The sequence below is a fragment of the Cornus florida genome, unplaced genomic scaffold (genome assembly GCF_030987335.1).
Source record: "Cornus florida cultivar Cherokee Brave unplaced genomic scaffold, ASM3098733v1 CherokeeBrave_3.0.0_Hap2_Chr09, whole genome shotgun sequence".
Classification (NCBI taxonomy): Eukaryota; Viridiplantae; Streptophyta; class Magnoliopsida; order Cornales; family Cornaceae; genus Cornus; species Cornus florida.
Window position 1 is genome coordinate 84,979,451 of NW_026775579.1, and position 144,179 is coordinate 85,123,629.

General features: G+C 35.1%; 9 protein-coding genes and 1 long non-coding RNA gene across 16 annotated transcripts in view; 5 read left to right on the top strand and 5 right to left on the bottom strand.

Annotated features, from left to right (window-relative positions):
* Positions 1-4,922, top strand: part of LOC132274820 (probable sucrose-phosphate synthase 2) — a 9,204-nt gene extending 4,282 nt beyond the window's left edge. Inside the window, exons 5-12 of the mRNA XM_059776158.1 lie at positions 751-882; positions 969-1,100; positions 1,181-1,357; positions 1,440-1,493; positions 1,584-1,646; positions 1,995-2,951; positions 3,043-3,170; positions 4,402-4,922. Coding sequence (XP_059632141.1) covers positions 751-882; positions 969-1,100; positions 1,181-1,357; positions 1,440-1,493; positions 1,584-1,646; positions 1,995-2,951; positions 3,043-3,170; positions 4,402-4,690 — 1,932 coding nt within the window. The 3' untranslated portion in view covers positions 4,691-4,922. The remainder of the gene's footprint in view (positions 1-750; positions 883-968; positions 1,101-1,180; positions 1,358-1,439; positions 1,494-1,583; positions 1,647-1,994; positions 2,952-3,042; positions 3,171-4,401) is intronic.
* A 13,321-nt stretch (positions 4,923-18,243) lies between these two features.
* Positions 18,244-31,040, top strand: LOC132274821 (probable methionine--tRNA ligase). The gene is made up of 17 exons (XM_059776159.1): positions 18,244-18,498; positions 18,687-18,831; positions 20,197-20,350; positions 20,542-20,697; positions 21,815-22,045; positions 22,208-22,351; positions 24,071-24,161; positions 24,305-24,411; positions 24,505-24,619; positions 25,632-25,765; positions 25,867-25,932; positions 26,073-26,201; positions 26,320-26,463; positions 26,595-26,721; positions 29,663-29,892; positions 29,981-30,082; positions 30,569-31,040. Exons 1-17 carry the CDS (start codon positions 18,369-18,371, stop codon positions 30,797-30,799), a joined length of 2,436 nt encoding a protein of 811 aa, XP_059632142.1. The 5' UTR covers positions 18,244-18,368; the 3' UTR covers positions 30,800-31,040.
* Positions 31,041-33,099: 2,059 nt separating this feature from the next.
* Positions 33,100-40,197, top strand: LOC132274822 (alkaline ceramidase-like). 4 transcript variants are annotated; one of them, XM_059776162.1, is made up of 4 exons: positions 33,100-33,300; positions 36,363-36,444; positions 36,599-36,956; positions 39,417-40,197. In XM_059776162.1, exons 3-4 carry the CDS (start codon positions 36,703-36,705, stop codon positions 39,928-39,930), a joined length of 768 nt encoding a protein of 255 aa, XP_059632145.1. In that variant the 5' UTR covers positions 33,100-33,300; positions 36,363-36,444; positions 36,599-36,702; the 3' UTR covers positions 39,931-40,197. The 4 variants fall into 4 exon arrangements, with proteins under 4 accessions (XP_059632145.1, XP_059632143.1, XP_059632144.1 ...); XM_059776160.1 differs by lacking the exon at positions 36,363-36,444; XM_059776161.1 differs by lacking the exon at positions 36,363-36,444 and having other exon boundaries at positions 36,609-36,956.
* A 574-nt stretch (positions 40,198-40,771) lies between these two features.
* Positions 40,772-44,449, bottom strand: LOC132274824 (stress response protein NST1). The gene is made up of 2 exons (XM_059776164.1): positions 43,914-44,449; positions 40,772-41,361 (listed from the first exon to the last, which is right to left on the bottom strand). Exons 1-2 carry the CDS (start codon positions 44,355-44,357, stop codon positions 41,191-41,193), a joined length of 615 nt encoding a protein of 204 aa, XP_059632147.1. The 5' UTR covers positions 44,358-44,449; the 3' UTR covers positions 40,772-41,190.
* An 8,781-nt stretch (positions 44,450-53,230) lies between these two features.
* On the top strand, positions 53,231-55,030 carry LOC132274825 (uncharacterized). The gene is made up of 5 exons (XM_059776165.1): positions 53,231-53,520; positions 53,702-53,885; positions 54,080-54,286; positions 54,498-54,689; positions 54,779-55,030. The coding sequence occupies exons 1-5, from the start codon at positions 53,438-53,440 to the stop codon at positions 54,914-54,916; spliced, it is 804 nt and encodes a 267-aa protein (XP_059632148.1). The 5' UTR covers positions 53,231-53,437; the 3' UTR covers positions 54,917-55,030.
* A 226-nt stretch (positions 55,031-55,256) lies between these two features.
* LOC132274826 (uncharacterized) lies at positions 55,257-58,932 on the bottom strand. Of its 2 annotated transcripts, XR_009470523.1 has the most exons (3): positions 58,436-58,828; positions 56,124-56,300; positions 55,257-56,037 (listed from the first exon to the last, which is right to left on the bottom strand). It is a non-coding gene; the product is annotated as an uncharacterized LOC132274826 (long non-coding RNA). The 2 variants fall into 2 exon arrangements; XR_009470522.1 differs by having other exon boundaries at positions 55,257-56,300; positions 58,436-58,932.
* A 369-nt stretch (positions 58,933-59,301) lies between these two features.
* Positions 59,302-62,384, top strand: LOC132273413 (uncharacterized). Its single transcript, XM_059774367.1, has 5 exons — positions 59,302-59,498; positions 59,752-59,935; positions 60,543-60,749; positions 61,562-61,756; positions 61,940-62,384. Exons 1-5 carry the CDS (start codon positions 59,317-59,319, stop codon positions 62,075-62,077), a joined length of 906 nt encoding a protein of 301 aa, XP_059630350.1. The 5' UTR covers positions 59,302-59,316; the 3' UTR covers positions 62,078-62,384.
* Positions 62,385-63,397: 1,013 nt separating this feature from the next.
* LOC132274827 (protein NO VEIN) lies at positions 63,398-111,906 on the bottom strand. Of its 3 annotated transcripts, none has more exons than XM_059776168.1 (13): positions 111,188-111,906; positions 110,160-110,461; positions 104,897-105,575; positions 92,409-92,513; positions 88,915-89,092; positions 86,031-87,793; positions 84,839-85,051; positions 78,096-80,366; positions 73,849-73,961; positions 66,634-67,033; positions 66,227-66,544; positions 65,860-66,117; positions 63,398-65,147 (listed from the first exon to the last, which is right to left on the bottom strand). In XM_059776168.1, exons 1-13 carry the CDS (start codon positions 111,812-111,814, stop codon positions 64,038-64,040), a joined length of 8,337 nt encoding a protein of 2,778 aa, XP_059632151.1. In that variant the 5' UTR covers positions 111,815-111,906; the 3' UTR covers positions 63,398-64,037. The 3 variants fall into 3 exon arrangements, with proteins under 3 accessions (XP_059632151.1, XP_059632150.1, XP_059632152.1); XM_059776167.1 differs by having other exon boundaries at positions 110,160-110,497; XM_059776169.1 differs by lacking the exon at positions 110,160-110,461 and having other exon boundaries at positions 111,188-111,248.
* A 14,905-nt stretch (positions 111,907-126,811) lies between these two features.
* On the bottom strand, positions 126,812-135,747 carry LOC132274828 (uncharacterized). Its single transcript, XM_059776170.1, has 9 exons — positions 135,296-135,747; positions 134,892-134,984; positions 134,584-134,688; positions 133,025-133,177; positions 132,273-132,371; positions 132,066-132,194; positions 130,128-130,307; positions 129,145-129,261; positions 126,812-127,220 (listed from the first exon to the last, which is right to left on the bottom strand). Exons 1-9 carry the CDS (start codon positions 135,587-135,589, stop codon positions 127,047-127,049), a joined length of 1,344 nt encoding a protein of 447 aa, XP_059632153.1. The 5' UTR covers positions 135,590-135,747; the 3' UTR covers positions 126,812-127,046.
* A 1,546-nt stretch (positions 135,748-137,293) lies between these two features.
* Positions 137,294-144,179, bottom strand: part of LOC132274829 (uncharacterized) — a 9,813-nt gene continuing 2,927 nt past the window's right edge. Inside the window, exons 5-12 of the mRNA XM_059776171.1 lie at positions 143,695-143,774; positions 140,676-140,736; positions 140,013-140,080; positions 139,817-139,898; positions 138,991-139,074; positions 138,827-138,904; positions 138,015-138,134; positions 137,294-137,655 (exon numbers count right to left, since the gene is read on the bottom strand). Of these exons, the coding sequence (XP_059632154.1) occupies positions 137,479-137,655; positions 138,015-138,134; positions 138,827-138,904; positions 138,991-139,074; positions 139,817-139,898; positions 140,013-140,080; positions 140,676-140,736; positions 143,695-143,774 (750 nt within the window). The 3' untranslated portion in view covers positions 137,294-137,478. The remainder of the gene's footprint in view (positions 137,656-138,014; positions 138,135-138,826; positions 138,905-138,990; positions 139,075-139,816; positions 139,899-140,012; positions 140,081-140,675; positions 140,737-143,694; positions 143,775-144,179) is intronic.

Consider the following 144,179-nt stretch of genomic DNA (forward strand, 5'->3'; position numbering starts at 1 on the left):
ATATAATGTGCTTTCACTATTTGCCCTTTTCACCTTACACACACACACTTTCACATTACATGATCTCCAATTGAAGCAATTTAAATTAATAATGCCTTTTGATAACATTCGTATGGTTTCAGTTCCCTATTCATGCCAGCGTTCTTAAATTAATGTAGCACAAGTTCAATAGATTTTGTCCCCCATTATCTTTTTTATGAATGAATTTCACAGTAAGATGCATCTGGTATCTAAAACAAAGCCTCTTTGGGGATGCATAAAAATTAAAACTTTAAAAATGGGGCTACGCTTTTGAATAAAATAAATCTAAAAGAAACTTTTTGGAATTGAATCTGACCATTTAGTCTAGAACCCATCACTCACTGTTTGTCCATGAAGGTTGGGTGCTGTGAGTGATGGACTGGGTATACCTAACTTTGACATTTGTTGCAAGTTACTTGTTATATTTGTGTGTTTCAATCCCTATCTGCCATGCCGCCATTATAGTATTAACTTTTAATTTTTGCAACCAGCTTTGAATGGTTTAAGTTACTATTTGTTTGCCATTACCAAAGTGGCTAACAACAACATTGGTCATGGAGCCATCTCAACGGCAAACAATAAGGATCACAGATAATTCCGTTGAATTTAAATTTATTTTATGAACCTCCAGAATAACTTCTTTTTTTTTTTCTTTCTTTTTTTCTTTTTTCAGTAAGGAACCTCCAGAATAACTTGTTAGTATTTTAATACTACTACTTCCATTTGCAGGTCATTCCTCCTGGCATGGACTTCAGCAACGTAGTGGCTCAAGAAGAAAATGCTGAAGCCGATGGAGAACTCACAGCACTGACTAATACTGATGGATCGTCTCCTAAAGCACTCCCAACAATATGGTCAGAAGTGAGTACAATATCTCTGTGTTTATTCTCATTACCTATGAATATCTTTATCAGTGTAGTCACCTCACAATTAAACTGTCTCTGCAGGTGATGCGTTTCCTGACAAATCCTCATAAACCAATGATTTTGGCCTTATCAAGACCAGATCCAAAAAAGAATATAACCACACTTTTGAAAGCCTTTGGAGAATGTCGCCCATTAAGGGAGCTTGCTAATCTTGTAAGTAAGCTGGCACGGTCACTGATCTACCCACCAGGCAACATATTTGAACACTATTAACAAAACCAACTTGTATGCAGACACTTATAATGGGTAATAGGGATGATATAGATGAGATGTCTTCTGGAAATGCTAGCGTGCTCACCACAGTATTGAAGCTGATTGATAAGTATGACCTGTATGGACAAGTGGCCTTCCCGAAGCATCACAGGCAAAGTGATGTCCCAGATATCTACCGCCTCGCTGCAAAAACTAAGGTACACTTAAGTTCACAGCTCTTAGAACTTGCTTTACATGGTTTTATGGTGATAACTCATTAAGCGATTTGAAATATGGCAGGGAGTTTTCATAAATCCTGCTCTAGTTGAGCCTTTTGGGCTTACCTTGATTGAGGTTGGTTTCAATTATTTACCCCTCTTTCATGGGTCATCTTGATCTGGTTAGGGAAGAAATTTTGAAAGCTATTTGTTTGGAACAATGCAGGCTGCAGCACATGGACTTCCAATGGTGGCAACTAAAAATGGTGGTCCAGTTGACATTCATCGGGTAAGGATAATCTTTCTACCCCCACAAAGCCACAACTTACACACCCCTCCCCCCTCTTTGGGGGCGCCACTTGCCAAATGTTGTATAATTTTTGTTTCTACTGTTCGGTTGCCAGTAAGAGAAAGGAAGAGGGAAAAAAAAAACCAGTATTTGACAGGAATAGTATGGGCTATAATGGGTATTGTTCCCTACCAAATAAAATAGAATGGCTGTTGTATATTTCTTCACCATTTTCCCAGCAACCAAATGGACGTGGATGATGCAAAGATAATGAATGACTTGATTCTTTTGGTGATATGACCTCTCATTGCTTTTTTCTTCTTCTTTTTTTTTTCTTTGCAATTTTAGGCTCTGAACAACGGTCTGCTTGTGGACCCTCATGATCAGCAAGCTATCGCTGATGCACTGCTTAAACTAGTATCAGAGAAGAATTTATGGCACGACTGCAGAAAAAATGGTTGGAAGAACATACATCTCTTCTCATGGCCTGAACACTGCCGTACATATTTAACAAGAGTGGCAGCCTGTCGGATGAGGCATCCACAATGGCAAACTGACACACCAGTTGATGAATTGGCTAACGAGGAGTCCCTGAATGATTCACTTAAGGATGTCCAAGATATGTCCCTTAGGCTCTCGATCGATGGTGAAAAGGCATCACTAAATGAATCATTCGACTATACTGCTGCAGCTAGTGGAGCTGAGCTGCAAGAACAAGTGAAGCGGCTCCTGAGCAAGATGAAGAAGCCGGAGACAGGACCACAAGATTCTGAAGGTGGCAGGAAATCACTTGATAATGTGGCAAGCAAGTATCCCATGTTGAGGAGACGACGTCGATTGATTGTAATAGCGCTTGATTGCTATGATAGCAGTGGCGCTCCCGAAAAGAAGATGATTCAGATACTGCAGGAGATATTTAAGGCCGTGAAATTAGACTCACAGAGTGCGAGATTCTCAGGCTTTGGTCTATTAACTGCTATGCCAATTGCAGAACTGACAGCATTTCTGAAATCAGGAAATATCCAAGTAACTGAATTTGATGCTTTGATTTGTAGCAGTGGGAGCGAAGTTTACTACCCAGGTAATTGTACAGAAGAAGATGGAAAACTGAGTCTGGACCCGGATTATGCGTCACATATCGACTACCGTTGGGGTTGTGAAGGTTTAAAAAAAACCATTTGGAAGCTGATGAATATAGTTGAAGGTGTAAAAGATAAGTCCACTAAATCTTCAAGTCCCATCGAGGAAGACATGAAATCAAGCAATTCCCATTGTGTCTCTTACTTGATAAAGGATCTTAGCAAGGTGGATGCTAGTTTCAAATGCAAGCATTAGCTCTCTGAAAAGTAGCTGGTTTCTTTAGTTAGGTAATAATCATGGTTGTTGGCTTTTGCAGGCAAAGAAAGTGGATGATTTGAGGCAGAAACTCAGGATGCGAGGTCTCCGTTGCCATCTGATGTACTGCAGGAACTCAACAAGAATGCAAGTTATCCCTCTCCTTGCATCTCGGGCACAGGCACTCAGGTAATATCTTGTAAATTATCAGCCTTTTAAACATCCCATGAAAATTTGATATTTTGCACATTCCCAGGGGAAAAAAATGTATCTTTGGGATTGTGTGTTTTGGGATTTAGAATGAGTTTCTTTTGTATGTGCGGCATTTGCATGACTATATTCGCTTCACTTTTTCAAATTAAGGATATTTTAGAATTTTAACAAGGTTAAATTATTAAAAAAAAAAACTTCTCATATTTTTCAGTCTTTTGCGACTAACTCCTTGAACTAAATTTCGTCACAAATTCCCAGAGTTCCTAGTGTTACTGCTGGTTCAAGTCTAAAAAGTTATGGACATGTGCCTTATTTTATTGGATGGGTATATGCAAATATGGAAGCTTAGCAAACCAACTTTGTCTAACTAATGGATATTTTTGGTATTTTATTAGAATTCTTTGCGTTTTAGTCTTCTTCTTTTTTCTTTTTAAATTTAAACAAAAGAAAGTAAAGTATATAACATATAACAATACTTTTGATAAACACAACCCCACGGAGTAGTTGAGTTGTCATGAGGCCTGTGGGCATGACCTAATAAGTCTTGTGTTTAATTCCTGTGGGCATAAAAAAAAAATCCTCCTGGGTTATCTGATCAAAAGGATTTGTCCGGTCCCCATGAAAGTGGGAACAATAATTTTTGATTAACTCTTTAGAAGATATGTACACACCAATTGGAGAAAACAGCTCTTTGGAGCAAGTTTAGGGGTGTTTCAGTTAGAGAGAGAATACAACAGCTTCCGACCAACCTTTTTTGGATTTTTTCCGCACACGGACGTAGACACGTGCCTTCGTTTTTAAGAATTAAGTACTAAAATGATTAACAAAAATATACGTTTGAACAGCTATTTAATTATGAGAAAATTGCTTTGTTACACTAGCATCAATGAGGTATCATTTACACTTTAAAATTGGTTTAGGTGCACAGTAGTGGAGAGAAATTCGGCACATATACTAATAGTACTCTCATTTTATTGTTTTCCGCATAGCGTTGGTAACAAGAAATCCTTCTGCTTGAGTGCAAAAGTTGGATTCTTTATGGATTTTAAGTGTAAAAACACACTAAATTTTTAATGAAATCGCCAAATGAAGACATCACTTTGATTGAATTGTCATGCCATTTTATCTTCCTAGATTGTGGCCTTAGCTTAATTTGGGATGATTCCAATGGATTGTGATTTTCGACAATCCCGTGATAATTCATTAGGTACCTTTTCGTCCGCTGGAGATTGAACGTTGCAAACATGTATGTGATTCTCGGTGAAACTGGAGACACGGATTATGAAGAATTAATATCGGGAACTCACAAGACAATTGTCATGAAAGGGTTGGTGGAGAAAGGGTCCGAAGAGCTGCTCAGAACAACAGGAAGCTATCTAAAAGACGATATTGTTCCGGGAGAGAGCCCACTAGTCGCATACACAGATGGAGTAATAAAAGCAGAAGAGATTGCAAATGCGATTAAGCAAGTATCAGTATCTGGTGGAGGAATGTAGTAGCACAAAGAAGCCTCTATTCTTTCTAGGAATGCAAATTTACCATAGCATTATTTTCTTTTTCTTTTGTGGCAGTCTTGAAGGAATGTGAGTCTCTGCTGAAATGAATTCTGACGATGATTCTCATTGTTGTGAAATGCTTTTGTTGTTAGATATGACGTACAAAACTTGGTTTATAACTATAAATTTTTCTCTTAGTAATTTAATTGGAGAAAAGCAATTTTGCCTAGAATTTTAATGGATTTGAGATGCATTTTCAACTGCTGTGCCAATGTTGATTGTTAATTGAAGAGGATTTGTGAACTGGATTTGTCCAAGGTTTTTGTTTTCAATATATATATATATATATATATTGTTTGTCTAATTGTATCTCCTCAGGTTACTCCAATTGGTCACATGTTAATGTCCAGGGATACGACATAGATATGTTAAAAAATAATAATATATGTAAAAAGTAAATTTTTTTACTCATTTTACCATTATAATAATGGATGAAATCACTGGCTTGAAGCTTAGAACTAGACGATTCTTCTTCTTCTTTTTCCTTAAATTTTATATTATTTGTAAACTTAATTCATAATATGTTTTAAATTGCATTGAAATTTATTATTTTGAAAAATAATAATTATAAAATCATCTCACTGTGTCCTAAAAGTGTTAAAAAAAAAAGTACTTTAAAAGTGTTATAAAGACGAGTAACTTTTATGCTCCGTTTAGTAGAAAATAAAAGATTTGATGAAAGGGAAAGAAGAATGGATGGATAATATATTTCCAAGGAATATATTATTTTCCCTACTTTTTGTGCGATAATATGGAAGAGCAATTTATTATGTTTGTTACGGAGAAGGAAATAAAAAGTTTTAAATTGTTTGTTTTTACCATTATGTTCGGTAATATCTACAATATTGTAATGTATAGACATAGAGAATAATATTGTAATTTAAAAATTGTATAATTTATAATAGTATTTGTGGAGGGAAAATAATTCCTCACCAACAGTAGGTTGACACATCAGTATAAGAGGGAACCACCAAAAAAATATGAAGACTATTAAACTTCTGACTTGGGCCTCAACATGGAGATTGGGCCGGGTTAATCATGCCCGATGGATTGGACTCAATAAGAGGGGCCAAATAGTGTGATTTCAAGCCCAATTACAATACATGTGATAAACCCATTTTTGGTAAACAATCTTATTAGAAGAAGGATTACTATCCAAGTATAACGAAAGTGCACTGTAATTAAGATTCTTGAGGGAAATTGCATTGTAATTGCACTGCGTCTGAGTAATAGACGGCAATTTCCTCCAATTTGGCGGGTTTCCACCCCACCTTCGCTCCTAATAAGGTGAATTTAGTGGCCCCTAAATAGATTTGGGATAGATATGATAAAATAATTGAAAACCCAAAGTGAGTTTGGGGCGGGGGCGGATTTAATGATAAATCTGTCCCGACCCTGCCCCGATTATATATGTACCTTTTATATATATATATATATATATATATATATATATGTATATATAATATTTTATATTTTTAAAACTCTTGTTACTTTACTAGAAATATCCATTAATATATTTAGTAATTTAAAAGTTGGGCCAGCTTATTTATCATCCAATTTGAGCACATTTGGCTAGTTTTTTTTACTACGTAATAAAGTGATATAACCCAATCCACCCCGCCGCACTTTGCAATAAACGTAGTATATGAGGCGAAGTTGGTGTGATAGATTTTATAACGGGGTGAAGTAGGGTTTAGCCAAACGCGTCCTAACTCCACCGTTGCCATCCAAGTATAAGGAAAATGTTAGGCTTTTGGTTAGGTAGAATCAACTAAAAAAATAAAGAAAAGTGAAATTTTATAACTTTTTTAGAGTTTGGATATAATGAAAATAAAACTTTCTCGAAAATTTGAATTATCGCAACTTGTTATTTTCCCAAAATGTTTCATGCCCAAAACACGCAAAAATAAAATTTTCTCGCGAAAGCAATGTCTTTCTATTTTGCATTCTTATTTTATCCACCAACTATATCGATAATTGTAAGCCACCCATAATTATTTTATTTTATACTAGATTTCAAAGAATTACAAACCAATAATAACTTTATTAGTGGCAGAGTTTGAATTAACTTAGACTTCTATGAATAGTAATTTGTAAGTGTCAATTAATTGAAAACTATATCATTTTTTAGATGTATATTACTACTAATTAATTCTTTATTATTCTACTATTTATTTTATTATTTTACTATTTTTATAAAATAAGAAAAATATAAAATAAGGACAATTTAGGTAAGTATAAATATTTTTAGTAACTTTTATGCTCTTCAATACAATTTTCTTAAATAATTTTCACCTTAACCAAATACATGCTATAAAATAAATTTTCTTTTTTATCTATTCTCTTTTCTTCCCAATTCTATCTAACCAAACGGAGCCCGGACTCAATTACTCAAAATTTCTTATAAATAGAGGCGGAGAACGAATAAAGGGATACAAGTTTGCTTTATCAATCTTAGCTTTGAGTTAATTGTATCTTGTTTTGTTAATTCTTTATTCTTGAGTGTTGAGTTGATTGTTCCTTGTCTTTGTTAATTCATTATTCTTGAGTGTTGAGTTAATTATTCCTTGTTAATTCTTTATTCTTTGAGTGTTGTGTGATTATAATAAATCTCTCTCTCTTTCATCTATTTTTGGACTGATAAAAATTTATAAAAAAGAAAATATGACACATCCCTCCTATCATCCTTTATTTTCTTGTATCATTTTTACTGAATAATATTTTATTTTCACACTTCTTCCTTCCTTACTATTGAACAATATTCTTTTTATATGTTAAGTTAGAAAATAAAATAAAATAAAAATAAAATAAAATTAACATACAGTGTCAAATATACAAAGGGAAAGTACAAAAAAACCCTTGCCATGAACAATCCGTGCACCATAAAATCTTCTATTTCTTTCATTCCAAACACACCAAATAGAAGTAAATATATTTTTCATCAATTTGCTGCTCATAGAGTGCCCCTTTGTTTGATTGATGAACCGGAGCGATACTATTTTACTTTCCTTCACTTGCAAATCAGACCACGGTATATTTGACAATAACACAATAGTTTATGACAACACCAGAAGAAATGGTCTCTAGAAACTTCATTGAAAAAACAGTTACGACAAGGTTGGAAAAATTAATAAACCTTAATATGAAAAATAACCACAACTTGCAGTTTTTTATGCAACTAAAAACATGTATAAGTAAATAAAATAAAAAACAATGCATAAAAAGTGTCAACAACGTACCCATATAATTTTGCATATGTATAGGGAAAAATAAAATAAAAAAATTATGCATATGTATAAGGGATTTTTACCAATACATGGGCTTAAGGCCCAAATACTACAATGTAATGAGGTTAGAGTTGGGCTTCAATTAGAAAATGAGAGGACCATACAAATTTTTTCTTAAAAATGGAAGGACCACACGACCTATTTTTATAAAATGGACTTAAATTCTATTTTGGACCACACAACAATCTATTTTACTATAATGACCCAAACTATATTTTATAATAACATAAAAGCCTTAAAACATGAAATAAACTTAAAGAAAGATCCCTAAACAAACTATTTAATATTTTTCCCACTAAATTAAAGTTTCACAGTAGATTAATATAGACTTCTAGACTTCTTTAGACAAAAGATGTTATATATATTTAAATTTAACGAAATAGTATAGGCTCTGATACCAAAATTAAATTCAATCGAACCAGATAAAAGCATGCAAATAACATAGAGATAAAATTAACAATTAAATCACAGAAATGACTGTCGAACCTGATAACGCTCTGAAAATACCCTGTAAGAACGCCTGAACACCGGCAAGAACAGGCCAACAAGCTAACAGTTCGAGTCAATTCACAGAAGAAATTACTCAATTAAAACTAAAGTTGTTTATACTGGTTGGATTCAAGAAAATTCTAGGATTTGCACTGTCTAGCTAAATAAAATTTATATATTTGATCTTTTTGTCGACAGAAGTTTTTGCCCGAAAGTACTGAAAATACTAAATGGGGATAAGAAAATTTTGAATGAGAGCAAATTAGATGATTTATTTTATGAAAAATATATACATGGATACACACTGTTTATACATAGATATATTCTCACACAATATTTTAAAAAAGGAAACACACTGAAAGAAAATCACACTAAGAAACTATGGCTGAAAGCTGGAATGCTTGATGGTTCTTAACTTGATTGCTCTAAAACTCGATGATCTTCACTTGAACTGAGGGCCTCCTTTTTGAGAGATGGATCAACGCTTGAGATTGCAGATATGGCATAGATGGCTGAGACGTAAGATGCTTTGAAGAAAAAATTCATTGAATTATTGCGGGGCACCCTTATCTTTAAACTATTTTCAACTTGACTTTTGTCTTTGGAATCTACTTTTGATGGATGTTGGTTGCTTTTATATACTGTTACAAATCTGCTTTTGGACTTGCTTTTTATCTTGATATTATTGGAGAGTCTGTACACTGATGGAGAATCTGTTTTTTTTTTTTTTTTATGCTCTTTAGACTTCTGACACATTAGACAAATTTCTGTCAGTACCGCTATCTAATGAGATGTCTGGTGAGTTGGTTCCTTCATTTTTGTAAGCTTTCTCGTACTGCTCAACCAACACATTTTCTTCATTTATTATTTCTTCAATCTCTGGAGATATCTCAATCTCTGAAGGAGATCAGATGATATAGGCGATTCTGGCTTTGATGAAAATTTTCACATTTACATTATGGCCGAAAAGTCTGAAACCATGGTTATAACTTGGGTTAAGTTATCGATAAGCTTTATAGTACATCAAATGGTCAAAGATGGCTGGTTCAATATCATTACGAAAGTTGTTTACAAAATCGACATGTCTTGTTAGGGTCAGAACTTTTGTAGGATCGGAATGAATGTAAATTTGATGTTGTCTGAGAATTATAGCTCCATTTTTTACCCATTATGGAGGAGTGTTGTGGATTTGAAGGACAATTGGACTTTATAGCATGAAATTTTGGGTTTGTTTTTGTTCGAAAACAATGGCTTGGTTTAATCGATTGGGAAGGTTACCTAAAGCGTCTAAATATTCTAATGGCATGTCTTTTGGTATATAAATGCTATTGACCATTCCTAATTTTAAGAGCTTGCTTATGAAATATTTGGTTGTTTTTGTGGAAAAACAGGTTTTTCTGGTTATATCAATAGGGCAGTAAAAAACAAGGTCTATGTCTAATAAAATTATAGTAGATATGAATTTGCATGTTTGTATAAATTGTAAAAAATAATAATTGTATCGGGCTCCTTTAGGTGAACTATTGTTTTTTAGGTAGTTTTGGATATCAACCCATTTTTTGAATCCATCAGACTCTGCTTCTTCAAGGATTAGGTCTTTTAGGTCGTCAGAGCTCGACTTGTTGTCTAAGGATTTCTCTCTAAGTTGAAGAGAAGATGGGTAATAGATTAGCATACTTGGTTTGTACCTGTAGAAATTGAACTTTTTGAAGATTTTGATCTTTATTAGTCTTTTGTTCAGACATGGTTAGTTCAGCTGTGGGGTTTTCTATTGTATTTTGATATACTAAATTTAGCTTTTTAAAATGAGATGTGAGAATCTGGTGCTCTTTCTGTATATTCTGATGGGCTTAGTTAGATGTTACAAAATATTCACTTAAAGTATTTAAATTTCTGATGAGAATTATATCGGGATTATGTCTAGAAAACCAAATATTATCTAAAATAAGTTTTCAGTTAGGAAAAAAATTATGTCTAGTGCGAAACTGTTGAGCTGGGTTTTGGATAATTAAAAGAGGATTAGAAATGTCTGGTATAAGGCTATAGCTATTGTTGTTACTTTTTTCCATTCCTGCAAAATTTAACAATCAATTAATAAACGAGATAAAATATCTACTAAATAAATGTCTTTTCCTTTGACATGTTCAAATATGAGTTTAAAACCTCTTCCAGTAATACAGTCAATAAAGGAAATATATCTTTTTGCAGACATTCGTTGTTATTTTGCTTTGTTTGTAAATTTAACTATATTATCAATCTGTTCTTATAAGAAATTCTTTATTGAGGAATATCTGAAATTTTTCAATAGAGTTAGTTACTCCTAAAATTTCTAGATCCGTTGCTGGTAAAATAGATTGTGTTTTATTAAAGGTTCCATTAGCATTGCGACAAACTTGTTCTTTTTTTTCGAAAAGATTCTTTTGTAGGTCTTTGAAGAAGTAAACCTGTTTATCTTTGTGTTGATGCATCGGTTTAAATTATTTTGTAACTATTTTCAATCGGGAGTTGTTAAGGTTCTAACTGAGTAACTAGAGATTTAATTTTCTTAACTAATTCTATGTCTTGAGTATTAAAATATTTTTGACCAATTTAGAGTATAATGGTCCTACTAATTGTCCTAATTTTGGAATAAAGTTGCGACAATAGTTTAATAATCCTAAAAATGCTTGTAATAATTTGGTCTCTTTTAATTTATCAGAGAAATTTAAAATCTTCTGAACAATATGTGATTGTAGTTCTACTTTTCCTTATTTTATAAATAAGCCTAAGAATTATATTTCTTGTTTTTCTAATATCATATTTTTACTACTTATAATGAATCATTGTGTTATAAATTCATTTAGTATTATTTCAAGATGTTTTCTATGTTCTTTATTAGTTTGACTGAAGACTAGAATATCATCTATGTAAACACAGCATAATTTGAATGTTTATTGAATATGGTATCCATTTTTCATTGAAACTCTTATGGTGCATTTTTTAATCCAAAAGGCATAACAAATCATTCATAATGTCATTCAGGACATGTGAATGCAGTCCATTCAATGGATTCGTCAATCATACGGATTTGCCAAAATCTTGATTTACAGTCAAATTAAAAAAACCATTTCATACCTTGTATTCGATTTATTATAATATCTTTATTAGGAATTTTATAACTGTCATCATAAGTATTATCGTTTAATCTTTTATAATTTTTAACTATATGTGATTTTCCTCTTTTTATTTCAGCATGATTTCTAACCATAAAAGTTGGACTCCTATGTCTATTATTACTTTTTCGTATTACCCTGAGTAATAAAAGTTCTATGATCTATTTTTGGAATTCTTCTTGATCATCTAGGGTATGAGGATTATCTTGAGTTTTTATAGTTATGAAATGATTTATTATATTCAATTTTGCTTCGATTTTATTCTTATACCAATGTTTCTAGGGATCTTCTCCTAAAATTTCAATTGTTTCAGCTCGTCTTAAAAGATTATCTGTGTTTAATTTAGAATTTTTAAGTATAGCTTTATTATTAAGGAAAATTTTTGGTTCATCTAGATGAATGAGAAACATTAATGCTTCAGAAACATCTTTTAAAAATTCAGTTACATCAAATAAGTTTTCTGTAGTTTATTTTGTCATAGGTAAAGTATTAACATACGTAATAACTCATTTTTCTTTCTAAGGAATCCAAGGAGGGTTGGATGGAATAAAAGTTCATTTTTAAAAAAACTGTAAACCCACAGGGGTATACATGAATCCTCCAGTGAGTGAATTTATAAAATTTAATCCTAAAATAAAATCATATGTACTAGGAATATTATTAACTACATAAGTCTATGGTAAATTGAACTTCTCGTTGTTAATTAATATATGAATATTTTGAACGCAATGAGTTATAGGAAGTTTTTTATTATTATATTGATTCATATTAACATTATAGTTTAATTTTATTAATGATTTTTCCGGCACTAAATGTTTTTGAATTATGCTTTTAGATGTTCCAGTATCTAACATAGCTGAGATTTGAACTAATTTTTCTTTAAATTTTAATGTTACCGGGAATTGGATTAGACTAGATGGTTTATATATTGAATTTATAGATTCAACTATAGTAGCTTCTTGCTTACCTTCATATTTTGAGTAATAGTCATGACATAATAAAGTTTTACAATGGTCTTTACAGTAATGACCTTCTTTAATTGATGCACTACATTATTTACAGTCAAAAGATGAGAAATGAAAATTAACTAAAGTATATTGACATGATAGATTAATTATAGTGTAAATGAAATCTTCTATTGAATGAAGTCGTTGCTCAAAGTCTTCATCATTATCGAAATTATTATCTATGTTTTTGATACTATATATACTTTCATTATCATCTTCGAAATCATAAATATTTTCTAATTCATATAATTTTTCTATCTGTTCTTCAATATCTTCAAGTATATTGATATTTTCTTATATTCTTTTGATAAGATTCAGTTTGTATCTATAAGGACAATTTAGTCTTATATGTCCTGGATCTCCACAAATAAAACATTTGCAATTTATTTCTTTTGTGGGTAATGTGTTTGCTTAATTTATTGTCCTTGTTATCTTTATTATCATTATTATTATTATTATTATCTTCTTCTTCTTCTTCTTTTTATTTTTTTTATTTTTTTTATTTTTTATACCAAGGCGGCTTTCTAAATTGTCTAGGGTTATTTTTGAAATAAGGTTTTTTTATTACGATAATTCTTGTAGGTCTTACTTTTATGTAGATTATATTTTTTAGGTTTATTACGCTTATAATTGAAATTTTTCTGAGCCATACAACCGTACTGTGGTGGAAAATCTATTTGCCTACATTAATAATAAAATTATTTTTTAATTTGTTTGTATTCCTTACATTGTCTACATTCTGCTTTTAACATATTATAAACATGATTTACTCTATCTCCCATGGTTTTCCTATCTCTTCTGAAATTTTCTAACCATTTTTCCTATATCTTAGTTCCTATACTTTTGGGTAATTTCCGAAGATATCTATCTATTAGGGGTTTTATCTCCTGTTTTGCCTGTGATTGCGAAATACTCAAAAATTTGATTGGTATAATCTCCTATATATCGAAAATCGCAAATATGTAGTAATTCTAAATTACGTGAAGCTTCGTTTTGTTTTATTAGGGTTTCGTCTAATAATCTATCTTCGCCAACTAACACATTTTTTATTAGGCTAGTAAAATCTTGAATTGTAAAATTGTCACGTAAGAGGGCATAATCATTAGGATAAGTCATTTTGTAAGATTGCCACCAATCATGGATTATTCCCCTTAATAAAGTTTCACAATAATTTAGGGCTTGTGTTTTATTATCAAAATTGGTTAGAATAGATTGCCTAATACAATCTTGTACCCAATTTTTGATTACTTTTGCCCAATCTTGGGGATTGTGTCGTGTTATGTCTAATATCATTCCTGCTTGTTGTGCTAGTATATTATCGTAATATCTACGGCTTTGTGTCTATGTGTACATATCTGGGATATTTTTATTTTCTACATAGGTTTATTGTGTTGGATTTAACCTTTGTCCAGTGGTATAGTCGTCATTTATAGTATTAGTGCTACCTGTGGCGTTAGTCTTTCCTTGGTCAGTCGTTTCTTGGTCGACTGACTAAGATGTTGATCCCTCTGGTTCTTTTCCTTCTCTATGTTCTACTACATTCAATTCTTCTTTTAATGTGTATAACTCATATGTTGTATAGAATGATTCAAATCCTACGTTTAAAATATTTCTCTTAATATCATCGTTATTTCCTTATCCTAGGTAAATACTTTCTATAAGTTTGTATTTTGGTTCTGGATACTCATCTTGTAAGTCTTATATTTATAAATTGTCAAAATCATACATTATTTTATCTAAAATTTCATCTTCTAATCTATCATAAAAAACATTTATTTATTTGGGAGATTCTATTTATACTAAGGTAGTTAAGAATTATTCCTCGGTATCATCTTTTAAGTTATCTTGTTTTTTATAATTACTGAACCTTATACTAGCTTCTCCACTATGTTTTACATATATCATATTGTTTTCGAGAATCTTTTGGGTTGTTTTAGTAAGATTTGGCAATTCCCATTATGTTCCTTCATGGGTTATACTGCTTACTTTCCTAACTTCTATCATCTGGATATATTTGTTACTAAAAGGTTTAACAATTCCACTGAATTAAGCTTTGAACTTTAAGTTATATTGATTAACTATTTTTTCCATGAATAAACTATTAATCAATAAGTTTTCATATTGTTCGGTCATATTATATCCATTTGTAGATATAGTTATTTTTATATGTTTACTAAATTCTCTAGTGGTCATAATGAAATTAGGAATACAGCCTGTAATGGTTGCGTTGGCTGCTAGATCTATTTCAGCGCTAGCTATCTGTGCCTATTGATGATTATTCCATCGATCATCATAAATATATGCGAGTGCTCTGGTTCCTGCTTCTGATTTATTTAATCCTACTATTCAAATTATTATCACGCCTAAATGCATAAGTTCTAATTTACCTTTTTCTAGCTCTTGACAAGTTTCTGGTGTTATGAGATCTAAAATTACCTAGTTGTTCACTACATTTATCTATCTTTGACTAAGATGATTGTATATATTACCTTGAAAATTTAATAAATTATTAAAATAACGATTAACTTTATTAGATACTTTCTCCATTCATTTTTCTATATAATTTTGAGCATCGTGTTCATTATCATATAGATCTTCTACCCTCATTATTTCTTTAGCTTTTCTAAGGACAATGGCCATTCTCTATGTGGTTGTAAAAGATTTATACGCTTGGTGCTTTTAATCGAAAAATGATTAGTTGATAATTTTATATCTTTTATTTTATCTGAAAGTTCTGCTATTTCTTTAGATGATTCTCTATGAATACTTTCTTATATTACTTATAATTTTTGTTCAAGTTTGTTAACTTTTTTCAGATAACTGGAGTAATAACTGAATTAAAACGTTGTTTTGTCTAATATATATATTGTTTGATTTTACGTCTATCGTAAAACTTATAAATCCTATATTTTATTTATCTATTTTATAGATCTCAGCTAATGCTTGTAGGTAATCAGGATTACTGGTGCTTATAAATTATTGTAATAACATTTGGATATATTCTTTTAATGACTTTAAATAATCTATAATTATTTTTTGATTTTAAGCTATATCTTTTATATTACTATTTATATCTTTAATGGCGGAAATTATAATTTTATTATCTAAATTTCTGGAACTAGACGTTTGTTCAACTGTCGCTTTAATATAATCTAAGTTTTATGCGAGTCTTTTTATCGAGGTGTCTAGGTTATTAAAATTTACTTTGTTCATAAACCTAATTAAAAACTCTGTCTTCTAGCTTCTGAAATATTATGTATAAAAGTAATTCTAGATCTAAGTTGTTCTATTCTTCATCGAAGGCCATGCGTTGTATTACCGAGTTTAAGTGAAATATAACAGTTTCTAAGTGCTAGTTGAAGAAATTCTAAAATGTCTACAAGTTATTCTTTAGGTAAATTGTGCATAAAAATAAACTTTAGGGGTGAAAATATTATTTTAACTTATGAAAGGATTCAAAATGAAAGTCTTCACTTTGGATGGGTTCATGATATGTAAATATGCAAACTACCCTCATGAGTTGGTAATATGCTTTTGTTACTTCCACTTATATGTAAATGTCCCTGTGTATAAACCAAATATGTATACGTGGAAATAATAAACACTCAAAAATAAAATAAGAACACACACAATATATATGTAGCCTATTTATATTCAATATGTAAATAGGAACATAGTTACTTGACCACGTAACCACAAGCAAAATTTAATTCTTGTTCAGAAAGTAGCTATTAGAAAGTTTCTCATAAATGGACCGAAATCCCCAAAATACCCCTTCCTGTGGTGAAAGGGTGTATGGTTTTAATTAGTGGGTTGTGCATATATAATTTTCTACACCTTATTATTCTTATTTTTTTATTTTTCATTACAGGAGTTCTTTTTACATAATAAGAGGTCGATTTGCACAATAGGCGTATTAGTTATTACAAGAGATCTTTTTAACAAATTAACATAGAAATGGCGTTTTTTTTTTTAACTATATCTCGGCCGGACAAAAATAAGAGAAATGGGATTAAAATATATTTTTGACAAACCTTCAAAATGAAACAGTAAATTAAAATATATGCTCCAAAGTAAACTTTATTTTTATTATTAAATGTGAGTGCTATGCACATTCTAAAAGTAATACTATATTGGTATTAAATGTTAAAATAAAAAAATGCAAATCCCTTCTACAAAAGGGAGTGCCACCATACTTTTAGGGTCAGTGTGGTGCAATGGAGAAGGATAGAAAGGGAAGGAAAGGTGATGGAGGAGGATTAAAAATTTGTGTTTGATAAAAATTATTGGAAGGAAAGGGAAAGGTTTGAAATGTTATGTTAAAGCTTCAACAATGTTTTTTTTATCCTCCCAAAAATGGGAGGAAACGGAAGGAAAGTGAAGACAATGGCTGATGGAGGAGCTGTGATACCAATTTTACCCTCAAGATTATACAAGTTTGCAAAACAATATACATATAAGTTAGCAGTTGCAGAGAGAATGAGGGACGGCGGGCCGGTGATTAAAGCTTGCGAACGGTGAACCCGAACTGGAACAGCGGCGATGGAAACTGAAAGATATGGGTTTTGATTTTTTGAACAATCTGAAATGATATACCGATACGGGTTTTGAACTTTTGTTTCTTGCAGACAGATATGGGTTTTGAACTTCTGATTCTTGTAATGCAGAGAGAGAGAGGGTAAGTTCAGAGTTGAGAACGAGAATAGAGATGGAGATGGAGGTGAGATGAGGCTGAAATGATTTGCCCTATTATTTTATTTAATTTTTTTTTTTCTTTTCTTTTCTTGTGGCCATAGGAGACTATATATATATAAAAAATAGAGATGGAGGTGAGATGAGGCTGAAATGATTTGTCCTATTTTTTATTTTATTTTATTTGTTTCTTTTCTTGTAGCCATATGAGACTATATATATATATATATATATATATATAATAGAGATGGAGGCTAGATGAGGCTGAAATGATTTGCCCTATTTATTTATTTAATTTTCTTTTCTTGTGGCCATAGGAGACTATACATATATATAATAGAGATGGAGGCGAGACGAGGCTGAAATGATTTGCCCTATTTTTTATTATTATTTTTCTTGTCTTGTGGCCATAGGAGACTATACATATATATATATATATCTTTTAAAGTATAAAAGGGTATAATAGTTCATTTATTAAAATAAATTCTTTTTCTTTCTTTCCTTTCCTTTTCCCAAACATAATTATTATCCTTTCCTTTTTTTTCCTTCATTAACGAATCAAACACAATAAAAAATTAAAATTATGTTTCCCTTCCCTTTCCTATCCCGCATAACTAATATTTTCCTCCCCCTTCAAACCCACCCTACGAAAAATAGCTTTAAACAATCGTAGAATGTGAAAATTATAATTTTATTGAAAAAGAAAACTACATCATTTTCCATTAAATGTATAATTTTTTTGTTCATACAAGTTTATAATTTTATATAGTACAGTATATGTTTACAATCGTAATTTCCAGCAAACACAAGGCTAGTTCTTTCAGTTGATCTACCCTAACAGGTCATCGAGCATTCCACTTTCCCCAAATATATATAAGCACACTGTTCTAAAAATCATCTCTCTCAACACTGGTAAACCACATCGGCAGTACAAATTTAAGCCCCGTTTTCATATAATCAACACAAAAACCCTAGAATTCACAATTCACAGATGGGATCCACCGGCGGCGGAGCAGATGGGGAAGATACGAAACTTCCGATCCCCGGCGAACGAAACATCCTCATCACTAGCGCCTTGCCATACGTCAACAACGTCCCTCATCTAGGCAACATCATCGGATGTAATCACAATACCCTTCCTCTCTCTCTCTCTCCACGCACAAGCACGCATAATTGTCTGTATATATATGTGTATGTGTGTTGTACAAGCAGAATGAATTCACTTGTCATCTCTCTACACACACATGCATTATTGTGTGTACATATGTGCGTTGTACTTAGTTTTTTTTTGTTTGTTATTTATGTGAAGGTGTATTGAGTGCGGATGTGTTTGCTCGGTATTGTCGACTTCGCGGCTACAATGCCATATATGTGTGTGGGACTGATGAGTATGGGACGGCGACGGAGACGAAGGCAATGGAGGAGAATTGTACGCCTAAGGAGATTTGCGACAAGTAATGTTTTAAAATTTTAGTTTATGATTTTATCAATTTCTTTTTCAGATTATGTTATCAATGTTACAGTAGCCGAATAGGCGTGAGAAAGATACCAGTGAAAAGGCCAGGTTCACCTAAACTTGAAATCAACTAATTGCTTATAGCCCTATTGCATCATCCGTGTAATTAAAAAGGAAAATTAGATATATATATATATATTTGTATATATATAGAATCTTCAGAAAGCTTATTAGATCCTTTGATTGGATTATTTATTATTTACTTTCCCAAAAAAAAAAAAAAAAAAAAAAAAAATTATTTATTTATTTTTGTTGTTCTTCTGAATAAATTAATAGAAGAAGCAATAGAAGTTGGGCTATCCAGGAGACTCTTCAAAATTTAGGACCTGCTTCTGTTCTTGAAAGTAAAAAAAGAGTGGAAACTGAACATGAAAAGAGTTTTGAAAACAATAACAAACAGGCCCTCAGAGGATGTTTGTTTTTTACCCGAACATGGCTAAGAGACGAAGTTGTCAGTACTTGTTTTTCCTTTTAATGATGAAAGACAATTTAACACCTTTTTAAAACCTTGTCTAAGTTTTATGGTCATTGCCTTGTTAAAGGGCCTAAACAACCATGCCTAGACACAACTGCCTGGACCCTTGTTAGTAAATTGATTTCCTTCCTCGATGTATTTAGGAGACATTGGTGATCAAGTAGTTCTTTTGGGTCTCCGAAATAAAAATCATATTAAAATGTATTTATTCAGCTGGGCCAAATGGGCATTATATCTTGAAATCTTTTTGCTGCCCACAGAAGTAAGGATCTCATGGAGATTTGTATTAAACAAGAAAAATGCTACTATAAAACAAAAACATACAACCTGCTAAATCTTCCAAACCGGAGAAGACAGTGAAACTTTTGAAATTAGTGGGTTGATGGATGGTTATTGTTGTTTAAGATGAAGATAAAGATGACGCTCATGCAGATCTCTGGTGTAGGTTGTTTTATTGTTTTGGATTTATTAAACGTACTAATGTTGTGGTTAAGATCCAATTCATTTGTATTCTTTTTTATGGTATATCTATTATTTGTTCCCAAGATAATCCAATGATTATGCTTAATTAGAAAAATGCACAACCGAAGTTAGTATTACTCAATAAGACTTGACACACTCCTGTTGGAGCTTTTCTTCTATTCATTGAAAAAAATTATACTTGGAAGTAAATTATTCATCATGAAAACACAGGCAGTTTGTAAACATGACGTCAATAACTTGAAGAATGAAGATATGTAGCATGTTTATCACTTTATCTTTTATCTTTTTTCTTTCTTTTTCCTTTTTATTTTTTATTATTGAATGTTACTTCCCTTGCTCCTGTAGATATCATGCAATTCACAAGGAGGTCTATAAATGGTTTAACATAAGTTTTGATATATTCGGGCGCACATCCACCCCAGAGCAAACTGAAGTTTGCCAAGCAATTTTCAAGAAACTGATGGAGAACAATTGGCTTTCTGAAAACACAATGCAGCAGGTATGAAGATCACTTTCTCTTAGAGATTAACTTGATTTACTCTAATCATAGCGTAATTCTAGGCTTTTATTTGTTTCGTTGTTTCGTTGTTTCGTTTATAACTGTTTGATAGGTTGCTTATTTCATGAGCAATATTTTGACGTATATTTTATTTGGCACTTTATTCAAGTGGAATTTTGTTTATGATGCAGCTTTACTGTGATACATGCAAGAGGTTTTTATCTGATCGGCTCGTGGAAGGTACCTGCCCGACACAAGGTTGTAATTATGATTCTGCACGAGGAGATCAGTGCGAAAACTGTGGAAAACTTTTAAACCCAACAGAACTACATGATCCTAGATGCAAGGTGTGCACATATTCATATGGCCGGGTTGACAATTGACATTATTGTCTGTCTGATGTCTCATCGTAAATGCAGTCACATGAATATTAATTTATAATTTTTTGTGAAAATGAGTATTAATTGGGTGGATAGGGACTTTATTTTTTTATTTTTATTTTTTTTTCCGATTATTTACCAACCTAACTTATAATGAGAAAAAAAGGAAGAGAGTTTTAAATGGGGGTTGACTGAACTTCCATATAAACAAAATTAACTAGGAGGAATGAGAGAAAAACATAGAAAGCCATTATATCCCCTTTCTGCCCAATTTTTTTGGAAATGGAGTTCAAGGAGGATTGTAGACTCCCTTAAGGAGATAACTTGTAATCCAAAAGAATGAATTTATCAGAAAAGAAGCTGCAGCATGGACTTGATTGGAATCACTTTCCACTGAAATTTGCCTTCATTCATGTGCCTGCTTCCTCTAGCTTTTGGAATTACAAGACCTTCCGCTTTAACCGGATTGCTATGACCTTTAGGCTTAGAAAAGGGAAGAGCTACCTTTCTATCACTAATGAACTTGCAAAATGGACATGTTTATCATTTAGCGAGTCATCGTTTTTGATCCTGCTTCACTTCAATTGGGTTTTAAACAAGAAAAAGTTCTTTCTTGGTCCGAGTGGGGATATCATTTCTCTTTTGCATGTTCATGAAGTTTTGAAAATCAGAGCGGTTGTTAACCATTGGTAATAAACCAATTTGACCACTATTAGTAAATAAAATAATTTCTTTGACTTCTGAATCCCAAACAATTGGATTAGGGGCTAGTATACAAATGCTTAATGTCATTTCGTCAAATTACTCTCACCATTCTTAAATTCCAATTTGACAAGGATTACCAACAGAGTACTTGTCAAGGTTCAATTTCTATGAGGAGGGGACTTCCAAATGGCTTTAGACTATGGTTTTTGACTTTCTCTTACCATGGTTTCCAAATTATTTTAGAAAAACGGAGAAGTTAAGAGCAGATAACCAATTTCTCATTCTCTTTCATATGTTGGTAATTAATTATATGGTAATATGATCAAGATTGTAGATTCAGTTTTCTTCTAATTCATAACGGAGCTTGTTTTGTTGACAGGTCTGTAAGAACACTCCACGAATCCGTGATACGGACCATTTGTTTCTTGAGCTTCCTTTGCTGAAGGATAAATTAGAAGAATATATAAGTAGCATGTCAGTGGCTGGATCGTGGAGTCAGAATGCCATTCAAACAACAAATGCTTGGCTTAAAGAAGGACTAAAACAACGTTGTATTACTAGAGATTTGAAGTGGGGAGTTCCTGTTCCACATGAGAAATTCCACGACAAGGTTAGTTGAGAAATATGCACCTTGTAGAAAGATTTTCCATTTCTTTTCCATGTTTTGCTTTAAATAGGTTTCTTTGTAGTTGTCATACAAAAAGAATGGCTAACTATCTTGAATTATTTTTCTGGTTTTGCGAATTGATTATTCCAACCATATGATGGTTAGGTATTTTACGTCTGGTTTGATGCCCCTATTGGATATGTCTCAATAACTTCATGTTACACACCTGAATGGGAGAAGTGGTGGAAGAATCCTGAAAATGTGGAACTATATCAGTTTATGGGCAAGGATAATGTGCCATTCCACACTGTAAGTACAGTATTCAATCAAGAACAGGTTGCGAATATTACGTTTTTATTGATTCTAGATATATATATATATATATATATTTTCTACGCATTTGTAAACCTTTTTCAACTATTAAATCCATAATGATAATTGATTGTGGTTGTTGAAGTATTTCTATTTGGCATCACTCGTTTATGATTGCTTGAATGCAACTTCCTGGCTTGCCAAATTTGGATTGGTGCTAAAACACTCTGAATGGGCTGACCTCATTTCTATGGGATAAGACAAGGATGATGATGGCATTCTGAATGATTTGTCCCTTACACTTTATCAGAAATGCTGGGGTGTAATGTTGTTGAAATGTAACCAGAGGGGAACTTTTTTAGGTTGATGTTGTCTTGCAATGGAAAGAATTCATTCTGTGTGATGCAACTTTAGTAGCCTTCACCCATGGAAGGAATGTGCAAGAGAGCTGTTAGATTTGGACTAATTAGTTTAGTTGCTACTACATACAAGATTTTATTTATTTATTTTATTATTATTTTTTTAATAATTAAGATTTTATTAAAGGCGCTCAAGAGGGGAGCACTCAAAATAGAATGCTAACAATAAACTTGTATGCTATTCTACTGCATACAAGATTAGTGTTAGTTCTTCTAAACTTCCAGAGGGTTAAATGATGAGGAATTGAGAATTAATGAATTATTGAGAAGATTTCCTTCTGTCAGTTTATGTTTATTAACTTTGCCCTAGTTTTGCATTATTTTCTTATCTGGTTTGAAGGGGATGTGTTGCTATCGTGTTTGAGTGGGTCCCTTTAATAAATGTCTCAATAATTAATGAATTATTGAGAAGATTTCCTTTTGTTAGTTTGTGTTAATTAACTTTGCCCTAGTGTTGCATTATTTTTTTATCTGGTTTGAAGGGGATGTGTTGCTATCGTGTTTGAGTGGTCCTTTTAATAAATGTGCCAAGTTGGTTCATGCACGCACACCATCAAATGAACATGATTTCTTTGTTAATTATGTACATTTTTAAGGCCAAGCCAAAGCCCACTAACCGAATATCTGTTTCGGTGCAAAAGTTGCCAGCCTAGTGTAAACTTCATATGACCTTGTATCTAGGATTGGGTGATTTATAGTGGAACCATCAAGTGTATTTCGTCAGCAAATGGTGGATAGTCTTCTCATCACTGTAATCTTGCTTAATCAATTTGGTCCATAGTGCTTTTCTGGTTTTGTATCTTCGTTTCAAGGCAAAGCATTGAGCAGTAGAGGCTCATCCTTTTGGGGATTCTTCTTTTGTCATAATCTGCTGTATCTAAGAGGAAATTTGTATTGGTGAAACCTAGATTGCTAAGCAGAAATCCTACTTAGCTTTCTACTTTGTAGTTCCTTCCGGAGGTTTTTTTTTTGAGGGTGGAGAGTTCAACCAAACAAACCCACCTGTTATCGATATGTCCCTAGTGGGACTTGGACCCTCAACCTCTCCCCATTTGGGGAGGAGAGGTTATACCATTGGGCTGGAAGCTCTTTGGTTTTTGGAGGCTTTTCGTGTCTTCTTTCTCTACACTTTTATTTCATAGGGCTTTATTGTGGTCTCTGAAATTCTTTTGTTTGTGGTGAGATTCTTTTGTAGTCACTATGTGGAAATTTTTTTCGTCTAATGTGGTTCCTTTGACCACGTTATCACTTATTTGATGGTGCTAATCTTAAATTTGGTAATTGTAAATTTGACCAGGTGATGTTTCCCTCTACGCTTCTTGGCACTGGTGAAAACTGGACTTTGATGAAGACTATCAGTGTTACCGAATACTTGAACTATGAAGCAGGTTGGTTAAAAGTCAGGTTGTGGTTTAACCCACATGCAGTGTGGCCGAGTCCTTGTGGCTTTTGGTTGATCATAAATAACCTTTGTATCTCACGAATCCCTAATGTTTTGACTCTTTCATGTTATTTTGGATGTTTTGTGCAGGGAAGTTTTCAAAGAGTAAGGGCATAGGAGTTTTTGGAAATGATGCAAAAGATACAAATATACCTGTAGAAGTATGGAGATATTACCTGCTAACTAATAGGCCAGAGGTATAGTTCTTTTGTTACATGTCTGCCATTGATTTTCTTTTTGCATCCTTCCTTGTCTCTCTCCTACTGTTCTAATGGGATTGCCATAATTAGGTATCTGACACGTTGTTTACATGGCTGGACTTGCAAGCAAAACTAAACAATGAATTGCTAAATAATTTAGGCAATTTCATCAACCGAGTCTTGAGCTATATTGCTAAAGATCCAGGTTGGTCAGCTGTTTGTGCAGATTGTGCTTTTAGTTTTTGAAAAATGTGCTGCTTATAAGTTCCGAGTCTTGAGAGCTTTATTGTGTATGACGAGTCTAGAAGTTATTGCTGTACTTTATTTTTTCGCGGTGATAAAACAAGCCATTTCCATGCCTCATTGTTGTTGTTTTCGTTATGAATAATTGAAACTAGAAATTATTTGTATTATACCCTTTAAGAAGTTAATTTCGATTTCATTCATCCAGTCATCTGACTCTCCGCTGACACTTTTATAAAATGGGCCTGTGTATTTCTTGTTTTTTTATATATATATATATTTTTCCTTCCATACATTTTGTTGGGTAGACTGATGCATGTAAGTCTAGGAAGCATGACCAGGTTAAGGAGAGGAGCCATCATGGTGTTCAACAAAGATGTGGATATTTGCGGACACATTTAAACATGTGCTATGTCCATGTCTTAAAAATATTTATTCAGACATGCACTTTATAAGTCTGGAAACATGTAGGGTATGGCAGGGTCATGCTGATGGTTTTTTATATATAAAAAAACGGGTATAATGTGTAAAAGTTAGATGTTTTTAGTTTGAAAGACAAAAAATAAAAATTTGAAGTAGTGAAAACAAAAGGCTTTGCTTGAGAGGTTTTGGTGGGCCTGTGGGAGTAGAGTGGACGACTTTTGGCATTTAAACTGAGCATTAATGATTAGTTTACCATTGTATTTATGGCGTTTAACTTGAGATTGTCCCATACCTCGAAGTATGCCTAATGCCTATCTGTTAGTTTTCTAATTTTATTATCATATTTATAAGATCATATATTTTATCGTATGCAGCAAGTATCTGTGGGATTTCCTGGTTCTTTAGGAATTATGATATTTTATGCTGGCACGCCCCTCTTGCTTGAGTTTCCAAGCCCCTTGTTATATCCACACCTAGATGTAATTATTTTTAAGTATATAATATTTAATTGCATCTTCCAACAGTACTTAAATGACAGTGCCCATTGACAGAAGTAGATGAGAGACACGTAGGATATCGTTCCATTGTCCCTGATGCTCCGGGTGCAGAATCACATCCCCTAACCAAGTCGCTGGGAGAAAAAATTGGCAACTACGTGGAGCAATATGTAGAAGTCATGGAGAAGGTGATTTATGCCATACTGGATGATATTGTTTCAAATTTAACTCCATATTGCCCTTCCACATGTTTACATAATAATAATGTCCATTTTGCAATTTGGCATAGGTTAAACTAAAGCAAGGATTGAAAATCGCGATGAGTATTTCTGGCGAGGGAAATGCATATCTGCAAGTAAGCTTGCAACATGTTTACAGCTCTTTGATTGGCTTCTTGTTTGGTCCTATATTCTGTTAGATTTGTAGTTAAGAAGAGGGCTTTGTGCTTCTTTTGAATCACTGCTAAAGACTTACTATGTTAATAATCTGCTACAGGAGAGCAAATTCTGGAAGCTTTATAATGAAGACCAATCTTCGTGCAAAATAGTTATGAAAACTGCCACGGGGCTAGTATATCTTCTCGCATGTCTGTTGGAACCATTTATGCCATCATTTTCTTTGGAGGTAGTTTAACTAACTGGAGCTCGTTCTTGCATCTTTGGAACATATCCATAATGTTTGTCAGATTTTATAATGTTCATCCTTCCTGGGATGTTTTGTTGTTTGTCCAATACCTGTCTAGGTACTTAAGCAGCTCAATTTACCACCTGAAACACAAGTTTCACTTTCAGATGAAAAAGGAGATATTGGAAGGGCATGTAGGCCCTGGGAGATTTTACCTGCCGGTCACAAAATTGGAACACCAGAGCCATTGTTTAAGGAATTGGTATATATTTTATTGTGTTGCAGTAAATGTTGTTTGGTAGCTGGTTGTTGTTTTTATTTATTTTATTTGTGGTCCAGTGTGACCTATGTATTTGGTTGATATTTCATTGGTTACAATTTGATGATGTGCAGAAAGATGAAGAAGTGGAATTTTTCAGGGAGAAGTTTGCTGGAAGCCAAGCTGAGAGGATTGTTAAGGCAGAAGCTGAAGCTGAAGCAAAGAAGATAGCTGAACAACTTAAGCAAACGAAAGTTTCAGGTTACGTGCTTTTTTCTTTCCATTATATTTAATTGTCAGTTCAATTGATTTCCTGTCATTCTGTCACCTTCTTTGAGAAAATGTTGCTCTTATCTGCACACAAAAATGTGTGTGATTCTATAGGCATCTTCTAGCAGGGCATCTATTTCCTCCTTATAGTCGGATGGAAATAACAACAGGGCTTAGGTATTGGGATTAATGTAGTTGACTCCATATAGTTGGGAAACGGCTTTGTTGAGCTGAGTTGAGTTGTTTTGTCCTATCATAAGCTCTGCGCAGTAGACACAATTTTTGTAACTGATATACATGTTGTGGCGGGAGTGTTGTACACTGGGCTAGCCCTTTTATATGCATGCTGTGTTTCATTTGTTTGGAGGCCTCCATTGTCAATCTTACCTAGGTTTGTACTCCTTAGTTTTATGCATGTTATACATGCTTCACAATCTCTTGATCCCTGAAAATTAAATGGCTTCCTACCAATGTCATGTAAACAGGCATAATTTTTTTTAGTATATCATATAAATGCAAATTTAACTGTATTCTGCAGATGGAAAGCATTAATTTTTTTTTTTTTTTTTTTTTTTTTTTTTTTTTTTTTTTTTTTTTTTTTTTTTGCACTTACTAGATCTAAAATTTGACTACTTTTAGCTTCTCTGATCCTTAAGATATGTAGGTGTTGTTACTGGGAAAAAAAAACAAAAAGATTTGGCCACTCAATTTTTTTTGGGGAGTTTCTATAAGTTTTTAAAGATGCCTTATTTTATTATTTTTTATTATCTATATATATATATATATAATTTTGTTTGAAGGACATTTTAGTTATTTCAATCTTTAAATTGAAGAATTGTCGTTATTTGCTCAATTTGAAAAATGTGGGTTGGGGGGGTATAGCTTTTTTTTTTTTTTCCCCGCACTTTACCCTAATTTAATTGTACAATGCAATCTGGTGCTGATAAAATCAATTCTTATTGTTTGCATACAGATTTCGCTTAGGGAAAAAAGAAGAAGAAAATTTGTGTATGCTTTTCTAGGCATAATTTTAATTTTCTCTGGAAACGTATCGGACAACTGGTAATAATTTATTTGGAAATCTTTTCTATTAAAGAGATGCTTATAAAAATATATATATTTGAGTATCTTCCCACTGCCCAGAACACCAGCACATTCCTTCTTCAGTGGCTGAGAGAATTGAAAGATTGCAATGCAACTTTCTTTTTGGGGGGGAGGGGGGAAGGAGAAGAGTTCAATTTTCACCTGGTTCGGTGGGATCAAGTGTGCCGTCCAATTCTGTTTGGAGGCTTAGGGTTTTGGAGGTTGTTGCCTTTTAATAAGGCTCTCCTTGGTAAATGGCTTTGGAGGTTTGGGATCGAGAGGCATTGGTTATGGAGGAGAGTTATTGCTAGCAAATTTGGGGAAAGTCGTGGTGGGTGGTGCTCTCTGGTGATGCGTGGTCCAAGGGGGGTGGGAGTTTGGCATTTTATTCGGAGGGGTTGGGATGACTTCTGCAAGTATGCTCGTTTTCGTATTAATGATGGAAGGAGGATCAGTTTTTGGAAGGATCTTTGGTGTGGGGGACTCCCTCTTGCTCTCGCGTTCCCACGGCTCTATAGGATTGCTTCTCATCGACAGGCCATGGTTGTTGACCATTATCATCTTAATAATGGGAGACTGTCTTGGGATGTTCAGTTCAGGAGGCATTTTCAGGGTTGGGGGATTGATGATGTTTCTCGTTTTCTGGAGCTGTTGTATAGCCAGGTGATTTCTTTTGGGGAATTGGATTGGTGGTTCTGGATTCCTAACTCGCAAGGCCGTTTTGAGGTTATGTTCTTTTTCAGATGCCTTTCGGTTGGTCACGGAGATCCCTTCCCTTGGAAGTCTATTCGGCGGTTCAAGGCTCCCCGCAAGGTCGCCTTTTTTGCTTGGACCTCTGTCCTGGGTAAGATTTCAACTCATGATAATCTGAGGAGGAGGAATCAAGTGGTGGTCAATCACTGTTACGTGTGTTTGTGTAATGAGGAGTCTGTTGATCACCTCCTTTTACATTGCAGCATGGCCAGAGATTGTTGGGATTTGATGCTTCGATTATTTGGGGTCCATTGGGCCATGCCTTTTTCCTCTAGAGGGTTGATTGAGGCTTGAAGAGGCGTCTCTGTTGGGGCTGGCATTAAGGACGCTTGGAGGGCTACGCCGCTTTGTATCTGGTGGTGTATTTGGCTTGAGAGAAATATGAGATATTTTGACGGAAAAAAGAAGCTTGTTTCTATGCTTAAGTTCTCTGTTATTTCTACTCTTTTTTGTTGGCTTTTAGGGAGAGATTATAGATCTATGGAGGAAATTATTGTTTTCTTGGCCTCTCTGAAGGTCTAAGGCGCCCTTTGGCCCTTTTGTTTCTTTGGGCTTTGCTCCCCTTTTGAGTGTTTTTAATAAAATCTTACTTGTCAAAAAAAAAAGAACACCAGCACATTATTTCCTTTTGAAATGCCAAAACTCTCAAGCTTCATCTTCGTATATTTTTTAGCAATTGAGGTTGTAAAGATTATCTTATTATTTTTGTATATTTTGTTTAGTCCTGGTGCATTAATTACTCCAATATTTCTGTTGGTGGTGTTCTATTCATCTTCTTTGTGTCCGTGCAAACTAATTTGTTCACTTTTTGGAGATATGTGGTTCTTTTTATTTGTTGAATGACAACTAATTCATGCTCTTCAAGTTGTTTAGGACTTGCTTAAGCCCTTTACCTGTGACATCCTATACTGTAGGATACCCTAATTATTGGTTGATGAATGGCTTTCTTTGGCACAAATTCTGTTAGCACAACTTTGCACTGTCTTTCTTTTGTGCATGTATACACTACATAAATACATATATTTATATGTATGTCCATGTAATAAAAGAAAGTTTCAAATTGTGGCTTACTTTCAGCATGCTATTGTATTGACAGATGGAAAGAAAAAAGGCCCAGCAAAATCTACAGCTGAAGCCAAATCCAAGACCATTGCTGAAGCAGAAGTTTCTATCAGCAGACTTGATATCCGCGTGGGTCTTATTACAAAAGTCCAGAAACATCCTGATGCCGATTCTTTATATGTGGAAGAGATTGATATCGGTGAAGGACAACCTCGTACTGTTGTTAGTGGCCTTGTCAAGTATATTCCTCTAGAAGAAATGCAGGTTTCTGTTCTCTACTTTTCTAGTTTCCTCATATATTAGATTATATTTTTAGTGTACTATTTATTCACAATGATGATATTTCTGTCAGAATCGTAAGGTCTGCGTACTTTGCAACCTGAAGCCAGCAACCATGAGGGGTATAAAATCACAAGCGATGGTTCTTGCTGCGTCCGACAGTGATCACACAAAGGTAACGAGTACCTTTTTTATTTTTATCTGCGTACTATTGTTTTGTGTTTTAAGCCCCTTCGCTTACTGATGGCACCTCCCCTTTGAGAATGGAGGATGTAATGTAGTTGTCACACTGACTTTGAGTTTAAAAGAAAGAAAAGAGTAAAATGTGCAATCATGCATAAGTTTGCTGATGGTAAGAAAGAGTATAAAGGCTGCATTTTGAACATGACATAATTTATTTGTTTATTCCTTGGTCTTTTAATTGCACATCTTATATATGCATGGTGTTTACTAGTGTGTCAAACACATTCTAATATTAAAATATGCAGTACAATAGTCGCTCTCTGAACTGTAAGATGTCTTTTGGTAGACATTTTGGCTATGGGATGTTTCAGAGATACTGTTGTCGTGTTTAAGATTGGATCATTGGGCATGGATCCGAAGGGGTAGCTAGGTTTAAGTGTTTTCTGATCAAACGTTATCGATGCTGGTGCAATTTCAGGTTGAATTGGTTGATCCACCTCAATCTGCTGCTGTCGGAGAACGAGTCACATTTCCCGGATTTGAAGGCAAGTCCGATGATGTTTTAAACCCCAAGAAGAAGGTCTGGGAGACAGTTCAAGTGGATCTGCACACCAACAAAGAACTGGTAGCGTGCTACAAAGACGTGCCATTCACCACATCAGCTGGTGTTTGCAAGGTTTTAACAATTTGTGATGGGTCGATAAGGTAGATAGGTCTTCAAAAAAAACCCTTGATTCAAACAGAAAGAAAAAGAAATTATCTTATTCAAGATTTTGCCTCATTAGTTCTCTTATAAATTTTCAATTGTATTCTCGATTTATCGATATAGTGAAAACAATTTTCCTTTGCTGGATTCTGTAAAACGATAATCAGAACCATCATAAATGATGAATGTATTGAGTGATGGAAGAGTTGGTATCACGATTGGTTGCATTTTCTTGCCGACACAATTTGTCATTGTGCCTTGTATACATACCATTTCGTTATAATAAATTCTGTAGAAAGCCAACCAGAAGGACAATAAGTGATGCTCAATTTTGGCTGATGGACCAAAAAAGGCAATAGGTGCTGCTTTTTGTGATTTCTGTCTCTGTCTCTCTGTGTCTCTCTCTCTCTCTCTCTCAAACACGCGCACACAAATGGATTTAAAATTTTGTTCTGTGATTGTGTAGATATGCCTCTGCTGGTATTCGTTGGAATGAACCAACAATTGCATAGCCAATGAATCAGGAATGCATGCAAGTAGATGGCATGCTTATAACTTTTGTGAGGGATAGGGGAGTAATTTAATCTCTCAAATAATTGGAGCAGACCAAATTATCCTAGTTGGTACCATTATTGTCTTTAATGTGTCAATCAACATAGATTCAAGTACCGATGACCATTTTGCTCTGTAGTGCTAAATTCGAAGTCTTGGAATCATCAAGGCCTTGAGACTAACAATAGGAAAAAGGTCATCTCATTAAATAAGGATGCCGACAAAGCGCAATGTGGAGAAGTTCCACAATAGCCTGACAAAGTATCTCCACATATGTTTTAGTTGTTTGAAATTAGAGTTTTAAAATTAAAATAGGTAAAATTAGAGAAAAGTAATTTAAAAAAATTATATATATATTTTTAATTTTAATTTTAATTTGCTCTATTTCTATACAGTTGAACACAGGATATTGTAATTTTTTTTTTATTGTGAGTGGGAGCACAATCACGGCTAATGTTATAGTTATGTCATGTTGTGGGGTTGCTCTAGTTCTATACAATCGAACATGTCATATTGTGGGAGTGAGGATGTTTGATGATGACTCTCCAATAATAACGCTTCTCAAGTAGGAGTTTTAAACGCAATAATCCTTTTTGACATGCATCCTTTCTGCCCATGGAAGGCTACCGGCATGGACGCTTTTAGCCAAAAACATGCTTTTTCTGTTTTTTCCTATGTGCAAATTCAATGTAGGGAGGTTAGGCATGCATAGGATAACAATTGGATAATAATTTCAAGAAAAAAATTCTAACATTTACTTAATAAATATATCATTGATATAACACATGCACATGCACATTCTTAATTTATTTTAGTGATACGGCTTAAAAAAAAAAAAAAAACATTTTATTGAGCAATGAAGCTTTTGAGAAAGAAGCAATGCATTTTATAAAGAAAAAATAATTTAAAAAATGCAACAAAACGAGACTTTTTACTTTTTCAGGAATTAAAAAAAAAAAGTGAAAAAATGTCCCATTTTTTCTTGACATATAACTCAAAGGCACTTGTCAATTTTCTCCTCATGAGAACTTAATATTCAACTTTCAATCACATATGAAAAACGATAACTTTGAAGATCTGTAATAAAATTAGACTGATGTAATGTAATCACGGCCCGTTCATGTCCGGAGGGGGCACATGCCCCCTTGACTTGGCCCGCCCACTATATTTTTATAGCAATTTTCTTAATTTTTTTTACATATATATAGAAATTTGTTTATAATGCTCCCTCAAATTATTTTAATTTTTAAAATTCTCTTTAAAAGTTTCTTTCCCTATTTAAATTCCTTTAATTTTCTTAAAAAAATAAAATTTTCCTTCTAATTCCTTTTCTTTCGAAAGCTATGTCAATCTTCTTTTCCTCTTATTATCTAAAATTATTTTTCTTATTATTATTCTTTTCTTTGTTTATTTATTTATTTTTTGCACTAAAATTCCGACTGTCTACCTCTGGATGTAACCATCAATGATGGAGATAAACCAGTTAAAGTGAGATTGTATTCTTTTTTTGGTAATTAAGTAGTATTAATAAAAGACATGATTGTCTTGTCTTTTCTTGTCTTGTCTTGATTAAAAAGAAAAAAAATAAAAGAATAATTAATACTACTTAATTACTACAATACTACTTATGAATTGTGACCCATGGGCCATGGATTCTTCATAATTACTTGTGAGTTATGACCCATGAATTCTTCTCACGTGCCCGAATAATTACGATATGATCCCCACGCGCTCTTCTCATGAGCCCTAAAAATTCTAAATTCGACGCAACGAATCTGCTTCAGTATTTCGTTCCACCACCTCTTTTTCCCTTTCCCACCCGGACCACGCAAATTCTCTTTCTTTCTCTATTCTAGAGAGAGAAAACTGGAAAATTTAGATCTCTTGAAAGGAAAATCTAGAGAGAGAGAGTCTATGACTAGAATGGGAGCAACATAGATCCGACTTGCAAGGTCAGTTATTTGTCACTTTTTTTCCTTTTCTGTTTCATCGTTTTGGCTTTTTCTTAGTTGTATTGAAATGTTTTATATGTTCGTTTGGTGTATTTGATTCGAGTAATGTTGCTTTTACGACTTTTGATTTGTTAAAGCATCTTGATTGCTGATTGACATCGTCCATTGATACTTAGCACTAGTTATATGCTTGTTTTTCTTTAATAGAAGAACACGATTTCGGTAGAAGAATGGTTTTTTAACTTCAATGCTGCGTTCATCTTGCTTACAATGTGTGTGGATTGAAGTTATGTTTGTAATTGTGGAATTACTTTGGTTTTAATTATTTGGTTTATATCAACTGCCAGTGGCCTAGCGGTATCAGCCTCTTACCTCCCAAAGGGAGGTCAAGGGTTCATGTCTCTAGTCTCAGTAGAGACGTATGTGTGAGTACCAATTAGGGAAATTTTTTTTTTGGTTTGTTTTGGTTTAAATGGGATTTTGATACTAATTTAGTTTGTACATTGTTTGTAAACTTCTATAGTGATTATGACTTCCTACCTGGTACCCCCAACCAATCATATCCTTTTCCTTCCCATCCACAATGTTGGACTGGTTATTTTCCGTGATAATAGGAGTAAACAGTGAATGATTGGCTTGGGTACTATTTTTCCGGGTACCTGGGATACCCTTCTGCGTTATAGATACCTAGGAAGCATTAACATGCATACTTAGAAGCGGTTGTAGTATCTGACATGGCTTGATGTGTGTAGGAGACACACACGTAGGACATGTGGATTTCTGGGGTAGTTAAGGAAAATGATTGGCTGGCCGAAGGGCTCCCCATCTACACAATTGTTAGTGTGGGACCAAGGTCCCACAGCAGCACTTGTGTAGATGGGGAGCCCTTTGGCTGGCCCCTTAGGCCAGCATATCACAACTCAGTTAGTTAAATATACAAAAGCATACAATTGGAACATACCCCATCTCTAACCCTTTTGTTACTTGTTGTGTAAATCCTCATTGGAGCATATGTTTATGGAGAGAGGAAAAGCTATGGCTAGGGACAAAAGAAATTGCCATTTTTGAAAGCCAGCCAATTGGTTTATTCTTTGTGTAAATTATTTTTATAGCGTGGTTTTTGATTGGCATGTGACTCAACACTCTTCTGCAGACTCTCCCCTCCCCTCCTTTCTTTTTGTAGGATAAAATTGATAAATGAAGTAATACACATTTACTCTTAGACATTTTTTTGTAAAAGAACATTTTCGTTATCTATGTTGTCGTCATTGTGCCTATATTTCTTATATATTATTATTATTATTTTAAATTGCTATGTTGTCAATATCTGTATTTTTTAGAGACATACATGAATGCATATTTAGATCAACTGATTATCCTATCAAGATCTCGTGTAAGTGTTTTATATTCTATAATTACTATGCACTTATAATTGCTAAATTTTGGCAGTGGTCTACCTTTTTCCACCTAAATAATAATTGAGGTTTAAAATATTATGAATGTAAATAAGGGTCATTACCTAGTGTGGTTGATTTTAATCGAGGGTTCTAGGAGGGGTAGAACGAGTACAAGCCTAATTTTTAATGCTCCAAGCAATGGCCCCTAAAATATTCTAATTGTATATGTTCAATAAAAAAGAAACTATCTAATTTTTTTTTTTTTTTTTCTTCTATAAAAGTTTGTCTCATCATGAGAACCATTCTCTGAGAACCCTAGCCCCAGGCAATGGAAAAACTGATTAGGGTCTTATAATAATGTCTTGAGCCAAAATTCTGAGATACTATTATTATCCACATTTTAATATGATCTTAGGCCTTTGCAAGGGCTTTTAGGTATGAAAAATGATGTTTAAGTTGTCTTTGAGTCTAATTATGTTTTTAAATCTTTTTACTAATAAAGAAAAATGTATTAATTATTTTCTTTTATTTTTTTTGGAATTCAAAAATTAATGAGAAATAAGCAAGCATATAAAATGATTGGAAACATTTGTTGTTTCTAAATCATACTGAATTCTGTCCTAAGCATCTGTATTGAAGATCCAATTATCATGGTTGTCTTTTTGTATCCACTTCTAGGTTACAAGCATAATTATTAATTTGTTACATAGTTTAGGTTTAAGTTGCTTGGTTGCTCTTTTTGCTTTCTCTAAGGCCCCAACAAAACCATTCTGGGTCAGAGACAGCACATTGTTTTTCGATTTATTTAAGAGGGTATTAGAAGATCAGGATGCTAAAAATTGATACGTCGACTGGTAAAGTTTCAAAAGCACTCTGGGTCAGAGACAGCACATTGTTTTTTATTTATTTGAGAGGTTATTTGAAGATCAGGATGCTTAAAGTTGATACTTCAGCTGGGAAAGTTTAGCATTTATGGACTTTTCCTGGTATCTTATCTCTCTCTCTCTCTCTTAATATATATATATATATATACATACATATGTATGTATGTATGTATCTGTGTGTGTGTAACTTTGTATATGTGCAATAATGTTCAATTCAAGAAGAATTGAGGAAGAAGGATGAGCATCCTTCAAATAGAAAAAAGAGAAATAAAAATAAGTAATATCCCATTCAAATGAAAAAAATTAATATCTCTTGCATTAAATGTCCAATGCTACCAAGACGCTAAACTGCCTAATTTAACCCAACTAATCATCACTGAACCCTCTATTAAATCACCAGAGATTCCCATCTCGGCTGCCTTTTTTAGCTTTTTCTATCTCATGTACATTTCCATGAATTTGATTTAATTGTTTAGTGCTCTGCATATTTGCATACTAGTAATATTAATATAGTTTTGGTCTTAGATTTTTCTTTTCCATTTTCTTTTTGTTCTGTGAATGATTATTTGTAACACATTTTTTTTTTTTCCTGATAAGTGATTATTTATAACAACCAATTTGTATGAAAATATTAGATGAATCCAAAACTCTGGTGGAAATTTGGAAAATATGATGGATTCTGTTGTGTGGCCCGATTGTTTATGCATATTTAAACTTGTTCAAAATTTGACCTTTTTTGCTTCTTGCTTATAAGTTTCCCTTGGTTGGTATTTGCATGCAGATGCTTTGTTTCAGTTTAGTGGATAAGCTTTCATGATGATGACAGCAATAATAATAAGAAGTTGATTGTATAGTTATTTTCAGTTATTATCTGTCCTCTAGTTACTCCATTTCAAATTTGTTTACTTTACTTCTGTTGATAGCTGGAAATATATCTCCTTCAATTATCAAGCATCTTCACTCCCATGCATGCACGCACAAAATGTTGATTATTTAGTTCTTTTTCATGTTCGCAAGAGCATTACAGGTGCATAATTTGCAGGTGTTTATGAACCCTGCAACACCTTGACATAAGTTGTTTCAGTTGAGCAATATTACTCTTTGGGAATTTATTTCGAAGAATGGCAGATGGAATATCGAGCTTTTGGGGCCCTGTCACATCCAGCACTGAGTGGTGTGAGCAGAACTATGTCTATTCTTCTTATATTGCAGAATTTTTCAACACCATATCAAATATCCCATGCCTTATTTTGGCACTCATTGGTCTTGTAAATGCCTTGAGACAAGGGTTTGAGAAAAGATTTAGTGTTCTTCACTTATCAAATATGGCACTTGCAATTGGGAGCATGCTATTCCATGCTACACTGCAACGGCTGTAAGTATTCTTCTCCATGCTTATTGAGTTGACTATGTTCTCCATAAAGTTGAATTTTTTTAGTAACCTATAATATTTGTCTACTCATTCAATTTAATGAAAATAGTTGAATATTGAGAAATTAAGAGATGCTTTTGAAGCTTTGTGTGATTTATGCTACCTAACCTTCGGGGATGGAGCCTAAGGAAGTCTGGGTGAGAGTTTTAGATTGTTTTTCTAATTCTTCTCCTTGTCTTATTTCCTTCCTTGAATTACTACATTCCTGTCAACAACAACAACAACAACAACCAACTAAGCCTTTTCCCAATTTCTTGTGGTCGGCATGTCTTTACCACTCTACGTTCCTAAAAGGAATACAACCTTTCTTCTAACCTTCTAAGTCTTAATATCGCAAGTTCTGCACAATCTTATTCTGCCACGAGACAGTTCTGAGCAGCATTATTTCAAGTTATGAGTGTTATCTTACGGCAATTTGGTATCGGAGTTCATTCTTATTAATATGTACATATGAATATTTTTGTTAAATTATGCCCATTAGATTACTTTACCTACTCCATAGTCTATACAATTCTATTAGTTAACCAAGAATGAAAGAATATGATGTACCATTACCATCCACTGGTCCTTTGGATCTTTTGTGGTGCATCGGGGATAGACTTTAACTAAGAAGGACATGCACTCCTTAGAATGGCCATATCCGCATCCATCACATGTAAGAACAAGACAAGAATTAGAGACAGTTCCTTCATATCTTGAATATATTCGTAATTTACAATAAAATACTTAATTTCAAACCTAGGGTCGGCACTTCTTGGACACTTGTCACATGTGCCCTACAAGTGTTGGATGTTGTGATGTGACCTTTTAGCATGAAGAAAAGTATCATTATTAAAAATCAAATTAAAGGTTTATATAAAAGTTATTAAAACGTTTGACTAAATTTAAAAAGAAAAATGGAGTAGGAAGGTTTTACCACAGAACTGAAGAAGTATGCATGAGACACAGCACATACACATATTCATCATATGTGTGCAGTTTCTTTATATACGTGACCTTGGTAATTATCGATCATTTTGATTGGTAAGTTACAGGCTTCATATTACTGTTATAGAATATTAATTCTCAAATAATTATTGTGTATATTATGATTCTATAAATGAAAATGTGTTTTCTTCTTCTTGTATCCTTGCCAGCCCCATGTCCAGTGTATGCATGTTGGCGACTTGGCGTATCTGGGAAGCCAGATATACTGGTCAAATAACAATTTTGAGAAATCTTTTTATGTTGGGTTTATGGCCTTTGTAGGTTTTTATGCCTTCATAGGACCTGAATTTCTGCTTAATTGGCATGAATTTGCTGCCCTTACCCTTGAAATTGTGTTTGAATACCCAACCACCTGAGCTATGAAAAATTATATGAGTAATCATAACAAGTTTTTCAGAGTTACCTTTGTTTAGTTGTATCCCCTTTCCTTTTAAAGCGGTGGATCCTGGTAGAGAGGGGATAAGGTAATTAAATTTAGTTGAATGCACTTGCCATCATAGTAAGAGTATTGTGGTTAAGTAGACTATTTTTAGGGCCTACAGGTTCAGACTAGGAGAAATGATTGGAATAAGAGATTTAATTACCAGGTATTCCAGTGATCTTGCACCCTGCTCTCTTGAGTTTAACATGTCAGGTTTGAAGTTATGTATTATATTATAGATATTTCAAAAAGGGCTTGATTATTTCTTTTTTATTAAATAGATGGTTTTAGTTTATTCCAACCACCTGTATAATTTTGTATAGTTGTTCCTTCAGGTGGTCTACACTTTGAACATTTTTTTAATGATATTTTACATATCGGGGAAAAAAAAAAAGATCTATTCTGACCACCCATTAAATCAGAAAAATTGCAATTGAGTAGTGTAAGAAAATCCTTACTCTCTCTAACGTCTTTTGGTCTTGGAAGCTTTGCTGCCATCCCAGCAGGAATAGGAGAGAATTTTAGAGGATTGTTCTTGTTCTTTTTCACCCTTCGTGTATATCATGCTCGCTTGCTCCTGTGCGTGCATTCAAGATACCACTGTTCGATCCACCCTCTCCTAGTTTGGTAGAATTTAAACATTGCTGCCAACTGGCTAGGGAACCAAGTGGTTATATCATGATCATTTGACTTGGTAATATTAATTATGTTGAGGATGAATTGACGACAAAGAACAACCAACATGTTGTCTATTAAACTTCTTCTCATGCACGATGCAGAATGTACTGAGAAATACTATGGGTTTTAGGTTTGCTTGGGAAGAAAAAGTTACCTTAGGTGTCCTAAATACAAGGAATACTCGCTGGCACACATTCTTCTTGTGCCTAAGAGAATGCTGACCTGGAAAATGTTTTGTTATCTTGTCTGACATCATTTCTACAAATGATTCTTTCAGTTTGGTATTTGATTGAGGATGATTGCTAATTAATTTTCAGGCAACAACAAGGCGATGAAACACCAATGGTATGGGAAATGCTCCTATATATTTATATCCTCTACTCGCCAGATTGGCATTACCGGAGTACAATGCCCACCTTCTTGTTCCTCTATGGTGCCGTATTTGCCATTCTGCATTCACAGGTCCGTTTTGAAATTGGTTTTAAGTTGCATTATTTGGTACTTTGTCTTCTCTGCATTCCACGGATGTACAAGTACTACATTCACACAGAAGATAGATCCGCAAAGCGTCTTGCGAAGTCATATTTGGCCACCTTATTGCTAGGGAGCCTTTGTTGGCTTTGTGATCGTCTGTTCTGCGAGGACATCTCTCGCTGGCCCTTCAATCCGCAGGGTCATGCTCTATGGCATATCTTCATGGGTTTTAACTCTTATTTTGCAAACACATTCTTGATGTTCTGCCGTGCTCAGCAACGGGGATGGGATCCAAAAGTTGTTCACTTCATGGGATTTTTCCCCTACGTGAAGACCCAAAAACCCAAGGCCCGATGAACGAAGTTACTGTTTGAGAAAAATTTTATTTCGAGGTAGGTCCATGGATATGGGCAGAAGCAATTAGTCACAAACTCACAATTCATTTTTGTTATTTTCTTTTTCCCCTCTTTTAAAAATGTAATATAAATTATGGTCGAAAATTGATTTGGTTGGTTAGGTACTGATGAAATCTTTACTGTAAAACTAGTGGCTTGGTCCCAGCGTACCATTTCTTTTATATACTTAATGATTATAAGGTGAATCAGATAGGTTTTTTTTTTAGGATCTTTTCCTTTTTTCTTAGAAATTTTTCTTGGGTGTTACTTGTTTTGCAAATTTTGAATTCAGTGCTTTAAATTTTGCTTATTGAAGGTGTATGCATATGTTTTTTACCCATTGGACAATGTGGTGGTGGTTGTGGTTGTGGTTATGGTTACGCTTTTCAAAAGTTGCTAAACAGGAATTTGTTTCTTTGGAACTTGCACTGATTAGCTTGATTCCTTCCAACTTTCATCTTTCAAATTGCAGTTTTCGATAGTTCAAAAATCTAGTTTTCACAAAACCCAGTATGACATTTTTCATCTGTGTAAAGAATGAATTTGGATGAATCTGTGTGCAAATATTTTAGTATATTATGGACTTCTTAAAATGTTATTGAACAATCAACATCTCAATGCTGTCTTGGAGCGTCCAATTCTGAACAGGCAACAATATACACATATGTAATAGCCTCAAGGTGCAACTCAGTTATGCTTCTCAGTTACAGAAGCATATCAACTCAGTTAAAGAATTCTATTTCGTGCGCGCACAAACAAAAAAAAAAAAAAAGAAAAAAGAAAAAAAATGCACTCCTCGACTCTTGTAATTAAATTCATGATGCAATTTATTTGACAAAATATAATCCACCTTCCTGTTTGTCAATACAACACCAAGCAAGCAACAAAGTGCCATGGCTATAGCCTACATGATGCAAAATAAGCATCAATCAGCCGTTCCTATTCTATTACACAAACCACAAAGTTTTAAGGCATGCATTTTAGAGGCAAGTTCAAGGTGAATTCCTACTGGGTTAAAATCATCCGCCATACAAGCAAAACAAATGCACAGATTTGTCTGGTAGGCATGACAGTGATCGAGTTACAAGCGCAAAGGAAACAAGGAGGAAAAGTTGCCAGTTGTAGACTCTTTTAAACCAGTGGACGAAGTCCTGATGTTTTCAACTTCATATCCGATCTTCTCCGCGTCAAGAAAAATTCACTTCATGCAAGTAGAAGGAGCTCAAAGTTGAGTGACATCAAGAACGGCTTCCAGTATCTTCTTCTCCAATTCAGGTTCGTCAATCCACATGGAACTTTGCCGACGCAGAAGCTCTCTCTTTTCCATTCTCTTCTCCTGCATTAGTTTTTCTCTCGCCCTCCAATACTCAAGCTTCTCTGTTCTTTCTTTTAACTGCAACCATGAAAAGTGACACACACCAAAGTATGACAAAGATATAATCAGTGTCTAAAAACAATGTGCAAAGCTACTATAGAGTAATTCCATAAAGAAAATAAATACATGACATAGGATTAACCATTGTATGAGCATTCACACATACGGTGAGTGAGGACTATATCATCTATAAAGTTCAAAAGTATACTAAACTAACAAGGTTGACCGTATATGAATTAGAGTAAGTAACACCAAACTGGCTACAATCAGTGTTGTACTTGCAGAAGCTTTACCAAATGGAATATCCAAATAAAATTTCACTTTATCATATCATATAACTCAACAAATCTCAACTCAACATTGCAACTACTAAGGGCTGATTACACGAATCTTAGTCATCTTACTCCATCAAAGGCCATGAATTAAACAATGGCCATGTATTTAACCATTCCTTTCATATGATTACTCCGTCTCAATGCACGTTAATTTTGGTCTTTCACCTTAACCCAAAGTTACTCTTATTTTTGGAGCACGTCAATCTTCCTCACTTTATAAGTTGCGTGCAACCAAAATATTCTCTCATTTTTATATCTCTAACTTATTATTTTTCGTATTACTACACCCATCTCAGTATCTATTTTTCAACTACGCTCATCTTATGAAGATTCTACAGCCTTCCAACATTTAATCCCATGATTGGTAACTGTTTTATACAAATTTGTTAGGACCAATGTCGAGATCTACAGACCAAAGGGCTTATAGCCCAATGGTATGATCTCTCTCTCCTCCCCAAAGGGGGAGGTTGAGAGTTTTGAGTCCCACTAGGGTCATATTGTGGATAATGGGTGTTTGTGTTGGCTTTAACTTCCCAAAAAAAAAAAAAGGTGGAGGTCTACAGGATTGAATCAAAGGTGGAATATCCTACATAATGAGGGTAAAGAAAAAAACGGAAACTATATGAAGGATATTTAGAAGACAAAAAGAACGATTGTTGAACACCTAAAAAATAGAAATATTATTACAAACATATGAAAATGTACGTATGCAGTATGAACAAACTTAACTAAGTAAATTTAAGAAACCAGCTTAGAGGATGGAGGCCTGACACCAACAATACAATTGACTAGTTGTAAGGTTGTGCATGGGGAAATCATGATTTGAATCCCTTTTGCCAAGAATGCATTCATTCTTCCATTTTCATCTCTCGAAATACTTCAATCAGTACATGCAAGAAATAGGCCAACTCAACAGCTTTTTATTCAATTTCTCGTGGAGTCAAATTCTCAACAGTATGAGTCAAGGGCTATTTCCCTGACCTCTGATTTCCATATAAAGGACACGAAAAACATAAATATTCTTTGTAACTTCTATTATGATGGACTGAATATCTTTTAAAAGGGACTGGAGGAAGATAAGACGATCTGAATATTAATTAAACAACCCAAGATATTTTGCTCAGGTTGTGAGGGATTTTGCTTGATTGAGATAATTTACATTAAACTAATCAACAAAATTTACCATCATGAGAGAGGAGTAGTTGCTAGTTGAGAACATTATTGTTTTATATGAATATTTGCTTCTTGTAGTCTAATGAGAAAGGGGTAGTGCAAACCAAGATAATTCTTTAACACAATTTTCCCAACACCATTAACATGTGATATAACAAGCAATAATTGTGATAAAAAGAGATAGAACCAGTCAACTTTGCAAATAGTTCCAAATATCATGACAAAACAGATTGATTGTCAAATTTTTTATATGTAAATGTACCAACAATCTCATGGCAATCCCATTACGATGTCATGACGATCTTGAACAATCCTATGACAATCCCACTATGATTCTGCCCCTTTGTGACCTTCTATATGAACCGCAACAATTAGACAATTTTGGATCATATGCAGATAGTGATTTTTATTATTACACTTCTTAATTTTGAAAGGATACCATGCCCGAAAGCACTCCTCCAGTTAACTCATTAAAATGTCAATTCTACAAGCAATATCATCTTTAATCTTTATCCAAATGATCAAGCACAAGTAACACAAAAATTTGCCTTCTGGGATCTCTTCACCTTTGATCTTCAATTAACTTGATAAAGCACTTTCTCAGCAATTGGGTAGGATTTAAGAGCATAACCTCAGCTAAACCACATTCTAACAGTTAAATTTATTTATTTATTTATTTTTCATGTTAGTTTTGGTTTCATCATCTTGCAGCATTAGTAACATTCAAATGAATCACCCAACTCTTTCTCACTGTTAAAATTAGTCAAATTATTAGGATGGGTTAGTGAAAAGTTGCGTTCTTTAAAACATTTCTCCTAATTTTTCCATGTTTCTGTAAATTAAAGATCCCCAAAATGAGCAAATATGAGCATTAGATTTATAAGTATAATCTTACATTTCTCTATTCAATCATACTATTTGCTTTTTGCTCTTGAAGAACAATCCTAACGATTAAGTATAGGATCACAATTTTAACCACCTTAGTGTTTGCTATATACACACACACACACACACACACAATAACCACACACACATATATAGAGAGAGTTAATTTGGACATACTAGGGTTTCACGAAATTCTCGCCGAGTCACCTCTCGCAGTTCAGCTTTGGCCTTCTTCTGGACGGCTTTGGCGGCCCTGCGCTCCTCATTGGCGATCCGTTGGGCCTCACTCTTGGCCTCGGCTTTCCTAATCTTCTCTTGCCTCTGCAATTCCATTTCGATTGTGTACTCCCTCCGAACCTCCTTCACCTTCTTGGCGTACTCGCGCCTCAACGCCAACAGCTTCGCCTCCGCCTCTTTCGGAGTTTTCGGGGTCTTCCAGGTGTTGATGAACTCGCTCGGCGGTGTATACTCGTGGTTGACCTTGTGATCGTTGTGGTGAGAAGGGGTTGTGGTTGAAGTGGATTGCGATCGGAGGGGTTGGGTAAAGAAAATGGTTTTTAGGGTTTGTGAGGATTGCGCTCGGAGAATCGGAGAACGGACGAGGAAGAGAGATGCCGCCATTGATATGTTCAGAATCTAGAGAGAGGGTTTAGAGAAGTGGAGACTGGAGGGTGCTATTGCACCGAAAAAAGTTGTGGTGATACAAAGAGAGAAGAAGGAAAAAAAAAAAAAAAAACAAAAGTTTATTAGTATTATAATTAAATAAATTGTTTTTATTTTTTATTTTTTTTTAATTTTAAGTAAGAACACGCTCACAAATTACACCAATTCTTACTAATTTGCTTTAGGCATGTACCAAATTTATATATAAACATACACATGTTTGGAAAAAGCAAATAACAAATTTATATAAACATGTACATGGGTTGGAAACGATTTTAAATTTTGTAAATTATCTTAAAAATGCACATATATGGTTGGAAACAATTCTTGCTTTTCCTACGAAGGCCAGACTTCACTGAAAATAGACATAGATATTTGAAGCAATTTAAGAATGAGGTTGGATAACTATTCATACAAATATGTGTTGTAACAGTCAAGTACAACAATTCATGAAAATTATAAAATGCGGTCACAAATGACACAATGCATTCCCAGCATCTTTTGTGTGGAATCTTTCTAATATTATGTTTGGTGGCACTTAATAGACTTTTAGATTTGAAATTTAACAAAAAAAAATTTAGGACAAATTTTAAACTAAACTTCCTTCAATACCAGAGACGGAGCCAGGATTTTAAGTGAGGGGGCACGTTGTAAAAAAAAAAAAACACAAAAACAAAAACAATACGGAGTGTATAAAATTCAAAAGACAAAAGAAAAAAAAATTATTCAAATATGTATGTTAAAAAGAAGAATTTTAAGAGTAGAAGTAGAAAAAGAAAGAAAAATAAGAAAACTTTAAAAGGAAAATTTTAAAAGTTTCAATTGAGGAAGGAAATTTTGACTTTTTCTATTAAAAATTTAACGAATTTGAAGAATAAAATAAAAAATAAAGAAAAAATAAAGAAATAATTTTAGGAACCACAAAATTAAGAGGAGGCACTATATATATTTTTTCATATATATGAAAAAAATAAAAAAAAAGAATTACTATATATATTATAAAGTGCGGACCAACTCAGGAGGGGCACGTGCCCCCTAAGCTTTCGTTGGATCCCTTCCTATTCAATACCATATTCAAGACACCATTCATACTCCAAAACCATAACCATAATATAAGTATTATGTCCATATTATTATGGGAAGAGGCCAAAGATAATATGTCACCAATTTGTCTTCCTACAAACAAATAAGTCAACCACCCACAAGGAAAAAAAAAGAAAAACCGCCCACAAGAATGAAAAAATAACAAAACTAATATAGACGAAACACTTTATATGTTATATCGAGTAGCTGGGAATCGTTTTCAATCTTCAAGTTTTTGGAGTTTTCTTTGGTTGTACGTGTCTCATACTTCCGATTTAGGTTGGGATTTGATGTTGGATGGATTTGGTTGTCAAGGAGTTAACTATTAGAGAAATAATAATAATAATAATAATAATAATAATAAAATTGGTATAAATGATCTTATTAGTATAGTTATGTTTAACGTGAATTACTTGCGAGTCTGTGAACCTCCAGAGTCTCTAGTCTTTTACTTAACAAAGTTTTGTAATGTATGCTACTACATACTAATACTTAATTTTTTTTGCGCAGTCTTTCAAACAATTTAACCAAAAGAAAAGAAAATGTAGCGATGATAATATAGTATTGCACTATTTTGTTGATCCGGCTGAGGAAAAAGTGTCACGCAAGAATATTTTGGAATAGTATAGAGTTTTATGAAGTGCATTATGTAGCATTAATATAAAAAAGTATAGAGTTTTTATGAAGTGTATTATGTTAGACATTAATATAAAAAATTTCTAGTAGATATGTGAACTATAAATAGGTGAAGAGGGCATTTGCTAACAACATTCTCCCAAAAAAGGAATGATAAAGTATTAATCCTCAATCCGACCCAATGAAAGAATAATGTGTATACTAAATTCGACTCTTTTCTAGACGTGTTATTGAATATTTTAATTTTTCATAAGGAATGACTGGATCAAGAAGTCCATTTATATATCTAGATAAGTATTTAGATGGAAAAACTATACATAGATAAAGTTAGGAGTCTTAAATAAGATAGTAGTTTATTTTAAAAGTTTACTTTTCAATTTGATTGAATTTTAAAAAATAATTATAAATGCATCAAGAATTACTTTTAAGGTTCAAAATACCCTCTTTCTAAAATACCAAAATATTCTTTATAGGATCACATAGGTCCAAAACACCCAAATAAATTAGGAACCCTGCTTTGTTATGTCAATCTCAGTATTGTCTGAAGGTATATCCAAAACCCAGTGGGAAAAAATTACCCAAATAGAAAATCAGTAAATTAGAGAATCTTTGCTTTATTACCCAAACTTCGCCGGGGAAAGGTAGTATGATAGTCGTCGTTTCTGCAAGAAAGCATGTGCATGAGAGAAAAAAATCTATATAAAAAAATAAATTTTTTTTTTTTTTGAATTCATTGCAACAATTATTTTGGTCAATTCATAATGACCAAACGAGTGATTAACGGGTCTCTTATAAAATTAGAATGTTAAGACCAAACGAGTATTCGGTTAAGAAATTGTTAAAAAAATATTCATTGCTCTCTTCTTTCCTAATAACTGGAATATTTTTCTCCAACACTGAGAAGAGCTGCAAGGGAATGATTTTAGCGTTACCTTCCTCCTGTGTTCTTAGCAAAATAGTTTAGGTTTCTTTTGGCAAGTTTTTATATATATATATATATAATTCTATAATCTTGTGAATTTGATTTTAGAATAGACTATACATAAAATCACTTTGAACAGATCATTTGAGACAACTTTCTTTGATATATATATATATTGTTGATAATTAAACAATTTTATTGCATAAGGAAATAGCACTAAAGAGCATTATTTTCATATTATATTATATTAGGAAGGATATTTAGGTAATTTGAAATAAGAGCCCGAGGGTATTTGGCCCATAATAATAATTCTTGATACTTTTGTAATTATCTTATTTAACTCAATCAAATTGAAGTATGAACTATTTTGTTATTTAGAATTCCTAAGTTTTTCCTATTTAGATTTGGCAGATCTCTAAGGTCGGGTTCATTCACATTCCCCTTTTTAATTAAACCCTAATATTTTTTGTATGATCTACACCATCCTCACTAGTAATGTGGATCAATAATAAATCACCTGATTTGGTTGTGATTTGGTAAGTGTGTATTTACCCACCATAATAAATCACCATCTCTGTGATGACATGTTTATTTATTATTGGCCCATATCATTAGTGAGGATGGTGTAGATCTTTACTAGTGAGAACTTAACTATTGCTCATATTTTTTTTTTTTCTTTTAAAATTATTTCCTTTTCTTGCTCTTTTGTTTTTTTTTCTTTATTATTATGTACTGTCATTTTTTCCCTCTTCTTTTTATATAATTTTATTGCTATAATTTTATGAATAGTGTATTTTATTATTTGAATTTTTCTTTATTGTAAATTTTGTGAATAATGACATACTATTTGAATATTAATTAATGCATTGTTATTGGACTTTTATTTTTTGGATTAGTGTCTTGATGCATTGTTAGTTTCAATATTCATGCTTAGCCACTGTTTTTATTAAGGCTCTGGTGCATTATTAAATCTACTAAGGCTAATTAAATTAATAAAAAAACATTGGATAGTCGATGAAAGGACAGAAAATGATTTGGGTCACATTTGGGCCGGTCTACCAGGCCGGGAGCATTATAGGGACGATAGACCATGCATAGACCGATCCACCGAGCCCAGGGCGCCATCAAGACATACCCATGCCCAATTTTACCAACATTACGAGCGGGCTTCCTATCTAGCATGGCCCGGGAAAAGACCCAGCCCGGAAGGGCCCAAGTTTGACAGCTAAGAGAGACATTTTAGGGCAAATGTCAACTTCTATAAATAGAAGTTAGAGAAAGAATGGAAGGCCCTCATGGGGATTGTTTTGGAGTGGAAGAAAATATTTTCCTAATATAGAAAACTATTTCTTACTAATTTGGTTTAGGAATGTACCAAATTTATATAAACATCCACATGTTTGGAAAAAGCAAATAACAAATTTAAATAAACATGTACATGGGTTGGAAACGATTTTAAATTTTGTAAATTATCTTAAAAGTGCACATATATGGTTGGAAACAATTCTTGCTTTTCTTAAAAAGGCCAGACTTCACTGAAAACAGACATAGATATTTGAAGCAATTTAAGAATGAGGTTGGATAACTATTCATACAAATGTGTGTTGTAACAATCAAGTACAACAATTCATGAAAATTATAAAATGCGGTCACAAATAACACAATGCATTCGTAACATCTTTTCTGTTGAAATTAGGACAAATTTTAAACTAAACTTCATTCAATACCATATTTACGACACCAATTCCATACTCCAAAACCACAAAATAATAATAATAATAATAAATAAATAAAATCCACCTACAATAATGAAACAAATATGGACAAAACACTTTTTATACCTGTTATCAATTAGTTGGGAATCGTTTTCGGTTGTCTCAAACTTCCTATTTAGGTTGGGATTTGAAGTTGGATAGATTTGGTTGTCGAGGAGTTAACAATTAGAGAAAATAATAATAATAATAATAAAATTAGTATAAATAATCTTATTCGTATCGTTATGTTTAACCAATAAATTACTTGTGACCTCGAGAGTTTTTAGTCTTTTACTTAACAAAAATGTTGTAATGTATGCCACTACTATGTACTTTATTTTGTTGATCCGACTGAGGAAAAAGTGTCACACCGGAATATTTTGTAGTGAGGTTGCGCCACATAGACGCCTATGTTCAAGAGAGATGATATTTGTAGTAGTTTATTATGGAATAATAGAGAGAATATAAATATTTGTCAAAGAAGCGTTATTTGGAATCATGGGTATACTAAAATTGGAATCATGGGTATACTAAATTCCGCAATTCCCCACTGAATCATGATAAAGTTACAATTAAAGGACATCAGGTAAGATTTTCGGCACCAACAAAAATAAGATTACAATATTATGTGAAATTACGTTCGTATTGATATTGTCTTAACTCAAATCTTAACTATCCAATAAAATTGGGACAACACATCACTACCTTATCACCTCATCCTTGTCACCGCCCAACACGGCCATTATTAAAATATATATATATCAAATTGTGATTGACATCAATAATTTTGAAAAAAATATTTTAATTTTAAGTAACATCATATGGCGGCCATTATATTTTCATCTACGAAATCACGAGCAATCATGGACTCATACTCCTCCAATGCAAATTTCTTTCTGTTTGCTTTGGAGTGAGTTTATTTAACCCCAAATATAATTATGATTAATTCTATACTTGGTAATATGATATTGGTGGTCTCTAGAGATATAACGGGTTTGATAGAGATTCAGAAGGTAAGTCCTTGAAATCTCGCTTTCGAATTGCACTCCTGATTTAAATGATATGTATGTTATGGGATCGATACACTTAAGATTAAAAAAAAAAAAAAAAAAAAAAATTTACTTTGTTGGAAACATTTTTTTACCCATTTTGTTTAGACATGTACCAAATTTATACAAACATGCACATGCCTGGAAAAAGCAAATAAATTTATATAAACATGTAAATGGTTGGTAACCATTCACATTTTGCTTTAGACAGGTACCAAATTATCTTTTAAACATGCACATATGGTTGCAAACAATTCTTGCTTTTCCTACAAACGTCAGACTTGAGTGAAAATAGACCTTGTCTAGCTATTTCAAGCAATTTATAAAGAATGAGACACTTACTCAAATTTTGCTTGAAATTACGTTCAACTGTCTAAAAAAACGAAGGCACTTAAAGTTTGAAAATACATGGTTGATAAACTAAAGAACACGTGATTAAAAATTTAAATACATTGTCAAAGTTTTATTTGATAAATTTGATTTTAAATTATCTAAACTTAATATAGATATAGAAATAGATTTATTTTAAAATAAGTGAAGGCAAGAATTTGGTGTCGTCGTATTTATAAGATTATGCCGTTAAGAAATACACACATAGTTTCATAGCATAAATTACGTGGATATATATTACTTTTACTTTTTGTAGTATGACGTGCCTTTTAGAATTCTAAATTGAATAGACATTAATAATTATAATTATTGTTATTATAATTATATGGATATATATTGCTTTAAAATTTTGTAGTAAGCTTTTATTTATTTATTTTTTAGTAAGTAAGTGAACTGTTAGTGTTAGGAAATACGTAGACACTTAAGTTTTATAACATAAATTTCGTATATATTATACATATTGCTTTTACTTTTTGTAGAAATATTTTAGTGTGATTAATTTCGTGCCTTATAGAATTCTCAATTGAATAGGAATTAACAATTACTCCGTATTATCATTGTTATTATATTTTAAATATATAAAAAAATATTTTTAAATATTACATTATGATTTTAAAAAATATAGTAAAAATATTTAGATAAGGTAAAGATATAGATACAGATAAATATAGATATAGATCTAAATGTCACATTATGTTTTAAAGAAATATATATAATAAAAATATTTTGAAATAAAAAATATATGGATATAACATTTTTAAATTCTCTATTAAATATTCTTTTTATATGTCAAATTATAATTTTAAAAATAATAAAAATGTTTGAAAATAAGAAGAAAAAAAAATCTTACACTTTTATACTTAGTATAGATAGATATGTAACAATAACATGACCAAAAACCACGGTTAACGTGTGTGTGTATATATATTCTCTCTTATTTTTGACAAATACGTCCCTTCTAAAGTAAAATGGAGGAGTGTTTATCAAAAGGAGGTACTATATTTTAGCCTTTTTGTCTTTTTATTATTCTTATTAGTTGAACTAACTAAAAATTAGCCATGAACAGTATAAGAATTTGTTTTTTTTTTTTTTTTTATTTAAATAATAATTTACATTACACTGATCTAATTTAAGGTTTGAGCAAATTAAAAATGGTAAATTGTTCAACCTTTATTAAACTTGTTCGTCGATGCTAGAAAACGACTTTGAGTATGAAAAATTAATAATGCCCTTATATTAGAATAATATATTATAGAGTAAAGTGAATAAAAACACCCTTGAACTATTGTCATTTTGCAAATAATTCCTCGAATTACAAATTGTTTCCTTGAACTATTTATAACAATTAAAAACAAACCCATCACAAAAGACTATTTTACCCTCTCTTATTAAAATTTTTATTTCTTATTAAATTATTTTTATTATATTTTCTCTTATCTAAATATTAATTATACTAATCATCTTAATTTTATTTTACCCATCACAAAGGGAGGTCAGGGATTCATGCCTTGGTAGAAGCATGTGTGTGTAAGTACCAATTAAAAATAATAATAATAAATAGTTTAAGCATTTGATAAGTAAGCATTGGGACATTTTGTAACAAAAGGTGATAATTTAGGGAGTATTGTGCATAAAATATAATTTAAGGAGATTATTTGTAAATTAGAACATAAAATATAATTTAAGGAGATTATTTGTAAATTAGAACATAATTTAAGCAGTTTTTTTTATACTTTATCCTATATTATATTACATTTTATATAAAAAAAATGACAAAATTATCATTATATAAAATTTGATCAATAAATTTGCCAAAAATAAAACATCAGAGGTTTCTACTTTCATTGAGTACAGCTGACGGTGTATTCTTAGATAATTTGGTCAACCTCAAAATATATTGTTTTCAAAATGCGCGTAGAAATATAGTTTTTAATTTTTTTTAAAAAAAAACCTTGAATTTTCTGCGGCGCCGCTTGTTTTAATTTTTAAACTACAAGTCGATAAGACTAAAAAGGGCAAGTGGCAATTGGTCGTACCAATCCAAAGACACGTGTATATATTAGATATAGTTATTCTTATCCTCATCTCTCTATGTATATACGGAGTATCTTCTAAAGACAATTAGATGGGTAGCACTTGGGATATATTTGAGAGACACAGTCGTCATCTCTTGCTCTAAAAAATTAATTCACATTTTTCATACAAGCTGTTATATTTGATTAAATTTAATGGTTACTTTTCAAACTCATCTATATCCTTTTCTTTTAACACAAATCATTCTCACCTTATTTTTAATTTCTATATTTAATTTTATATTTAAATCATTCTCACCTTATTTTTAATTTCTATATTTAATTTTATATTTGATTAAATTTAATGGTTACTTTTCAAACTCACCTATATCCTTTTCTTTTAACCCAAACCATTCTCACCTTATTTTTAATTTCTATATTTAATTTTACCATTACTACTTACTATAGCAATAAAAGATAATTACCAAAATAAAAATTATACCAATATATATAACTAAAATCTTGTTGTGTATATATATACATATCATGTAAAGAAAATTAGATAAATAGCACTGGAAAAGGAAATCTTGTAGACCTTTTCTATTATTATTCAATTGATTCACACTAGGTATTTTTATTTTGAAATGCGAATAAGTATCATTCATATATTGTGAATGAATTTAAGTAACTATTTTTTTTTTGACCCGAATAAAGGGATAGAGAGTTTTTTATATTTTTTTATCAATATACCTTCACTTTATAAAATTATAAAAGGTATATATCTATTTAAATTTTTTTGAAAATATTAAACTTACAAATTGATATTTGTAAATAGTTATTAATTTTATCTCATCTCTTTCCCAAAACGAAATGGTTCATCCATCTCTCTTTAATCTTTCCCTCTAACCAAATATAGCATTAGTCTAAAACATACGTGGGCCATTCCTCATCCACATAAACTACATTGGAGGCAAGTATTATCCCCCGTTAATTTGTCAACCAAACAAAGAAATTTATTCACCCGCTTTATTTTCGAACCCACAGGAATGCAATATTATATAATAATTAGGTAGGACAAATCAAAACGGTTACAAATATGTGTGTGTATATATATGTTTGCATTATTCTAGTAGTATACTGTACCTTTCTGCTTCAGCAATTGTTTTGATCAACTTAGTTCCCAAATTGAAGGATGTGCATAACTTTGTTTGTTTGGCAAGCCCACCCTCTATACCCATTCCTTCTCTTGCTCAACAGAGATGAATACCACAACAGGCAAGTTTCATTATGTATTTTGGTTTCTTTATTTTTCTATTGGTAATGGGTTGTTTCTTAACAATGCTGTGTTTCACTGTTATTTGCCCACATATATATATATATATATATATATATGGACACACACACACACACACATATTGGGTGTCTAAATATTGTGTTGAATGCTTGTGTGTTGAAGGCCGACGAAGCCAGCAACATGGTGGGAATGTGGTGAGATATTGGGAGGGAAAGATGAGATTGGCGGTGGGACATGGTTGGCTTCTTCAAGAGGAGGCAGGGTTGCTTATGTCACTAATGTTTTGGAGCTTCATAACCTTCCTGTGGCGAAAAGCAGAGGTCACCTCCCTGTGCGTTTCTTAAAGGTATGTGTATCTATACACAAGCGTATATATTTCATGTCAGCATGGGCAGCTCGGCTAGTAAGGTCTTTGGGAGTACTTCCCTTGGGCTGCTGGTTCGAGCCTCACCCTCGGTGAGGCATAGGTATAAATGATGCACGCTGCGATTTGCATGCACATTAATTTTCTGAATATATGTATATGGTTGGTATGAACAGAGCAAAAAAAGTCCCAAAGAATTTGCTGAGGAAGTGGTAAAAGAGGCACATGAGTACAATGGATTTAACCTGATAGTTGCAGATCTTTCCTCCAAATCAATGCTTTATATTTCCAACAGACCAAAAGGGGAAGCTGTGTTGGTTGAGGAGGTTTCTCCTGGTATACATGTTCTCTCAAATGCAAAGCTCGACTCACCTTGGCACAAGGTTAGATACCCAAACTATTAACCTTAACTTGATTTCAAAACAAATTTCTATGCAACTTCTACATTTGCACACGCACGTGCGCCTGTGCCTGTGTGTGAACCTGCAAGGAACAATGTTGTGAGTACGTGCATGGAAAAAAAAAAACACACACACACACAAAATTTATTCAAGTATGCAGCATATAACTATCATAATCTCTTTTCTCTTTCAGTCTCAACGTCTGGAACTGAATTTTAAGCAACTGCTTGGTGAATATGGTGATGGTGAAATCCCCATAAGCGAGATGGTAAAAAAACTAATGAGAGACACAGTAAAAGCTGATAAAAGCAGGTTACCTCACATACATAATCCTGACTGGGAATTCAATCTAAGCTCCATATTTGTCAAAGTTGACACCCCATTGGTAAAAAAACTTCTACACTCTCTTTTAAGTATGTGTAGTTATATCCTTTTAACATTTGATTTCAATATTTGCATATATTTGGTGAATAGGGACGGTATGGAACCAGAAGCACTACAGCATTGACAGTAAAAGCTGGGGGAGAAGCAAGCTTCTATGAAATTTATCTAGAGAGTGCAAAATGGAAGGAGCATACACTCAAGTATCAGATTGAGAAACTGATCAAGTAGATACATACAGACATGTACGCGTGTGTGTGTGATACATACAGACATGCGCGCGCGCGCGTGCATACTTAAATTTATTTGCATATGTTTATCGATAGATAAATGTCTTTTGAGTTCTGTTTAATAGGATCAATATTTATCCCGTTGATCTTCATTGCAACCAAAGTGTAAACTTCTGCAGTTGTAATTCCTAAATTTATCATGCAATATGTACTGATTTACTATGATAGCTACAAAAAGATACTAAATCGAAAGTTGTAAGAACAATAAAACTATGGACAAATGTAATGCATGCACAATACAATATCACTACAGTGTTCTAATTGTACCATAGCCCACTGAATGAACGATTAAAAAAATATATATATAGGGGAAAAGAATGTAAAAGTTGTTGACAATATTTACACTGCTGCCACAAATCCTGAAAAGGAAAAAATTCTGCCGGTACAACTTAAACTATATATGGTGACCACTGGTCAGTTCTCCAGATTATGCAAAACCCTTATTGATGGTTGTATGCTTTCAGCACACCGGAATTGCCGTGCAAAGGAACATAGCTTTATTCATGTAGTTCTGTGTATGCTGCAACCCTATAGAAGTTTTTAAATTGCTGCACTTGTCCACCATATCTTGTCCTTCCTAGAGACATTTTTATTTGATGGAGCACCAAATGGCCCTTATATACCCAAACTAAGTCAATTGGTAAATAATCCTTTTGGAAATTACGAGCAAATGAGAAGTCATATTCCCCCAGCATCCGAGTGGAACTCGTAGTACATATGTAACAGGTAGCACCATCAGCAATTGATGGAAATTTCCTTCTGCTGCGTTGGCATCAAAACAGGCTATTGCAGCTTCCCTAGATGGGATAGCTTTACTGGATTTTTTAATACTGTACTCCTTGCCTTATTGTTACCTAATAAAACGACATGTGCACTGCTGAAAGGTTCACCTTTTTCAACTGCGAATCACCACTCTCTCACAGATATAGCGAACCAATCCTTCCTTGCAGATTTGGTTGCTTTAACTTCTATGTACTCCATGCTCTTTTCATTATCTCCTATGAGAATGTCGAAGGGGAGACCAGCTAGGCAAGCTGGTAGCCCATCCGAGATTGTAAATGGCTGGGTCGGGGTTCAAATAAAGATCATTTTTTAGATTGAATTTGTGATAACTGTGATCATAATTCAAATAAGCCACAACAGCTCACCTTTGGAGTGAGTTAGAGCCTTTGGGGCCTTTTGAGTGGACTAAGAATTGGATTTTACAAATTCGATCTGGAGAAATGCCAATTTCGAGTGTCCTGTTTGGGTTAGAACTGCAGCTTCCATCTTACCATGTAGTCCAAGAAATCAAATCATAGAATACAATACTGCTACCACAAATTCTGAACCAAGGCAAAAAATATATACGGTAATGACTTTCCTAAGAATCCAATTTTTTCATTCACAAATCCTAATGCAATAAATTATCAGTGTCTAGCAGTGATAAAGTATTTTTTGATAAAGAGAATAAAATAATGATACATACAATTAACCATGGTACGAGCATTCGAATCTCGGTGGAGGTAGGGTGTGTGCGTAATTGCTTTAACTTCCAAAAAAAAAAAAACACCAAACTGGCTACAAACATTATCATACTTAGAAGCTATGCATAAATATGTTTTCAAATGGAATATCCAACTAAAATTTCACTAAATCGTATAACTAGACAAAACTCAACTCAATATTGCAACTAATTGGGGCAGATTACATGAATCTTCATCATCTTACTCCATCTGTGGTCATGTATTTAACCACTCACTTCATATCTTTTAATCTCCTATGTTCGGAGTGTGCAGCAAGCTAAAAATTCTTAAAGCCAAATTCAAGATTTTGAACCAGAATGTTTATTGCAATATCACTGTTAGAGCTCAGGATGTCAAGTCTAAATTATTTGAGATATTTATATCAGGCCTTTCATCTCCAGAGTTTTCGAGGTACAATCCCAATTCTTTGCTCAGCCCATCACCAGAGGAGATCAAGAGAGCTGTTTTCAGTATTAAGGATGGCAAGGCTCCTGGCCCGGTCATGTATTTAAACACTCACTTCATATCTTTTACTCCCTGTCTCAATGCAAGTTACTTTCGGTCTTTCTCCTTGACCACCTAGTTACCCTTATGTTGGAGCATGTCATTCTTCCTCACTTTTGTAGTTAGTTATTGGCATAAGTTGCACAGAATCAAACCATTTAGTTCATGTTCTCTCATTTTTGTATCTAATGGTGCTAATTTCACTATCAAACAAATGGATACATCTCTATCCATCATTCCCTGTCTTACTATCTCAGCATCTATTTTTCAACCATACTTATTTTATGAATATTTTACAACCTCCCAACATTTTATCCCATTAAGTATGACTGGTCCAATAACCGTTTTATACTAGGTTGTTATGATCAATATCTCTAGATCAATCTCGAGGTCTATAGGATTGAATCAAAGATGGACATATCGTACATAACGACATGAAGGATATTTAAAATACAGAAACAACAATAATCCTAAAACACCATAAAACTAGAATTATTATTAAAAAAATATATGGTAAATGCATGAATACACAAACTTATCATAGTAAGGTTGTGAGAGTTTTGCATGGGGAGATTATGATTTGAATCCCTCTGAATATTAATTAAATATACCAATATAATTTGCTCGGGCTGAGAGTGTTTGGCTTTATTGAGATAATGTGCCATTAAACTAACCAAGGCAATTAATTTAGCAGAAATGGGAACATGCTAGTTGAGATATTGTTGCTCTTTTTCAATGTTTGCTTCTTGTAGTCTGTTCAGTCAGGCTGTGAGTGGTTTGCACTATGAGAAAGAGAATAATGTTCACTATGAATATTAGCTTGTTGTAACCTATACTCTGAGTGGGTTTGCTTTTGTTTTTTTCTGTTCTTTTGCACGCCTTGTTCATGGGTTTGTTTGGGCTCCTATAATTAAACCAAGATAATTTGCTCGGGCTGAGAGTGTTTGGCTTTATTGAGATAATGTACCATTAAACGAACCAAGACAATTAATTTAGCAGAAATGGGAACATGCTAGTTGAGAGATTGTTGTTCTTTTTCAATATTTGCTTGTTGTAGTCTGTTCACACGGGCTGTGAGTGGTTTGCACTATGAGAAAGAGAATATTGTTCACTATGAACATTAGCTTGTTGTAAACTATACTCTGAGTGGTTTTGCTTTTGTTTTTTTCTGGTCTTTTGCGCGCCTTGTTCATTGGTTTGTTTGGACTCCTATAAGATTGATCATTTTTCCGGTAATTGCGAACCAAAGAACCCCTAAATTCTATTTTTCTTGTTACAATCATCAATGTTTTATAATAACAAAACTAATTAAACAAACCAAGATGATTCTTTGAGGCAATTTTCCAAATACAAGTAACAAAATTTAATTAAACAAACCATTGACCAAGATGATTCTTTGAGGCAATTTTCCAAAAACCAATAACATATGATGTAATAACAAGAAGCAATACCTGTGACAAACAAAAGACATAGAACTAGTCCACTCTGCAAATAATTCCAAAATTCAAGGACAAAACCAAAGTGAAATTCCTTCACCTTGTTGGCGTACTCGAGCCTCAATTGTGACAGCTTCGCTATTTCGCCTCTTTTGGGGCTTTACAGGTGTTGATGAAGTCACTCAGGCGGTCGAAACTGGTGGTTGCGCTTGTGATCGCTGGGTTTTTGGTTGAACTGGATTGAGATCGGAGGGGTTGGGTGAAGAAGAGGGTTTTTAGGGTTTGTGAGGAGTGGAGAACGAACGAGGTAGAGAAATGGTACCGTTGATACGTCCAGAATCTAGAGAAAGAAAGGGGTAGGGGGTAGGTGGCAATTGGTCGTACCAATCCAAAGTAGACGTGTATTTTGAAGCTAATTACATTTTTATTTCCTAAGATTTGAACTTCAAAATAAGGGTAAAATGGTCAAATTAAAATTTCTATTCATAAAACACCAATACCATTTAATGAGTTTCAATAGTATAAGCGATCACTTAGCAACACACCAGCAAAAAAAAATTAATTGAAAATGACCTACCTATACGTCTCAAAATAATATAATAATTAGTTTGAATTTCAACAATTGCCGCCCTCATGAGTTATACACCTGTGTTGGGTACTAGAGTCATTATTTTCCTACTAAAGGTGCCCCACTAATTTCACAACAAACAAAGGAATTTATTGACCTTTTTTTAAATAAAAAAAAAGTATTTTTTTCAATTTCTTATTTTTGTGAACCACAAAAATGCAATATTGATTATAATTAGGCAGCCTTCCTGGTTAGTTGCTCTCTCTATATATAGTTGTCATGCACAAACACAAAGTGCGACAAACATATTGAAGGCTCTGCTGTTCATATGTGCACTATTCTAGTTGTCTACTTTAACTTTCAGCTTCAGCAATTATTTTCCAACTTTAATTGGTTTGATCCACTTATTAGTTCACAGATTTGCAGAATGTGTATAACTGTGTTTGTTTGGCAAGCCCACCCTCTCTACCCACTCCTCCTCTTGTTCAACAGAGATGAATACCACAATAGGCAAGTTTTATTATATTTCAACTTTGAATGTTTCTTGTTTTTTTTTTTTTTTGGGTGTCTGGTTTCTTAACTTTTCCTAGTGGTATTGGACTTTTTCTTTAACAATGGTTTGTTTGTTTGTTTCATTGTTATTATCCATAAGAAAAAAAGAACGAAAAAATAAAAAATAAAAAACTCTTTAGAAATTGGAAGAAATTTAATATGTTTAAATAAGAGCGGAATGTTTATTGTGTTGAATGTTTATGTTTTGAAGGCCGACGAAGCCGGCAATGTGGTGGCAATGTGGTGAGATAGTGGGAGGGAGAGATGAGATTGGAGGAGGGACATGGTTGGCTTCTTCAAGAGGAGGCAGAGTTGCTTGTCTCACTAATGTTATGGAGCTTCATAACCTTCCTCGGGCAAAGAGCAGAGGTCACCTCCCTCTGCGTTTCTTAAAGGTAGGTAGTGGTACATAATATATATACATTATAATATATATATGTGTGTGTGTGTGTGTGTGTTTTTTTTTTTTTTTGCTTATCAAATTCAGTTCATGAACTCTCATTATTTGATGTTGCGTTCATCATCAAGTAAGATATCAAACTTCGAACTCTATTCAAAGGGTTGAAATACAAATACATTTTGGTTATGTTTGACAATATAAAATTGAAGTCTTGAAATTGGAATTGGTGGAATTGAAAGAAAATTTTGGTTCAATTGTCTAAATTACTTTTCTCCAATTCCAATTCCAATTCTCCGATTCCATTCCAACCAAACATAGCCTACATTTTCTAAATAAGCTTCCAAGGATTAGTTGTTTGATGCTATGTTCGTATAAAATTCATTCTCTGTAATTCGAATCGGAGAAAAAACAGTTCAATATTGACTTTTCTTCAATTTCAATTCCAAAACACCAATTCTATACTACATAACATAAATTTGTTTTTAAAGTTAACAATAACAATTATTTTCACAAAAGATCAAATTTTCATCAATGGTTAAAATTAATGTGTGTGTGTGTGTATAATTTGCTGAATAATATATGTATATGGTTGGTATGAACAGAGCAAAAAAAATCCCAAAGAATTTGCAGAGGAAGTGGCAAAAAAGGCACACAAGTACAATGGATTTAATTTGATAGTTGCAGATCTTTCCTCCAAATCAATGGTTTATATCACCAACAGGTCAAAAGGGAAAACTGTGGTGGTTGAGGAGGTTTCTCCTGGTATACATGTTCTTGCAAACGCACGACTTGACTCACCTTGGCACAAGGTTTGAACCCCCAAATTATTAACATCCAACTTTATTTCAATCATTTTTACATTTGATTTCCTTAAATTGTTTTTTCATTGATAGAGTACTTGAACATACGATGCATACGTGAAACTCGAACCGATCACTTTCTCTTTTTCTCTTTTTTTCAAGAAGAATAATGCATACCACAAGAACTAATGACATGGGTTGATTGACCAGTTTTAATGTAAATGGACTATAAGGATACTTTTGATGATTAAGATGGTTTAATTTATCTAAAGCATATAAATAATAAAATTTAACTTTAATATTCAACTAACTCAACAAAGTTTATTGTCTTAATATTTAGAGTTACTTTAGCTACATGAATTCTATTTTTTCAACATAGTATCACTAAATATATATGTATATATATATATCTTAATAAAGTGCTAAAAAAAACCTGCTATATATAAAATGTGTAAATACTTATTGGTGTTTGAAAAACCTATATTTTTTCAAATTGAGCAAATGTGGACAATTCTTCAATTTGAAGGATGAAATACCAAAAATGCCCCAAAGACAACAAAAATAAAAGACACTGTTTTAATTTTTTTTGAATATTTATAAATATTTTGTGGTTTTTGTAACATTTTTTTGGACTTTGGTGTATTTTGGGAGTTTTGTTATAAAATTTTAAATTATAGAAATAACAGGGATGTTTTTCTGCACAATATATATATATATTTGCACTTTACCCTATATATACGTATAGTGAATTTAATGAGTGGGTGTATATAATTTATTCAAGCATGCAGCAAATAACAGTCCAAGTTTCTTTTCTCTTTCAGTCTCTACGTCTGGAACTGAAATTTAAGGAACTGCTTGATGAACATGGTGATGGTGAAATCCCTACAAGCGAGATGGTAGAAAAACTGATGAGAGACCCTGTCAAAGCTGATAAAACCATGTTGCCTCACATTCTCAATCTTAACTGGGAATTCAACCTAAGCTCCATATTTGTCGATGCTGTCGACACCCCATTGGTAAAAAAACTTCTTCTTCTGTATACTTCAAACTTTACATGGTCCGGGATGGTCACGGCCAATTACAACTCGAGCAAGCAAATGTGTCAATTTTATTCAGATTTTTACTTACGTGTCAGGTTACGATTGACTGAGACCATCTAATAATTTCTCGTACATATATCCTTTGATTTTGACGTATAGGGACGTTGTGGCACCAGAAGCACTACAGCATTGACAGTAAAAGCTGGCGGGGAAGTGAACTTCTATGAACTTTATCTGGAGAGTGAAAAATGGAAGGAGCATACATTCAACTACAGGATTCAGAAACTGATCAAGTAGATGACCAAAGATCACTGTTCTCGTACATATACATATATATAAATAAATACTTAAATTTATATGCACATATATATATATATATATATATATATATATATATATATATATTTATCAATCGATAAATCTCTTTTGAGTTAAGCTTAACAGGATATATATATATTATCCTGTTGATCTTCATTCCAACCAAAGGTGTAAACTGGTGCAGTTGTAATATATGATAAATCTCTTTTGAGTTAAGCTTAAAAGGATATATATATATATATTATCCTGTTGATCTTCATTCCAACCAAAGGTGTAAACTGGTGCAGTTGTAATATATGATAAATCTCTTTTGAGTTAAGCTTAAAAGGATATATATATATATATATATATATATTATCCTGTTGATCTTCATTCCAACCAAAGGTGTAAACTGGTGCAGTTGTAATATATATATATATATATATATATATATATATATATATATAAGGTTGGAATGAAGATCAACAGGATAATATATATATCAATCGACAAATCTCTTTTGAGTTAAGCTTAACAGGATATATATATATATTATCCTGTTGATCTTCATTCCAACCAATGGTGTAAACTGGTGCCGTTGTAATTCCTAAACTTTTGTACAATAAGTACCGGTTCATTGTTCATCTTGTAGACTTGCAGTATCATATATATATATATATATATATATATATATATAGAAAACATATTTATACATATGAATTATGATTGATAGTTGGCTGCCAAATTATCAGACAAGAAATCCTTGACCTGTTAAATTCTTCTACAAAAATGAGGTATCTAATACTTGTTTTCAAAGTTCACAAATACAATTTGAGGTCCCAAGAGGCATCTTGCAAACTTTCCAATAGTTGAGGGCCACAAATTTCAATCGAGGTGTACAACTTCCAAAATTATAAAATACAAGCAGACGTTTTAGAAATTAAGCAAAGAAAATTCTATATCAACATAAATTCTCCAGTATGCTAGCAAACCACAAACCCCACCAGACTCCCATTTCTCGAAGAGAGGTGGAGGCACACGAGTATCAATTAATAAAAAATAATAAAAAAAATTATAAAATTATAGAAGGGCATTTTGATCATATGTGAAGTAAGCAGGAGCACCTGGCACGTGCACGTGCTTCTTCCCGTTGGGGGCAAACTTAAGGAGAGGGAATAACTTAATGACTTTCACGAGGTTTATTCAATACAGAAGGGTAAGATGCATAAATTTCAACGGTTAAGGGGGGTTTTTATGATTTTATCCCTGAAAAACATACCAATTTAAAACCTGTACAAATAAGAAAAATGCGGACAAACATAATACAAAATCATGTATAACCATTCACTTCTGTTACTAAGTTTTTATATCCAAATGTACTTACCAAAAAAAAAAAAAAAAGTTTTTATATCTGAGGATGATACGGAACAGGACATTAAAAAACGCTTATGGCAATCTCCTTGGGCCATCTCTCTCGATGAATGAATTACAACAGAAAAAATAATATTTACATTCTCTATTGGAAAAAGTTAAAACTATATCGTGACCATAGGCTTCTGCACCAGTTATACATGGTACACAAATGGGGAGTGTATCAATATTATTTTCAGGTCAGTTCTCCAGATCATGCATAACCCTTATTAAGAAGTCGTCCTATAGTTTCACCGCACCGGAATTGCCCTTCAAGGAACATGGCTTTATTCATGTAGTCATGCGCGTATGCTGCAACCCTATAGAAGACATTGCATTGCTGCACTTGTCAACCATATCTCGTCCTTCCTAAAAATATCTTCATTCGATGGAGCACCAGATGGCCGTTATAATTTCAACGTCTAGTTTGAAGTCATAAATTCTGTCAACTGGTGAATGATCCTTTAAGAAATCATGAGGAAACCGAGCAGTCATATTCCTCCGGCATCCAAGTGAAGCTCCACAGAAGTACAAATAACAGGTAGCACCGTCAGGGATTGATGGAAATTTCCTTTTGCTGCTTTGGCATCAAAACAGCCAATTGCAGCTTCCCTTGCTGGAATAGTTTTACTGGGTTCTTGAATACTTTAATCTTTGCCGTATTGTTACCAAATAAAACAACATGTGCAATGCTGTAAGATTCACCTTTTTCAACTGCGAATTGCCACTCTCTCATAGATATGGCAAACCAATCCTTCCTTGCAGATTTGGTTGCTTTAACTTCTATGTATTCCATGCTCTTTTCATTATCCCCTACGACAACGTCAAAGGGTAGCCCGGTTTCATTATCTTTGTTTACCCATCTTACACTTGACCCGCCAACATTAGCAGCAAAGTAATTGAAAGCTACAGACTCTCCTAATCTCCCTGTTAACAATGTTTGCTGTGCATTGGGTGTGCCAAAAGATAGCTGTTCTCTCTGACCAAACTTCGATGTACTGGAGTTGGGTCCATCAGATGGTGTATTCAATGTGACATCCATATCAGAAGCAACCAGATTGTAAGCATGATAAGACTGCACTTCTAAAAATTCAGAATCTTGTAAACATGCTGCCATTGTGAGTGATGCTGAGTGACCTTCAGTGGTCGAATCAGCATTAATTTGTTCCATGTGATCTATCTGTGCAACAATTTCTTCAGAAACTTCCTCCATTCTCACCTGCAGGCCACTGCTTGGCTGCAGAACTGCTGCTTGTGTTGCTAATCCATTTGCACGAGCAAAACTAAAACCTGGTGCAGTTTTCCAGTCCACAGGTGGCCAGCTAGAGCTGATTCCTGGTCTTCTCTTAGATTTTGAAAACTTTTGCTCATTAATCATCGTTGAAGCACAACTTGTCAGGAATGCCTCGTCATTCTCTGTTAATGATGTCACAGATGAAAGGGACCAGACAGGTTCTTCATCAGGAAGTTTTGGAATCTTCTGACTATTTAAAATGAAAAATTCGGTCTGCTCCTCGTTGGAGCCTGATTCTGCCATGGTTGTGATCATGTGAAGAAAATTCGCCAAGTGTAGTTCAGGAGTTCCGTCAAATAATAAGCGAGAAAGCTCCATGAATACAGAGTGGGAATCTGATTCCTGAGTGGTGTACAAAACATAGCCCTGTAAATGTTAAAACAATAATGAAATGTTATTACACAGGTATAATATGGAAATACATGCCACTTTTGTTTCTCTAATTTCCATAACATTGACAAACAATGCTTCAATATAACCGGACAACATTCCACACCGACAAGTCACGAGTCAGTGCATCTTAATCCAACATGGCACAACTCCACAGCAACATATTTCAATCTCTCATTCTCTACTAGAGTCGCCAGGTTTTTTTTATTATATATCATAAAAATTGAAATCAGAAACATGAAAAAGGGAAAAGAGAGAAGGAATCTTCGTACTTATTAATGCATCATGTAATTCATGCCAACAATATTGTACCAAAAATGTAGCAATTCTAAGAACCCTACAAGTTCTCTAAGACATATGGTATTTAGATTTATCATCAAGGCAGCAACCATGTTGGATAGCCAAATATTGTCCAGCTTTTGGACCAAATATTTCCAGAGGTTTGCTTACCATACCGGCCCACGTCATCATTCAAAACTTCATGGCCCACTATTGACTAAATCATCTGGGCATTGAGGCCAAAGTGAGTAGGATCACCTAGCCAAGCTTCAAAATTGGAAAAACGAGCACCACAGAAATACATGCCACTAGCCAAATAAAGATGGAGAGTCGACCAAAATGGGCATGGATGAATAAATGCTAAACAAAAAAAGAGGAACAATCCAAGAATACCAGCAAGATTACACACCTGTAAAAGACAGCTACATTCAAATCGCTTCTTAGATGCAATGCCAGATTTTTTTATGACATTCCTATAAAACAACTTTCCAACAGCAACAACTCGCACATGACTCAGTTTCTCAAATCCAGACTGCTTGAGTTGAAAATATTTATTGGGATGTACATTGTAGATGTAGCGCTGAGCATAAGGAAGAGCCCAGTTCACCAATGAAGCTGTGAAACTACAGTCAGCTGGTCCATAATATATTGGTTCACGAGTTGTAAGCTGCAAGAACGCAATGTTATGGAAGGGAAGATGTTACTCAATTATTTTTTTCAATCCATATTTGTCTGAGAGAACGGCAAATATTGAGAGAGAGAGAGAGAGAGACTACCTCTGAAAGAGCAGGAATCTCTAAGGTTTGTATCAGACCAGATACCTTCAATCGAAGCATCTCTTTTTCACTGTCACTAAGTTCACCAAAGTAAAGAAAATCAATATTGTCCAAATGCTTAAATTCCTTTCTTAACTCATCATCATCACACCAGCATACAAGGCCAAATGATGCGTGTAGAGAAACCCATTTATCTTGTACAACGGGAAGCACTGTACATTCCAATTTTAGAATACACTCTTTCAAGTAAACAATATCATCAGAGCTCAGCAATCCAGATTTTAGTTCATCACTCCACCTTAGAAAAACTCGGAAAACCTGACATAAAATAAATAAATAAATGTATGGCAGGGAATCACTGATAACTCATAACCGCAACATATATTGCTTGCAATTTGGTTACTTACAGTGTGAGCAGCCTGTGAAGGCAATACAATAGTTGACAACTCCTGCAAAATCTGAAGGTAGCTACGAGAAGAAGGGATCTCGTTGACTCCACAATCATAGACAAAAAAGTCATGAAGGCCTGGATAAATGTTGCATAATGTTTTGCTTAAGGAACGATAAGTTGAACCTAAGCCAGAATGCGAATGGATTTCTGTCATTTGGTCAATACAACCAGTTGGATCATGCCAATATACTTCTTGAGGAGAGTAAAATACACCAGGTACAACATCCTCATGCCTAGAACCACATAAATATGGAACAAAAACAAAAGGTCCCAAACACAATTCCTCTGCAATTTTTTGCTTTGAAGTAGCCATTTCATTCCGCAAAAAGGTGTAAAATTTGGACATTTGTGCTATGCTGGCATAAGATTACAGATTAAAAAAAAGAAAAGAAAAAGTCAAGAGCCATTAAATGAGCCTGGTCATATCAAAATAATAAATTTCAGGACTTACATGGAAAATGCATAATTGTAAAATAGTATATTATTTTTGAAAAATAAACATTAAGAAAACAATAATAGTATAAGAAGTGCAGCATAGTTTGCAATCGTCATCATAAAAAGAAGAAACACACACAATATACATCATCAATGAAAACTATGCAATGCTTCGAAGGCAAAATCATGTGACAAGCTAAGAGACTCATGCAAGTGGCAGTAGCACATGTGAGAAACAAACAAACACAAAAACACGCAAGCATGTAATACACACAAGCACATGACCATTTACTTTAAAGTACAGAAACTACAAGGTGGAGATAATTAGATTAGTAAATGGGTCATGATCCAAAATAGCTGCCAAAAAGTCATGGAAATTACATTGCGTCATAGTGACTTCAAAATAAGCATTCAAATATTATAAACAAGACCTGGTTTTGATAGAGATCATGGTAAGATAATATTTAACAATATATTAAACAAAATGCCAGTGAAAGAAAAACAATAGAAATGTAATGTTTATGATATATATATATGTGTGTGTGTGTGTGTGTGTGTGTGTTGTAGAATTAATGTTAAAAAGAAAGGGAAAAAAAATCTCTTAGTGGTGGGACCCACCACCTTTTTGACTTTTGAATGATCAAGAGGCCATCCTTTTTGCCTCATTTCTTTCCATCATCTCTCGAGAGTCTCTCTCTCATTTTTCTTCCGTTTTTCTTTTTTCTTTCTATACAAACTTCAACTCTTGATTAATCTTCAACCGTTGGGAGTTTTTTGGTGCCGTTTGCGGCAAATCAGAGAGCACGGCGAGATCTACACGTTGACATAAGCAATTTCTCATTTGGTGCACTCTAGGGATTTCGAATTTTTGGACCCATTTGGGGGTTTTTGCATCTAAGTGAGGTAGGGGTGCTCTAATTCATGTTTTCTTTGATCTTTTGAGAATTTCCCCTCTAATTTGATTCTAAGCACGTTCAATTTTAACAATTTGGTCTATGTTGTTGTGGTTGTATGTAATTAAGTTGATGGATGTATTATATGCGTTAACTGAACTTATAATTATGATCATATATTTGGTGGTGAAGATACATGCTCAGTATTGACATTTTAGATGCTTCCATGATTTTTAATTGTTAAGAAAAGTGATGTAGAAATCATGAAAATAAATGTTAGGATTTCCCTTAATAATGTGATCATGATGTAGATGGAATGTATGGAAATTATTGTAAATTTTTCTTGAGAAATTGCCATGATGCTATATATATGATGTGTATATCTATGTGTGTTATGTGTAAATAATATATGTGTGTATGATTTGTTGATTGGATATGAAAATCATGCTTTTGTGATCATGTCCTTATTTAATATGTGTAATTGTAGAAATTTTGTTGACTTAAAGCATGCTACAAATTCATGAGAAAATTCTTCTTTAGTATGAAATGTTATTAAGGTTTGATGATGTGAAGATTATGGTAATTTGTGAAGCATGAAGCATTCATGCATCCATTGGGAGAGAAAAAAGGGAAAAGTATTTTTTTAAAACCAATAAAATTGTTTTGGGGAAACGTTTTTGAAAGTGTTTGTGAAAACCAGACGCCTAGGAAGCGCATAGTAGTCCGTGGTGTTAGTGTGGTCTAACAGGGAGTATGATTGAGCTAACTAGGCCGGATGCGGCGCCTTGGAGGTGCCTTGTGGTCATGGATAGTTAGTCAACCCTCCATTCATGACGCCTTAGAGGTGCCTTGGGTCGGATTACACTAACGGTTTGGAAGTTGAAACGGTATTGTTTCGGAAATGGGGAGCGACATTGCATGGCATGGCATTGCATTGGCATACATTGTATATTTGGTGGTTAGACGACTTGCGTACATATTTGTTGATTATTATCGTTACTTTGCTTGTTTTCCTCGAGATATAATCCCATTCTCTCGTATCCTATTCATTGTATGGATTCACGGGGTCGTAAGATGTGTGTCTTTGACGCTTCCTATTGAGCTTTATGCTCACACCATCATTTTAACATTTTTCAGGTTACGGGAAGGAAGTGGCGAATGACATTCCTCCATAGGTTTGAATGGGTTAGTGGACTGTTTTATTATCTTTTATATTTGTGATTTCATTTGTTTTGTATAAGTTTTGGGATGGCACGTACATTATGTATCGGCCTTAGAACTTACCATAGTGCCTTTAGATGACCTCGGGTTCGGGTAAGAACCCGGTTAGCGATTTGAACCCTCGGGTTCAGGTCGTTACAAGAAAGATAATGGATTTTTTTTTTCAAGTGCTGGTGATGTATAGGTTTTATAAAAATTAAATACCATACCTCGGAAGTAACAACATAAGGTAGGCCCCAAAAACCCAAGAACTGATAAACACTAGAAAATCCATTTAATCAAGAAAGAAAATTTCAACAAAAGATAGTACTAGTTTTTTTTTTATAAGTAAAGATTGTATAAAGATGCGCTCAAAAGGGGAACGCATCCCTCAGAAAATACACAAGGCCTAATAGGGCCTCTAAACTCTCAGTGTGTCCAAAAAATCAATTACCTCCTCCACGGATTTACAAGCTCCCTATAACCCAACAAAAAAGAGTGCTAATAATAAAGAACTTAAACTCCCCCATAGGAGTCTCCTTTCCTTCGAAGGACCTCCTATTTCTTTCATGCCAAAAACACCACCAAATGCAAAGAGGCGTAACCAACCCTCCAAATATAACAGACTTGGGTCCACACTATACAACCTCACCAAGCCTCAATCAAATTTATGGGGGATCTAGGCATAACCCACTGAACCCCAAACAAACTCAACAGCAAGACCCAGCAATCCCAAGCCACAGGGCAATGCAAAAGAAGGTGATCAACCGTTTCCCCATCTCCCTTACACATGTAACACCAATTGACCACTACCTGTCTTGCTTGATATTCTTCATCATTTTCATCTTCAATCACACTGTAGAACTATTTCAAACAAACAGCGTCTTATTCTTAATCCTTTTTCTCCCCTTTAACATATAGAATGTAACTTTAGTAAAACTAGGAATACAAGCGGGGATGCAATGAAGATCGAAGATCAAGAATTAGCAACTAAAAAAATAAATGAACATGTCGTTACCTAGACTAGATTATTCATTGAGAGAGAGCGGAGAGAGAGAAGGGTGGGGAGGGAGGGAGAATTGAAGTAACGTACTTTGAGATACAATAACAGAATCTATTGAGGGGTGACGTGATCCACATTGAGAGAGAACAAAAAACAGCATGGTTTGACATATGTAAAGAAAGATAAGATATAACATAAATTAACTAAGAATAACGCTACAAAATAAGCGACAAAATCCTACAGCTTTTGATGTTATTACTTTTGCAGGAGCTAAGATGTCATTCCTTGTGGTAACCACTGGAATGTTACAGATCAAACACGAGGGTCATAGCTTATTCAACTTGCCGTCAATTAGGCCGCCCAATTCGGTTTGGAGTCTTAGGGTTAAGGAGGTTGTTGCCTTTTAATAAAGCTCTCCTTGGTAAATGGCTCTGGAGGTTTGGGATCGAGAGGCATTGGTTATGGAGGAGAGTTTTTGCTAGAAAATTTGGGGAAAGTCGTGGTGGGCGGTGCTCTCTGGCGATGCGTGGTCCAAGGGGGGCGGGAGTTTGGCATTTCATTCGGAGGGGTTGGGATGACTTCTGCAAGCATGTTCGTTTTCGTATTAAAGATGGAAGGAGAATCAGTTTTTGGAAGGATCTCTGGTGTGGAGAACTCCCTCTTGCTCTTGCTTTCCCACGGCTCTATAGGATTGCTTCTCACCGACAGGCCATGGTTGCTAACTGTTATCATTTTGATAACGGGAGACTGTCTTGGGATGTTCAGTTCAGGAGGCATTTTCAGGATTGGGAGATCGAGAATATTTCTCGTTTTTTGGAGCTGTTGTATAGCCAGGTGATTTCTTTTGGGGAGCCGGATTGGTGGTTCTGGATTCCTAACTCGTAAGGCCATTTTGAGGTTAGGTCCTTTTTCAGATGCCTTTCAGTTGGTCACGGAGAACCCTTCCCTTGGAAGTCTATTTGGCAGTCCAAGGCTCCCCGCAAGGTCGCTTTTTTTGCTTGGACCTCTGTCCTGGGTAAGATTTTAACCCAAGATAATCTGAGGAGGAGGAATCAGGTGGTGGTCAATCATTGTTACATGTGTTTGTGTAATGAGGAGTCAGTTGATCACCTCCTTTTACATTGTAGCATGGCCAGAGATTGTTGGGATTTGATGCTTCGATTATTTGGGATCCATTGGGCCATGCCTTATTCCTCTAAAGGGTTGATTGAGGCTTGGAGAGGCGTCTGTTGGGGCTGGCATTAAGGACGCCTGGAGGGCTACGCTGCTTTGTATCTGGTGGTGTATTTGGCTTGAAAGAAATAGGAGATATTTTGACGGAAAAAAGAAGCCTGTTTCTATGCTTAAGTTCTCTGTTATTTCTACTCTTTTTTGTTGGATTTCAGGGAGAGATTATAGATCTATGGAGGAAATTATTATTTTCTTGGCCTCTCTGAAGGTCTAAGGCGCCCTTTGGCCCTTTTGTTTCTTTGGGCTTCGCTCCTCTTTTGAGCGTTTTTAATAAATTCTTACTCATCAAAAAAAAAAAATTAGGCTATAATAGTAGTTGAGATATTAAGGAAAGATAAGATAGTTCAATACCATTGAAATTATTGCCTTAAGAAAAGCAGGACAACAACTCAAACATATTAGATTTCGACTCAGGGATGGTAAGAGGATCAGTTTCTGGGCGAACATTTGGTGTGGAGATCGTTCTCTTGTTCTCGTTTTCCCACGGCTCTTCAGGATTGCCACGGATAGGCAAGCCATGGCGGTCAACTGTTATCATCTTGATAGTGGGAGATCGTTTTGGGATGTTCGTTTCACGAGGCAGTTTTAAGATTGGGAAATTGAGGATGCCATTGGTTTTTTGGAGTTGTTGCATCGCTAGGAGATCACGATCGGAGATTCTGATGACTGGATTTGGGTCCCTGCCTCTCAGGGGCATTTTGATGTTCGGTCCTTCTTTAGGTGTCTCACGGAGGGGCCTGGAGATCCTTGCCCATGAACACTATTTGGCGTTCCAAGGCTCCCCTCAAGGTGGTATTCTTTGCTTGGACCTCTATCTTGGGGAAGATTTTGACTCAGGATAATTTGAGGAGAAGGAATCAAGTGGTGGTCAACTGTTATTACATGTGCCTATGTGATGAGGAGACAGTGGATCACCATCTTTTGCATTGCACCATGGCCAGGGCCTGTTAGGATTTGATGCTTGGTTTGTTTGGGATTCATTGGGTTATCCCTAGATCCTCCAGAGGGTTGATTGAGGCTTGGAGAGGTTATACAGTGGGGGTACATATTTGGGATGCTTGGAGGGCTACGCCTCTGTGCGTTTGGTGGTGTATTTGGCTCGAGAGGAATAGGAGATATTTTGAAGGAAAGAAGATGCCTATTTCTATGCTAAAATTCTCTATTATTTTTACTCTTTTTGGTTGGGGTTGAGGGAGAAATTATAAATCTTTAGAGGAGATTGTTGATTATTTGGCCTCTTTGAAGGCTTAGAGGCTCTTTTTGGCTTTGTGTAGTTTTCTCTTGGGCTTCACTCCCATTTTGAGCGCTTTTATACAATCAAAAAACAAAAAAAAAAAAAAAAAAAGAAAAAAAAGAAAAAGAAAAAAAAAGCAGGACAAGAAGATTTGTGTATCTGATCCCAACTAATTCAGAAAAAAGGCTTTATTAAGTTGAGATTGTAGTTTAATTCGAGTAGTTTAGGTTAAAAATGGAGTATATAAAACTTAAAGTATGTTTTTGTTGACTTTTCAACAATTTAATAATCTATTCAGGAATGGACAAACACTAATTTTTTATTGAGTTGGATGTAGTTGAATTTGAGTAGTGTAAGTAATGTAGGACAAGAAGTGCACTGATACCAAATAATTTTTTATTGAGTTGGATGTAGTTGAATTTGAGTAGTGTAAGTAATGTAGGACAAGAAGTGCACTGATACCAAATTGATGCAGGACCAAGAAAAAAGAAGATAAAGAGATAGAAGAGAAGAAGAATAGGAAGAAGAGGAGGTATATAGAGGAAGAAATCTGTATTTCAATGCTCAATATTATCAATCAATTATCAAAAACTAATCATCTCAATGTGCCAACTGCTACATATATAGGCAACTAAAATAAGACTATTATAAAACCCTACTACCAAAAATAACAATTCTAAGGAAATCTCAACAACAATATAATCTCAAAAAAAAAAATCCCAACAATAATAAAATATAAATAAATCCCGAAGGCCTATGCCTATAATAACTATGTAGAGAACAATGCACACGGGGTTCACCATGATTTTCATCAAAACATTAATGTTAGCACCTTTATAAGTAATAATCTATTTCTCTCCAAGAAACTTGGCTATGACATAGCAGTAACAACGATATTTTCCCATCACAATCCTAACTAGACCAAAATGGACTAAATTTATAAGAAGAGAATATATAACCACACTACATCTTAAATGAAAATAAAAATTTCCAGGCTTCAAAAAATAGTTCATGTGTGAAAATATAACTGCCCACAAAATAAGCTTCTTTAATAACTTTAGCCAACCGGAGAAAAAGGTCTCCACTAACGAATCCATCTTGCATTCAGAAAATGAAATAACATGGCAAAGTTAAGAACATTCATTATATAATAATAAAAAGAGGAAGAAATGGTACCTAGCTTTAAAAGGAGTCTCAGATCTTCTCCAAACTTGAAGAACAGCCAAAATGTCATCAAGGTTAATTTGAGTCTTAAACCCGATATCACCCAAAAACTTTTTGCTTCTTACCTGTTTCAATAAGAAATGAGTAGGTAACATCAGCTAATTCACCCAATTCAAAGTGCAACCAGTTGTTCCATAGGCTGAACTCATAATCACAGGGGACATGCCAACTAATGTAGGTTGTCAGCTATGCAATAGGCAATGAAACAATATCCATATCAATTATCATGTGATCATCATCCTGAATGTGGTCAGCAATGACAGTCATATTTTGGATCTAATGTACATGAATGATATTAATTGCAATCATTTCAGAAAAATAACAGAAAACTGACACCAACCATTGAGAAAAGTTTACAAAGCATTAGTATAAACTTCAATGAATAACATTTAGTCTGAGTAATGCAAATAATTTAGGCAATCAATACACCATCAAGATCTCAATGGTTTTCAAGATCAAGAGATATTGAACAAAAACAAAATAAGTATTCCACTCATTTTAATGAAAATCCATACATCTAGGCCATCTATCCTTCTCTGTCAAGTTACTCTTGAAAGAGCTTTTTTTATCCGTAAAACGTACCCCATAATTTTTATTTATATTTTAAGCTCAAGTTAAAAAAATGATGCAATTTTACCATTGAAATAAGTCCATTCATAATGATTTACATACCTAAAAGTAACATAATATGGAATCATGCAGCATTGAATATATACATACCTACACCTAAGTCCCTTGTCTAAGGCTCTTAAAGGACAAACAACTTTTCTTTTCCTTTTTTTCAAAATAAAGAACGATGGGTCCATTATATATGTATATATATGCATTTAATCAATATGGGATAAAGGCAAGGATGATGATGATATATATGCATGTGAATAAAATATAATTTTTTAATATATTTATTATTACATTTAGATATATCAACATATAATATATACACCCAGGGCTGCAAATGAACTAACTCTGACTCGCTAGGCTCATGAACAAGCTTGCACACTAGATGGTACATTATACTTGAAATTCTTACAGTTTAGCTCATTTGATTTAAGTTTAGCCCAAACTCACATATGTTTCATAGGCCCAATTAGTTCTTTAATCTTTGTAAGTTTATCCTACAAATAAAGTCCATTAATCATTAGGCCATCAACCCATATATGACTATATATCAGCTGTTGGATTGCTTATAATAATAAAATAAATAAGATGAGAACCCCTAACATAGAACAACCGCAACAATTCTTCTACACTGCGCAACCACTCTCCAACGCATCCTCAAGAGTCTAAGTACCAACTGCAAGGTTATTTCATACCTCTCTCTCTCTCTCTCTCTCTCTCATTTGGAATCATGCGGCATTGAGTTGCATGAGCATGAAGATTGGAAGTTAGCGAAGGAGACGATTTCTTGCATTTTAAAAAAAGATAGTATGTAGATTTTTATTTTTTTAGATTTGATTCCTTAGGTTTGTATATGACTTGAGCCAAGCCAAGCTTGCTAAAATACTACCTCGCAGAGCTCAAGCTTGGCTAGGCCAAGCTCACATGAGCATGAGCCAAGCCCGAGTACCTTTCTCTGCTCTGGTGAGAAGCCTAGACCACCCAAAACATGTCTGATTCGGCCCAGCTTAACTTGGTTCACTGTTGCCCTATATCTACCAATTATGTCTTGCAAACATTACTAGTGTCTTAAGATTTTTAATTCCTTAGGTTCTTACTTCTCTCTAACTTTGTTTTGTTTTTTGTTTTGTTTTTTCAACAACATGAGCAAAATTGCATTAAATGGAGTTCACTCCCACGAGTGTTTTTTAAGGCTTTCTTTCTGGGATAAATTGTTTAATTATAACAAATGGTTTGGAATGCTGGCCCTTTTCCAGTGTCGTCCACATTGTCTCAAAATTTTCAGACACAAAATTTTCAATTCCTTAGGTTATTACTTCTCTCTAACTTTGCTTTGTTTTTCAACATGAGTAAAATTGCATCAAATGGAGTTCACTCCTACGAGTGCTTTTTCCAGGCTTTCTTTCTGGGATAAATTGTTTAAATATCACAAAAGTTTTGGAACGCTAGCCCTCATTCACATAATAGACTAAAGATAGAGCACAAGCTTGTTTTATAGCAATAGGAATTTATCATTGTTAAACAAGCAGATAAGAATCAGTTCTACTTTTAACGAGTTGTGTCCACCTTTCGCCTATCTTTTTTTTCAGTAAGTAAATATTTTATAGAAAGACGTCCATCTTTCAATCATTGGTGGCATAGCAATGCTCCCAGTTTCATATGTAACTTACAAATTGTCCTCTTGCGCTCATGTTTTCTCTCTGGGTTCATAAAGTTGCATGGGGTTACAAATGGTCCTCTTGCGCTCATATTTTCTCTCTGGGTTCATAAAGTTGCATGGGGAGGAGAAATGTGGTCTCCAAAATGCAACTGAATAACAACAATACCTAAAACTCTACAGCAAATTTAAAAACTCAAGAAAAGGGCATGTTTTGACATAAAAAAAAAAAAAAAACTGTAACAACAAATTCGCAATGTAACCTCCCCATTGTGGTCCAATTCCTGCTTCATTTTGTTACTAAAAACGGAGGAGGAAATTCAGTAGGCGCATGGATAGAAAGAAGGTTGCAGGATTGTTCAAAATTCCTTCGCAACTTCCTGGACATTCATACTTTGTTGAGCCTGATACATAAACTGTCTACTCACTCACAAGCTTGGGTATGAAACAAGCAAGTCATTTAGCAAGCTACTACTATTTGTCCGAGCTCAGTGAGCAGGAAGCAAGAGTTTGCACTCATGACACAAGACAAGGTTCAGAAAGGGTCGGTCACTAACGTTTTAACTTAAGAGCACCACAGAGAAAAAATGACGGAAATACTCTGAAGTGCACAACATTCTATTCTTACCTCTGGATAGCTTTTTGAAAAGCAAAAATAGGATAAATTCGGTGCTTTGATTGCTTTTATTAAGTCGCCATTTTTCATTTGTGCAACCATTTTTTCTCTTTAAAATATGAAAATGAAGTTATTACAATCCACAGAAAAATATATACAAAGGGTGTGCACTTGATAAAGGCTAGTCTTACATTCATATATCAGCTCCGTTGTGGTTAATTCGTTTCATCCATAGATGGACCAGGTTCTAATCATACAAGCTATGATTCTTTTGGCCTAACCCAGCATTGCCATTGATATTTGGGAAACACGTGATTACCCACGCCCAAAATTCATTCCCCAAAAAAATTACAAGGCTCCCAATAAAAAATGTGAAAAATTGAAGACACAAGGCAGAAGCTTATATTATCAGTAGATTACAGAACAAGCACATAGAAAATATTATAACAATTTAAGGGTAATGGAAGAGAGAGGCAAATTCTTTAACATAAAAAAGGCCATTGGAACAAGAAGGAAGTCATTAATGATCTAAAGACAACACCGTTTAATAAGTTAACTCTTACCACTTTTATCTACAATTACAATATGTTTCTCTTCCAAACCAGAATAAAATATAAAATTAAATGACCGGTATCTTAGTGAGTTTTAAAGTATAATGGATGCAAGAAATGAAAGCCTTCTGCCAAGCCGTTGCCCAAATAATATATTTATAAGCCACCTATGCAATAAATTAAACACTTTAAATTGACTATCATTGTAACTAAAAAATTAAGCACTTCAAATTGAATATCATTGTACTTAAGAGCCTTCACTAATGAAAATACAGTTAATTCAAAGAAGATAATAAAAAGGAACTCAAACTAAAACCCAGCTCAGAAAAGCCATTTCCAAGCTATTTGGGATTCCAAATTCGCCATATGGTTCTATAACCACATGCTATCATATTTTCCATACTATAATCCATGTAAGTTTTGCCCAAGCATCTCCCATATATTGGCCACAATACACCTCAATGATGCAATTATCGGTTTTCGCTACACATGGACAAACCATCATATACTCGGTTTTCTCTCATTTTATCTCCAATTAATAAGGGGAAAAAAATGGGAGGTACTGGTTGAGAAAAAAAAAAAAAACTATTTCCATTCAAAAGGATCCAAATGAGAACAATTAGATAAAAAGAAATAAAACAAAATAAGAACGAATATACAGGCAACAAATATGATTTATAAGAAGGCATTAGGCTAAAATAAATGCTCTAGTAGTAAATTATGGAGCATTTCAAGTGTATGAATTCCTCAAACCAACCTTTGGAACTGCATATGGAACAGTAGCACCTAGAATTGAGCGGACTGCATCACAATCGTAGAATAAATCTTTAGGATAGTGAAGTTCTTCATTTATACTCGACGACACCCACCGATAATCGAAGAGGCTACTTATGAATGAAGATTTGAACGATCTGCTATCCCCAGTAGAATTAAGATTGCAGTAACCAGTAACTTTATCACAAAAACAATCATCCCATAGTGTGTCAAGCAACTCCAAGAGGTATTTAGACCTTATCCGGTCACCACTTGAGGACAATCGGGATAACAACTGAATCAATTCTTGTGATTCCCAGTCCTTGGCAATTGACCCAGGGGAAATCATGTCCCAATCCAACATCATTTTCTTCACATTAGCATGAGATATATCAGTAATACTCTTCTCAGTTAAAGCAACATGCACAAAATCCACGATGCCTAATTCCTGGAAGAATTGCCTCCACTTCATCATCCCACCAGAAAGTGATTTGATAGTCGGATGTGTCAAGTAGGACACATCAACCTCATGCCATTTCAAATCCATGCCATCAACCAACTTATTTACTTCAACAGGATTCCCAAATGCTTTATTGAAATGAATTGGGACTTCAGCAGGTCGTTTATAACCATGATTTGTCAAAATAAGAGCTTTATTATGCAACTCTGAGATTATGTACCCCCTTTCAACACGACAGTCGGGGCAAATTGATTGTAGGTGGAACATTACAAAGTAGAGGTATTCTATCATCAAAGTTTTATCCCCTATTGCCATTCTGTCATTAGAAATCGCTGGCAAGATGTGCATCTTTACAATTTCATGTGCAGACAATCGTTGAATACCAACTAGATGAAGCATCCTTGTAAGGTTATCCACCACTGACACGTCATAGCATGAGACATCAACAGCCGCAGCACCAGCAAAAAGGGAAGGACTTACTGTCCGAAGTTTACCATACAACTTTGGGAAAGCTTTCAGACCATGCTCATTATCTAACACCGTGTCCAAAGCATCTGAAGGTAACCAAATTGTACCTTCATTAACTGAACCATAAGTACCATCTGAAAGAGGAATGAACGGAATTTTTTTAAGGTTATTTATAAGATCTACCTCCGTCCCAGAATTCAGGGATGTTTGCATTGAAGAACGATATAACATTGTATAGAGAGTATTGAGCCAAGAGGACAACCAAACAAGGCCAACTGATTTGAGACCATTCTCCGTATGACACAAGCAAGACAGAATTTGAAGTAGGATTTTGGGTCCATACTCCTCAATACCTAGTGCCCTCGCTAATGAATCAGATAGAACTATATCTTTATCCAGTAATCCAAGGCCAAGGTGCTCTTGAAGCAAGCTATCGGGCAAAAGGGTGCGAGCTTGCTCATTCCAATTTCTTAGAACTTTGCATGGAGGGACCCATTCGTGATTATCCCCTTCCAAAAGCAAGCAGTTTGACATGCGTAATTTAGAAATAATCATTCGGGGAAGACTAGAGAAAAATCCATGCACCTCCCCTACAAGGGGAACAAAACTCATAAAAGCTGCCACAGCCTTTCCTGGATTCTCCCTATAACAGGAAAGGGCACAAAATGATCTCTCTGCACTAACAAACAAATCAGGGAACTGTGACAGTAACCACTGGTTCCACGGACTATTTCCATCAACTTCTTCTCTAGACGAAGGAAGAACAAAATCACCTTGGAGGATAAATTTTAAACCATATGTTCTTAGGGGAAGAAAAGCAAAAACAGGCTGTTGTTCCAGATGTGGGATGTAACCTCCATTGCCTGATTCCTGTAGTGTAAATGCAACTGAAATTTCTGTTGTTTGCACATCAGGACGGATCACATCAGCTTGCAACTTTTGAGATGCTACAAACCAAGTCATTTTCTCATTCCCAATGGAAACCTTTGTAATACCATCCCCCATAATTTCTTTCCTCATGACAATGAGTGTATCATCAAGCATGTTTCTAAACTTAATACAATGAAGGCGGTGAAGAAAAAGTAATAAAGATGGATGGAGATCTGAAAACATAGACACAATGCTGGTCATAGCAGAACCTTCTGATAATTTTGATTTGAAAGGAAGAACAACGCAAGTACTCCAACAATTAGTATCCATTTGATCAATGTTGGCAGATGCCAGCCTTCCAAACAAATCAATATCACAAGGAGGTATAACTGTTGGCAAAACAAAACCAATCTGACCTTCACTTATATCAAACTTCACATGAAACCCGTTGGAGTGAATTTCTGGAGCATCTGTCACCTGCAGAAAGACCAAATTTTTTTGATGAGAACAGAATATTAATAGAATACAACCAAGCATGAAATCATACTAGAACAATGAACAACTTTAGTACGCTTCTGTCTGTTTCTGTCAATTTATATAGGGAAACTATCTATTAATCCAAGGATATATGTTATTTGCAACTATTCCAACCATTTAATTCATCATTCAAAATATAATGAAGTTCAGGCAGAAAGATGAATTCCACAATTCAACATTGTTCCCACAACAAATATAAGAAATGAAATGGCAAAATGAGAAATTGTGCAGTTTTACTCTCTAATATATTTTTGCTTAGAGAGAGAGAGAAAGAATTGTACAGTTTTACCAAATGTAAAGCGAATAGCTAATAAGACTTAAAAGATCATAGGGGCCAGGAATTGTCAGGTTGTTAGTATGTGAAGGCAGGGATAGGAGGAGCCTCGGAGGTATTCTAGTAGTCTACCTCTTCGCCTGCTTTCACTTGAGGGAAGCAACATTAGATGCTTTTTCATAGGCCACTAAAAGCATTCTAACTTTAGTAAAATGCTCGGACTTTCAAGCAAGAGAATGCAAGATCAAATACTGAGAATAAACACTTTACATAAATAATGTCAAAAGGTTAGGCATGTGTCTAGTTCACCTTCCCAGCACCCTCGGTTAACGAGGATCACATTGCAGAACGACCCATTTTCACATAAAGAACAAGCTTGAGACTAAATAAAAATTAAGACAAATACTTCCAAAGTTGTTGCTAATAATTTTAGACCAAATTAGTCCCCAAACAAACACAACTTATTAGTATAAGAAATGGTTAATTTACAATTAACTACCTAAGGTAACATGTGACAATATTACATGTAAAACATAACATAAAAAATTCGCAAATCACCAACTATAAATGATCAGGATTGCATGAAAATAATTAATTTGCAATTGAATATAATTTTATTAAAAAACGGACCAGTTAGCTATAACATACATTGTACCCCGAGTCAATATAAAAAATAAAGACCAATAATGATGTATTTTGAGAATCCATCAGACAAGAGTCACGAGATATATATTAGTTTGCATACTGAGTTCTACAGAGAATGAAATAGTAGTACATGGCTTGAAAATGTATTCAAATAAAATTTTGTAACCTCTTTAATTACATTACAAAGAAAAAAAGAAGAAGAAAGAAACCAACAAGAAAGAAACCAACACCTACTGGTCAAAATGAGTCTGAACGGCTTGATTTAGTTGTTAAATTAGTAGACTAGTCAATACTTATAAAAAAAAAATAGTAGACTAGTCAAATCAAAAGGTCATTGCAAAGTTGAAACGATAAAAATATTTTGAAAAAAATCATCTTAATTAGGACATGTAAGAGGGTCTCTTCATTTTACAATACTATTTGGCCTTGGGTACTAACTCCTCACTTTTGAAAGGGGACACAAGAATAATGTTAAAAGAATGCATTATATAATTGATAAAATATGAGCAAAGCAGAGATCTGATTAGTACTGCAATCTAATAAGGATTGCTCGGTATATTCAAATCATAAAACTACAGGATTGTAGGATTCAGATGGGATTTGAACAAAAAATGACGATGGGGAGGAGGATAACGAGATAGAGCATGCTATAAACTTTGCCTGATCAAGCTTAAGGTTGAATAAGTTTCTTTTTTATGTAAATTTAAAATGATATGCGGCTAAAATAGTTTTATTCATGTTTTTAAATGTTTTGGGAGTTCATGGTATTTCTAAATTGGTAGAAGATGTCCTGTAGCAGTAATATTCAAGAGATTTATTGAATCGCAGAATAGGTCAAAATTAGACATTTAAGATTTGCTCTTAATGGTCAAGTTACTCAATTTTTTTTTGAGAAACTGACGAGAATAAGAATATCTGAAAAAACACAAAAAATAAAAATGAAAATAGTCAAGGTATTTTGTTTTTTTATTTTTCATTTTCTCTCCTGTATGTTTCTTTATTTTTTGTCAAATCCGTAACAAAAAGGGGGAGAAATGGTTGAAACATGAGATGTTACATTAATGGGCATAGATGTGTTAAATGTGTTTTGAGCCATATGTTTTTATAAAGCTTTGTTACTACTTCATTGCTTCATATATCAAGTTTATATTTTTTATTTCAGTATTATGCTTGGGTATGTTTGTCAGGTTTGAAATGTGTGGGCAACAGAGCGTAGTTTAAAGTTGATCAAGATCTAGTTGATTGGGTCATTTTATTTATTTCTTTTCATGTGCATGTAGGGGTGAATGGGTTTCGCTTGAGTTTGTATTTCTTATTTATGTACTGTTTTATTTTTTAGTTTTCATTTGTGGAATTTCCAAAGGGGGAGATTGCTAGGAATGAGAGTTGTGTGTTGCCAATTCCTTACTCAGAACTTGGAATGTAGTGTATTACAACCACGGAAATTGAGAGACATGAAAATCAGGCGAAATATTGCCGTTGATAGACATGTCTTGTTTGCTGACTGTTATCGGCAGGTTTTCTTGGCATGTGCGCTTTCATCGAAATTTCCAAGACTGGGAACTAGATGACATTTCTGGGTTACTGGATCTATTGTATAGACAGGAGGTGGATTGTGGAGGTTTCGACTCCCTTTTCTGGGTGCCCTCTCCCCAGGGTAGATTTGATGTACATTCCACGTTTTGTTACCTTCCCGGATTCTCAGGGGTTGATTTCCCTTGGAAGATGGTTTGACGCTCAAAGGCTCCACTCAAAGTGGCATTTTTCTTTTGGACCGCAGTTTAGGGTAAGATTTTGACGCTTAATAACTTGAGAAGGAGAAGGCAGGTTACTGAATTGGTGTTGCATGTGTAAGAAGGATGGTGAGTCGGTGGATCATCTCCTTTTGCATTGCCCCGTGGCTCACAATTGTTGGAGTCTTATTTTTGGCTTGTTTGGCGTTCAGTGGGTTATGCCACGGTCTTCGAGAGGATTGATTGACGCTTGGAGAGGTTGTTCTGTGGGATCCCATGCCCGTGATGGTTGGAGGGCGGCACACTTTTGCGTTTGGTGGTGCGCCTGGAAGGAGCGGAATAGAAGATCTTTTGAAGGGGAGGATCTTCCATTGGGGTTTTGAAATTTAGAATTATTAGTTTTCTTTTTAGTTGGGCGAAGGGGACATATTGTAATTTGATAAGAGGAGATAGTTAACTTTTTGGGATCCTTGGGCCCATAGGACCTTTTCTGTTGAGCTCCGGCCTTTGTGTTGTCTACGGGATGTGTTCCTCTTTTGATCGCTCTCTAATACATCTTTACTTATAAAAAAGTAAAGTGGCTTCAAATAATTTTCTAAACTTGTTTCTAAAAATTGGAATTTATCAAAATTAAATTTAATTGAAAAACGGGATGCATCAATGGAATGGTCAATTGGTCAATGGATCTTCAGTAAGTCTTGATTGATTGGTGGACCGATTAAAGATTCCAAGGTCGCCAGAAGGATAAATTAGTATGCTGACAAGGACCAGAGGCCGTTGAAATTCCAGGTTTAAGACAAAGTATTGCTGAAACTGACTCCACAAATCTGAAAAAAAAAGAACAGTAGCAAAACAGTGCACCATGGGTTGGCTATAAATATGAGATTATAGTCAGTTGAGGGTATTTCTAATAATCCCTAAAAGCATTTTCCTATTTTAGAGAGAGAAAAAATCATTATTCTCAATCTAAGGTTTCGTTAGCTTCATCTATATGTGATTGAGAGTGCTGCGGCAAAAAATAGATCAAATACTGCAACAAGAGTATATCAACTGCTCTACAACAGGGCATGAGGATTAAACAGACTATGGAGAAGCAGACTCAGCAGTTGAAGGATCTGGGGTGGTTTAGCATTGAGTCTGAATTGGGAGCAACTAAGTGATTCTTGCATTAGAGTTTAGTAACTTAGTCAGTAACATCTTTCTCTTATAGTGAATTGTTCATGGTTGGATTAAATCCAATGATTTTTCTTCTTTTAGGTTTTTTCATGTAAATTTTTTTGACGGCTTTTCTATATATAATTTTTCTTTTATATGTTTATGTGAATGCAATTGAGCCTTGAATGAAACTAATTAAAAATTTCAAATTAAGGTTAATGATTAATTTAAAAGCTGGTTAGTTTCAAATTAATATCCATAAGATCTCTTCCACCCGCCCCCAATGCATGAAGTCAGAGCCTTGAGTAATGATCCCAAATTTCTCAAGTAGGACAATATATCTTAACTTTTGAGAACATCATCTAAAGGGCAAGGAACAGATGTTGACTACATGTTTAGATAAACATATTAATTGCTAACAAATGTTATTTTAATTTAATTTCCGAAAAAAAGTTGTTATAGTTCAATAAAATTCCAATATTTCCTATTCTTTCCGTGTTGGTCTTTACAACATATTGCCTTCTCTAATTTTTTATTCACACAATTTACAGTTACGTAAAAGGAAAGAACCAAAAAACTAAGTAGCAATATATCTTATATGATACCCGGAATACTGATTTGAAGCCAATGCCTTTCTTCCCAATATATCCAGCACCAGATCCCTTCTTTGTTGAATTTCCAACATCACAAAGTGCTCTGATGTTCTGAGCAGAGAACCCATGTTCATTATTTAGAACAATAATGCCAGCCTCTTGAAGAATGAAAGTCAGAGTTGGTTCCACATTTCCAGGGTACACATTGTCATCAGCATTCTGAACCTGAAGCAACATAACAGAAAGTAAGATGCAATCAAACATCATGATTTTCCTGGGAAAAAGAGAATCTATTTTGCTACTAAAGTAATAAAATATAATAATAAAATGGCAATCATATTTAACAATAAATAGATTGCATTACTTTATTTTATGTATCAGTAGATTTCATTTAAGTCCACACCCTAGGATATCTACTAACATGAGGATTTGCTCAACCTCCCCAACTTGAACCATCTCATTTTTCCCCATCTCACTTAGCCTTAAAGGTTTTACCGCTAACACCTAAAACACCTTAACAATGGCTATCTAAGAAACTCATAACGCTTTCCTTGAATCACCAACAATCAACTCTAAAATCCAACCAATCTAAACTCCATGTTATCCTTAAACCCTACAAGCCCTTCTTACACACAATAAAATCCAAATCAACATAGTTGCCTTAGCTTAAGCCCACCATAAAATGAATCATAGATGGCTTTCTTATTGGTTTTGCAAATGTTGCCCCCTTACATAAGCCCACCATCAAACTCTCACACAGACTCGTGTGAAAACCTTGTATGTACGGAGCAGATTAGCAGAAAGATGGATGTGCAAAGAAACAAACAAAAAAAGGGAAAAGGAAACAAAACCAAAACCAAAAAGACTTTACCCCACATCCCTCAAAAATAAAAGCTGAAATTTTGAGAGAAAATAATTAAATCACAAAAGTATGCATATGTCTATATATTGTGTTAAAAATTTGACAACAAAAGAAAACCATATACAGCATGGGAGGCTCAAAAATCCACATCAACAATCATATACATAACTCAGCCTTGTCCCAACACATTAAGCAAAAAATATAAACAATATAAGAGGCATCAAAATGCACATTAACAGCTATAGACTCAACTCGACAAAGCCTTGTCTAAAGATATTAACTACTATTTTCAGTACAGAAATCCTACACACATTATAAAAGAAAGAAAAACAGTACACTTACAAGTTCCAGAAGAAAATGTGAATCCTGAGAATACAACTCTTGTGAAAGGCAATGGAGTGCTCTCCCTAAACGAGCATGCTGCTTCTTCAGCATACTCCTTTCCAAATCTGAAAGACTTGGATCCAAACCAAATTCTTGACGCCTAATAGATTCAATAACAAGGGCAGCATCCTTATCTTTTTCAAGTTCAGATATATGTTGTACACAATCATCCCCAAAATCATCACCAGAAACCGCTACCTTGTTAACCATGTGACAAACTCTAGAACTGTTTTCATTATGCGGTTCTGTCGTAACAACCAATCCTCTTTCAGCTTCAGAGGAACGCCTCTTAACTAGTGCATCTTGGATATGTATTGAGCCTGTGCTGGAACTAACAGGTTTTACTTGTGATGCTCCACCGGACAAATCAGTAACCATAGATGAACAAAATACACGGTAATCCTCAATCCATTCCACTATACCAAGAGATAATCCCACTTCATGAAGCATAAGACGATGCTCACTTTGCCTGCATTCACTCAAAATGGCTGCAGGAGCATCTCTGATAACAGATTGCATCCCCGAAAGCAATACATCTGCAGCAAAACCACATAATTCGATAGGTAGATAACCGAGACAATCAAGGAGAAACCTTGATGCAGCAGGAACCGCTCTATTAACTTTGTTTTTGCTTTTGTATGATTCACTGCTGAAAGTATAGGATGTGTCTTCATCAAGCAATCGCTGCCCATGCATTTCGTTTCCGCGCATGAGAAAATTCTGACAGTCAGTTACTTCCATTTCCATAGAATTTTTCATAAGGACTTCAAGAGCTTGCCGTGCATGGCATTTTAGAAGGGACACCGGAACGTGTCTTTTACCCCCATACAATGAAAACAAAGATAACAGTTCTACTGCAGTTTGGAAAGATGATCCCTGAAGAAAAGCTTCTAAAAATGAATCGACAGTTGCTGAATGATCAATCCGCAATACTTTGCCATCCTTTGTCACTAAACACAGTAGCTCTTTTGTATTGACCTCACTCAGCAACCATTCCAGAAGAGGACCAAGTGAAGGAGCAAATATAAGGTCCCAATGCGACCAAGAATGTAAATCTGACAACATTGGTGCTCTAAGCAAGACTTCAATTGCATCCTTGCTTGTAACAGAACCAAGGTTTCCTGCCTTAAGGCCTACTCCATTTATCGCCCCAGTATTTTTTAGCAAATCTTCCTCCTTATGAGGCAATGAGTCTCCAATGCAACACTTTTCTAACAAAGTTGCAGAGAATAAGACACAATTAGAAATTGCACTGCTTTTGTTCTCTCTTACACCATCCAGAAAATCTTTCATGGATCCATTTTCCACTAATTTGAAACTGATTAATGGGAATTGCCTCGTAAGCAGCACAGAAATCTCCTGTCTGGTTATGTTTTCATTTTCCCATAAGCTATTTGAAGCTTGTGACAGTAGTACAGATAACTGATGATGGAGCATGTAAACCTCCAATGGGGACTTTTCACATCTGCCACCAGTCAAGCACTTCTGCAATGCTTTAGGTAGTAGAGACTCGTGATTCTCTAAGAACATAAGAAACTCCCCATAACCAAGGGACTCAAATTCCTTGACAGAAAATTGCTCAGTCAGCCAAAGCTCACATTTGCGAAGCTTCCTCAATAAGGAAAATTGTTTCTCTAAATATGATCCAACATTGTTCACAATGTCATCATCAAGCTCAAAATATATAGCAACTTTGTGGACAATATCTTCAAGAGTGACATCTGCGGAATGTAGATTATACATCAGAAAGAACTATTTAAGTTCCACAATGAGTAAAAAAAAAGAGGGCTAAGAGAAGCCTCTAAACAGTAGCAGATAGTCTAATAAGAAATGCTACTCTCTAAGAAGTCAAAAAAAATAATAAGCACTTCAGAAGTTGATGATCATCCCATTGGAAACCCCAGGAAAAAAAAAAATTCCTTTGAAAAGTCATTTTATTATATTCATCAATTCATTTATTAATAACTTGGTAATAGTAAGAAAAAGGGATAACTATCCTCTCCAGAGCACACGCGCTTGCGCAAGAGAGAGAGGAGGAGGAAGAAGGGGAGTCGCCACAATATCCTACATTTCTAATGTAGAACAAGTGGTGGTAGACTACCTGGAGCACATGATCAAATTGTGGTCTTTTAAGTCTAAAATTTTAAGAGAAGTCTAATTCTGTGATTTTAAGTCAATTTCTCGAATTTTAGAATACAATAGACCATATTTGTATGTGATAGTACCAAGCAAACAAGAACATAAAGACCTTAAGAAACTCCCAGTACAAAAAGAGTAGTTTATTTTATCAAGTCATTGAGTTACTTATCAAAAAAAGAGTCATTGAGTCACATATTTTAATGGGATTTCGAGTGTTATATATAGAGTACTGTAATGCATAAAATCGGGGATTAATCTTCTTCAGGAAACTTTGTTCTTCTGTTCATCATGGCTTCAAAGCCCTAGCAGATTCTAGGATTGGATGGACCCTTCAGGTTCTACCTTTATTCTTTGCACTCCTGTGTCCATTACATTAAATGTCATGGCAAACAGATGCTACTAATTGCCCTCTAGAGGAATCTCAGGAGCTAGTTTCTCAAATCCTAAGAGAGTATTTCAAACTCAAATTAAAATTAAATTGTAAATCTGTCCAGTCAGTCAGTCTTTCACAGTTCACTGAGATTTGTGGATTTTCATTAGCCTAGATGGCTACTAAGGTTGTTTTCTGTTTCTGAAGGTTTTAAAGCTAGTGATTGCATAAAATTCATGAGCACCAAAAGTTCTGCATTCTGGTGTCCCTTTTTGCCATTCCAAAATTCCTGACATTTCAAATCCATATTTGGAGTAAGTAAACACGACTTACTGCACTTATGCTCCGAAACATGCTCAGCGATGACCGGTGCATCCTTCTCAGTTGGTTCAACCTCAATGTTTACATACTCAGAACATTTCTCTGGAAGTGTATTTGCTACTCCATACTGACCAAAATCTTGTAAGGTATCATACATGCTATCCCACATTCCACATTTTATAGACGTCACCTACAAAAGAAGCAAGCAACTCAATTATAATGCAAACAGTCGCATCACAATGAACCAAATTGCATATGCAGACCTCATACCAGACATTAGACGAGTGGAAATAAATGTAACAAATGTTAAAGCTACAAAAGAAACAAACAGATATCGAGTTATAAGTTTTACTCCAAGAATATAGAGAACACAGTCATCGTCAGCTGTCTACACTATGCCATTAACCAGGGAAAAATAAATCTCAATTGCAGTGATAAAATATCCTTTATAAACATTAAATATCAAAAGAAAAAATAAATAAACAGAAGATAGTATTCCCTTTAAAAACATATAAATTATCCCTTGAATATATTGAGCTATTTCGAACATATATAAGCAAGAGCAACCCAACTCAAATTACACCTCCAAAAACCATTTACCCATAAAGCAACAAGAAACAAATAATCAACTGATTACCCACACCCCAAGCAAATTATGCCAATAAAAAAAAAAATGGACTTAGGCCTCCTAAAGCATGTCATGATTGTTAAAAACACCAAATACATTTCCACGCCAAAGTTAAACAAGTCATGATTGTTAGGTCACATCAATTAAATTTCCACACCAAAATTAAACTTGAGATGGCAATCAAGCTTTCTAAATACATTTGAATGGGCCACGAGACCTCCCATGAATCTCATTAGTCATTATCACACCCCATCCTCTAGACTTGTTTGGAGACCTCAAGAAACCTCAATTCTACAGAAAATCCTTGAGGAGATTATCGTGGGAAGTGACACCTCGACTAGGTGCCTAGGTTGTAGGCAGAGCTTAGGGGGCTCAAAAAACCTCTTGATGTCACTTCATTGGATCCAAGGGGCGTTTGGCTAGGAGGCTGGAGTTCAGGAATCGTTGAGGAATGCTTATATTGCGGGACTGTTCCTCGAATGGGTCCAAAGAACATACGGAGGTTTAGGAGTGTTCATTTCATCAGTGAATCCGATCCATGCAGTCCGAATTGGTTTTTAGTCCATCGATTTGGTTGCAGTTTCAAATAAGTTAAATAACCAATCTGATCCAATTCGAACCGTTACCTATATTATATATATATATATATATATATAATACTCATTTACCTCAATTGTTCTATACATAATCATGAAGAATCACTTTGGTTTTTAGAAATGCAATATTAATATTTATTTCATTGATAAGATATGTTGTTCTTCAAATTCTTTAATATTCTATAACTCAATCTTCTTTTATTTGTTTTACAAGTTAGAGATGATTATATATTATCGTTATAGCAGTCTTACCAAGCTCCTAAATTTCAATTAATCTGAAGAGGCAGACTATCAAAACTAAAAGATGGACAATGATAAAGAGACTTTATCATGTAATTATAATGGATTATTTCATCTCAATCTCACATTGGACCAAAAAAATAAATTAAAAAACTATTGAGCTGTTTATAGAATCCCAAACTGTAAAACCAATCTAATCCAATCAGATATTCCACGGATTGGATCGAATCAGTTTAAGGCTCTGAGCCTCCCATTGAATAAGATTGATTTTAAATTTAATGAATCTTTTGGGATCAAATTTGTTTTAGTTTTATGTCTAATCCAATCCATGTGCACCCCTATGGAGGTTCACATTTCCTAGAGATAGCCCCATGTCCTAAACAAATAGTACCCTTTCCTTTTTTCTTTTCTTTTTTTGATGTCACAGTACCCTTTCTTTTATTGTTATTATTTCCTTGTCTTTTCATCTTGTTGCACTACCATAATTATATTATTATAGATTAATACTACCACTTTACCGGACATTGAGCATTGGTCTCACAATCTCCAACGCTCAATACCCCCATGGTTATTGAATCATCCACCATTATATAAAAGGCACCAAGCCTCTTGTGAGATCCCCTCACAGGACGCGGGAACCCCTTGTGGAGCTCTCTCCACCCTCTTGTCTATTAGGAGAAGCTTAGGAAACTGTCCTACCTTTTCTTATGCTCTTTGGATTTGCTTGGACTTCCACCTAAGCCAGCCACCCCCCTATTGTCGTACATCTGTCATATTGCAAATGATGTGTCCATCCTACTCATCCAACCCACCTCTACACACGTAAAGAAGGAAAATCCTATTTCAGGCAACAATGATCAAGGAGAAGCCAGCAACACCTTTGAGGTAGATACGCGAACGAAAATGTGTCCTGGATGTTGAATATATTTCTTGCAGAGATAAGCAGTGGGGTGAGGAAATGTTTAGCTAAGAAGCATGGATACAAACACATTGACACAGCAAATCTAGTAAAAGTAAGATAAGGACACAACAACAGCACATACAAACGTTGATACCAAAATTAAAGGTGGGCTTCGATTTTAGTAGCAATGAATGGATAGGACCATTTTGGCATCCGTAAAGGTAAAGGAAGACCCTTAAAGGTATGTCATACCGATAAGAGTAAAATCATAGTAATATATGGTGTTGGTATTCTACTGTTGTAATATATCCATGAAATCATAGTGGAATCTCTTCTCGTGTGTGGATGTAGGTCAGTTTTGGCTAAACCATGTTAAATCTTGTGTTTGTGTGTGATCGTTTTGTTAGCTTTCATTATATCACGATGTTTGCGGCTTGCGCACTTCCGCTGCCCCAAAAAAAAAAGGTGAGGATTTTAATGGGCAAGGGTGAAGAGGGGCTAATGGTTTAAATTTTGAATTTGGAAAGGATAATATATAAATAATGCACAAGTAAGGTTTAAAGGGCCACATGACATGTTAGACAAATTTGGGCCCTGGTGTAAGGGAAAAAAAAAAAGCTTTTAAGATGTGCTAAAAAGTGGAGACGGGCTATGGAACAAGGGCTGGAGTTTGGACCTTACAGATGAACAAAGTTGGGACTACTTTTTGAGGGTGGTAATATTAATGAGGCTTGAGCTCAACACCTTAGTCAATTTAGGCATATCAAGAAAACTAAGCTCAACAGCTGGATCAACCCATCTGTATTGACAGCATGCACGTTAGCCTGAGAAGAGGAAAATCTGCTTATTTTACAAGTAAAAATAGTAGTAGGATTACAAAAAATAGTTGACCAAGCATGCATGATCACATGAGAAGGAAAGCGGGAAAAATTAAATTTAACTATGAAGCATTAACCAGTTTTTTTTCCCCCAAATAGAGTAAACCACATTTGGGGGTCAATAGTTAAATTAGTCATGAATTTGAATCAGCCAAATGATGTTCCGGTTTAAAAAGCAGCATTCTGCTTGTTCAACATTTTAAGAAATACCAATCAACATGTGCCATTATTAGGAAGCAAGAACTTGACAACAATCAACTTACAGCAAGATTTAGTAATCCAACATATGGATATGAAGAGAACATCAATCTCAGTTTCTTCCTTCTTTGGGGTGATGTTTTATAGAATTGAAGCATCCTCTCAAGAACCTAAAAGTTACAAGAAAAAATCCAATGAGAAACGGCAGCACATGCTTATAAGGACGGCAACCACACATGCAAAACAAGAAAAGAGAAAAATAAAAAATAATAATAATAATAATAAAGGATCACATTGTTCGCTCAGACGCACACGCACATACAACAAGAATCACTTGAACATAACAATGTAATACCCTGCTCCGGAATCTTACTATGCAAATTATCAAAAACTTGACCAGCAAACCAACCACAGGAACATAGTATCCACCACATAGTGATGCATAGTACTTTTTTTTTTTTGATAAGTAGAAATATATTAGAAAAACGTTCAAAAGGGGAACGTGTCCCTAATACAAGAAAAAAGGTCTAAGGACCAATAGAATCCAAGAGATCAAAGAAATCATCAATCGAGGAGCATGTACTTCCTCTTACATAACAGAACAAAGAACGAAGAATATGAATTTTTAAATTAGCTAAAGACGATTCTTTTCCTTCAAAGGATCTGTTATTCCTCTCACGCCACAAATACCATCAGACACAATGTGGAATGATCTTCCAATAATCACGAGCTTGTTCTTTGACAGGACACCTTTTCCAAGCGTTAATCAATTGAGAGGAGTGTTTAGGCATTACCCAAAAAACGCCAAAAATGCTAAAAATAAAACTCCAACAATCATACACCACAGGACAATGCAAAAGAATGTGATCCACGGATTCACTATCATCTTTACATAAACAACACCAATTAACAATGATGTTGCCTCTCTTTCTCAAATTGTCCAATGTCAAAATCTTCCCCAATGTGGCAGTCCAAACGAAGAATGCGATTCGAAGAGGAGCTTTAGAGCGCCAAACAGACTTCCAAGGGAACTCAAGACCAACGAAATTGGAAAAACGGAAGAACATAGAGCGGACATCATACCGACCATGAGCTGAAGGAACCCACAAAATATCATCACCCCCTCTGCTAATATCCTTCTATCTATACAACGTATCCAAAAAAACACAAGCTTCCTCCATTTCCCAATCCTGAAAGAGCCGCCTAAACTGCACATCCCACGTAACTCCATTGTTATCAAGTTGATAACAATCAATCACGTAAACACGCTTATTGGCTGCAATACTATAAAGTCTAGGAAATGAGTGAGACAGCAACTGATCGCCGCACCAAAGGTCCTCCCAAAAACGAACATGTCTGCCATCACGAACTTGGAATCTAAGATGTGTGGAGAAAACATCCCAACCGTTCCGAATGAATTTCCACACACCAACACCTCCCGTAATAGTGACTGGAAGAGATGACCAGCCCCCACTCTCCTCACCAAAACGACACGAGATAACTCTTCTCCACTGACGATGACGTTCCCTTCCAAATCTTCATAACCACTTTCCCAAGAGAGCACGATTAAAAGGAACGATTTTTCGAATGCCTAACCCGCCTAACCTCAACAGTTGGCAAACTTGATCCCAATTAACGAAATGATACTTAAACTCTTCTCCCCTTCCACCCCAGAGAAAATCCCTCTGAATTTTTTCAATCCTTTCAGCAACAGAGCATTGAATTTGAAACAAAGATAAAAAATAGGTAGGAAGGGATGAGAGAGTACTCTTAATGAGTGTGACTTTTTCCCCCCTTAGATAGATACTGCTTTTTCCATCCTGTTAATCTTTTCTAATATCTATTAATCACTGGATCCCAATTCCCAACCCGTGTAGAGGAAACTCCCAAAGGCAATCCTAAGTAAGGAAGAGGAAAAGAACCAACTCCACACCCTAGGACAGCAGCTAAGGAGGAAATATCTGGAACATCCCCCACTGGGACAAGCACACTTTTTCCGACATTAATCTTTAACCCAAAAACCACTTGGAAGCAAGCGAGAGTGCACCTCAGATATTTGAGTTGAGAAACTTCAGCATCACAAAATACCAAAGTATCATCAGCAAATAATAAATGGGAAATCTGCATCTGATGTTCAACGTCTCTGCCAACTGTGAACCCCCTGATGTAACCCAAATCTTCCGCTTTTCTCATTAACCTGCTCAAACCTTCCATGACAATAAGGAAAAGAAAAAACGATAATGGATCTCCTTGTCGCAGACCACGCAAGCTAGCAAAAAAAACCCGCAGGTGAACCATTCACGAGCACAAAAAACATAACTGACGAGATACAAGTTTCAATCCATTTTATCCACCTATCACCAAACCCCATCCTCCGGAGCATATACAGAACAAACTTCCAATTAACATGATCATAAGCTTTCTCAATATCAAGCTTACACAAAACGCCAGGAACCCCACTTCTTAATCTAGAGTCAACACATTCCCCGACAATAAGAACAGAATCCAAAATCTGCCTCCCACCAACAAAAGCACTCTGTGATTCTGAAATGAGACCATCCAAAACATTACTCATCCTGGAGACAAGAACCTTGGCAATAAGCTTATACAAACGTCCAATTAAACTAATTGGCCGAAAGTCCTTAATATCAGAGGCACCGCCCTTCTTGGGAATGAGAGCAATAAAAGATTCGTTCAGAGATTTCTTAAATGTGCCATGAGAATAAAAATCCTGAAAGGTGCCCATCACTTCAGCTTGCACCACCTCCCAACTCTCCTTAAGAAAACACATAGTGAACCCATCTGGCCCTGGATTTTGTCCCCGTTACAACTAGAAAGTGCCTTAAGCACTTCCTCCTCCGTGAATGGAATCTTAATTCTATCACTATCCAACGTAGAAATAGAATTAAATGGAAGACCATCAAGAGTAGGTCTCCAATCCAAAGTCTCAGTGTAGAGCTGCTGATAAAAAGAGGCGATTCCCCCGCGCACCTCGTCCTCCCTCCACAATTCAGAACCATGGACCTGGATACGTCCGATGTGATTACATCTTCTGTGAGCATTAGCAAGTCTATGAAAGAATTTTGTATTACGATCCCCATCTTTTAACCACAAAGCCCGAGACTTCTGGCGCCACGAAATCTCCTCCATAAGAGCAATCTCAGCAAAAACCGCTTGGCAAGAAGCTCTTTTAGAGCATAAAGATTCCCCACTCTGTCCCGCCTCATCAAGACGATCAAGCTCAGCAATATCAGCAAGAACTCTATTCTTCTTCCAAACAAGATTCCTAAACACTTCTTTATTCCACCTCTTTAACTTAGTTTTAAGAAACTGAAACTTTCTAGCTAACACATAACTAGCAGAGCTTGTGAAATTTGCTTTCTCCCACCAAGACTGAACCTTCCCTTGAAAGTTCTCGGATCTAAGCCACATGTTTTCAAAACGGAAAGGAGTGCGTCTAGAACTCAAGCCACCACAATCTAAAACAAGAGGCACATGATCAGATGTGACTCTAACCAACACAGCCTGAGAGACATCCGGGAAATGCTCTTCCCATGTCCCAGAAATCATAAATCTATCCAACCGGGAAAAAGTAACCGGTTCCCTACCATTAGACCAAGTAAAGGCCTCTCCTTCCAATGGTAGGTCAATAAGGAAATTATTGTCAATGAATTCTGAAAACATGGTCATTTCTGAAGACCACCTACCCCTGTGGACCTCTCAAATGGGGACCTAACAAAATTAAAATCCCCACCTAAGCACCAAGGCAATGACCATAAATCCTTAACATAGCAAAGCTCTTCCCACAGGATTGGCTTATCTCTATCAGTAACAGGCCATAAACACCTGAAAACACCTACCTGAAATTGTCTTCCTCCATCTGAAACATACAAGACACAGAGAAAATACCCTTCCAACAATTCAAACTTGACAACCATCTTCGATCCCACATGAGAAGAATACCACCTGAAGTGCCTATTGCATTTAACACTTTCCAGTCCACAAACCTACCTCCCCAAAGACTCCTGACAATCTCAACAGTAATATCAGCCATCTTAGCTTCCTGTAAACAAACGACATGAGCACTCCACTTCCTCAAAGCTACCTTGACAACTCTTCTTCTTTTCGGATCATTAAGACCACGAACATTCCATGTTATAAGTCGTAGCTTCATTAAGAACCAAAAACAATCAATTCTCCTCCTCCTCACCACTTCTAGTTCTTCCCCTTTCTTTGGTCGTCCCATTCTTCCTGTCATAATTAACACAAGAAATCAGATTCTTCACTTCCTGTTCGCCTTTCCGCTGTGAATTTCTGACTTTGACTTCTTTTGTGTTACGATTTGGATCAGTACTACCATTTCCTGCAACAATTTCGTGAAGAATAGACACCCAAAGCTTCACTTACTACTCGAATATTCTCAATAACCCATTCCATACCCAGATCACTGGTTGTCTCCAAACAATCTGGCCGCACGACTGCCAGAGGTTCCATTAAATCCACTTCAGCTTGATCAAAGTCCGTCCCGGAAAAGGAATCATTAGAACAATGCTGCTGAGAAGGAACATCAACCACTCCTAACTGCAAATTCCCCTCTGTTTCCGAAGCATCAACTTCTTTGGGTGGGGTTCGCAAAGTCACCTCATGCTCAGATGATATACCGCTCAAACCTTCAACCGCAGCAAAGAGCCGAAGCTCTTTAAGCAAAGCTACAGCTGAATCATTATTCAATTTGAAATGCAAATCTTTCCCAACGCAAACGGTACCTCCATTGAAAAAACCCAACTCTGAGACCTTTGAGACATCCAACTCTGACCCATCACACCATGAACTTGAAGTCCCAATAAGACTTCTCTGTTGATTCAATACATCCTCCACAACATTCCAGTTACTTGCCACTCCACCCGAAGAAGAAGAAGTAGAAGTAGAGAAAGCGTTTAGAGAAAGATCAGAACTCAAACCTGTAGAAGAAGTGTGAGATCGTGCAACCCATTTTTGTTTTTCAGTCCGAGTCCACCGAGATCCATGGCGACCGACGTTCATCATCCTCCTCTCGGGTTTTAACAAATGATTTGAAGGCTTAACATGGGCTTGTGTTTCTTTAGGGCCAGTTTTAGTATTTAGGAAAGAAATAAATAAGGAATTAGGCCCTTTTCGTACCCTTCTATTAGGCCCAGACCTAATAGGCCCAACCTGAAGCTGCCTACTTTGACCAAATGAAAGTGGCCCTTTCTGTACCCGTTGAATAGGCCCGGAACCCAAATTCGCTCTGTTGGGTTTAGGCTGAATGAGCCCAAGATTGAAACCAGGCCCAGTCCTCCTAGCCTGTCTTGACATCTTATGGCCCAACACCCTGCCTTCCTCAGCCCGAAACAAATCCTCCCCTACCTTATCATCAAGAGATAAGGATAAAGCCGAATCTGAAGGGGCATCCCGTCAAGCACCACGTGTACACCTTTGCTGCTCATCAACGACGCGTTTGGCCGGCGCGTGAATCTCACCTCGTCGTCTACCTCCAATAAATTTCACTGCTTGCTGAATTTCACGATCCTTAAGCCACTGCTGAATTTCGAGAACCCCTTCTTTTCCTTTACTAAGAATCTCATTCCATTTCTCTTCAGACATAAGATGAGATCCGTCACTGCCTTCAAGACTCTCCGTTGAAGGAACAAGCTCCGGCGAAATTTCTTCCCAAATCGTGACCTTGTAACAGAAAGTGTCATCGTTAATAAACACGAACTTCGGACAATCACGACCAGATCGCACTGTTATCCGAACGCTTTCAGCATCCCTAGTCTCATCCGCATCAGATCTTACGTATCCACCACAAATCTCTCCCACTTCGACGAACAGAGCATGTCTTTTCCATTGGATAGGATATGGTCTGAAAATAACAAACTAGAGCCAAATAGTCCGCTACTTAGCGCTAATCTATCAATCCCAAGTGATGAACTAGGTATAAATCTAACCTTTGGCTGTGTTAACACAAAGTGATTGCCTTCAAACAAAAATATTTTCTCCAAAATTTGTGGACCTCAAGTTTTACCATTGTACCAAGCAATGGTCATATCAGGAGAGTAATATAGTCATCTGTTCAATCAGGAGAGTAATATAAAGTTACACATGCTCAAACCCACCCACCCTCTCTCTACCTCTCCTCATGCACACAAGTCCTGTAACCACCCTGTCCACTTCCAACTTCATAAGAATTGGCCATGGTGCAGCATCCCGTATCATGAGAAATTTCCACCGTTGCAACACTTGCATTAAAAAGTTCCCATTAATATAACATTATACATTGTATGGTAAAATTAATACCTAGAACATATAAAGCGAGGGCCAATAAGGTGGATAGGCTGCTGTCTTAGGTACATTGCTATAGGGGGTGAAGCAAGCAATATGAACATAGGGGAATGAGAAAGGCCACTTAAATTTTTTTTTTTTTTTTTATAAGTAAAGATATATTAGAAAAACGTTCAAAAGGGGAACGCCTCCCTAATATAGAAAAACGAAAAGCAAAAGCCAAACCTACGGACCAACAGAGTCCAATAGAACAAAAAAATCATCAATCGAGGAGCAAACGTTACCTCTAACATAACAGAAAAGAAAGCATAGAATAAGAGACTTAAGGTTTGCAAAAGACGATTCCTTCCCTTCAAAGTGTCTGTTATTTCTCTCTCTCCAAATACACCACCAAACACAGTGTGGGGCGATCCTCCAAAAATCACGAGCATGACCAGAAACAGGGCATCTTCTCCAAGCATTAATTAATTAAAAAGAGTGCTTAGGCATTACCCACTGAACACCAAAAATGCCGAATATGAGATTCCAGCAATCAGTTGCAACAGGACAGTGCATAAGGAGATGGTCCACGGACTCACCATCAGTTTTACAAAGGCAGCAACAGTTAACAATGATAGTACCTCTCTTACGCAAATTATCCAATGTTAGAATTTTTTCCCAGGTAGCTATCCAAACAAAGAAGGCAACTCTAAGAGGAGCTTTAGATCACCAAATACACTTCCATAGGAAATCATGTCCAATAAAATTAAACAAACACAAGAACATGGATCGAACTTCGAATCTACCATGAAGAGAGGGGGTCCACAAAATATCATCACAACCTCTGCCAACATCCTTCTGTCTATACAACAAGTCCAAAAAAACACAAACTTCAGCTATCTCCCAATCCTGAAAAGAACGCCTAAACCGCACATCTCACGTAACTCCACTGTTATCAAGATGATAACAGTCAATTACGTAAGCATGCTTATTCTCGGCAATGCTAAAGAGACGAGGAAAGGAAAGAGACAACAACTGATCACCACACCATAAATCTTCCCAAAATCTAACATACCTACCATTTCGAACCTTGAACCGAATATGGGTGGAAAACACATCCCAACCTTTCCGAATGAACTTCCAAACGCCAACGCTCCCGGTAATAGAAACAGGACGGGAGGACCAACCTCCACTCTCCTCCCCAAAACGACACGAGATAACTCCGCCATTGACAATGACGCTCTATACCGAATCTCCATAACCACTTCCCCAATAAGGCTCTATTGAAAGGGACCAACTTCCGGATACCTAAACCGCCAAACTTCAACGGTTTACAAACCTGCTCCCAATTAACAAGATAATACTTAAACTCCTCTCCTTTTCCACCCCAAAGAAAATCTCTCTGAATTTTTTCGATTCGTTTAGCAATAGAGCACGGGATCTGAAACAGAGATAAGAAATATGTGGGAAGGGACGAAAGAGTGCTCTTAATAAGAGTGACCTTCCCCCTTTCGAGAGATATTGTTTTTTCCAACCCGCCAATCTTTTTTCATACCTGTTAATCACCGGATCCCAAGTCCCCACTATCCTGGAGGAGATTCCCAAAGGTAATCCCAAATAAGGGAGTGGAAAAGCACCCACTCCACGCCCAAGAACAGTGGCTAAAGTGGAAATATCGGAGACCTCCCCCACTGGGACAAGCACACTCTTTCCAACATTAATCTTAAGACCAGACACTGATTGGAAGCATGTAAGAATGCACCTCAAATATCTGAATTGGGAAACATCAGCATCACAGAAAACCAAAGTGTCATCTGCAAACAACAAATGGGATATCTCAATCTGGTTAGCAACATCTCTACCAGCTCCCATTTGGTAGAAGACATGCAATTACACATAAAATGATCCTTCTTATTCCAGCTCTTAGTTACACAAGGTTAAATACTAGAATGGAAAGGCAACTAATGGGAGGTTCGAAAAGTCGTTGAATGCATCTTTCATTGCTCTCATTCCTAAGAAAGAAGTTGTGTCCGATGTTAAGGACTTTAGATCAATAAGTTTATTGGGTTGCATTTACAAGCTTATTGCTAAAGTTCTCGCCTTCAGATTGAGGAAGGTTCTGGACGGTGTCATCTCAAAATGCATATTTGTTGGGGGAAGGCAGCATCTGGATTCTGTTCTAATTGCCAGCGAATGTGTGAATTTTAGGTTGAGGATGCAAGCTCGATATTAAGAAAGCTTACGATCATGTTAATTTCCTGTTATATTTGTTGGGGAGGATGGGTTTTGGGGAGTGATGAAGTGAGTGGATCGATACTTGTATTTCTTCTGTTAGTTTCTCTGTTCAAGTGAATGGGTCCCTATCCGGCTTTTTTTGAAGCTCTCGAGGGTTAAGACAAGGGGATCCCCTTTCTCCTTTCTTATTTCTTATTGTTATGTAGGCCCTTAGCAGATTGACGAGGAGAGCAGTGGAGTTGGGTTTTATAAGGGGATTCAGGATGGGCACGGATTCAGGACAGCAGATGGATACCTCTTATTTACTTTTTGCGGACGATACTTTGGTTTACTATGATGCAGATGTGTCCCAACTCCGATATTTAAGATGCGTACTAGTTTGCTTTCAGGCTGTGTCAGGGTTGAAAGTTAACGTGGGTAAAAGTGCGCTTGTCCCTGTGGGGGAGGTTCTGGGGGTGACTTCGATTGCGGCGGTTCTAGGATGTGGGCTGAGTTCCTTTCCGATTACTTATCTGGGTTTACTTTTGGGTGCTTCGGCCAAGAAGGTGGATGTTTTGGATTTAGTGATTCAACGTTTCGAGAATAGATTGGCCGGATGGAAGAAGCAGTATCTTTCGAAGGGTGGGAAGGTCAATCTGATAAAGAGCACCTTGTCTAGTCTCCCAACATATTTCCTTTCCTTCTTTCAGATCCCGTGCACTGTTGCTGATAGATTGGAGAATCTCCAATGGAATTTCCTTTAGGGTAGAAGGGGTGAGGAGTTCAAGTATCATCTTGTGAGGTGGGAACATGTTTGCAGGCCGTTTCAAATGAGTAGTCTTTGTCTTAGAAGGATGATCCCCTTTAATGGGGCGCTTCTTGGGAAGTGGTTATGGAGATTTGGTAGTGAGAGACGTCGCTTATGGAAGAGGGTTATAGCGTGTCGCTTTGGGGAGGAGAGAGGGGAATGGTCTTCCAAGCCGGTTAGATTTGTTGCTGGTGTGGGAGTGTGGAAATTTATTCGCAAGGGTCGGGACGAGCTGTCTAAACATATTAGGTTCAAAGTTCGGGAGGGCAGAGATGTTCGGTTCTAGGAGGATTATTGGTGTGGGGATTGCCCTTTGTCTCGGTTGTTTCCAAGACTTTTAAGGATTGTTGCCGATAGACATGCTATGGTAGCGGACTGTTATCGGCTTGATAGCATAAGGCTAACGTGAGATGTGTGTTTTCGGCGTTCTTTGCAGGATTGGGAACTTGAGGATGTCCTTGGCCTTTTGGATCTTTTGTATAGACAGGATATGGATGGTAAAGGGACTACTTGGTTTGGATGCCTTCTCTTCAGGGGAGGTTTAATGTCCCCGTTCTTTATTCCTTTGCCTCGCCGGTTTTCATGGCTCTAGTTTCCCGTGGGAAGACGGTTTGGCGTTCGAAGGCTCCTCTCAGGGTGGCATTTTTTGTTTGGAGTTTGGACTGCGGCTTTGGGTAAGATTCTGACTCTGGACAATTTGAGAAAGAAAAGACAAATCACAGTCAACTGGTGTTGTATGTGTAAGGATGATGGAGAGTGTGGATCACCTTCTCTTGCATTGTCCTATGGCTTATGATTGCTGGAGTCTTATTTTTGGTCTTTTTGGCATCCATTGGGTTATGCTTCGGTCTTCAAGGGTTGGAGGGCCCAAAGGGTGGGGGGCCATGCTTGTGTCTGTTGGAGGGCGATATGGAAAAAGTGAAACAAAAGATCTTTTGATGGGGCAGAAACTTCCATTGGGGCGCTGAAATTTGCTATTATTAGTTCTTTTTTTAGTTGGGTGATGGGGAGAAATTGTATATCTTTAGATGAGATTGTGGACTTTTTGGGTTCTTTGAGTCCATAGGGCTTTTTGTTTGGTTTCTTGTATATCTCTTGGGATGTGTTCCCCTTTTGAACACTTTCTAATACATTTTATTTATCAAAAAATAAATAAAAATTTAATAATGAGAGTGGGGAAAGAGAAGGCATTTTGACTACTCACTTATATAGAAGTATCAAAGGCATTTTGACTACTCACTTATATAGAAGAATCAATTTTTTATTATCAACCCGCTATAATTCATTGGTCAAAATTTAAGGCTTTGAGTAGAGATTTTTGACTAATTTATTAAGTGAATTTGGTTTGTGTTGCCCTCACTCAACCTATTATAAGTCGGTCAGGATTAAGCTAACCCTCTCATAGCAGTCAAATCATTAAGTTCACATATTTACTAATAAAATATCTAACACATACAATAGTTTATTTAGGTTCACTATCTATAGACTATTTTAATATTTATTTTAGTTTTTATCATCGAACAATGGTAAAAACTCAAGCTGACAAGCACGATGACATATTCAAGTCTCGTAACATCCACTTTCAGGATAACAAATGTGTGGTTCGTCTCTAATAGAGAAGTAATTTGTTTTTATCAGATGTAGATATAACTGAGCATTATCTTACCAAAAAACAATTTGGTGTTTGATAGTAGGATTCACCCACAAAATATCAAGGAGTCCCCCTGAGGATCATTAACTTATGTAGTCCCCATTAAACAAGGATGCTCGGAGGAGCAGATATGATACAGACATGCATTACTTGCACAAAGCCACCGCTCTCAAGATTCAAACATGCATTCTCAGACTTAAAACTCGAGCATATTACCACTACACCAGGCAACAGCCCCTAGAAGTCCCCGTGATATCTACAAATTTGAATGACGATGACTCTATACTTTTAATACCTTAGTAATGTGTGGAGTTCAATAATGGGTAAGTAACTTGTTATCGTATGTAGGGAGGCTACCGTTACTAAGCCCATGTTATGCAGTGTTCAGCTTTTCTAGGCAAATTTACTCATCTTTCCAAAGAAAACCTTGTATCAATTTAACAGATCCTAAGACCTTTTGTGGATTGTGACAGAGCTAAAGAACAAAGGAGTAAAGGACTATGGAATATCATATAAAAGGCTCAAAAAGGAAGGGGGTTGAAGGATGAAGTATCTGGTAGAATGAAATAAGGCTATGGGTGTATAGGCACATGTGGCACCTTCTAACTGACAAAGGGGATTGTTTTGAGGGGCACCTGCTGCAAACTTAAAAGTTTAAACTAGAAGTATCAAGGATTTTCAAATTACCTCAAGAACGTCCATAATTTTGTGGAAAATCTTAGTCGGATACATGTTCAAGATTTGCATTTGTAATAGGCAAATGGGATTCTTTTGGATTCATAAGCGGCATCCCTTTAATCCAATTGTACAGAAAATTAAGAAGAAAATAGATGATGATAATCTCACTAAGAACACAAATGTTGCAGCTATATATCTGGAGATTAATAGGTATAACATACTGCCATCACTCAGAAACTACTGGAGCCGCAAATTGATATGCCTGCTAGTCTTTTCCCATGTTCCACAGAAAATATGTGGCGGCGTGGCTCCCAACTGCATTTGGTAAATTTATAATTGCCAAAACCTGGGAAACTATTAGGAAAAAGAATGCCATATAGTGCAATGATACCAGCTGGTGCTGTGCCTAAGTAAAGTTTTATATTGTAACTTGCAGTTCTAGGAACGTTAAGTATCCGAGATGAAATTTAGAGTTTTCTTCAAATCCTTCCCTTAATGCATCTTCTGCAGTTTATCTGTGGATTCCTTGGGAACACTTTTAATGATCAGATTTGGTTGTTTGGGCTGCTAATAAGTGGAAGGGGAAATCTGCTCAGAAGGTAGCTAATGAACTTTACCTTGATGCAGCCGCATACTGAATGTAGAAGGACAGATATGTTGGAGCTCTAGGAATGAGTACATAGATGTCTCTACGACAGAGATCCATGGTGTAGTTAGAAGCAGGTTTAAGTCAGACAAAACTCAATCTTGCTTAACAAAATAAAAGATATCTAAAATTAGCTACTACAAATTTCATTCAGTGTGAGGACTGCAAGGACAACCCAATATTAGATACTACAAAGACCTAATATTAAATACAGATCAATAGAGTGCACTGCCAAATAACTTGTATGTATTCTGAAATAAGAGAATCTACATACCTCAGCAACGCTTTGCTCCTGACATGCCTCTTTCCATGTTGTGATGAACACCCTCATGGAATTTTCGAAAAGGAAAATATCATTTTCTTCATGTCTGCTAAGTTCATCTGACTGACTCTCATTCAAAAGGCGATGTGGTTCTACCTTATCTCTTTTTGGCACTTTGTGGGGTGCAGAGACACTGCAACTTAAATTTTCAGATTTCCGTTTGTTTTTAGATTGTCCGTTACTCTTGTTGTGCCTTGGGCTGCCACTAGCAGGTTGATTCTCATCCATCTCGAGTTTCAAGCCAAGCCGTGTCATCTCCTCAGATGCTGACGGATAAGGACAGCTACTCAATCGATCAGAAGAATTTGTATTTTCCAATGAAATTTTGCAGTCACTCAGTTTGTCCTTTTCATCCTTGTCATCTTCATCCACATGATCATCACTATCATCATCCTCTGAACTTGATGAGAAAAATCGTACGTGCTTGCCACAAAAATCCTCATGTACAGAGGAAAATGATTTGATACGCTGTGACAAGGCACTAAAACGGTCATCAAGCTGCTTTTTTTGTGAGGTTAAAAGAGGGCGTTTCCCGCTTTTCTTATCAGATTTCTTTTTCAAGCCTTTGATGTATTTCTTTATAGGGCTACTTTCAAGTCTCCTTGCTTTCCGAATAATAGTAATATGCATCCTACAAATGAAGAATTCAATTAATTCAATTGGAAAAGAATCAATAGCTTTCAGCTTGCATCCACGACAAATACTAGAGAAGTGAGATGTTCTCATTATATGAAATACCACCATATTGCCCTCAGCCAAGGGGTCCAAAATTTAAAAGAACAAAGATTCAGATTCACTACAAGGCTCATGTAAAAAGGCAACATAACACAAGAAACTTCAATGATTTCAAAAGATAAATCAACCTAGATAATCAACCTAAAATGAACAATCAGAGTAATCAAACCCTGCCCAGCCAGAGCACCTGAACCAGTATACTGGTGATCCTCACCCCGAACTGGGCCAGCTCAAAATTTTGACCAGACAGACTGCATAAAACCCTGTTGAACCTGTATGGGTTTTTCAACTTCCATATGACCTGCCCAGGTTGAAGGAAAACAGGAGATTTTTTTTTTTTTTTTTTTTTTTTTCAAAGTAAGAATTCATTGAAGGCACTCAAAAGGGGAGCTCCCAAGAGAATACACAAGGCGCCAGAGGCTGCCACTATAATTTAAAGCTATCTACGAAATCCAAAAGATGCCCCCAAAGATTTACAATTACGCCCATATACCCAAAAGAATAAAGTAGATAAAATGTTGTATTTGATAGACCAAATAGGAGTTTCCTCTTCATCAAAGGATCTAATGTTCCTCTCGCGCCACAGGCCCCACCATAGACAAAGGGGAGTGGCCCTCCACCTTACAAAAGAAAGAGAAATTATGATTTAAAAGTGTTGAGCGCTCAACCTAGTATTTGGAAATGCAAAACATCCAGTACATTGCTCTAAAACACAAACACATAAGTTCCATTCAGCACAAACAATTTTTTTTTTTTTTTTGATAAGTAAAAATGTATTAGAAAGCGTTCAAAAGGGGAACACGTCCCAAGAGCTGTACAAAACCCAAAAGAGAGAAAGGGGAAGACCTATGGACCCAAAGAACCCAAAAAGTCCACAATATCATCTAAAGATGTACAATTTCTCCCCCAACCCCAACTAAAAAGAGAACAAACAATAGAGAACTTCAACGCCCCAATGGGAGCTTCCTCCCCATCAAAGGATCTTCTATCCTGCTCTTTCCAAAGGCTCCATCAAACACAAAGGGGGGTCACCCTCCAAAACTCGCGAACATATAAAATCAGAGATGACTCCCATATAAAATCATTCAGCACAAACATATAAAAGCCTGAATATTATCATAACTGAAAAATCTAAACATGCATATGTATATCTGTATATATGATTTTTTCAAATGTAAAATAAATAATTTATAAGGAAAATGAAATCTCTCTATCAACTCATCACATTACTTAATTCTTAAATGTTTCAAAACTAATAATAGTAACTACTATACTACAATGACTAATATAAATTTTCTTAACTTTACCATGAATTTTATATTTCATGCATTTCTTAGAATAAATATTCCTTCCGATTTACCAGCTCAACCTAGAGATTATCGATTGAACTGCTAACCCACAGACTCAATGAGAGCCCATTTGAGATTGTTGTTAAACCACTTAAAATCATTTTTATTTTAATAATTTGCAACAAAATGTGTTTTATTACCAAAAAAGCACTTTTAAATGGTAGAGATTTTAGCTCATTAGAGATTTTGAAAAAAGCAAAAATTTCTAGATTCTAAAACTGCGTTCAGAGTAGAAACTATAGTGACTCAAAACCTTAGAAGACATAAACAACATAACCCTTTTAGAAATAAATATGAAACACACCCACTTAGTCCCAATTGTGACTCAAAACCTCCACATCCTCTTTTGGGGATGAGAAACCACTCATAGTACTAGTTAGTGTTAATGATAAATTAAATAAGTAACATATCATTTTCTTTTAAGTTCATTTCTATAAGTATAATAAAATTAAAAACCATATAAAAAACTGTGCACAAAACACCCCTCCTATTTAGTATGAGCATATAACCCCTTAACATTTGAACCATATGTGCAAATTGCCCCCTAATATTTGTTGACCGTCAATTTTGACAAAAAAAAATTTCATCATGACCCCAAAATACCCTTCATAAACTCTCTCTCTCTATGGTCTCTCTCATATTTCTCTCTTTCAAATTTCTCTCTATTATATTCTCTCTCTCAAAGAAAGCTATCGTCCATGAGAAACCTCTGTTGCCTGGCAATGAAAGTCTCCACAGTCCGCCAGAACTCCTTGCTGCTCATTTCGTCCGAAGTCACCACCGCTTTCTCGCCGGAATTCATACTCTTATTGTACATCTCCATCGTCAATCACCTGAGTTCAAGGCGAGCTTTCTAGTCTTCAAATTCTCCAAATGACTTCTATGAATCTTCCTTTCTCTCGAACTGAATTATCATCCGCGCACATACACTGTTTACTTTTATACTTGCTTTCTCCTTGGTTAATATTCCGATTCTTTTCAATGATTTCGACATACTCTTCGTAGAGATCTATTTTGTTGTTGCTTTTGAAATCATCTTGATTTGTGTAACGTCCAGATTTCATGAAGATAATGATGACTATGGCGTTTCGAACGACAAACACGAAACAATAACTGAAAAGGGTCAGTGATAATTGCCGGAAAAACTCAATGGAGAGTCCGGAAAAAAAAAAAAAAAAAACCAAATAAGTGGAAAACTTGGAGATCATGGTCAGAACAACGCATAGCTCAACAAACGGGAGCAACGCAGTGATCTTTTGAATCCGACGGAACCTCAGGATCTCGTTGACCTTCTCAATTTCGAGATCTGCGGTGTTGAACGAATCCATTTTTTGGGAATTCCGATTATTCTTGGGTTGTGCAGTGGAACTTGTTTTGGGGTTTTCACTCGAAAGATAATTGAGTGAGGATTAAAGTCTTGGCAGATGTCATCTGCTCAAACCTAATAAGCACAGACACTTTTATGAGGTGTCTCTGTTGGTTGCTGACAATGTGTCAGACGCCGACAATCCATGGACACTCCTAGACATGTGTCCGACACTTCATGGCCGTGTTCATCACTTAAAAATAAATTTTATTATTTCGGACACTTGGCCGACACTCGACCAACACATCATACACTCTTCGTCTTATATAAAACAAACACATAATAGTCATGAAAACAACATTATAAACAAATATCAAAGTGTTCAACCTCTAAAGACCAAAAAGATAAGATAGTGTGATGTTGTGGCCCGAATTTGGTTCCGGAACGCATTGCAAACCGTTTTTCAACCCAATGATTGAGCTTTGTGTGGGGCCAAGCCCACCAAAGTTTTGGGGGTTTGGGGGCATCGCTCCTGAGGAAAATCGCTGAAAAGAAACTTATCAAAAAAAAGAAAATCGCCGAAAAGAAAGTGAAAGCAAGAGCTAGGGTTTGGGGGCTAAAACTTGTAATATCCTGCTTTTCCCATAGTAAAATCTTTCGTCGGATCTCCACCTTGGATGCATTCACGACTTATGTCAAACCACGATAAATTTTGTGTTTTTTGTGTGTGGCATGTTTACTTTTCTCCCGTGTTTCGTGATTGTTTCTTGGTTCAAGGTTCTTTGTCGTAACAAATTGTAATATCATATATAATATAATATATTCTTTTTGATATTCGAATAACATCTTTTTCTAACTTATGTAACATTAGTATATAGTTTAAAATTTTATAAAAGTTCTATGATTGTCTCACCAATAGATGTATAAATGAAAAAAAAAAATTAGTCGTGTCCACAGCGTGTCCATGTCCTACTTTTTTAGAATTTAATGTGTCAACGTATCCGTATCGTATCATATCCATATCCCGTGTCCATGTTCGTATTCGTGCTTCTTAGGTTCAAACAAAGAGCGTAGATAGTTCACTGCTTTTATGTTCATGGCAAAGACAGAGAAATAGAAGACGGTGAGAGAGAGAGAGAGAGAGAGAGAGAGAGAGAGAGAGAAGACAAATAGTTGGCTATGAGCAATAAGGCAATGTGTAGTGGGAATTGTTTTCCTTTCATTTGGTTGTCAAACTTTGGAGGTAGTTTTGGTATATATAGACTCGGGGAAATTAGATTCTTACTTTTTCTTTTTCAAACATATCTAGAACATATAGCTTCAAAACAATGTCTAAATTCTCAATTAACCTTTTCTTCTTCGGGGGTAGAGAGAGAATGAGATAACGACCAAACACCAAATTCTTTCTCCGGAGAGAGATAGTTTTGTTTTTTACTTTTATTTTGCCTTAGGGAACTTTAAGTATTTCAGTCTTCAAATTGACAAAGCATCCTTGTTTGCTCAATTTAGAATATGCAGGGGTTTTTATGAACATTGGGGGTTTTCACACGTTATAACAATGGGTTTTTCTGCTCTTTACCCTCTAAATTAGTGCTTCAACATTGCAGATATTTAGGTTAAAAAAATTAGAAACAATGCCCATGGAAGTGTTCTCACACGACAAATTAGCCAAATAGCACTAACATTAAGTCCTCAGAAGAACAACATGGATACAATTAGCATCACTCAATGAACTCATTAAATGGCATGGTTTTCTACAAAATCCCCTGTAATATAATTGTTAATGCTTTCAATAATAAGAAAACAGCACACACGAACTACATACCCCAAGCTTTGAATACGCACACAAAGCTTTTCCCTGGACATCACTGATCTCTTCTTCGCAATAAAATCCAAAAATTCCTCAACATCAATTTCTTCACCCTCATGAGTATCCAAGAACTCCAAAAGAAAAGAGACTATTGCTTTACTTGTTATCTTGAACGGTTCTGTCACGTCAGAACTCAAAGAAAAATAATGCACAACAAGGGGGTGCCGTACCAACGGACCCAATTCTAGCTCCTCAAACTGCTTTACACCTTCACTCTTGCAAATTGCAACTTCCAATTCATACAATGAAGTAATTCTCTGAACCGCAACAAAGCAGTGGATAAATGAATTAACCTGAATAACAAAAATATATATATATATATATTACTATAAAATTAAGGATATTGAAATGGAAAAATACCCCAATCTCAATAGTGTAAGTTAAGGCACACTCCTGATCACATGGAAAACATAGAAAAGGATAAGAAACAAGAAGTTTGACTCATTTTGAGTCTTATTTTTCTGTAATTCTTGTTTATCAAAAAAAAAAAAAAAAAACACGTGGCTGCCCAGTAAGTTGGTAAAAATATGATAAATTGGAATAATTTAGAATTTTGTGTTAAAAATATATATATTACTAAAAATCAAAAATAAAATAAAGAAGATAATTCAACAAAGTCAAAGAGATGAGCGGGGTTTATCTGGACAGGAATCATATTTATATTTTTTGAATCCCAGGTAATGAAGACTTGAAGTGTGCCAATTAGGAAAAGTGACATGGACAACATTGAGGGTAATGGTAGTGCTAGGGAAATAGCAAGACCAAAGTTAGAGTGGGATAGAGTTAGCAAGGAATGATATGATAACATTTGGTATGAATAACCTCAGATAGAGTGGAATGGAATAACAGATTCGACCCAATTAACTGGGAAATGGCTTTGTTTGTTTTGTTGTTGTTTAGGTAATGAAGTTACTTTCTTCTCATTATTGCCTAAAATTTTCTCAGCAACCAAGCAGAGAAATAAGGGAAAAAATAAATGTTACCTTTGCTTCTGTTTCTATAAGGCGTTGGAGAGACGGCACTTCTTGCATTTGAAACGACGGCTCTTGTTTCATTTGAAGCCCTAACGATTCCCATGAATCGGCTCGCAACGTCAACAGCACAGACTGCGAGACCTTCCAAGCGGACACACTTTCTCCGGCATCAAGAATATCGCGGCGACCCTTGGAAACCGCACGCTCGATCCTCTCTAGACTTTCATTGACCCTTGGTGTCTCAGACTGAATCCGTTGATCGGGGAAGCGATGGCGAGGGGGATCACGGTTTTGGATAGGAATATTAGTTTTTGTATTTTTTTTTCCTGAATGAATATTAGGGTTTTGAATCGGGAAGTTAGGGCTTTGGATAGGAATATTAGGGTTTTGAATCGGGAAGACAGGGTTTTGGATAGGAATATTAGGGTTTTGAATCGGAAAATTAGGATTTTGGAAAGAAAAATTAGGGTTTTGGAGGTACTGGTTGACAGGGCTTGGGATTGTGGGATTCTGGAGGTAGAAATTAGGGTTTTGAAAAAAGTTGAGGTTTGGGAGATATGGCACCTGAGGTTGTGCCGGTGGTGGAGCTCTTCGGGCGCCACCGTCTGGGCGGAAGCGCAAAGGCTGTCCGTACATATTTTGCAACACAGAGAGGCGGCAAAACCAGCGGGAAGTGGAGGATTTAGCGAGGGGTTAAGAACTTATGTTGTGGATCTGTTAGTCCGGACGGGTAAAAGTTGTAGTTTGGATCCGAAAGAAATAAATCTCAATGTCTCATAATTAGATAGGGTGGCTAGCGAAACACATTATAAAAATTCCTTAATATTTAATTTTAAAATTAAAAAGATTAAAATGTACCCCTATAAAATTATAACTGTGTACAACAAAATACTTTAAAAAACTAATTAAATATGAAATAGTAACTAAACTATTTATATACATATATAGAATACTAATCTCTTACTTTCGGTGGATTAATAAATTTTTTCCGCACTTCCTATAATAACCATTAGATTAGATCTAATGGTCACATTCCAAACCCACCTATATAATTTCCTTTTAACACAAAACCACTACCACTATTTATTATTTTCAAAAATTTCGACACTTTCCTTTTAATACAAAACCACTATCACTCTTCACTTCTGAAAATCATGTCACACAACTAAAAGTTTTATTTGAAAAAAAAGAATTATAGGTGTTAAAAAATTATTATATAAATCCCTAAATGCATCCTATTTTAAAATTAAAAATTCAATTTATTTTTCTCAGACCCCTTTGTCGCAAATTGTCTCATCTTCCTTATTATTATTATTATTATTATTTTTCCAGATTTTAACTAGTTGTAAACATATTTCAATTACTCATCAATATCATAATAACTTGCACAATATCCTGTTTTTTTTTCTTAGTGTTTTCTTTAGTGTTGCTATTATTTTACTATCATTACTATTATTTTTCATTATCATCAAAAATAATTTTTTTTTGTTATCGTTATTAAGTGATAGATGTAATTTTCTAACAATTTATTTTTTTCAAAGAAAACAAAAATTCGAATTAATGGTGGTGATACGTGATTTCCAAAGGTGATCAAATTTCTATTTTTATTTTTTTGGTACTTCCCTTTTATTATTGTAATTAGGGTAGTGGTAAATATTAAATTTGAAAATTATATATAATGATAGTGGTTTTGTATTAAAAAATATATATATAGGTGGGTTTGAAATGTGACCATTAGATCTAATCTAATGGTCACTATAGAAAGTGCAAAATTTTTTTTTTTTTTTTTTTCGGAAGGTAAATGTATATATTAAAATGAACAGTAATTACAAGGAGGCCCAATAGGGCAAATTCGCAAACAGGCCGGACATACCCAGCCCAAGCAAGTGAACGAAGTCAATCTAAATCCAGAACCCTAGACCAAACATGTGGTAGCCACCAACAATCATCCAGTTAAGCTCTGCGAGGCGATGTTACAGCCTTTAAATGATCAATCCGGCGGAAAAAATTTCTTGCTCCACGGGAGCAAGAGATCAGTACTATATATATATATATATATATTATAGGGTTGCAGATAAAAAATACCATTATGGTATACATATAGAGTATAACTCCTTATACATTCTAAACCTCTTTTAATATTCAATTTTGGTGCAAACAAATACCTGAATGTTGAAAAGATTAAAGTATTCATCTACAACTGAAAAAAAATAATAATAATTAAATGTGACAAGTGTGTATTTATATAATATATATAGGGGCGGAGCTAGGGGCCAGTAAAGCCCCCGAACATTTTTTTTAATTTTTTTTATTATCCTTAAATATTAATTAATTTATAAATTTTGTCCCTAAATATATTTAAAAATTTTAATTGACCCCCAAAAAAATATTTTTAACATATATATTAATCATCCAAGTTTTTTTGAAAATTCTATTAATAACCCTAAATATTAATTAATTTGCAATTTTTTTCCCTAAAATTTATTAAAAATTTCAGTTGGTCCACAAATGTTTTTAAAAACACTTGAAAAAAAAAATTAGTTTGTGTCTCTATCAAATTTTAAAAAATTTCAACTTGCATTCTTTTAACTATACTTCTAAAAACTCAAATATTATGAAACAAAAATTTAAGCTCGTTATTATTACAGTCTCTCTCTTTTTTTGTAATAATTATTATAGTCGTTATCGCAACACATTGTTATTTTATTTATATATACAAGTACAATATCTATAATATTAATTCAATAGAGAGAAAATTGAATAAAATAACTAATATTCCCTCATGTTTAGTAAAACTGCATGAAGCTTTTTTTGTCAAACATTTTTGTAAAATAGTATTTACAAGAAAATTATCTTAAATTATATAACAATCTTTATTGGTAAATCTTAGGAATATTTGAAAAGAAGATAAACTAAAGTACTGTGAGACTATCAATAACAATAATAATTGTTGACCTTAAAGATTTCATCAAAGGACAATCTAAATGTTTTTATGATCACAAACCATTAATGGTGTTTAAGGATTAATGTTTACATTTAGTGTTATATAGATTATTCACATTCAAGAGTGACCTCAATGAAGTTATAAAGATCATTCCAAATATTTTATTATTCAATATCACATCAAGAAAATAAAGAGATACAAAGAAGACTTGAAGTTACAAGAAGCCAAATGCAAAGTCCATTCAAAGATATATTGGACTACAATGAGTAAGCAAGCAACTCAAAGAAATGAAGAAATCAAGAGTACCTCAAAGCTTAAACGATCATGGACAAAGCATGAAGAAAGAGGTAGATAGGTTGGTGAGTGTTTAAGATTCAATGTCAAGGTATTTATAAATCCATTTGAAGCTCGTATCTATATGACCATGCATATCATCACATCATTCATATGCTCCTATATCCATCAGCAACAGACTATGCACTTCATTCACATAATTGACACATGAAGTCACTGCTAAAGAATGAGTTAGTTCAAGTTTGTTTAAACCTTGAAATAACTCATCACTTGGGCTAGAAATGCTAGGACCATGCACATTAATCTTATGATTTATATTGGTCACTAGAAATCAGAGTCTAAGGCTTAGAACCTAATTACTCATATATAAAGCTCTGGTAAAGAACATTAGGACCCCAATATGTGTCTCATGAAAAACGGTGTTTTTGGTTAAGTATGAAAAATGACTAATTGTGAAAAATGGATTTTGCAATAAAAATGGCTAAGTGTGAAAAATAGATTTTGCAATAATGATTATTTCAAAATAATAACTTCTTACACTTCAAATAGCCTAAACTGATTTTATGGGATTTTTTCATTAGCTTACACGGAGGATCGAGTTTATCAAAACTGTCGGAAACCCTAATTTGTACTAAAACTGAATTTCTACATTTTATATTTCTTATATTTTTATTGAATCCAAATGGAGGGTACTTCCTTATTTACATTGTAAATTTAAAATAAATGAACATATAAAAATAATAATGACACTTACTTAAATGTTTTCAATGGAAATAAGCTGTGTGAAATAATCCTGTGCAAAAGCCAGTAGCAGACCACTGAATAGTTTTCATTTGCTGGATAACAACAGTACTGTACGTGACTAGTAGTATTCGTGAACAGTACCATATGAATAGTACTATACAGTTGAACAGTTTTCATTTTATGGACAACAACAATACTGTACATGAATAGTGGTATACGTAAACAGTACCATATGAATTGTCCGTATGTGAACAATACCCAAACAGAATGCTGCATGTCATTGCATACCTCACCTCTCTGCAGATGTCATTGCATACCTCACCTCTCTACAAATGTCATTGCATACCTCACCTCTACCAACTATATTGACCCTCTCTCACATAAATATGAGCTAAACTTTGAGAAACAAATTACATAACAATTGACAGTATCCTTGAGAGCATTCAAGTTCATATTTGATCTTTCATTTCAAATCATTTCATTCTCTCATATCATCTTCGAGATTTAAGCTTTATTTGATTCATATATATGCTCTAGTTGTGAGCTTACATTTGTACATCTATCTTGAGAGAGATTCTATCTTATATTTCAATTATATACTTTGCTACAAACTTGTAACGGTTGGTGCGACCCAAAAGAAGCCTAGGAGAAGGGTGTTCTATTGGAAAGTCACAGTTTTCCTATTTATAGGAAAACTGGGACAGTTGTAAATTAGTGGGAAAATCATTGACTTTGTAATTAGTTGGAAACTAATCCTCATTTAGCTAGTATCTTGATTTAGTCAGGAAAATCCCATATTTTATGGGATTCAAACTTTATTCTTTTTCTGATTGTACAGATTGTATTTGGCTATATATGGCCAACTCTCCGTGATGAATTATCGTGTCTATAAATTTTACCACTCGCAATAGGACAAATCCTTATAGGATGGCACTATCTAGAGAGGGTCGAACCCACTCGGAGATGAGTATTTATATTCGGTCTTTAATTAATTTACATGGTTTACAAGTAACTGGTGGAATTGTTTGTTTGGTTGTCACGATTAAAAACTGAGATTAAACTAAAATTAAGCGAAAGTGATCAGACATATAAAGGTCTTAGGGTTTTGACTTCACCACAACCTTCATACTATGGTTAATTGTTTCAACTCTGGGGTTTTAACAAATTATGTTTTAAAATAATTGAACTCAATAACATTCATTCAATTCGGGTTTTAAAGAAAGATGTTCTATAAAATTCAGTTAACTATAACTACTTTAACTATTTTGCAAATAATCCACCTGTCCTAAGCATAGACTATGAAAACATTCTTTTATAAAAACGTTAGAACACCATTATATGACCTCTATTCCTATGTCCGGCAGGGCTCCGCCAGATACTGTCCAATAAGATAGGTTGAGAATAGAAAACAAATCGTTATATCTAAGACAAGGTAATAACAATTTGAAATCTATTTAAAACATTAAATCCAATTGAGTTGTCTCAATTGCTCATAGTCATATAATAAAAAACATAATATACATTAAGATATCCCAGAGTTAACAACAATCAAACCATAATACTGGATTGGGTTACATCAGTGCCTTAAGAGAGGAATTAGCTACTCATGATGATGCTGGATGTCATCTGTGTTGGAGTCGTCTCCATCGTCGCGGACGGCACTTCTCTTCTCAGGATCTCCACTGTCTAAGGTTGTGGAAACCCTAAAAGCCACCACCATAGTATCAACCTTCTAAAATAATATAAGAAAAATGGACTTCTTCTATCAAGGCTTGTGCCTTTTTTTATAGAAGAAAATAAAGGCTTGGTGGGCTTGTAGGTCTTTTGGCCTATCTGGAATGAGATACGGCTTAAAAAGAGAACATTCCCGTAACTCAAATCTGACATGTCACGGAAGGCTCGAGTTCTAGGAACAAAGGCTCGAACTTTAAGGTTCAGGCTCGAGCTTCTTTGAATTGGTGCTCGAGTCTTAAGGATTGATGCTCGATCTTCACTTTGACACTTAGCTAAATTTTTTCAACTAATTTTTTGAAGTGTCTTTTTCTTCAACACTTAAAATATTCTTGAGCTTCATCTCTTTTAACATTACTTGATTGAAGTTAGGCACGAGGTCTGGGAGCTTGGAAATCAACTTTTCAAATTCCGACGCCTTGTGCTCAAGCTCGAGGGTTAAAGTTCGAGCACCCTTAGTTGGGGCTCGAGCTCAAAAGTACAAGGATTGAGCTTTAATGCCTTGTTGACTTTTTTTCTTTGACTTGTAAGGCTCGAGCCTCAGGCCTTGGGCTTGAGCTTTGGATTCTGAATTCCTCCAAACTTCACTATTTAAGCTCTCGTCTTAATCTAAATGATCGTCAACGACTCTGTAAGTTTCGATATCATCATAAAGTCCCGGTTTTAACCGTTTTTCTGGAAAAGTACCTATAATCACACATTAAACGTAAATTAGTCTAATAATAGATAGAAGTATCACTTTAGGCCTTAACATACGTATATTTAGGGGCTCGAATATGCAATATTCAGCGCCCATGATGTATTTTATTCATTCTCAAGAATAATAATTTCAGTTATCGCTTACATGGTATCAAAGCTTTAGGCTATCTTCCTGGGAATCAATCTTTTTGTAAAAGGGCGAACCAATGATGTTAGATTCTTCTGGAACAACTGGTTAGGAGACGACTACCCATTAGGCCACGGGTGAGTTGCAGAACATTCAAGCCGTATATCGACTAAATGGTAAAAACTATCTAAAATGGTCCCAATTTGTTCGAACTTTTCTCAAAGGGAAAGGGAAACTTAGCTATCTCCTTGGAACTGGACCTGACACCAAAGACCCCAAATTTGCCACTTGGGACGAGACAGACTCTATGGTCATGTCTTGGCTTTGGAGTGCAATGGTGCCAGAAATAAGTGACACCTGCATGTTTCTGACCACGGCCAAAGATATATGGGAGGCAATCCGACAAACGTACTCCAAGGTGAACGATTTGGCGCAAATCTATGAGATCAAGACTAAACTCACAGCCACTAAACAAGGTAATCTCTCGGTCACTGAATATGCCAACTTGTTAAAGAATTTGTGGTAAGAGATGAATTACTATAAATTATCAAAATGAAAGATAATGAGGATGTTGCTATTCTTAAGAATTTTATTGAGAATGATAGAACATATGACTTTCTGGCGGGACTCAATATTGAATTTGATCAAGTAAGAGTGCAGATTTTTGGAAAAGAGGAATTAACGTCTCTGAACGAGTCTATTGCAATCGTTCGTGCTGAGGAAAGTTGAAGAGGAGTAATGGTTATTACTCAACCATTGGAAGGCTCGACTTTAACTACAACAGACCCGAAGGAACCAACTCTAGAAAAACTATTCACTACCAACACCAAAAATAGACGTTCAGATCCAAGAAATGGGATTGGACAAATCTTGTATGCAACTATTGCAGGAATCCAAGACACACTAAGGAGCAGTGTTGGAAGCTTCACGGGAGACCACAAGGCTCTGGCCGAAATGGTGGATGATCAATGAACTGGCAAGGAAAAGGGCAGGCCAATCTGACACAAGCTAATGATGACGGTTCCAGTAATCGAAAAAATTCTAGTGGCAATGAATTTAACAAAGACAATATAGAAGGGCTTAGATCCTTGTTGAACTCTCTGGAAAAACCATCGGGTATGTGTTCATTTGCACATTCAGGTATGTTTTCTTCTTCTCATGCCCTTAGTGCCTCAGATCACAACCACTTTGGCTCCTGGATCATTGATTTGGGAGCAACCGACCACATGACACATTTGTCCCACATTTTTTCCACATACAGCCCATGTTCCAGTAGTAGAAAAATCATAGTGGCTGATGGTTCTTATGCTACTATAGCAGGTCAAGGAAATATTCACCTAAGTTCTTCATTGATTTAAAAAAAATTGTCTTACATGTTCCAAAGCTTATCACAAACCTTGTCTCTGTTCAACATCTCACAGAAGACCTAAACTGTAATCTAATATTTTTACCTACTACATGTGTTTTTCAGGATCGAGTTTTGGGGAGGACGATTGGGCGTGCTAAGGAAAGCAGTGGCCTCTATTACCTGGATTTACCGAATAAAACTGTGAACAATAAGGTCAATTCATCACTTTCTTTGCTGTCCGATACCAAGTCATCAATAAAAAACCAAATTTGGCTCTACAATTTACAATATGGGCATCCTTCCTTTAGAGTTTTGAGTGTCATGTTTCCCTCCTTGTTTAGGAGTGTTGATATTAGTCAATTTCATTATGACATTTGTGAGTTTGCTAAACACAAACATGTTCCATTTCCTGTGAGTAATAAAAGATCTTCATTACCCTTTTATTCGATTCATAGTGATATTTGGGGTCCCTCAAGAATCACAAATATTTCAGGGGCTAAATGGTTTGTCACTTTTATTGACGATTGTACTCATGTCATGCGGGTTTTTTTTATGAAACAAAAATCTGATGTGTGTCCGCTTTTTCCAATCTTTCACGACATGATAAAAAATCAATTTGGGGTTAAAATAAAAAAAAATAAGATCTGACAATGCAAAAGAATATTTTAATCAAGTTTTATCTCCTTATTTTCAAAAGGAAGGGATTATACATGAATCCTCTTGTATTGATACACCCCAACAAAATGGAGTGGCAGATAGGAAAAATAGTCATCTCTTATCAACAACCCGAGCACTGCTATTCCAAACAAAAGTTCCAAAATATTTATGGGGGGAAGCTGTCCTTACATCCACTCACTTGATAAACCGTACTCCATCCCGAATTCTTGAATTTAAAAGTCCCTGGGAAGTGTTATCAATTTTTTTTTCCAGATTTTACCTCTCACAACCAATTGGCTCCTCAGGTATTTAGGTGTGTTGCGTTTGTTCATATTCATTCCAATAGTCGTAGCAAACTTGATCCTCGAGCACTCAAGTGTGTCTTCATAGGGTACTCTTCAACACACAAAGAATACAAATGTTATCATCCACCATCACATAAAACCTTCATTTTCGCTGATGTTACCTTTGTTGAAAATGAGAATTTCTTTCACCCTTATCTTCCGGGGGAGACTTCTACTAGGGAAGATAATGATTTTAGTGATCTTGGTTTTCTCATGGACATTCTGCTCAAAACAGCCACCCTATAACCTCACCTGATTTGCTACCTACTGAATCACCTGATCCGTTGCCCGAACAACCTCAAACTGAAACACCAAAACAACTACATGATCCCGAGACTCCAAGACAACCTGAAAATCTGATGGAACCTGTTGTCACTACACCATTGCGGCAATATTCAAGGGAAAAAGGTCCCACTACTAAACTGAAGCAGGCCTAAATGTCCAAGCCAATTATCAGGAATGAGGTAAATACAGAGGTTTGTATAACAAATGTCCCCGTTCTTCCCACTCTTGATTTACTCTCTTAAGTAATTGAAAAAAATGACATACACCTACCCATTGCAGAAAGGAAAGGCACTCGAAATTGCACACAACACCCTTTGTCTCATTTTGTGTCATTTAAAAAATTGTCATCTTCACATAGAAGTTTTCTCACCCACCTAAACTCTATAACCATACCACAAACACTGTCTGAGGCTCTAGGGAAGGAAGAATGGAAACAGGCTATGAAAGTGGAAATGGATGCACTTAAGAAGAACAAAACTTGGGAGTTAGTAGAATTACCAAGAGGAAATAAGTCAGTTGGATGCAAGTGGGTGTTCTCGGTAAAGTAAAAGGCAGATGGATCGCGGGAACGGTATAAGGTTATACACAGACCTATGGAGCTGATTATCAGGAAACATTCGCACCAGTAGCTAAGATGAATACAGTGAGGATATTATTGTCTTTAGCAGCCAACCTGGATTGGAGCTTACATCAATTCGACGTAAAAAATGTTTTCCTACATGGGGATCTTGAAGAAGAATTTATATAAAGAGCCCACAGGGTTTGGTGTTGACACTAGAGGGGAGAAAATATGTAAGCTTAGGAAAGCATTGTATGAATTAAAGCAGTCACCAAGAGCATGGTTTGGGAGATTAGTAAAGCCAATGCGAGGAATAGGCTACAAACAAAGTCAAGGTGATCACACGCTATTCGTAAAGCACTCGGACTTAAGGGGAGTAATCGCCTTGCTGGTATATGTGGATGATATCATCATCACTAGAAATGACTTAATAGACGCCTTACAGAGGAATTTGAAATAAAGGATTTGAGAGGCCTAAAATATTTCTTGGGCATAGAGGTTGCTCGGTGAAGGGGAGGAATATTCATCTCACAACAAAAGTATGTGCTAGACATTCTCAAGGAAACTGGAAAAACAAGGTGCAAATCAGCCGAAACGCCAATATAAGCCAATCAAAAGTTAGGTGAGGGTACAAAGGAAGAATTAGTGGATAAAGGAATGTATCAACGCCTGGTGGGGAGATTGATTTATTTGTCCCATACTAGGCCTGACATAGCATATGCAGTTAGCGTGGTGAGCCAGTTTATGCACAATCCTAAGGAAATACATCTTCAAGTTGTATACCGGATACTACAGTACTTAAAAGCTAGTCCAGGCAAGGGAATTTTATTAAAGAAAGGGACGAGCTTGAACTTAGAGGCATATATAGATGCGGATTTTGCTGGATCAGTGGTTGATAGAAGATCGACATCGGGCTATTGCACGCTTCTGGGTGGAAATATAGTGACATGGAGGAGTAAAAAACAACTAGTGGTGGCCAGGTCGAGTGCAGAAGCGGAGTTTCGAGCAATGACACTGGGAATTTGTGAACTTTTATGGCTCAAGATAATTCTGGAGAATCTCATAATCATGTGGGAAGGACTAATGAAGCTATATTGTGACAATAAGTCAGGTATCAACATTGCTCACAATCCAGTACAACACGATCGAACAAAACATGTGGAAGTGGATTGGCACTTTATAAAGGAAAAACTTGATAGCAGTCTAATTTGTACTCCATATATCTCAACAGTATGTCAACTCGTAGATGTTCTAACGAAAAGACTGCCCGGACATGCATTTCAGAAACTCATTAGCAAGTTGGGAATGAAGAACATTTATTCACCAACTTGAGAGGGAGTGTTGGAAAGTCACAGTTTTTCTATCTATAAGAAAACTGGGACAATTGTAAATTAGTGGAAAAATCTTTGACTTTGTAATTAGTTGAAAACTAATCCTCATTTAGCTAGTATCCTGATTTAGTTAGGAAAATCCCATATTTTATGGGATTCAAACTTTATTCTTTTTCTAATTTGATGAGCACTGAAAAGTGCGCATTTAAACCCGTTAAGCTTAAGCATTCTAGTACCTTTATCTATTTTACTTTGCCGTTTTAGACTTATTACGTGTTATTTATATTTTCAGGCACTAATCCCAAAATTTAGCTAACTCAGCCAAATAAGAGCTTAATTGAAGCAATCCTGAGATAAACCAAAGGAGGGAGCAAAGTGGAGAAAGAAATGAGCAAAAAGGAATCAAGTTATGCAACTGAAAAGTTCGATCGATCCAACTTAGACTTCGATCGATCGAACATCTATGATCGATCACAGTACTTCTCGATGGATCCAACCTTGGCCTTTGCTGAAATTCCAAGTTCGATCGATCGAACATCACCTTCGATCGATCGAACCCTATTTTGTCCTATTCAAATGATTGATCTTATCCACAGCTGTACGCCTACAAACCACTTTTGTCTTTTTCCCCATAAATATCTTGAAAATATCCCAGCCTTGTCATTATCCGGAGGAGTCAGACCACTTCGATCGATCCAAGATGCAGTTCGATCGATCGAACCCATTTTCGATCGATCCAAGTTAAGGTTCGATCGATCGAACTTCCTCCAACGAGAAAAAGTTAAAGTCCAGCTCATTTATTCCGTCCTTCATCCAATCATTGGAGAATATGCCTTGCACGACCACAGCTCATCATGGGGTGTATTTGACCTACCTATATAAGGAATATGATACACTTTTTGAGGAAGTCTCTTGTCACACATTGAAAATCATCTTGGAGGCTATTCTTGGAGAGGAAAAAGGGAGGAAGCTAGAGCAACCATTGGAGGAGATCTTCACCAACAAGGAGCAACCATGGAGTTAGCCCTTGAGGGTTGGATCATCACTACCATGAGTGGCTAGACATCCTCTTGGGGCTAGAGTTAGCCCCAAGCATGCTTTCTATACTCTAATCTTGTGTATTATTGAGGGATTAGTGTTGTATGATACATCTTGATATTCATGTATATATAAATCTTGATTATTTCATGGTTTGTATGGTTTAATGCTTCCAATTGACTATTCTATTCTATCCATATGTCTATGTATGCTAGAATAGGATATTCATGTGCTTATCCCTAGATTTAGTATTTTTGATGCATGTCTATGTGTATTGATGCTATAGATCTAGAGATTATCAAGATGATATGCTTAATGAATGTTATTTTGGTTTATTTGATGGTTTATGCCTATTCTTGATGGTTTGTGCCTCTCCCCTAGTTTAGATAGCTTTATTTTCATGCTAGTAGTGTAGATTTAGTGTAGTGGTAGTGCAATGTTAGATGGGAGGACAATCTACTATTGATGTTTGATGTTCCATGCTTGTGAGTCCAAATGGCATATTCCTCTAATATTGTGTTGTATGTTGATTGTGAGCTTAATGAAGGATTAATGACTTGTTTTGATCTATTGTGCTATCCCCATGTTGTCTAGACAATATATGCTCTATTGTTTAGATATATTGTGCTCTTCACATAATGTTTAGACAATACTTGCTTGATTTGTCATCCTTGCCAATTGAATCAACCTAATGCACACACACCCTTATCATATTGCAACACATCCATTACCCTCAATTGATCACTTGTTAGTAGTATAGAAAAGTATTGCTTGGTGGTGATCTCTACACCCCAAGACATCTCTCTCTTGTTTACTTCATATTATTTTATTTAGTTAAATTCAATTTAGCTTAATCAACCAACCCAATTCTCTTTTGCAATCATTTGGTACGCTAGAGTCGAAGTTGAAACTCTAACACGTATAATCCTTTGGGACGATCCCTACTCACCCTATCTATATTTTATATAGAGAAAGGTAGTAGTGGCTTTCTTTAAATGTAAAACTTGGCCACTTCCTAAATTCACAACTCTTCAAGCTTGACTTGGTATCGCGACCCTTGTAAAGGACCGGTCATAATTGTACATATTGTACTTGGCTATTTATGACCAACTCTCCATGATATATTTTATTCATTCTCAAGAATGATAATTTCAGTTCTCGCTTACATGTTCTCCTAGCAAGGAAGAGAAGTAAGGGTTTGCTTCACGTAAAGGTTTGCTCTCCACCTTTAAGGAGAAGTTATAGTGGATTGGGAAGTCTCAAGAGGGGTCTTGAGCCGAGGAGTAGGAGTTTTCGAATCTCGCTAAAATTGCCGAGTCATTATTTGCAATTTATCTTCCCTTATATCTTTTACAATTGTGCTATTAATTGTTTGCTTTCATATCTTGATTATTGCATAATTGCTTAAGTTGTTGATTAGAAATTGTAAATCTATAAATTGCGAAAATTGACCATTGACTCTATTCACCCCCCTCTAGAGTCAATTAGTGTTTAACAATAATATCATATATTGATAATACTTTTAGTTATTACTTTTTAAATAACAAATTTTATAACTATTTGTATCTCAATAACTCAATAATAATATTGTTGAATTTAAAATAATCTCTTTTGAGTTAAAATTCAATATGTTTTTCTAATCTTTTATCTATATGTATATACTTCCCAAGTGGAATCAAAGTACTTAATTTTATTCATCAAAAAAATAAAATTTTTAACAAACTGATACAATTTATAAAGGAAAATTGATTTTCTAACAATATTTATTTCTTTACGCTTCTTCTCCATAATTTTCTTTCAAACAAATTTATTTATTTATTATTTTGTCTAAGTTGTATTTTTCTCATTTTTTAATTTCCTCAAGGTATATATACTATGACTAGTAATTTTTTTAAAAAATATTATATTAACTTTCTGGCTCTACCCCTGTATATATAAGAACATTATCGGAAAAGACAAGAGTACTTTTAAAATTTTATATCTTAAAAATGTCATGTGCAATGCACGTGTTTATAACGAAACAATAACATCAAGCCCTTCTTTGTCATATTTTTTCAAACTTAACAGCCTTATACACTCAAAATAAATGATAAGGGTGTTATTTGCCCAAAATGTAAACATTAGGGATGTTTTTCTCACCTTGTCCTTATAAGGGCATTGTACGAAGAGATAAAAGTGTTTTCGGAATTTTATATTGACTTCAAACATTTTTTTGCTAATTTTTCAAACTTAACGAACTTATATACATAACATGAGTCCTTTTTTGTTCATTTTTTTCAAACTTAACGGAGTTATATACCCAAAATAAAGAATAGGGGTGTTATTTGCCCAAAATTAAAATATTAAGGGTGTTTTTCTCACTTTGCCCTTAATAGATATCCAAACGAACCTAAATCACACAAAGTTGGGCTGTTGATAAATTAGACATTCGTTAAATCCAATTACGTATATTTTTCCTCTCCAAGTAAATATATTTACAAATTGAACTGTCTAATCATTGTGAAGGCTACAAGCTAGATGAAAATTTTGGCTACTGACTAAAATGAACTTGTTCAAATATTATGAACTTACACATTGAATGTATTGCGATTAATTTAACTTCAATTTTCAAGTTGATTTTTGACTCTCCAAAAGACTTGCAGGGCAAGTTGCGTTTCTGTAGAACTACTAATATCAACCCTAATCATCTCCTTTAGGGGGTGTGAAATACCTGGTGATTTGTGCAAAAGTGATTGAAGATTTTGTGAGAGACAATTGAGTGATAAATCTCACATTGTCGAGAGAAAGATCTCCATTGTAATTATTTACGCTTTTATAATAAAATTTATTCCGTATGCTAGCCCTAAGTTTTGGCTAAATTACATATATACTGTATTCCTACATTTTTTATTTATTTATTTTTTCCGTTTGATTGCATGTTGTTTTTTGCGCAAGAGTTTATAAATTATTGAAGAAAAATCCTTGTCCAATACCAGTCCTCTTCAAACTTGTGGCTGCCCATCCCACAATCAAGTTAAATCCAATTAGTTTAATGTTTACATTCCCTCAGATCAAAACAAAAGTGACAACATAGCAGGAAAGAGCATCCGAACCCGTCCTTGATTGTGTGTCTTGCCACATCATCATTTGTGTTGTGATAGAATCATGTATCAAACCGTATCAGTATAGTTACTTTTAAGGCTAGCAGAGAGAGAGAGAGAGAGAGAGGGGTTAAAAGATGATTCTTTTCCCATGGTTTGCCATATCGATACATGATATATTTTTAAGTTAGATATTCGACCCGTATCAACCATTTGTCTAAGAGCTCGTTATACCTCGACCGCATATCGATACATGATATATTTTTAAGTTAGACATTCGACCCGTATCAACCATTTGTCCAAGAGCTCGTTATACCTCGACCGCAACCAATAGTAGGCTTCAATGACATGACTAGTAGAAGATGAGAGAAAGGCAAGTTATGCATGGAATCAATGATGTTTCCCATTTCTTCCTTCAATTGGTATTCATGAGACGTTTGATGACTATCAAATAGAAGAATTAAGAAATCATTTATATCTTAATTAGGGGAGTTTTTTCTTCTAATGTCACAGATCAAAGAATAAGTGTCCTGTCCCACAAATGCAACAATTACAAATTTTGAAGAGGGAAAAATAAAACCTACTTAAACCTGAGATTTACATCCAATATATTTTACAGACACCAAATTTCAACACCAAATAAAAAAATAAAATAAAAAGGAAGGATAAAAAATATATATATGATGATTACAAAATCTGACCAACTGAATGGGTTCGCAATTTATGGGCGACGTAGAGAAGGTGGCTGATGTTCGTTGATGGATAATTTTGGAGTAACTTGAGGTTAGCCGTGAAATCACCTGCAAGTAAGCGCCTCCGAACAAGAATCAGCATTGCACAGCATACCCGAAGCAAGGTCTCCTGCAATTATAGTATTAATTTTAATTTGTTTGGTTATTTTTCATTTTACATAAATAGGATATTCAAAATCCCACTTGCCATCTTCCTTAATAAACAGGATACAGGATCCACCAAACATGGTTCTCTAACAATTAATTGGTCAAAGATTTTCAGGCAAAAATAAAATAAAAAATTGCAGTTCATTCAAGATATCTAGAGGATTAAAGAGAACTCCAAGGCTAATGATGGTTGTAGCAAATAAAAGTAAAATTTATTATTAAAAAAAAAAAAAAAAAAAATTAGTAAAGTATATGCTACAGACAACTTCCACGTGAGAATGGCAAATCAACCATGTTGGCCAAGTACCACCCTGCTTGGGGTTGTTTCAGAAAGGGACTAATGAAATTAGGGATTAGTCGGGAAAGGAAATTAAAGCCCAACCAGGCTGACAGAAAATAAGATAACCCTCCCCCAATTACATTCTGAAAACACACAAAATTATCTTTTTATAAAGAGCACTGTTAGGATTTCATTGTACTACTTGGAACCTCTCTAAACTTTTTTTGTCTCAGGCACACACACCGAGCCCATGCCACCCCTAGTACTATGTGTGTCATCCGATATAGACTCAAAGAAAAAAACTGTGGAAAGGATCCTTGTCTGAACATATGCACCCTCTATCTGCCGTTTCCTCTTTCTCCCCAGTGGAGATGTCAAATACTCTCACTGGAATAATTTATTAAATTCATATACTGATATTCTTATTCAAGATTCAAGACCAATATGCTTTATTGTTGAATACAATTTAACAGATCCACATACACATAAGCTCTGAAGATATAACAATATGTATGAATTTGAAATTTTGAAATTTTATTGTTTACATGAAACAGGTTCAGCTCTTGGAGTTGGCACTTCAGGTTTGCTAGATTGGAGTGGTGTGCCTAGGAGGCTAGGACTCTGAAGATTAAGCCTACTTGGAGAACCTATGGTCCTATACTTGGTGGGGAAAAGAACCACACACACAAACAATCTCAGCAGGTGGTCTCAGACACTAACTATTTATTTATAATGATACATCAAATGAGTAATATTTCTTTATACAGTAGAAGTTACCACAAAAAAAAAAAAAAAAAAAAAAAACCCCAGCTATAAGAGTTAATATAATTATCTGATAATTGTGATTAAATCATTTGAGGAGAACTAGTTTTTTATGGTTGAACAAGTGAGTGGCTACGAATTTATTGTGATGCACGATCTTTTCTCTTCTTAAATGGTGTGAGAACAATATCATCAAAACATGTGTACACGGCTGGATGAGGCATATATCATGATAAAGGTAATAATGGAAAGCTATTTATTTATTTATTTTGATAAGTAAGATTTCATTGATAATGGCAAGCTCTTTATTTTTTCTTTTCTTTTTTTCTTTTTCATCATTTTTGGGAAGGTACAAAATTACACCTAAGGGACTTATTCCCTGCTGTCATCATTTATAATGCAAGACTTTTCACCAAAAGTGGAAGAAGGGATGGCATATGATGGTTCCCCTTCTCAACCATGACCGACCTAATAGGATCTCTTCCCCATCCAGCTGTCACAGCAACGATCCCCACTACACCTATAACAGCCCCATCCCTGCTCCTCCTAGTTACCACTTCTTTAATTTGTGTATATACTAATATATGAACACACACACACACACACAAATCATCAAATTGGCAACAAACAGAACTGCCTGCCTGCCCAAAAGGAGAGAAGCCTCACAACAATGGGGTTTACTGCATTCATCCCCAGTTTTGTTACCCAAATGGAAGTGTGCGGCCTAGAATTATCCGAAGACAAAAACAGCTCTTGTATGCATAAAGAAAAATAGAGATTGCATCCTAAACAAGTATGAAGGATTTTTTAAACAAAAAGGAAACAAAGAAAAGAACAAACTTACTTGAGGACCTTCAGGGTCACTGAGAAGTGTATCCCATATGTGAAGGCTGTCCGCAAAATTGAATTCTTGAGTCAAGAGGAGAGTAATCCATCTAAATGCATAAAATTGCGGATTGACCTGTTATTTTAGAAAAACAGGAGGGCTTAAATATATTTTCATCAGCTCTTCGGTATATTAGAGCAGAAGCTTCAAACAAAGCTAGACTCAGAAAGCTAAAAACAATATATTTTAACAGAAAATTTTTATCCACTTACGAAAATAAAACACAACACACAAAAAACGTTAGCTGCTTCAAAATATAGAACATCAATAGTAATCAGAGCTCTATTCAAATCATATTGGTCGAAATTATTTATCAGGTCTATCAGAAAGGTAGAACCACAATATCTCTTGTTTTCCACTGGTCAGGGATTGTGGAGCCATTTTCAGCTAAACAGCATTCCTTTGTAAACACCCGCCGCCCCCCCCCCCCCACCCACAACACACACACACACACACAAGGGAGAAGTGCAAGACACTTGAAAATCTCTACAGGAGACATCATGTCTTCATGAATCAAAACTGGAACCTAGTGCATGTAGTGTGGGGGTTGTGCCATTCTCACAATGTCAAGTACTAGAGAAAATCTAATCAAACGTAGATTATTGTGTTCTGTATAAGTTGATATTTATTTTTCAGCCATTTGATCATTAAATATTCTGGTACACTACATGCGGGAAGCGGGAACGATGATTGCAATATCTAAAACAGAATGACCCTTTAACATATGCATCCAAATGTGGTTCACTAGATGATGTGTCTGGTGACTATTTCAAGAAGCCACTCAGTTTGTTAAGAGAAAAATATTTAATATATATAATATTGAGCACTTGAATCAAAAGGAAAGAAACAAACGGTATACTAATGTCTTATTTCCATCCTTCAAGTGGTGGGGGGGGGGGGGGGGGGGGGGGGGTGGTGGGAGGTGGGAAAAGAAGTCTTACTTTGGTTGTGACTTCAAGATGACGCCACAGCTCTTCATCATGCTCCTTTAAAAGCCGTGACAACTTAGTAATTGTGGAACGGATTCCCACAACACTATTGTCAAGTTGCTGACAGAAATTATCCCGGAATCCACTTAATAACTCGACAAAACAAAAGAACGTGTCTGCTTCTGCAGAGGCCTGCATAAAAAAAAAATGGAGAATGATAAATAAAATGAAACCAAAGACAGAAAACATACTGATGAGGAAGTGGAAAGGTTAACAATAGATGATAAATGGAGATAGATCAATCCTAAGTAGAAAATGATGTGTTCATAAAAGGTCCCATAACAACATGGTGAAATTATTTATTTATGATTGCAAAAATACTAAAATAATTAGAAAGCCTCTTAAAGAGGGGCAGAACTGCAGGAAGAGAGGAGGAGGGGAGGGAGGGAGGGGGGGCATAATCCCTATTACCGGAAAATAGTTTGAAAAAAAAAAAAAAAGGTAAGTCGTGTTGGTCCTTATTATAATATATCAACACTCCATTCATATACATGTGTCTGTGTATGTGTAATTTCTATTCTCTATACAAATTCAAAAGAGGGAAAAGAAAAAAAAAAAGAAAAAGGGACGCAACCACACATGATAGCCTCTTTTGTCAACTGCTGTTTGCTCTCGCAAATCCCGCACCTTTATAACCATTGGAATTGCAAGGCTGTGTGATCAGCCTTTCAATCTGAAGGTTTCAAGGATGCAAGCTTAGTTAGAGTGAGCTCATGATAGACATGCTCTTAAGAATATATTACGACCTTTTTTGAAGGAAAAATTATTACAATTATTTTATATTTCTTTAAATTTTAAAACATAGTACTAGTCCCCCTACCCAACTGAATATTTCTGGGTCTGGCTCTGCTCTTTAAGGATGCTTACAAATCTCTCTCATCAGTAAGGTCCTACCAAGATATTCTGATGTGCTAGGTGGGCAAGTCTGTAGAAGAAAAGTTAATTTGCATGTTTTAGAGAGAGTACTCACAACACAAATACATGCACCTTCTTGACTCTTAAAGAAGTTTTTAGTAATTAAAATTTCCAAAAGAAAAGACGAAAGCAGTCTCAAATCAAAATTTAAAAGAATAAAAATTTAAATCATTGAGGAATTGTGAATGATCCATTAATATATTTTAACTGAAGATAATATACAAACTATTCACAACATCCACCATAAGAAAATAAAGGGGTTCAAATGAAAGAATATAAATAATTAGATCAAATAAAGACCTTGATGCAATTGTAAAAGCTATATATACCAAACATGAGAACAAAATTTCAAGTCTAGCCATATTGTTCAAAAAATGCCAAGTCCATCCCCAGTCTTCCAGTCCCAGCGTCCTTCATTAATTGAGGCCACATGGTGTTGCGGTAATGGTTTTTTTATAACATTCATGCTATTTAATGTAGGTGTGTGTTTTGACTTTTAGGATAAAGTGAAAATCTGTCACATTCTAGATAAAATACCTAATACAAAAATAACAGAACTCCTCAAGAACATAGAAAAGGGGAATAAAATAATTAGCTAATATATAATAAAATTTGTAAATGAAACGCACTAGACAAACAATTGCATCTAAAAGCATAACTTAGAATAATAGAACAAATAGATTGTAGCTTTACTGGATAAGGAAAAAATTAAAGCTAACAAGTTCCTGGTGCAATCCTATAGAGAAAAAGACGATGAAAACGTATATTATTACATTTCAAATCAGGATAATATTTAAACTACCAAAAAGTAGTCCATCGTAACCAACAACTACGGTATTGCTAGAAATCCAAACTGTAGCAATAAATGAATCAACTCACAAAAAATAAATAAATGAATAAATAAAGCTATTCAACAGCTCAACTGAAATAAAATTGAATTTGTAAAAAGAAACAAACATAATTGCATTTACCTACCGCATATTCCTCATTAGGGTCATTTCTGAATACATAGAATAAAGGTGCCAAAATTTCATTCATTCCTTGCACATATCTTATACCAGGATTCAACTTTGCAAATACAATCAATATGTCCCTCAGAGCCTCCTGAAAACAACAGACATGCTTAACTTAACCAATGCTTATTCTTGTAACAGAACTCACTCCAACTAACAAGAGTTTCACCTGATTGGATTTTGCAAACTGTGAATCTCCAGAAAAAAAGTTCATGTCGGGATGGGTGCGCTTCACATCTCGATCAATCTGCTCTATGATCTCTGTGTCCTACAAGTTGCATATGTTGGAGTCAAATAATGTGCATGAAATCAAAGTACAGTATCGCAACCAGCTGTAACCAAGAATTTCTGTAAAACAGCATATGGTGTATTGATTTGCACCCATTTGGAAAGCCCCACAGTTGTGTTTCTGAATACCATGATAGCCAAGAAAGCTATTATATTGACATGATGACTGACAGACAAAAGAAAATTGAATGCACGTAACTAGGAGGCAGCATCTGCATACAATAATATATATTGTCTGAAGCGGAAATAATATTGCTATAGCATTTGTGATACGAACAGTCCATTCTGATGTATCATATTTGTGATAATATGCAGTAGAATATGAACAAACAATCGATAAATCCACCCCAGCATATTTTATACATTAAAACATCTACCCTATAAAAAACGAAAAGCATGAGCAAATGTTCCCACAACCAATCACCCCAGACCCTTCTTTCCCTACTCAATCGTGCAAGGGTCATCCAATTATTACCCTAAAAAGGTAAAAGGATAGCTGGGCTTGTAGAACAGATACTGCATTTTGAGATTATATCTTTGAGGAGGACTACTGCATAGATGAATTTTTAAGAGAACATGCATTCCAAACTGTTTAACACATGAAACATCTTCAGATGTGACTTAATCCGTTACCTGGAAGAACTGATTCCAGATGCTGCTCTTTCCAAGACTCAAAGGATGCTCTCCATGAGTTATTTCCAATCTAGAGAGAGGACCATCGCATGCACTTTTTGATTCATCATTTTCATAACTGCCAGACTTATCCAACCTTCTTGTAATTTCTGACTGACTAGCCACAGAAACAATTAGAACCACAATTTGGTACAGATACAAATGCAATAGAGACATATATACAGAATGCAAACTTAAATCTTACATGAAGCAAACAACCGCTATATTGTTATCCTAACCTTCACTTCCCAGATAATATTCAAACATAAGACTGCAGAGGCATATTAGACTCTGAAAAGAGAAGTAAAACTAATTGTATTGTACCTGAAGCCTGAAGAAGACGATGTAGGCAGGAAATTGTAATTGTAATAATAAAGGAGGTTAACATTGGATAAGTTGTAAAACTTTGGTTCAAACGACCCATACTAACTACATGTCTACAGCAACAGATCCTATCCCTAATGGTGGATTCTAAGAAAAGACAAGGAAAAGGCTCAATATTTACAAGAACTTTCTAATTGTGTGAAGAATAAGTCACCAATTGACTGTGACTTACTAAAGTCTATATCAAGAGGAGTTATGGAACCCAAAAATCTCTCTCAACTAAGAAAAACACCTGTCACTTAAATGAGAAAAGGTACCCAGAGAGGCATTGACCAAACGATTAACTTACTGAATGATTTTCTCTGACCATAAGAAACAAGTTTAGTTACCACTTCCATCTCAAATTCTCAACTAATACATAAATTCACATTTGTCAATCTAATTTGAATTTATAGCCCCTAATTAGTTTGATGTAGGGACCTGATGGCTTATTCAAGTTGGAGAAAATGGAGACGGGCTAGTGGGATTTTATGCGATAAAAGAATAATAGGTAAATTAAAAGGAATTTTTTTGAATACCTATTAGTCCAGCTATTTCATATGGTTCAGAGTGTCAGGCTTTAAAAGGAAATAGGAACAACAAATTCATGTAGCGGAAATACAGATTAAGGTGGATAATAAGGGCGACTAGAAGTAATGGGGTTACCAATCAATATGTGAGGGAGAAATTAGAAGTGACGCCGATTAGTGAAAAGGTAAGAGAAAATAGACCTAGGTGGAATGGATATATTCAAAGAATATCTACAGATGCTCCGGTATGATGAGGGAGAATAATTTGCATAGAAGGTAGGAGACAAAGAGGGCGACCGAATTTAATATGGGATGAAATCATTAGAAATGATTTTAAAAAAGTTAAATATTATAAGAGAGATGGCTTGTAATAGAAAAGAATGAAAAAATATAATTCATGTGTCTGACCCCATTATGATAATGATTTGAAGAAGTCAACAATATCACAAATATGAGCCTTGTTTGCTGGTTAAAAATGCTCAACCCCACTGAGGACAGAAGTTAACTGAGAGAGCCTACACCCCTCTATTTCAGTTGCATTTTGGTTCATTCCCAACCCAAACAATATTATTAAATAGAGTTAAACATGAATGTGATGAGGGTACAAAAAGTATTTCTAGAACTCACAGGATTCATCAAAAGCTCCTCTTTAAAATGCTTGTATTGAGACCTCTTCTTAGCCAATTCTGACGACCAAAGTCCTCGATCACTTGGCAGATAACCCAATAAGAGCTGCCAAAATTTTAAACCGATCACTCTAGACATTCAAATGCTAGATATGTGTTTTCTCTCCATCAACTTGCAGCAGTGTCACTCTTTCTTTTCACTATGATAGTATTTGCAATCTTTTTATTGGGACTGATAATTTAAGCAAGTAGATCATATGTGCAATTTTATTCAATTTAACTTAATTTGCAGTAAGAACAATTTTATACCTTCCACACAGTAGATTGAATGCCGGCAGCATCTGGTATACCCTGTGACGCAAGTTTCCGCAATTCACCCATGTTTACAACCTTCCTTGAAAGCTACATTTAACAAAATCAATCGCTAATTATTCCAAAAAAAAAAATTTATATAAAAAAGATGGAAGTAAAAAGGGGAGGGGGGGGGGGGGGGGGGGGGGGGGGGGGGGGGGTGGCAAAAGAGAGAACATTGAATATAGCAGAACCCGAAGGGCATAACATAATTGAATGATAATTACATAAATTTTGAGTAAGGACCGCGAAAGAGATTTAGAGTGGAGGATACTAAAGAGTCATGTGACTATACAATTCATATAAACATATGTATGTACACACATAAATATATATATATAGAGACAGAGAAATAAACTCACCTCTTGTAAGAGCTGAGCCTGGCGAGAAATGTCTTCAGCCGAAGAAGCAGCGGAACTCCCATTGTCATTTTTGCTGGAAGGATCCCTAGTTTCCTCTTTAGGAGGCTCTTGTCTTGCCACCACAGCCGGAGGCAGCACCGGAACGGGCGGCTGAACAGGAGACTCCTCCGAGGAGTCGGTTGAAGTGGCGGTGGATTTGGAGGCGTAACGGCTGATGCGATCCTCGTCAAGCGGTGGAGTGGAGGAGGACCAGAGAGAACTGTTGAGCCAGTCTGGGACTCGCTTCTTCACCATGTTGATGATCTCAGTCAGAATGATTGGAAATGATTGTGGTCAGAGCAGAGGCTTCTAGGGTTTTCAGAGCTGGAGGAAGATCTCATTCTCTCTCCAGTCATCGTCTTTGCGGAACCATCACACACCGTGAAGAGAGAGAGAACTCAAAGAAAGGGTTAAGTGCCAGTTAGATAGAGTTGAGCTTAAACGTTTATCATTACACGTGTCCATATCAAATTTGCTAATGTATTTATTTACCTCACTTTATTTGAGGGATTTTTTTTTTTTCCTGGGATTCATACTCAAAGTTGCCAACTTATTTATGAGTATATATATATATTTTTTCTTTTGAATTTGGATATAAATTTGTTCAAATTTAATGGTTGGGTTTTCTTAAAATTCATGTTTATATTGAATTCGTTTGACATGAGTAGGACATTGTTGTTTGATAGTACTGAATAGAACATCAATATTTTGAGTTGATATATTAAAATATGGCATCAATGTTTGAGTTGATATATATAAATATGAATTTTGATTTGATTTTATGAAAGTATTGTCGGTCTAAAAATAATTAGATGTACACAATTTTATCGTTACATGTTGAATGATTATTTTGATTTTGAAACAGAAAATTTGAACTAGAATGTGGATCACAATGTAGTAACCTTGCTATTGATTGAATGAGCCCCTATGCTAGTTTCGTTTCCTAACTTTTTGCACAATTTATTTTAGAGAAAATATCAGTAATTTTCAAATTTTGTGAATGAGCTGGCGTCTGGGTGAGAAGAGAATATTCAGTTTAAGATAAAATAGGTTATAAAAAGGACAAAGGTTCATGTGTGACAGAAGATAGGTCAATAATTTAGTGGTTCCCATCTATTACTGTTCCATTGATTCATACATTTATCCTTTTCCTTTTGTTGTAGAAGCTTCTTCTAATGTGCCGATGATATGCAAACAATGTGCCGACAATAAAGGCAAGCCACAAAGGGTCCAGCCTAACTACGTATGATTGAACTAAGTACTAGACATGTCGGCAAGCACAGCCTCGAACCATTTCATTAACCATGGCAATTGTCCTTTTCCCGCTTTGGCTTCGTTCAACCTCGATTACTACATGAGCCAATCTCAACCGTTGCTAGACTCGACTTGTATATGCTCATAAACGTAAATTCATTCATAAACATAAGTTTTAGGCCTGTATAGGTCATGAAACACGAGCTCAAACGCACTATACTAAAGTTTGATTTTTTTACTAAACGAGCTGAGCCAGAACTGAAACTCTAAACATCATATCATCCATCAGCTTGGTTCATTTACATTTACAGCCCTAAACATCAAATCATCCATCAGCTACATTGGGAGTTCTGTATTTTTATTACTCATGAGTATGTTGAGTGATGGTCTCAAAGCCTGTTTTTGAGTAAGTAATATAAAGAGTCTCAAAGCTTACGGGAGGTGTCTTGTTTGAAACAAAGAAACAATTAGGACTCCCTCCTACATAGTCCTAATTCAACCCAAAAATAAAAATAATAATCCAAAATAACAATAATAATGATAATAACTTGTAGACAGTGAAAAACTACGACGACAAAAGTATAGAATCAGAAATGAAGGAACGGGACGTTGCACATAATATTGCAGGAGGGCATTGAATGACAAGCGTAGTTCTCACAGATTTGCAATAAACGAAATCTATAAAGGGTATTAAACAAGAAAATATAAGAAAAACCTTGCTTCAATTAGTGATGGTTCATCAACCAATTCATGTACCAAGTCACACATCCCTAATTTTTCATAGCCAACACAAGAAGTCAGCAATTTTGGATTTTATCAAAACTAAAATAGAATAAAATATAAATAACATGACTTTTACAGAGTAACATAAGTAAGGGAATAGGGAGGGATCAGAGAACTCCAAAGAAGGGATTGTTTATTGCATTGTTCAACTCACTCCCAGCTGAGTTCAGCACTTCCATGTCAACTTTGTCCCGAGGAAGAAACAAGAACTCACCCCCTTCGATTTTCTCAAACCCACACAGCTCAAGAAATTCAATGCCTCCTTTCAGTGCACCAACCCTAGCCTGAGAAACATAGCCACAAAAACAACAATAAAATGAAAATTAGAAGAAATATTGGGAAAATGGTATATTTTTGTAACAGGTAGTGCACGGAGGGCAGTTTCAAAGAATTCATAGTGATTCTATGCAACCATAGAAAAACAATTGAGCGGATAATGGACCAATCAAGGCAGTTTATTGTTTAATATTATCATTGCAATGGTTACGATAAAATACACACTATTAATATAAATTTATCATACACAACAAAACAATTTCAAAACAGGCCACATTCGTGGAAGAAAGTACTACTGTTCACTACATTGATATCTGAGTTCCAAAGAAAATTTGATTTCAACAATATTTGTAACAGAAGTTCTCACCTGAAAGGTAGCATTACTGAGCCGAATTTTCCGGAATTTCTCCTCATCAGGATTCTTCGCAACATTCTTTGCATAAGTTAGAAGAGTATTAAATGCCGCCTTCACTTTGGCATCATTATCCTAGTCCCACAGGAAACAAACCAAATGTTAGTTAATTAATAACTCATTTAACGGTACTCTGATAACTTTTTATTTTTTTGGTAAGGCTGTCCTCTGAAAACTTGATATATCAAATCAAAGCTTTGTTGGTAAGGCTGTCCTCTGAAAACTTGCATGACTCGAAGAAAATAAACTATTTCTAAATATATGTTTTATCAGTATTAATCTTTTTTTCCCCCCTCGGCTCGTCAATATTATTCAGTGGTCATTAAGTTCTTGTTTTAGAGTTTTAAAGCCACAGCACATATAAATACAAATTTAATGTCCCCTAACAAGTCAAACGTCTAGAATAGCTTATTTTAATGTCCACCTCATTGGCTTGAGAACACGGGGTAATGGTCTACCAAATCTTCTCACTAAAGCTACGTGGTGAAATGCATAAATCTCACTTAAAGACCCAGGACCAAAAAGGAAGCCCCTATCCCTTTTTATGTGGAAAGAAAGTACATAATGATATAAACAATATATACGTACAAGAAGACAAACGGTAAAATTTAAACTCATTATCTGACAACATGATGGAAACCAATTTATCTTTGGGTTAGTTGGGCTGTGTGGTATCGTGGACCCACATACACAAACTCTTCTATCTAAAAAACACTTGAGAATGGAACTTTTGGAATATTTAAACATACAAAGTAGTCATTATTTACCTTATTATTCTGTTTGAGAGATCGAAGACACTCTCTCATTTGCTCTGTCTTTGTAGCAGGCCGAATAGGCAATGAAATCTGCAATTTGGATGAAAGAAAAGGTGATTTAAAGCAGAAACTCCTACTAGATTTTGAAGAATTCAAACAAGTCCATACTACCATACCTTCTTTTCCTCCACAACAGGTGCAGGTGGTTTTACAGCAGCAGGATCTTCTGGCGGTAATCCAAGCTTCCGCCTTCTTTCTGCCTGAGTAAACATATTGTTTAAAGTGGTTCAAGGAACTACAAAGAATTATAAACCAAAATTTACAATGCAATCTTTCAGAAATCATGACCAGGAACTCTGGGTACTCAGTAATTACTTGTTACATACGGTCAACCATGATCTCATTAATTATCCTTATGTGAAATTAACCAAATCAAAGTCATGCAGCTGGCCTTTGGTAATCAGCTCAAAGAGATCATAAATTGGAATTCGCGGAGTTTGTTGGTCTCAAATAATACAATTGACTTAAGGTTCGATTTTTAGTCAATGGGTATGTATTGTTCTATGAGATCAACTCATGATTCTTAGGGTTCGGTGTTTAGTTCTTTTTGAGCCATTATTGGGATTGTAAATTGAAGCTATATTAAACCTGGTGTTTTGAGATTTTTCTGTTAAGCGATTCTTGATTCTTTCATTAGAATAATGTCAAAACTGTAAATTAAAATTTTTTCAGACTTCACTTTGTTGTACTAATCAAACAGTTCTAATAATTCAATAATCAAAACTAAGACAGCACCAACAGTTATTTAGATTTCAAATTAAGCACTTAAAACTTAAAATATGAGACTTCACATCTAAAAGCATCGAGAAGATGTTGTCTTCTGCTAATGGGAAGGGACGAATTGCAAAAAAAAAAAATTAGTAGATGATGAATTACTGTTCAACATGCTAATTACTAAAGCTTAATTACGACAAAAAACAGACAGGTATAAAATATTCAGACCTTATCTTCTTCCAATTTCTGTCGGATTTTTTCCCTGGCTCTTCTCTCTTCTTCTTTCTCAGCCTTTCGCAATGCTAATATACTGCAAGAGTAGAATGCATGTGTCACTTTAAAGGAAAAGTTCAAGAATTTGCTAGAATGTATACATTATACACACATGTATATATTGAAAAAAGTGCTAGTAGTGAAGACAAACCGTTTTCTTTCATTTTCTTCCTCCATTCGCTTTGCTTCAAGAAGTTCCTTACCCACTCGAATTCTCTCCTTCAGAAAACACGGAAACTATGTTATTAAGGTATAGGCAAAAGAATCAAATAGGCACAACAATCAAGAGAGATCTGCAGAATTATGCATCATGAAGATGAAACATGCAGTGGATAGCCCTCACCCTGGGCCAAAGAAGAGGAAAAGGGGGGAAGAGAAGGGGGGGGGGGGGGGGGGGGGGTGGGGGGGGTGTTCAAGTGTTCAGTGTATGCTATGATGTTAAGTTTTTAGATTAGAGCTATGCAATTGCAATTGAAACTTCTATGCATCAAATGGTTTCCAATGTAAAATGGACTCCCATTTATTTTCAGTGTTCATATCATCATTACTCTAACAGAAGTATCAAAATCAATCAAGACGAAACTGTAATCAATCGAAATACAAAAGGCACACCCATATACAAAGAAAAAAAAAAAAAAAAAAAACATAAAATATATATATATATAAAATAAAATAAAAAAGGAATATTTTCAACTCAAATTTCAGTATCCGTATTCCCAATTTTAATATGAAAGTTTGAATCTGTAACAGATTACCATGACAATGCATGGTCAATATAATGTAAGGGAAGTAACTAAGAAAAAATAGCAAGTACCTTCTCTCTTTCTCTTTCCATTCTCTTCTCTTCCTCTTCCTTCTTCTTGCGAGCTCGCTCCCTTAAAGATTGAAAAGATCAATTACTATGAGACAACAAAATCAGACATAGTGAAACAAGCAAACAGATGGTGCCATGTAAAACAAAGTGTGGTGAATGTATTGTTTGTCAAAGAACATAGACAAAATAATTTTCACAGGAAACTTCAAAACTCTTGTAAATTTAAAAATTAATAAAAATACATACGGTAACATTATAAAGAACAACAACAAAAAGTTGGAACAAACAAGGTTTCCGGAGCTGGCTTGATTTTTATTACATTTTTGTTTGCTGTAGTTTTGGCAGTGTTAAATTCAGAATGGGGTTCCAATGATTAAGATATATGGGCATGACCCTGATAACCGTCATATGTGATATAAGACACGTCCATTGGGCAGCTGAATCAGGAGCTTTGCTTATTCTTCTTGTCCATATTCAGATCCAAATCCAAGCCAGATTCTAAAACAAAATCCATACTAGGTCCATGTCATACATGGATAATCTGAATAGACCGCGTTTAAAATGTTCTTGGATTGAAAGAGATTTCAGGCCAATCCCGAGGCTCCTACCCTACCAATTTAAACTTGCTGAGCAATAAAAAAAGAGGATAAAAATAAAACTATTAGAGAAATTAAAAGGGTTAGACAGTAGACACTGCCAAATCTTAAGAGAAGGATAGAGATTCATACTGCTGGCATGCATGGCAATTATCCATTGAAGCCTGTCATGCGCAATGCAATGTCATTGGTGGTTGCAGTAGTGTTGACTGTGCTAAGGTTGGGCGGCTAAGTTGCAAAACATGGAAGTGATGGTTGCTGTGATTATGCCAGATCCATGGGGGATTTGTATTGGTGGCATATTTCAGTGGTACAAATGAGAGAGAGGAAAAACTGAGACAAGACTGAGGCTAAGGGTAGTCATGATTGTTGAAGGAGGTGAAGAATTGTTCTCAAGTTGGTTTTGTTTTAGACAGAGAAACTGATGGGAGTGAAGTCTATAGAAAGAGAGAGAAAGAGTAGGACTCTCTACTTTCTCAAAACATATTAACTTCACTAGAATCGCAACTATAATTTTATGTTCCCAGTACTGCATAATAATTAATAGCATTTTTATCAGGGACATGTTTGGAAACTTGGATATGAGTATCAATCTGCTTTTAATCCAATGGCCAATGCAGATGGATCTTTGGAGAAATTACCATATCCGACCAATTTTAAAATTTGGATTAAAAAATGCAATCCAAATCCTAAATAATGGATTTATGACCAAATATCAGGTCCAACCTGACCCTCTTCATGCCCTAGCAAGCATAGTTACAATATGAATTCACACTGTTCCATTTCGTGAGAAACCTTCTCCGGTAGAGTCACCTTAGATGCAGGTTCTTGAAAATAAATAGGATAAGAGAAAACCCAAATTAGGAAAACAGAAAGGTGTAGTTATTAACTTATTAGGATGAAGATTAGGGTTGACACGACATATATAAAAAAACAAAAGCAAGCCTAGTGCGAGGCTCCTGCCAGGGGTCTAGGAAGGGTCAGATGTATAAAGCCTTACATCTGCATGCAGCATTCAAAGAGGCTATTTCCTTGTTTCTAACCCATGACCTCCAGATCACAACAGATGCACCAAGGCCCACCCTAATTGACTCAATATATATATATATATATATATATAATAGAGGGGGAGAGAAACGAGTATATATTCGGTGAGCCAGGCAAACCACGTCATTGGTATGCCCAACCAATTTTAATCCACCATATTAGGTTGTTGAGGGCAGCTTTTTCAAGTAGGTGGAACCACTTTCATAGTAGGGTGAATTTTCATTGGTTGGGTATACCAATGAAGTGGTATGCCCGGCTCACACAATATCTTCTCAGAAGGAGAGAGAGTGGCAGCTTAAGTCACTAGAGACAAATCAATGCCAAGGCCTTGTAAATAATATGAAAGCCAGCCTTGAGTGATTCGAATTAAATAAATCCTGCTCCCAACTTAGACATTGTATGATGTACATACATCAACGTGCCTTTATGTAACCTTCGAAATTCCATGAGATGATCAATTGAGAGCGAGAATCTGTGGGGAAGAAATCCTCACAATATAAGAGCAGGCTACAAGGCTTATCTTGTGGAAAAGATGTTGCTGTGTTAAATATCACTGATGGCCCTTGAGAGACGCTGCATATGAAGAATCAACAGCGAGGGCTATCTACAACAAGATCTGTCCAGGGAGATTGGGTGTTCCTCGAGAAGATAACACTGACATGAGCTTCTTTAAAGAGGTGACTTCAACATTAATAAGTTAACAAGTTTGCCTGATTATTATAACCTGTCCTAACTTTAATCAACTGTCAGTAATCTTTAGCGTGCAACATATGATAAATGTAAATAGATGAACGAAACCTTGAGGCTTCAAGATAGTATAATTGGTCATCATCACAACTTACCAAATTAAAGCAAATAACCTCAAGTACATAAATAGATTGTTGACACTTTTACAATTGTTTATATGCCACGTGTACTACATAATCCATATGGCCACAATGAAAAAGTTGTATTCAATTAATCAACAATATTACCTGTAACATGAGAAGAGAGTTGATGAAAAGTACCAAAATGTTGAACAATTTTAATTTCTCCACCAAAACATAAGTAGTTTCAGTATTTTTAAAATTCAAACTAAGCATTTGTCGTCCTTTTTTTTCCAGAAAGGGGGCAGGGGGGAGAAAAAAAATATCTAACAATTTTAAACACTTCAATTCCAAATTAGACTGTGCATATATAAAAGCAGCTGTAGTTTAAAAATGGAAGTCAGAAGAAGAAAAAAGAATCTAAAAGGTTATTTCTTTCAAGATGATTAGTAGTGAAGGGGTAAAAGTAAGTGGTAACCAGTGCCCTCAAAAGCTTAAATCCCCTAGGTGACCAAATACAATAAACATGATACCGTCAATAATACGCAAGAAGGCATACATTAAATATACCTCAGTTCTTGTGCTTTGATCTTCATTTCCTCAGGTGTAAGAGAAGTTTTAGGATCCTCAACTTTGGTGTTAGCAGGTACCTATGCAGAATTAAGTAAATAAGGCACTAATACTATCAAAGTAATGTTTCACTCTGTCAGGGCAATAAGAGAACCATAGAAGCTAGGCATCAAAGCACCAAAGTGCATTTTGCCATACTACCTTGTAACTAGTGACCAACCCAACATTTTTTCCTAGTGGGGGCAGCATTAAATAATAATAAGATTAAATTTTTTTGAACCAAGATAATAAATACAAATATGTAAATGTAGATTGATAATATATTTCAATTCAATAAATTTATAATTGTATTTGATGAGTTTTCACTGTTTGAAAATCTGGTATCTCATTTTCAATGCCGTTAAATATATCTCTCTTAATATATATAATTAAATATGCCACTGCCATGGTATGTTTTCTTGTATTAAAAGAAAATTACAAACAAG

Coding starts and splice junctions, on each gene's coding strand:
- LOC132274821 (XM_059776159.1), top strand. CDS start 18,369: ATGGGATCCACCGGCGGCGGAGCAGATGGGGAAGATACGAAACTTCCG. Junction 22,046..22,207: donor ATGAGAAATTCCACGACAAG/GTTAGTTGAGAA, acceptor TATGATGGTTAG/GTATTTTACGTCTGGTTTGA. Junction 24,412..24,504: donor TGCTAACTAATAGGCCAGAG/GTATAGTTCTTT, acceptor TGCCATAATTAG/GTATCTGACACGTTGTTTAC.
- LOC132274822 (XM_059776162.1), top strand. CDS start 36,703: ATGGCAGATGGAATATCGAGCTTTTGGGGCCCTGTCACATCCAGCACT. Junction 36,957..39,416: donor CATGCTACACTGCAACGGCT/GTAAGTATTCTT, acceptor ATTAATTTTCAG/GCAACAACAAGGCGATGAAA.
- LOC132273413 (XM_059774367.1), top strand. CDS start 59,317: ATGTGCACTATTCTAGTTGTCTACTTTAACTTTCAGCTTCAGCAATTA. Junction 60,750..61,561: donor TTGACTCACCTTGGCACAAG/GTTTGAACCCCC, acceptor TTTCTCTTTCAG/TCTCTACGTCTGGAACTGAA. Junction 61,757..61,939: donor ATGCTGTCGACACCCCATTG/GTAAAAAAACTT, acceptor TTTGACGTATAG/GGACGTTGTGGCACCAGAAG.
- LOC132274828 (XM_059776170.1), bottom strand. CDS start 135,589: ATGGTGAAGAAGCGAGTCCCAGACTGGCTCAACAGTTCTCTCTGGTCC. Junction 134,689..134,891: donor TTCAATCTACTGTGTGGAAG/GTATAAAATTGT, acceptor AAATTTTGGCAG/CTCTTATTGGGTTATCTGCC. Junction 132,195..132,272: donor AGTTTGCAAAATCCAATCAG/GTGAAACTCTTG, acceptor TGTTGTTTTCAG/GAGGCTCTGAGGGACATATT.
- LOC132274825 (XM_059776165.1), top strand. CDS start 53,438: ATGTGCATAACTTTGTTTGTTTGGCAAGCCCACCCTCTATACCCATTC. Junction 53,521..53,701: donor AGAGATGAATACCACAACAG/GCAAGTTTCATT, acceptor TGTGTGTTGAAG/GCCGACGAAGCCAGCAACAT. Junction 54,690..54,778: donor TCAAAGTTGACACCCCATTG/GTAAAAAAACTT, acceptor TTTGGTGAATAG/GGACGGTATGGAACCAGAAG.
- LOC132274827 (XM_059776167.1), bottom strand. CDS start 111,814: ATGTACGGACAGCCTTTGCGCTTCCGCCCAGACGGTGGCGCCCGAAGA. Junction 92,514..104,896: donor AGGAGCAAAGCGTTGCTGAG/GTATGTAGATTC, acceptor TGTAACTTTTAG/GTTCTTGAGAGGATGCTTCA. Junction 66,545..66,633: donor CTTCACAGGCTGCTCACACT/GTAAGTAACCAA, acceptor ATTTTATGTCAG/GTTTTCCGAGTTTTTCTAAG.
- LOC132274824 (XM_059776164.1), bottom strand. CDS start 44,357: ATGGCGGCATCTCTCTTCCTCGTCCGTTCTCCGATTCTCCGAGCGCAA. Junction 41,362..43,913: donor GAGAATTTCGTGAAACCCTA/GTATGTCCAAAT, acceptor TCATGGTTGCAG/TTAAAAGAAAGAACAGAGAA.